General features: G+C 45.7%; 1 protein-coding gene across 1 annotated transcript; it reads left to right on the forward strand.

Annotated features, from left to right (window-relative positions):
* Positions 1-25,370: 25,370 nt before the first annotated feature.
* Positions 25,371-94,094, forward strand: B9D1 (B9 domain containing 1). Its single transcript, XM_075318346.1, has 7 exons — positions 25,371-25,551; positions 25,814-25,882; positions 35,715-35,826; positions 38,899-38,995; positions 48,146-48,208; positions 83,383-83,450; positions 93,335-94,094. Exons 1-7 carry the CDS (start codon positions 25,492-25,494, stop codon positions 93,451-93,453), a joined length of 588 nt encoding a protein of 195 aa, XP_075174461.1. The 5' UTR covers positions 25,371-25,491; the 3' UTR covers positions 93,454-94,094.
* The last annotated feature ends 18,880 nt before the right edge of the window (positions 94,095-112,974 follow it).

Here is a 112,974-nt window from a genome sequence, read left to right on the forward strand (position 1 = left end):
CCCCCTATGTACAAGAATATAACTACTATAATACTGCTCCTATGTACAAGAATATAACTACTATAATACTGCCCCTATGTACAGGAATATAACTACTATAATACTGCCCCTATGTACAAGAATATAACTACTATAATACTGCCCCTATGTACAAGAATATAACTACTATAATACTGCTCCTATGTACAAGAATATAACTACTATAATACTGCCCCCTATGTACAAGAATATAACTACTATAATACTGCCCCCTATGTACAGGAATATAACTACTATAATACTGCCCCCTATATACAAGAATATAACTACTATAATACTGCCCCCTATGTACAAGAATATAACTACTATAATACTGCCCCCTATGTACAAGAATATAACTACTATAATACTGCCCCTATGTACAAGAATATAACTACTATAATACTGCCCTCTATGTACAAGAATATAACTACTATAATACTGCTCCTATGTACAAGAATATAACTACTATAATACTGCCCCTATGTACAGGAATATAACTACTATAATACTGCCCCTATGTACAAGAATATAACTACTATAATACTGCCCCCTATGTACAAGAATATAACTACTATAATACTGCCCCTATGTACAAGAATATAACTACTATAATACTGCCCCCTATGTACAGGAATATAACTACTATAATACTGCCCTATGTACAAGAATATAACTACTATAATACTGCTCCTATGTACAAGAATATAACTACTATAATACTGCCCCTATGTACAAGAATATAGCTACTATAATACTGCCCCCTATGTACAAGAATATAACTACTATAATACTGCCCCTATGTACAAGAATATAACTACTATAATACTGCCCCTATGTACAAGAATATTACTACTATAATACTACCCCTATGTACAAGAATATAACTACTATAATACTGCCCCTATGTACAAGAATATTACTACTATAATACTGCCCCCTATGTACAAGAATATAACTACTATAATACTGCCCCCTATGTACAAGAATATAACTACTATAATACTGCCCCCTATGTACAACAATATAACTACTATAATACTGCCCCCTATGTACAAGAATATAACTCCTATAATACTGTCCCCTATGTACAAGAATATTACTACTATAATACTGTCCCCTATGTACAAGAATATAACTGCTATAATACTGTCCCCTATGTACAAGAATATAACTACTATAATACTGCTCCCTATGTACAAGAATATAACTGCTATAATACTGTCCCCTATGTACAAGAATATAACTACTATAATACTGCCCCCTATGTACAAGAATATATCTACTATAATACTGTCCCCTATGTACAAGAATATTACTACTATAATACTGTCCCCTATGTACAAGAATATAACTGCTATAATACTGTCCCCTATGTACAAGAATATAACTACTATAATACTGCTCCCTATGTACAAGAATATAACTGCTATAATACTGTCCCCTATGTACAAGAATATAACTACTATAATACTGCCCCCTATGTACAAGAATATAACTACTATAATACTGGCCCTATGTACAATAATATATCTACTATAATACTGCCCCTATGTACAAGAATATAACTACTTTAATACTGCCCCTATGTACAAGAATATAACTACTATAATACTGCCCCTATGTACAAGAATATATCTACTATAATACTGCTCCTATGTGCAAGACTATAACTACTATAATACTGCCCTTATGTACAAGAATATTACTATTATAATACTGCCCCTATGTACAAGAATATATCTACTATAATACTGCTCCTATGTACAAGAATATAACTACTATAATACTGCCCCTATGTACAGGAATATAACTACTATAATACTGCCCCCTATGTACAAGAATATAACTACTATAATACTGCCCCTATGTACAAGAATATATCTACTATAATACTGCCCCTATGTACAAGAATATATCTACTATAATACTGCTCCTATGTGCAAGACTATAACTACTATAATACTGCCTCCTATGTACAAGAATATAACTACTATAATACTGCCTCCTATGTACAAGAATATAACTACTATAATACTGCCCCCTATGTACAAGAATATAACTACTATAATACTGCTCCTATGTACAAGAATATAACTACTATAATACTGCCCCCTATGTACAAGAATATAGCTACTATAATACTGCCCCTATGTACAAGAATATAACTACTATAATACTGCCCCCTATGTACAAGAATATAACTACTATAATACTGCCCCCTATGTACAAGAATATAACTACTATAATACTGCTCCTATGTACAAGAATATAACTACTATAATACTGCCCCTATGTACAAGAATATAACTACTATAATACTGCCCCTATGTACAAGAATATTACTATTATAATACTGCCCCTATGTACAAGAATATATCTACTATAATACTGCTCCTATGTACAAGAATATAACTACTATAATACTGCCCCTATGTACAGGAATATAACTACTATAATACTGCCACCTATGTACAAGAATATAACTACTATAATACTGCCCCTATGTACAAGAATATATCTACTATAATACTGCCCCTATGTACAAGAATATATCTACTATAATACTGCTCCTATGTGCAAGACTATAACTACTATAATACTGCCTCCTATGTACAAGAATATAACTACTATAATACTGCCTCCTATGTACAAGAATATAACTACTATAATACTGCCCCCTATGTACAAGAATATAACTACTATAATACTGCTCCTATGTACAAGAATATAACTACTATAATACTGCCCCCTATGTACAAGAATATAGCTACTATAATACTGCCCCTATGTACAAGAATATAACTACTATAATACTGCCCCCTATGTACAAGAATATAACTACTATAATACTGCCCCCTATGTACAAGAATATAACTACTATAATACTGCCCCTATGTACAAGAATATAACTACTATAATACTGCCCCTATGTACAAGAATATAACTACTATAATACTGCCCCCTATGTACAAGAATATAACTACTATAATACTGCCACCTATGTACAAGAATATAACTACTATAATACTGCCCCTATGTACAAGAATATAACTACTATAATACTGCCCCCTATGTACAAGAATATAACTACTATAATACTGCCCCTATGTACAAGAATATTACTACTATAATACTGCTCCTATATACAGGAATATAACTACTATAATACTGCCCCTATATACAAGAATATAACTACTATAATACTGCCCCTATGTACAAGAATATAACTACTATAATACTGCCCCTATGTACAAGAATATAACTACTATAATACTGCTCCTATGTACAAGAATATAACTACTATAATACTGCCCCCTATGTACAAGAATATAACTACTATAATACTGCCCCCTATGTACAGGAATATAACTACTATAATACTGCCCCCTATGTACAAGAATATAACTACTATAATACTGCCCCCTATGTACAAGAATATAACTACTATAATACTGCCCCCTATGTACAAGAATATAACTACTATAATACTGCTCCTATGTACAAGAATATAACTACTATAATACTGCCCTCTATGTACAAGAATATAACTACTATAATACTGCTCCTATGTACAAGAATATAACTACTATAATACTGCCCCTATGTACAGGAATATAACTACTATAATACTGCCCCTATGTACAAGAATATAACTACTATAATACTGCCCCCTATGTACAAGAATATAACTACTATAATACTGCCCCTATGTACAAGAATATAACTACTATAATACTGCCCCCTATGTACAGGAATATAACTACTATAATACTGCCCCTATGTACAAGAATATAACTACTATAATACTGCCCCCTATGTACAGGAATATAACTACTATAATACTGCTCCTATATACAGGAATATAACTACTATAATACTGCTCCCTATATACAAGAATATAACTACTATAATACTGCCCCTATATACAAGAATATAACTACTATAATACTGCCCCTATGTACAAAAATATAACTACTATAATACTGCCCCCTATGTACAAGAATATAACTAGTATAATACTGCCCTCTATGTACAAGAATATTACTACTATAATACTGCCCCCTATGTAAAAGAACTACTATAATACTGTCCCCTATGTACAAGAATATAACTACTATAATTCTGCCCCTATGTACAAGAATATAACTACTATAATACTGCCCCTATATACAAAAATATAACTACTATAATACTGCCCCCTATATACAAGAATATAGCTACTATAATACTGCCCCTATATACAAGAATATAACTACTATAATACTGCTCCTATATACAAGAATATAGCTACTATAATACTGCCCCTATATACAAGAATATAACTACTATAATACTGCCCCTATATACAAGAATATAACTACTATAATACTGCCCTCTATGTACAAGAATATAACTACTATAATACTGTGCCCTATGTACAAGAATATAACTACTATAATACTGCTCCTATGTACAAGAATATAACTACTATAATACTGCCCCCTATGTACAAGAATATAACTACTATAATACTGTTCCTATGTACAAGAATATAACTACTATAATACTGCCCCTATGTACAAGAATATAACTACTATAATACTGCTCCTATGTACCATACAAGAATATAACTACTATAATACTGTTCCTATGTACAAGAATATAACTACTATAATACTGCCCCTATGTACAAGAATATAACTACTATAATACTGCCCCCTATGTACAAGAATATAACTACTATAATATTGCCCCTATATACAAGAATATAACTACTATAATACTGCCCCTATATACAAGAATATAAACTACTATAATACTGCCCCTATATACAAGAATATAACTACTATGATACTGCCCCTATATACAAGAATATAACTACTATAATACTGCCCCTATATACAAGAATATAACTACTATAATACTGCCCCTATGTACAGGAATATCACTACTATAATACTGCTCCTATATACAAGAATATAACTACTATAATACTGCCCCTATATACAAGAATATAACTACTATAATACTGCCCCTATATACAAGAATATAACTACTATAATACTGCCCCCTATGTACAAGAATATAACTACTATAATACTGCCCCTATGTACAAGAATATACCTACTATAATACTGCCCCCTATGTACAAGAATATAACTACTATAATACTGCCCTCTATGTACAAGAATATAACTACTATAATACTGCCATCTATGTACAAGAATATTACTACTATAATACTGCCCCCTATGTAAAAGAACTACTATAATACTGTCCCCTATGTACAAGAATATAACTACTATAATTCTGCCCCTATGTACAAGAATATAACTACTATAATACTGCCCCTATATACAAAAATATAACTACTATAATACTGCCCCCTATATACAAGAATATAGCTACTATAATACTGCCCCTATATACAAGAATATAACTACTATAATACTGCTCCTATATACAAGAATATAGCTACTATAATACTGCCCCTATATACAAGAATATAACTACTATAATACTGCCCCTATATACAAGAATATAACTACTATAATACTGCCCTCTATGTACAAGAATATAACTACTATAATACTGCGCCCTATGTACAAGAATATAACTACTATAATACTGCTCCTATGTACAAGAATATAACTACTATAATACTGCCCCCTATGTACAAGAATATAACTACTATAATACTGTTCCTATGTACAAGAATATAACTACTATAATACTGCCCCCCATGTACAAGAATATAACTACTATAATACTGCTCCTATGTACCATACTCCATACAAGAATATAACTACTATAATACTGCCCCTATATACAAAAATATAACTACTATAATACTGCCCCTATATACAAGAATATAGCTACTATAATACTGCCCCTATATACAAGAATATAACTACTATAATACTGCTCCTATATACAAGAATATAGCTACTATAATACTGCCCCTATATACAAAGAATATAACTACTATAATACTGCTCCTATATACAAGAATATAGCTACTATAATACTGCCCCTATATACAAGAATATAACTACTATAATACTGCCCCTATATACAAGAATATAACTACTATAATACTGCCCTCTATGTACAAGAATATAACTACTATAATACTGCGCCCTATGTACAAGAATACAACTACTATAATACTGCTCCTATGTACAAGAATATAACTACTATAATACTGCCCCCTATATACAAGAATATAACTACTATAATACTGCTCCTATGTACAAGAATATAACTACTATAAATACTGCCCCCTATGTACAAGAATATAACTACTATAATACTGTTCCTATGTACAAGAATATAACTACTATAATACTGCCCCTATGTACAAGAATATAACTACTATAATACTGCTCCTATGTACCATACAAGAATATAACTACTATAATACTGTTCCTATGTACAAGAATATAACTACTATAATACTGCCCCTATGTACAAGAATATAACTACTATAATACTGCCCCCTATGTACAAGAATATAACTACTATAATATTGCCCCTATATACAAGAATATAACTACTATAATACTGCCCCTATATACAAGAATATAAACTACTATAATACTGCCCCTATATACAAGAAATATAACTACTATGATACTGCCCCTATATACAAGAATATAACTACTCTATAATACTGCCCCTATATACAAGAATATAACTACTATAATACTGCCCCCTATGTACAAGAATATAACTACTATAATACTGCCCCTATGTACAAGAATATACCTACTATAATACTGCCCCCTATGTACAAGAATATAACTACTATAATACTGCCCTCTATGTACAAGAATATAACTACTATAATACTGCCATCTATGTACAAGAATATTACTACTATAATACTGCCCCCTATGTAAAAGAACTACTATAATACTGTCCCCTATGTACAAGAATATAACTACTATAATTCTGCCCCTATGTACAAGAATATAACTACTATAATACTGCCCCTATATACAAAAATATAACTACTATAATACTGCCCCCTATATACAAGAATATAGCTACTATAATACTGCCCCTATATACAAGAATATAACTACTATAATACTGCTCCTATATACAAGAATATAGCTACTATAATACTGCCCCTATATACAAGAATATAACTACTATAATACTGCCCCTATATACAAGAATATAACTACTATAATACTGCCCTCTATGTACAAGAATATAACTACTATAATACTGCGCCCTATGTACAAGAATATAACTACTATAATACTGCTCCTATGTACAAGAATATAACTACTATAATACTGCCCCCTATGTACAAGAATATAACTACTATAATACTGTTCCTATGTACAAGAATATAACTACTATAATACTGCCCCCATGTACAAGAATATAACTACTATAATACTGCTCCTATGTACCATACTCCATACAAGAATATAACTACTATAATACTGCCCCTATATACAAAAATATAACTACTATAATACTGCCCCTATATACAAGAATATAGCTACTATAATACTGCCCCTATATACAAGAATATAACTACTATAATACTGCTCCTATATACAAGAATATAGCTACTATAATACTGCCCCTATATACAAGAATATAACTACTATAATACTGCCCCTATATACAAGAATATAACTACTATAATACTGCCCTCTATGTACAAGAATATAAATAATACTGCGCCCTATGTACAAGAATATAACTACTATAATACTGCTCCTATGTACAAGAATATAACTACTATAATACTGCCCCCTATGTACAAGAATATAACTACTATAATACTGTTCCTATGTACAAGAATATAACTACTATAATACTGCTCCTATGTACCATACAAGAATAGAACTACTATAATACTGCCCCCTATATACAAGAATATAACTACTATAATACTGTTCCTATGTACAAGAATATAACTACTATAATACTGCCCCTATGTACAAGAATATAACTACTATAATACTGCTCCTATGTACCATACAAGAATAGAACTACTATAATACTGCCCCCTATATACAAGAATATAGCTACTATGATACTGCTCCTATATACAAGAATATAACTACTATAATACTGCCCCTATATACAAGAATATAACTACTATAATACTGCCCCTATGCACAAGAATATAACTACTATAATACTGCCCCCTATATACAAGAATATAACTACTATAATACTGCCCCTATGTACAAGAATATAACTACTATAATACTGCCCCTATGTACAAGAATATAACTACTATAATACTGCCCCTATGTACAAGAATATAACTACTATAATACTGCTCCTATGTACCATACAAGAATAGAACTACTATAATACTGCCCCCTATATACAAGAATATAGCTACTATGATACTGCCCCTATATACAAGAATATAACTACTATAATACTGCCCCTATATACAAGAATATAACTACTATAATACTGCCCCTATGCACAAGAATATAACTACTATAATACTGCCCCCTATATACAAGAATATAACTACTATAATACTGCCCCTATGTACAAGAATATAACTACTATAATACTGCCCCTATGTACAAGAATATAACTACTATAATACTGCCCCTATGTACAAGAATATAACTACTATAATACTGCTCCTATATACAAGAATATATCTACTATAATACTGCCCCCTATGTACAGGAATATAACTACTATAATACTGCCCCTATGTACAAGAATATATCTACTATAATACTGCTCCCTATGTACAAGAATATAACTACTATAATACTGCTCCCTATGTACAAGAATATATCTACTATAATACTGCCCCTATGTACAAGAATATATCTACTATAATACTGCTCCCTATGTACAAGAATATAACTACTATAATACTGCTCCCTATGTACAAGAATATAACTTCTATAATACTGCCCCCATGTACAAGAATATAACTACTATAATACTGCCCCTATGTACAAGAATATAACTACTATAATACTCCCCCTATGTACAAGAATATAACTACTATAATACTGCTCCCATGTATGTGAATACAACTACTATAATGACTTTGAATACACTTTGACAGTAAATATATTATTCAGTCTTTATATGTGTCCCCCTATGTGAAATCAGATGATAATATGTACAGGGGTTGGCGGTGGAGCCTCTTGTAGGATGTGTGATCCATTTAAAAAGCTCTCACCAGCATCAAACATGGAACGTGGGAAGGTCATGAATATCGCAACGATCACTTTGAGCCAAGCTGCAAACTTTGTTTTAGCACATGATATTTAGAGAGATCTGAAATTCCCTCTGCAGCCTGAATCCCCTCAGCTCATGTGTTATCATTAGACTACACGTTTCCAGAGCATTCTAATAGGCAAGTCTGATGTATCTACAAGAAAACTGCATGAATAATTTACAGGATGGTACTTGTGAAACCAAAAGAATTAACTCCTTCATCAACAATGCAGCGAGGAACAAAGAACAAACTCAGTAACTATATGCTATGTACAAAACTGAAATTACTATAATACTGCCCCTGTGTACAAGAATATAACTACTATAATACTGCCCCTATGTACAAGAATATAACTACTATAATACTGCTCCCTATATACAGGAATATAACTACTATAATACTGCCCCTATGTACAAGAATATAACTACTATAATACTGCTCCCTATGTACAAGAATATAACTACTATAATACTGCCCCCTATGTACAGGAATATAACTACTATAATACTGCCCCTATGTACAAGAATATAACTACTATAATACTGCCCCTATGTACAAGACTATAACTACTATAATACTGCCCCCTATGTACAGGAATATAACTACTATAATACTGCCCCTATGTACAAGAATATAACTACTATAATACTGCCCCCTATGTACAGGAATATAACTACTATAATACTGCCCCTATGTACAAGAATATAACTACTATAATACTGCCCCTTATGTACAAGAATATAACTACTATAATACTGCCCCCTATGTACAGGAATATAACTACTATAATACTGCCCCCTATGTACAGGAATATAACTACTATAATACTGCCCCTTATGTACAAGAATATAACTACTATAATACTGCCCCTATATACAAGAATATAACTACTATAATACTGCCCCCTATGTACAGGAATATAACTACTATAATACTGCCCCTATGTACAAGAATATAACTACTATAATACTGCCCCTTATGTACAAGAATATAACTACTATAATACTGCCCCTTATGTACAAGAATATAACTACTATAATACTGCCCCTATGTACAAGAATATAACTACTATAATACTGCCCCCTATATACAAGAATGTAACTACTATAATACTGCTCCTATGTACAAGAATATAATTACTATAATACTGCCCCTATGTTCAAGAATATAACTACTATAATACTATCCCTATGTACAAGAATATAACTACTATAATACTGCCCCCTATGTACAAGAATATAACTACTATAATACTGCTCCTATGTACAAGAATATAATTACTATAATACTGCCCCTATGTACAAGAATATAACTACTATAATACTGCCCCCTATGTACAGGAATATAACTACTATAATACTGCCCCTATGTACAAGAATATAACTACTATAATACTGCCCCTTATGTACAAGAATATAACTACTATAATACTGCCCCTTATGTACAAGAATATAACTACTATAATACTGCCCCTATGTACAAGAATATAACTACTATAATACTGCCCCCTATATACAAGAATGTAACTACTATAATACTGCTCCTATGTACAAGAATATAATTACTATAATACTGCCCCTATGTTCAAGAATATAACTACTATAATACTATCCCTATGTACAAGAATATAACTACTATAATACTGCCCCCTATGTACAAGAATATAACTACTATAATACTGCTCCTATGTACAAGAATATAATTACTATAATACTGCCCCTATGTACAAGAATATTACTACTATAATACTGCCCCTTATGTACAAGAATATAACTACTATAATACTGCCCCTATGTACAGGAATATAACTACTATAATACTGACCCTATGTACAAGAATATAACTACTATAATACTGCCCCTGTGTACAAGAATATAACTACTATAATACTGCCCCTATGTACAAGAATATAACTACTATAATACTGCCCCTTATGTACAAGAATATAACTACTATAATACTGCCCCTTATGTACAAAAATATAACTACTATAATACTGCCCCTATATACAAGAATGTAACTACTATAATACTGCCCCCATGTACAAGAATATAACTACTATAATACTGCTCCAATGTACAAGAATATAATTACTATAATACTGCCCCCTATGTACAAGAATATAACTACTATAATACTGTCCTCTATGTACAAGAATATAACTACTATAATACTGCCCCCATGTACAAGAATATAATTACTATAATACTGCCCCTATGTACAAGAATATACCTACTATAATACTGCCCCATATGTACAGGAATATAACTACTATAATACTGCCCCTATGTACAAGAATATACCTACTATAATACTGCCCCTATGTACAGGAATATAACTACTATAATACTGACCCTATGTACAAGAATATAACTACTATAATACTGCCCCTGTGTACAAGAATATAACTACTATAATACTGCCCCTATGTACAAGAATATAACTACTATAATACTGCCCCTGTGTACAAGAATATAACTACTATAATACTGCCCCTTATGTACAAGAATATAACTACTATAATACTGCCCCTTATGAACAAAAATATAACTACTATAATACTGCCCCTATATACAAGAATGTAACTACTATAATACTGCCCCCATGTACAAGAATATAACTACTATAATACTGCTCCAATGTACAAGAATATAATTACTATAATACTGCCCCCTATGTACAAGAATATAACTACTATAATACTGTCCTCTATGTACAAGAATATAACTACTATAATACTGCCCCCATGTACAAGAATATAATTACTATAATACTGCCCCCTATGTACAAGAATATAACTACTATAATACTGTCCTCTATGTACAAGAATATAACTACTATAATACTGCTCCAATGTACAAGAATATAACTACTATAATACTGCCCCTATGTACAAGAATATAACTACTATAATACTGTCCCTATGTACAAGAATATAACTACTATAATACTGCTCCAATGTACAAGAATATAACTACTATAATACTGCCCCCTATGTACAGGAATATAACTACTATAATACTGCCCCTGTGTACAAGAATATAACTACTATAATACTGCCCCTATGTACAAGAATATAACTACTATAATACTGCCCCTTATGTACAAGAATATAACTACTATAATACTGCCCCTTATGTGCAAGAATATAACTACTATAATACTGCCCCTATATACAAGAATGTAACTACTATAATACTGCCCCCCATGTACAAGAATATAACTACTATAATACTGTCCTCTATGTACAAGAATATAACTACTATAATACAGCCCCTATATACAAGAATGTAACTGACTATAATACTGCCCCCATGTACAAGAATATAACTACTATAATACTGCTCCAATGTACAAGAATATAATTACTATAATACTGTCCTCTATGTACAAGAATATAACTACTATAATACTGCCCCCATGTACAAGAATATAATTACTATAATACTGCCCCCTATGTACAAGAATATAACTACTATAATACTGCTCCAATGTACAAGAATATAACTACTATAATACTGCCCCTATGTACAAGAATATAACTACTATAATACTGCTCCAATGTACAAGAATATAACTACTATAATACTGTCCCTATGTACAAGAATATAACTACTATAATACTGCCCCCTATGTACAAGAATATAACTACTATAATACTGCCCCTATATACAAGAATATACCTACTATAATACTGCCCCTATATACAAGAATATACCTACTATAATACTGCCCCTATGTACAAGAATATAACTACTATAATACTGCCCCTATGTACAAGAATATACCTACTATAATACTGCCCCTATGTACAAGAATATAACTACTATAATACTGCCCCTATGTACAAGAATATAACTACTATAATACTGCCCCCTATGTAAAGGAATATAATTACTATAATACTGCCCCTATGTACAGAAATATAAGTACTATAATACAGTCCCTGTGTAGAATATGAGTTTATAGTGCACAGCTTTCGATGTCTCCGGTGTTTGCGGTATCACAGCCGGTTTCTGGCCATGTTCGGTGCATATACCGGGGATAATACGTAGGATTCGGAGCGGTCGGTGCAGTTGTGGAGGTGACGGGGCCGCCGTTGTTCCGGTTGGGAGTTCCTGAGCTGCTCCAGTCATTTTTTCGCAGTCTCTTCTTGCTTAGATCTATTTATCATGTGCGGGGAAATGCAGCATTATTCATCACACCTGTCACCCAGAGTTATGAAGTGGAACCGCGCAGGAAAAGCTGCAGAAAACCCGTCCAGTTCACTACATGACGCGTCCATTACACACGGTGCCTGCTCCCACACTGGTCAGTGGTGACCCCCACGATCCACACTTTTTGCTTCGGTTACTTTCCACCAAGAATTTTTTCTAATAGTGACCCCCGACTCATGCTTTGGCAATGGTCCCCTATGTTTTCCATAGGACGCAGTAGAAGCCCTCGCTTTAAAGGGAAAGGACTTTGCTAAACTGCAAAACTGAGGTGTTTGTTGGAACAAGACAGATGGTTTTCATCTGTGCTTCTATTGTTCCTCTGCTACTCCTCCTGGAAATTTAAGAAAAACATTATCAATGGAAGTCTGCTTACACAACAGGGCAGGGCCGTCACTAGGAATTTCACGTCCCCATACTGGCAAAATCTTTGGGCCCCCTTGAGAATCCAACCAGGTTTTACTCCAGCGCCACCTCCCAAACCTTCCACTCTCTCACTTTCATTCTTGGAAAAACATGGATCATATATCATAATACACCATCTACACCGCCCCTCTCCATAATAGCACTCCCACACCGCTCCTCAGTATAATATTCCCCCACACAATGCCTCTGTGTATAATTTCCTCACACACACTGCTTCTCTGTATAATATCCCACACACACTGCCCCTCTGTATAATATCCCACACACACTGCCCCTCTGTATAATATCCCACACACACTGCCCCTCTGTATAATATCCCACACACACTGCCCCTCTGTATAATATCACACACACACTGCCCCTCTGTATAATATCCCACACACACTGCCCCTCTGTATAATATCCCACACACACTGCTCCTCTGTATAATATCCCACACACATTGCCCCTCTGTATAATATCCCACACACACTGCCCCTCTGTATAATATCCCACACACACTGCCCCTCTGTATAATATCCCACACACACTGCCCCTCTGTATAATATCCCACACACACTGCCCCTCTGTATAATATCCCCCATATACACACTGACCCTCTGTATAAAATCCCACACACACATACTGCTCCTTTGTATAATATCCTACACACACTGCTCTGAGGTATATTTTTCCCACACGCACACTTCTCCTCTTTATATCCCAGAGGAGATACAGACCAAAAGTTTGGACACACCTTCTCATCTCTAGAACAACTGTTAAGAAAAGACTTTGTGCAGCAGGCCTTCATGGTAAAATAGCTGCTAGGAAACCACTGCTAAGGACAGGCAACAAGCAGAAGAGATTTGTTTGGGCTAAAGAACACAAGGAATGGACATTAGACCAGTGGAAATCTGTGCTTTGCTCTGATGAGTCCAAATTTGAGATCTTTGGATCCAACCACTGTGTCTTTGTAGCAAAGGTGAACGGATGGACTCCACATGCTTGGTTCCCACCGTGAAGCATGGAGGAGGAGGTGTGATGGTGGGGGGAGGGCGTTGCTGGTGACAATGTTGGGGATTTATACAAAATTGAAGGCATACAGAACCAGCATGGCTACCACAGCATCTTGCAGCGGCGTGCTATTCCATCCGGTTTGCGTTTAGTTGGACCATCATTATTTTTCAACAGGACAATGACCCCAAACCCACCTCCAGGCTGTGTAAGGGCTATGTGACTAAGAAGGAGAGTGATGGGGTGCTACTCCAGATGACCTGGTCTCCACAGTCACCAGACCTGAACCCAATCGAGATGGACCGCAGAGTGAAGGCAAAAGGGCCAACAAGTGCTAAGCATCTCTGGGAACTCCTTCAAGACTGTTGGAAAACCATTTCCGGTGACTACCTCTTGAAGCTCATCAAGAGAATGCCAAGAGTGTGCAAAGCAGTAATCAAAGCAAAAGGCGGCTACTTTGGAGAACCTAGAATATAAGACATATTTTCAGTTGTTTCACACTTTTTTTGTTAAGTTTTTCATTCCACATGTTTTAATTCATAGTTTTGATGCCTTCAATGTGAATCTACAATTTTCAGAGTCCTGAAAATAAAGAAAACTCTTTGAATGAGAAGGTGTGTCCAAACTTTTGGTCTGTACTGTATATCCTCTGTATATCGCCCCACAGATGCTACCCCTCTATTTACTATCCCCCCCCACACACACACACATTGCTCCTTTGTATAATATCCTCCTGGAATATATGTCCTCCTCCAGGTATATTTGTACCAATCCTGGGACCCTCCTAGTATATATATCCCCATCCTGGTTTATTTGTCCCCATCCTGGTATACATGTCCCATCCTAGCCACCTCCTGGTATATTTGTGTGCACAGGGTGCAATCAGTACAAACATTCCATGCAGAAGAAACTTAATAAGAAAAGGAATGGTTATACATTTTTTTTTCATAAATTTCCAGGAGGAACAACAGAGGAGTGGAGGAGGAATCAGAAGAGTAAGAAAGGATTATCATAAAATATTTGCTAAAACACACATTAGGGGGGGGAGACAGGTCCCCTTTAAAAGGAATTTTGTATTTAACATGTGAACAAGCAGCTGTCAATCAAAACGGCAGAGAAGCGAATTGGCATCACACCGGCAATTACCGGCCGGCGCAGTGACATTACCGCCGCACTTACAGCGCGTCAATCATCCGCTGCGGAAACAAGTGTTTACTGGGAAGAGCTAATTCAGAGCGGAGTAATAAGGTGTCGCTCCGTGCTGCGCGGCCCACATGCAGGGGGCGCAATGTTCCTCTCCAAGTCATGAAAAATTAGCACAAGTCATCAACCCATCCGGCAAAGTATAGCGCATCAGATGATGAGGCCTCCATAGAGCCGCCTGTCACACAAACTTTCACTTTAATGAGTTTTACAAACTTATCTGATTAATTCCACGTAGAGACTCAGCGGCCGCTCCAACTCACATCACCGAACACCGACAGCGATATTATTTACTAACGAAAAACCGCTCATCCCGTAATAGATAAATAATAGAGATTGGAGGCGCCAGCAACACAAACCCAACTACACGTCCATAAGGGGCAGTATTATCGCAGTTATATTCTTGTACATAGGGGGCAGTATTATAGTAATTATATTCTTGTACATAGGGGGCAGTATTATAGTAGTTATATTCTTGTACATAGGGGCAGTATTATAGTAGTTATATTCTTGTACATAGGAGCAGTATTATAGCAGTTATATTCTTGTACATAGGGGGCAGTATTACAGTAGTTATATACTTGTACATAGGGGCAGTATTATAGTTATATTCTTGTACATAGGGGGCAGTATTATAGTAGTTATATTCTTGTACATAGGGGCAGTATTATAGTAATTATATTCTTGTACATAGGGGGCAGTATTATAGCAGTTATATTCTTGTACATAGGGGCAGTATTATAGTAATTATATTCTTGTACATAGGGGGCAGTATTATAGTAGTTATATTCTTGTACATAGGGGCAGTATTATAGTAGTTATATTCTTGTATATAGGAGCAGAATTATAGCAGTTATATTCTTGTACATAGGGGGAAGTATGATAGTTATATTCTTGTACATAGGGGGCAGTATTATAGTAGTTATATACTTGTACATAGGGGCAGTATTATAGTTATATTCTTGTACATAGGGGGCAGTATTATAGTAGTTATATTCTTGTACATAGGGGCAGTATTATAGTAATTATATTCTTGTACATAGGGGGCAGTATTATAGCAGTTATATTCTTGTACATAGGGGGCAGTATTATAGCAGTTATATTCCTGTACATAGGGGCAGTATTATAGTAGTTATATTCTTGTACATAGGGGCAGTATTATATTAGTTATATTCTTGTACATAGGGGCAGTATTATAGTAGTTATATACTTGTACATAGGGGGCAGTATTATAGTAGTTATATTCTTGTACATAGGGGCAGTATTATAGTAGTTATATTCTTGTACATAGGGGCAGTATTATAGTAGTTATATTCTTGTATATAGGAGCAGAATTATAGCAGTTATATTCTTGTACATAGGGGGAAGTATGATAGTTATATTCTTGTACATAGGGGGCAGTATTATAGTAGTTATATACTTGTACATAGGGGCAGTATTATAGTTATATTCTTGTACATAGGGGGCAGTATTATAGTAGTTATATTCTTGTACATAGGGGCAGTATTATAGTAATTATATTCTTGTACATAGGGGGCAGTATTATAGCAGTTATATTCTTGTACATAGGGGGCAGTATTATAGCAGTTATATTCCTGTACATAGGGGCAGTATTATAGTAGTTATATTCTTGTACATAGGGGCAGTATTATAGTAGTTATATTCTTGTACATAGGGGCAGTATTATAGTAGTTATATACTTGTACATAGGGGGCAGTATTATAGTAGTTATATTCTTGTACATAGGGGCAGTATTATAGTAGTTATATTCTTGTACATAGGGGGCAGTATTATAGCAGTTATATTCTTGTACATAGGGGGCAGTATTATAGTAGTTATATTCTTGTATATAGGGGCAGTATTATAGTAGTTATATTCTTGTACATAGGGGGCAGTATTATAGTAGTTATATTTTTGTACATAGGGGCAGTAATATAGCAGTTATATTCTTGTACATAGGGGGCAGTATTATAGTAGTTATATTCTTGTACATAGGGGCAGTATTATAGTAGCTATATTCTTGTACATAGGGGGCAGTATTATAGTAGTTATATTCTTGTACATAGGGGGCAGTATTATAGTAGCTATATTCTTGTACATAGGGGCAGTATTATAGTAGTTATATTCTTGTACATAGGGGCAGTATTATAGCAGTTATAGTCTTGTACATAGGGGCAGTATTATAGTAGTTATATTCTTGTATATAGGGGCAGTATTATAGTAGTTATATTCTTGTACATAGGGGCAGTATTATAGTAGTTATATTCTTGTACATAGGGGGCAGTATTATAGTAGTTATATTCTTGTACATAGGGGCAGTATTATAGTAGTTATATTCTTGTACATAGGAGCAGTATTATAGTAGTTATATTCTTGTACATAGGGGGCAGTATTATAGTAGTTATATTCTTGTACATAGGGGCAGTATTATAGTAGTTATATTCTTGTACATAGAGGCAGTATTATAGTAGTTATATTCTTGTACATAGGAGCAGTATTATAGTAGTTATATTCTTGTACATAGGGGGCAGTATTATAGTAGTTATATTCTTGTACATAGGGGGCAATATTATAGCAACATTTGTCAAGAGGGAGAGTGCAATCTGATGTGAGGCATTTAGTTGTTATCCTAGTGCAGGCAGGGTTGCATGTGGCAGGAGCAATGTAATGAAGTGAGTGGAGGAGAATGTGGTGGGACTTTGATCAGCGCTGTCTGTATTGTATCTCACATTTGGCTTGTAGTCTGAGCCATCACTTATCTATTCTAAAGCAACACCTCCATCTGGTGGTCAGAGTACATATTACATGATTGAATATTTTTTTTTTTCCCCCTTCCTTATAACAGAGGTGTATCTTGGTTTTTACGGCAACCACGGCAAGAATTTAGCTTGTCACCACCTCCTCCCTAAGTAGTTTGAGTAGTCGTCATGTGACCAATCATTCATATGCGATATTCACACTTAGTCACGTGCCGATGAGCTGCTCTTCCTAATTCTCTCAATGTTCAGTGAAAAACTGAGAGACGCAGAAAAGACAGTCATCACGTGACTTTAAGTATGAAAATCAGATGACTGGAGTGGCCATGTGATGACTTCTGGAATCAGCAAGCAGAGCTGAATCCTGACAGTGAGTATATTGCACACTGTTAGGACTAGGCATACTATAGAGTTTAATGTTATAATTAAAGGGCTTGTCCAAGTGTCATATGAAAGTCTGCAGTGACTCTAGGTGACTACAGCCTTCTGAATTACCACAGTGCGCACTGCACACTGTTAGGATTCTCCCTTGCCAGTCGTGAGATTGAACAGTCATGTGATCTGTGAACTTCCGGCCACATTCCAACTAAGCGTGTAAGGCCTCACTCACTTCATTTTTATTCAGCGAGGCCATGCATGTGTAGTCAGCACGTGACCACATGTATGTAAATCGCATTCTTGCTGTTTCATGACCTCTCCCACCAGCACCAGAGAATCCTAACAGCGAGCAGTGTGCTCGCTGTGAGAATTCAGAAGTCTGCAGTGACAGAGTTTCATCAGACTGATCACAAACCTGAGCAACCTCTTTTATGCACCTAACATAAGTAAAAACATAGTAATCCTTAACTCTTCAGACGGAACAACACATTTATTAACATAGCCATGAATCACATAATCTATCAAGTTATGACTTGTTACTTGTGTACAGAATCAGAACCAATAACAGCACAAGAATACACCATAACCCCTATCAGTACAGAAACCCAGCATCAGAACCACCAGCAGTACAGAAACACAGCATCAGGCCCACCAGCAGTACAGAAACACAGCATCAGGCCCACCAGCAGTACAGAAACACAGCATCAGGCCCACCAGCAGTACAGAAACACAGCATCAGGCCCACCAGCAGTACAGAAACACAGCATCAGGCCCACCAGCAGTACAGAAACACAGCATCAGGCCCACCAGCAGTACAGAAACACAGCATCAGGCCCACCAGCAGTACAGAAACATAGCATCAGGACCACCAGCAGTACATAAACATAGCATCAGGCCCACCAGCAGTACAGAAACATAGCATCAGGCCCACCAGCAGTACAGAAACATAGCATCAGGCCCACCAGCAGTACAGAAACATAGCATTAGGCCCACCAGCCGTACAGAAACACAGCATCAGGCCCACCAGCAGTACAGAAACACAGCATCAGGCCCACCAGCAGTACAGAAACACAGCATCAGGCCCACCAGCAGTACAGAAACACAGCATCAGGCCCACCAGCAGTACAGAAACACAGCATCAGAACCACCAGCAGTATAAAAACACAGCATCACAACTCTCATCATTACAGGAGAATATCACCATGATCACCATCAGTACATGGTACATCAATTGTAATGTCAGATCAGACCCATATACATTTGTATCGCATGAATGGACAACTTCAAGTATGTCCCCCTCCTCAGCATACAATCCCATTTTTGCTGTGCCCTCACACTGTCCCCCCTATGTTGCCCCTTCTCCATAATGCCCTTCCAACTATGCAGTCTCTATTCTGGGCCCCCTCAGATACTGCCCCCTACTACCCAATCTCCATTCTTGGCCCCCTCAAAAATTTGTCATCCCATACTATCTACTCACTACCTCCATACTAATTCACCCCTCGCTCCCCATACTGTGTCCACAGTATGTACACAGTGAGTACAACAGCAGAATAGTGAGTGCAGCTCTGGAATATAATACAGGATGTAACTCAGGTTTAGTACAGAATAAGTAATGTAATGTATATACACAGTGACTGCACCAGCAGAATAGTGAGTGCAGCTCTGAAGTATAACACAGGAGTGTGAGGAGGAGTGCCACACCAAAGAGCGCAAGGGGACTAGTACCTGAATGTGAGGAGGAGACCTACACCAGAGACTGCGAGGAGACTGGTACCTGAGTGTGAGGAGGAGTGCCACACCAGAGACTGCGAGGAGACCGGTACCTGAGTGTGAGGAGGAGTGCCACACCAGAGAGTGCTAGGACACTGGTACCTGAGTGTGAGGAGGAGTGCCACACCAGAGAGTGCGAGGAGACCGGTACCTGAGTGTGAGGAGGAGTGCCACACCAGAGAGTGTGAGGAGACCGGTACCTGAGTGTGAGGAGGAGTGCCACACCAGAGAGTGTGAGGAGACCGGTACCTGAGTATGAGGAGAAGTGCCACACCAGAGAGTGCGAGGAGACCGGTACCTGAGTGTGAGGAGGAGTGCCACACCAGAGAGTGCTAGGACACTGGTACCTGAGTGTGAGGAGTGCCACACCAGAGAGTGCGAGGAGACCGGTACCTGAGTGTGAGGAGGAGTGCCACACCAGAGAGTGCGAGGAGACCGGTACCTGAGTGTGAGGAGGAGTGCCACACCAGAGAGTGTGAGGAGATCGTTACCTGAGTGTGAGGAGGAGTGCCACACCAGAGAGTGCGAGGAGACCGGTACCTGAGTGTGAGGAGGAGTGCCACACCAGAGAGTGCGAGGAGACCGGTACCTGAGTGTGAGGAGGAGTGCCACACTAGAGAGTGCGAGGAGACTGGTACCTGAGTGTGAGGAGGAGTGCCACACCAGAGAGTGCGAGGAGACCGCTACCTGAGTGTGAGGAGGAGTGCCACACCACAGAGTGCGAGGAGACCGGTACCTGAGTGTGAGGAGGAGTGTCACACTAGAGAGTGCGAGGAGACTGGTACCTGAATGTGAGGAGGAGTGCCACACCAGAGAGTGTGAGGAGACTGGTACCTGAGTGTGAGGAGACTGGTACCTGAGTGTGAGGAGGAGTGCCACACTAGAGAGTGCGAGGAGACCGGTACCTGAGTGTGAGGAGGAGTGCCACACCAGAGAGTGCGAGGAGACTGGTACCTGAATGTGAGGAGGAGTGCCACACCAGAGAGTGTGAGGAGACTGGTACCTGAGTGTGAGGAGGAGTGCCACACCAGAGAGTGTAAGGAGACTGGTACCTGAATGTGAGGAGGAGTGCCACACCAGAGAGTGTGAGGAGACTGGTACCTGAGTGTGAGGAGGAGTGCCACACCAGAGAGTGTAAGGAGACTGGTACCTGAGTGTGAGGAGGAGTGCCACACCAGAGAGTGTAAGGAGACTGGTACCTGAGTGTGAGGAGGAGTGCCACACCAGAGAGTGCGAGGAGACCGGCACCTGAGTGTGAGGAGGAGTGCCACACCAGAGAGTGCGAGGAGACCGGTACCTGAGTGTGAGGAGGAGTGCCACACTAGAGAGTGCTAGGACACTGGTACCTGAGTGTGAGGAGGAGTGCCACACCAGAGAGTGCGAGGAGACCGGTACCTGAGTGTGAGGAGGAGTGCCACACCAGAGAGTGCTAGGACACTGGTACCTGAATGTGAGGAGTGCCACACCAGAGAGTGCGAGGAGATTGGTACCTGAGTGCGAGGAGACTGGTACCTGAGTGTGAGGAGGAGTGCCACACTAGAGAGTGCAAGGAGACTGGCACCTGAGTGTGAGGAGGAGTGCCACACTAGAGAGTGTGAGGAGACTGGTACCTGAGTGTGAGGAGGAGTGCCACACTAGAGAGTGTGAGGAGACTGGTACCTGAGTGTGAGGAGGAGTGCCACACTAGAGAGTGTGAGGAGACTGGTACCTGAGTGTGAGGAGGAGTGCCACACTAGAGAGTGTGAGGAGACTGGTACCTGAGTGTGAGGAGGAGTGCCACACCAGAGAGTGCGAGGAGACTGGTACCTGAGTGTGAGGAGGAGTGCCACACCAGACAGTGTAAGGAGACTGGTACCTGAGTGTGAGGAGGAGTGCCACACCAGAGAGTGCGAGGAGACCGGTACCTGAGTGTGAGGAGGAGTGCCACACTAGAGAGTGCTAGGACACTGGTACCTGAGTGTGAGGAGGAGTGCCACACCAGAGAGTGCTAGGACACTGGTACCTGAATGTGAGGAGTGCCACACCAGAGAGGGCGAGGAGACCGGTACCTGAGTGTGAGGAGGAGTGCCACACTAGAGAGTGCGAGGAGACTGGTACCTGAGTGTGAGGAGGAGTGCTACACCAGAGAGGGCGAGGAGACCGGTACCTGAGTGTGAGGAGGAGTACCACACTAGAGAGTGCGAGGAGACTGGTACCTGAGTGTGAGGAGACTGGTACCTGAGTGTGAGGAGGAGTGCCACACTAGAGAGTGCGAGGAGACTGGTACCTGAGTGTGAGGAGGAGTGCCACACTAGAGAGTGCGAGGAGACTGGTACCCGAGTGTGAGGAGGAGTGCTACACCAGAGGGGGCGAGGAGACCGGTACCTGAGTGTGAGGAGGAGTGCCACACCAGAGAGTGCGAGGAGACTGGTACCTGAGTGTGAGGAGGAGTGCCACGCCAGAGAGTGCGAGGAGACCGGTACCTGAGTGTGAGGAGGAGTGCCACACCAGAGAGTGCGAGGAGACTGGTACCTGAGTGTGAGGAGGAGTGCTACACCAAAGAGTGCGAGGAGACTGGTACCTGAGTGTGAGGAGGAGTGCTACACCAGAGAGGGCGAGGAGACCGGTACCTGAGTGTGAGGAGGAGTGCCACACTAGAGAGTGCGAGGAGACTGGTACCTGAGTGTGAGGAGGAGTGCTACACCAGAGAGGGCGAGGAGACCGGTACCTGAGTGTGAGGAGGAGTGCCACACTAGAGAGTGCGAGGAGATTGGTACCTGAGTGCGAGGAGACTGGTACCTGAGTGTGAGGAGGAGTGCCACACTAGAGAGTGCGAGGAGACTGGTACCTGAGTGTGAGGAGGAGTGCCACACTAGAGAGTGCGAGGAGACTGGTACCTGAGTGTGAGGAGGAGTGCTACACCAGAGAGGGCGAGGAGACCGGTACCTGAGTGTGAGGAGGAGTGCCACACTAGAGAGTGCAAGGAGACTGGTACCTGAGTGTGTGGAGTGCCACACCAGAGAGGGCGAGGAGATCGTTACCTGAGTGTGAGCAGGAGTGCCACACCAGAGAGTGTGAGGAGATCGTTACCTGAGTGTGAGGAGGAGTGCTACACCAGAGAGTGCTAGGAGACTGGTACCTGAATGTGAGGAGTGCCACACCAGAGAGGGCGAGGAGACCGGTACCTGAGTGTGAGGAGGAGTGCCACACTAGAGACTGCGAGGAGACTGGTACCTGAGTGTGAGGAGGAGTGCCACACCAGAGAGGGCGAGGAGACCGGTACCTGAGTGTGAGGAGGAGTGCCACACTAGAGAGTGCGAGGAGACTGGTACCTGAGTGTGAGGAGGAGTGCTACACCAGAGAGGGCGAGGAGACCGGTACCTGAGTGTGAGGAGGAGTGCCACACTAGAGAGTGCGAGGAGACTGGTACCTGAGTGTGAGGAGGAGTGCCACACCAGAGAGGGCGAGGAGACTGGTACCTGAGTGTGAGGAGGAGTGCCACACTAGAGAGTGTGAGGAGACTGGTACCTGAGTGTGAGGAGGAGTGCCACACTAGAGAGTGTGAGGAGACTGGTACCTGAGTGTGAGGAGGAGTGCCACACTAGAGAGTGTGAGGAGACTGGTACCTGAGTGTGAGGAGGAGTGCCACACCAGAGAGTGCGAGGAGACCGGTGCATGAGTGTGAGGAGGAGTGCCACACCAGAGAGTGCAAGGAGACTGGTACCTGAGTGTGAGGAGGAGTGCCACACCAGAGAGTGTGAGGAGACCGGTGCATGAGTGTGAGGAGGAGTGCCACACTAGAGTGTGAGGAGACTGGTGCATGAGTGTGAGGAGGAGTGCCACACTAGAGAGTGCTAGGACACTGGTACCTGAGTGTGAGGAGGAGTGCCACACCAGAGAGTGCAAGGAGATGGGTACCTGAGTGTGAGGAGGAGTGCCACACCAGAGAGGGCGAGGAGACCGGTGCATGAGTGTGAGGAGGAGTGCCACACTAGAGAGTGCGAGGAGACTGGTACCTGAGTGTGAGGAGGAGTGCCACACCATTCATACCTGGTCTAATGGCCGCCCCTACTGAAAAATACAACATAAATACAGCTGAGAGAGACAGTATCGTCTATGCCCATAACAACCAATCAGAGCTCAGCTTTCAATTTTTAAACAGCTCTTGAAAAATGAAAGATGTACTGTGATTGGAGAAGCTGACGCAATAGAAATATGGAATCAATTAGCCAGGGAATATCTGAAGGCTTTGTTGAGTTACATGACGTATCTGTGATTAACCTTTCCCCTCTATGTATATTCTTACTGCCAGGGAATCAGCCGGCACCAGACTTGCAGACGGGAGCACTTACAAACCTGTCTCCTGAACGCGCTGAAGAAACTTTGTCCCTCCCTCTCGCCGTAGCCAGCGGTTGCTAAGGTCGGCGCGTCCCTTAACAACGCCCCGCACAGAGCAGAATCTCCGCCACGTTCCGGGCCTGGACTCCGCCCCTGGCCTCTCTCCCTTCGGGGGTCTCCGGTAACGGTGCTGGAAATGGCGTCTAATCCGAGCATCTTCCTCCTGAACGTGAACGGACAGATTGAGAGCGGCGAGGTGAGGCCTAGTAGTGGTGGCCGGGCGGGTATAGGAGTAGACCACTGCTACCGTGTAGCACAGGGCATGCTGGGAGTTGTAGTTTTGCATCAGCTGGGCAACCCTATATCATGGAATAGTGCAGGGGCCAGTTTTGGGGTCCGGGCCCCGGTTGCAGGTATCGGGGGGGTGGGGGGTGTAGTCCGCGGAGCCGCGGTGTGTCTCATATTGTTCTCTTTTCTGCCATTTTTAATTTTTTTTTTTGTTTGTGTTTTTTCAAAAGTTCCCGGAGTTTGACGATCTCTACTGCAAGTATTGCTTCGTGTACGGCCACGACTGGGCCCCCACGTCAGTAAGTACCGCGGACACCGGCCGCCCCCTCCATCAGTGACCGCCATCATCCTCGCTGCCACCGCCATCATCCTCGCTGCCACCGGCCCACCGCTGTCCCCCTCAATCAGTGACCGTCATTGTCTTCACTGCCACCACCGCCACTCCATGAGTGACCGCCATCATCCTCGCTGCCACCGCCATCGTCCTCGCTGCCACCGCTGTCCTCCTCCATTAGTGACCGCCATTGTCCTCGCTGCCACCGCCGTCCCCCTCCATGAGTGACCACCATCATCCTCGCTGCCACCGCCGTCCCCCTCCATCAGTGACCACCATCGTCTTTGCTGCCACCGCTGTCTGTCTCAATCAATGACTCCTATAGTCACCGCCGTCCCCCTCCAACAGTGACCGCCATCGTCCTCGCTGCCACTGCTGTCTGTCTCAGTGACTGACATTTGTCTTCGCTGACACTACCGTCTGCCTTCATCACTGACCGCCATCATCCTCGCTGCCACCGCTTCGCTCTCCAGGGACCTTTCTCCTGTCACGGCCGGACCCCAGGGTGTATGTGGCCCTCGGGGGCCCCTCTTCACTTTCCAGGAGCAATACATTTTTAATTTTTCTCTTGGTAGCTTGTGTTTCACAGCACGAGCCGCTGTATTTATTGTGGACAGTTTGGGGTTTGTGCGACTTTCTGATCCAATTTTTTTCTGTATTTTTGGACGGCAGTGACCAGAAAGCCGCCAGTCTCACATTCTTATATATTTTACTTATTTTAGTTCAGTGGTCAGTGTGTGATACATTCTGGTATTTTATTTGCTGAGACTAAATCTGATATGTTTATTTATTTTATTTTTTTTATGAATGATAAGAATCTGTGCATTTTATTTTTCAAAAATATATATTTATTGGTTATGGGGGGTGTCACGAACCACCGGGGGGGTCACTCAGAAATCCCCCGCGCTGGCTACCAGTACGTCACAATCGGGGGGTAACAAGTGGGGGGTCACCCCTCCTTTATACCTCCCGACCGACAGACAGAGCACGTGACGCGCTCTCTAGCGCCCCTCTTATAGTCAGGCCAATTATGGAAGTGCCCGACAATAAGCAAGGAGGCCGCTATACTACTTATGCCGATTATTGAAGGGTCCCCGGTGAGAGTAGGGTATATATTCCCCCGACCTCCGCGGGCGGAATATATAAAACCTCCCCGAATCTCACTGGCCTCCCCACAATAATCCTTGGCACAACTCGCTGCCACCAACCGCTTCACGGTAACTATTAGCCGAACACACAGACGTGGGATTCAAGATCGAGATAACAGAACAGCCCAAGATTAATTATATAATTTAATCAGCCTAAAGCACACTAGAAACTACAATATATACAATAGGGAATCTACAGAATATACATATGTCAGAGTACAGTTACAGATAAAGCATGGTTTACAAACAGGCATACACAGTTCCAGCAGTTACCTTGTACGTCTGGCCACAGGGGGGCGCTGTAAACCAGGTTTCTAGGATCCTTCCCACAGATGTTTCCTACACGTGACCCCCAGCGAAAGAACACTGGAAAATGGCCGAAGTAGGGTTATCAACCTGGGCAAATCCAGGTCCCCTCCTACCTTAGTGACCTCAGAGGGAGCACTGCTCCACCCCTGGCTGGAGTTATGGACAATATCCACAACATGGAATATGGGCCATAACTTTGCCTGGGAGCGTCGTAGGCGGACGCCAACGCTCTCATTGTGACAGTTATGAATTTAGCTACAGAACGAGAGGACTCATGACTTGTCTACTAGTTCCCCATTGGCTGATATCACGCCTGGGGTACTTCCCAATGTCCTCCTCCCATAAAAAAGGTGTGCCAGCATCGTCCGCATGCAGAGACACCATTTTTATGGTTGCCATATTTATCGGAAATATGGCTTGCGAGATATGAACCATATTTTACTGGAGTCGTTCTGTCTGGATACTTCCAAGCTTGCTAATTAGATAGCAGCCCCTACCACAGGGTCACGGCAGGGAGTCATCCTGTGTCCATTGTTCCCACATCATCTAATCTCCATATCACAGGAGATGGCCATGGAGGTGTAAGTGGAACACAGACCAGTTCCTTTGACACCTATCTGCTAAACAAACCGTTTATCCCTGTGGTAAATTTTCTGATTGAAGGAGTTGTGTGAAGGAAAGGGGGGGTGACACCAGGAGAGGGCTTCCTGACATAACTTGAATATCATGATTTATCGTCATATCTCCGGATTTACCTCACACCTCCCCCCTTTTGAGGGCGCTAGGGGGCAGCACACTCCGGTGTTCCCCCGTGCGCCCGTCCGCGACCTCTCCTTGTCGGGACAGCCCGTCTGCGTTACCGTGGTCACGGCCCCTTTTGTGTCGAATGGTGAAGTTGTATTGCTGGAGCGCCAGGCTCCATCACAACAACCTGCCATTCGTCCCGGAGACAATGTGTAACCAGCTGAGGGGATTGTGGTCCGTCTCCACGATGAAGTGGCGCCCGTATGGATAGGGTTGCAGACGCTGCAGGGCCCACACTATGGCCAGGCACTCCTTTTCCATCGTGGAATAGGCCACTTCCCTTGGTAACAGCTTCCTGCTCAGGTACAAGACTGGGTGCTCTTGGCTCGCAGAGTCCACCTGGCTGAGCACCGCACCGAGGCCGAAGTCACTGGCGTCGGTCTGTACTACAAACGGCCGCGTGAAGTCGGCTGCCTGTAGCACGGGCGGGCTGGACAGGGCGTCCTTTAGGGCCCGGAAGGCTGTCTCGCAGTCCATTGTCCAATCGACTGCAGAGGGCAGCTTCTTCTTGGTGAGGTCCGTCAAGGGCTTTGCCAGGCTACTATAGCATGGAACAAACCTCCTATAGTACCCAGCGGTCCCCAAGAAGGACATCACCTGCTTCTTGGTCCTGGGGGTGGGCCAGGACGCGATGGCCTCCACTTTCTCAGGCTCGGGCTTCAGTGTTCTCCCGCCTACCCGGTGACCGAGGTACTGGACCTCGCTCATGGCCAGCTGACACTTTCCCGGCTTGATGGTCAAACCTGCCTGGTGGATCCGCCTGAGCACCTGTGCTAGATGCTCTAGGTGGTCCTCCCAGGTGGGACTGAAGACGGCAATGTCATCCAGGTACGCGGCCGCGTACCCTTCAAGTCCCTTGAGCAGGGTGTTGACCATCCGCTGTAAAGTGGCAGGGGCATTCCTCATCCCGAATGGCATCACCGTGGACTCGTACAGTCCAAATGGGGTAATAAAGGCAGAGCGTTCCCTGGCCTTGCGAGTCAGGGGGATCTGCCAATATCCCCGGCTCAGATCCATGATGGTCAGGTACTGAGCCCCGGCCAACTGATCGAGCAGGTCATCGATGCGTGGCATTGGGTACGCATCGGCGACCGTGACAGCATTGAGCCCCCTGTAGTCCACGCAGAACCGAGTGGTTCGGTCCTTCTTAGGGACGAGGACTACAGGCGAGGCCCAAGCGCTGTTGGATGCCTGGATCACCCCCAGCTTCAGCATCTCGTCAATCTCCTGGCGCATGTGTTGCTGCACCTCCAGGGAAACCCGATATGCTGAACGCCGGATCGGGGGATGATCCCCAGTGTCCACGTGATGGACAGCCAAGTCAGTCCTTCCGGGCTGGTTGGTAAACAACCCCCGGAAGGGGTGTAGGGTGGCCCACAGCTGGGACCGTTGGTCCTCCAAGAGCTGGTGGCCAACGTCCACATCCTCAATGGATCCGCCTGCCCTAACCTGGGCTAGCATATCCAAGAGGGTTTCCGCTTCTCCCTCCTCGGGCAGGTTGCACACGGGGAGCGCACATGCCTCCCGCTCATGATGTGCCTTCATCATGTTCACATGGAAGGGCTTCCGCCTTCCACGGGCAGGGTCCAGGGTGACCAGGTACGTCACAGGGTTGAGCTGCTGGTACACGAGGTATGGGCCTTCCCAGGCTGCCTGAAGCTTGTCCTGTGGTACGGGGACCAGTACCCACACCTTTTGACCCACTTGGTAGGTCCTCTCACAAGCGTTCTGGTCGTACCAACGCTTCTGATCGGCCTGGGCTTGAGCCATATTGTCGTGTACCAGTTGCGTCACGGCCTGCGTTTTGTCCCGGAAGCGCATGACATACTCGATAACCGACACTCCAGGGGTGGCCAAATCCCCTTCCCAAGCCTCTTTCACCAGAGCCAGGGGGCCCCGCACACGTCGCCCGTACAGGAGCTCAAACGGTGAGAATCCTGTTGAGGCCTGTGGAACCTCCCGGTAAGCAAATAACAGGTGTGGGAGATACCGCTCCCAGTCACGCCCATGGGAGTCGACCAACATCTTAAGCATCTGCTTTAAGGTGCCATTAAACCGCTCGCACAGGCCATTAGTCTGTGGATGGTACGGGCTGGCCACCAGATGTCGCACCTGGACTTGCTTACAGAGGGCCTCCATCAGCTGGGACATGAATTGGGTCCCCCGGTCAGTGAGCATTTCCTGGGGAAAACCCACTCGGGAGAAAATCTCCAGCAAGGCGGTGGCCACCTTGTCAGCCCGAATGGACGACAAGGCCACTGCTTCTGGGTACCGGGTGGCATAGTCCACTACCGTTAGTATGAAGCGTTTCCCGGAGCTGCTGGGGATGGCCAGCGGGCCGACCAGATCCACAGCCACCCTCCTGAAAGGCTCATCGATGATTGGCAGAGATACCAGTGGGGCTTTGGGGTGTGGCCCCGCCTTCCCCACTCTCTGACAGGTTTCACACGAACGGCAGTAGGCAACCACATCGGCCCCCATTTTTGGCCAGTAGAAATGCTGGTTTAACCTGGCCTTGGTCTTAGCGATCCCTAGGTGTCCGGCCATCGGAATCTCATGTGCGATCCGCAACAACTCCGTCCGGAACGGATAGGGTACCACCAACTGTCGGTCCCTGGGCCACGCCTCCGGTGAACCCTGCTGGACCGTGACCCGGTACAGCCGTCCTTGGTCCCAGACCACTCGCTCCGGGTCCGAGTCCGAGGGAGGCTGTGCCGCCTGCTCCTTTAGAGCTTTCAGGCTGTCGTCAGCTTCTAACGCTGCCTGAAACCCCTGACTAGATGTGGCCAGAATCGACGAGACTGTCACATCTTCGGTCAGTACCCCGGGACCTGTGTCCTGGCCTCCACCTGACTCTGCTGCCACTTGGTCAGAAGGGGAAGAGCTATCGGACCTCCGGGAGGCCCCTTGGGTTCCAGCACTCCTACTGCGGGTGACAGCGGCCACAGCCGCTGCGACCGTGGGTCGTGCCTGCTCCTCCTCCGTTCCTGACCAAGTCGCCGGTTCAGGCAGACCTACCTGGCTTCCTGACACCCCGGTTGTGGGGGAACCCTGCACTGAGATCTTACCTGGGAGCACTTCCGCTCCGGGACCGGCCCCAATCTCACCTGCCTGTTCCCCCCTGCAGCAACAGAACCCCGCTGTGAAATCTCTGGGGACCCCACATTTGCTGTGGTAGCCCCCACCCCACACACTGGTCCTCCCCCTGCAGCACCCTGCTCTCTGCTTATCCCTGCAGAGGGCAACAGATCCCAGCTCACAGGCTGATTACTTGTAGAGGCATTGTCACACCTTTCTCTGACCCCCTCCCCTGTCACAGCTGCAGCTGTGTGTGTGTCTATGGTGTCTGTGCAAGCAGAAAAATCAGAGTTCACTCCCTCCTCCCTTACATCATTCATAGATAACACATTAACATTGTCCGGAGGCACGTCAGTACTGGCTGAAGGTTCAGCCCTTGGGGGGGGCCCAAACTGGGAGGTTATCTGCCCCAAATCTGTCCCAAGTAGCACATTTGCAGGGATCCGATCAGTTACCCCCACCTCTCTCACCCCTCGCCCTGCGCCCCAGTCCACATAAATGCCAGCAACAGGCAGCGCCGGGTCAATGCCTCCAATCCCGGAGACAGCGAGGGTTTTTCCAGGGATCAAGTCTTGGGGGGACACCATCTCAGGCCGCACCAGAGTCACCTCCGAGGCGCTGTCTCGCAGTCCTATGGTCACAGACCGGCTGACGGTGACAGGTTGGAAGCTGTCCAGGGACCTACCACCACCCCCACCCACACAATACACCTTGGGCGGCCCTTGGGACGGGGACGGAGCCGGGGCCTTGGGACGCTGAGGGCACATGGCCTTGAAGTGTCCAGGTAGGTTGCACTGGTGGCACCGTCTTGGCTCTGCCACGGGCCTGGAGAGGGGAGTTGAGGGGGACACCCCCTGCAGTCTAGGGGCAGGTGGGGCAGTCGCAGAATTCATCTTACCCCCTCTCCAGGTGCTGCTGGTGGCTGCTCTCCTGGCCTCAGGAGCCCGATTGTTGGTGTAGTCATCGGCCAGGGCAGCTGTAGCCGTGGACCCCTTTGGCTTCTGGTCTCGGATGAACTGGCGGAGATCCTCAGGGCAGTTCCACAAGAGTTGCTCTGTGATGACCAAGTCTAGGATCTCTGGTCCGGTGGTAAGCTGCAGGCCTTGGGTCCAGTGGTCGGCAGCTCGGGCAAGTGCCCGCCGGTGGTCAGCCCAGGAGTCCTTTGGTCCCTTTTGCAGGGTCCGGAACTTCTTGCGGTAGGACTCCGGAGTGAGGTTGTACTGTTGGATCAGGGCCCGCTTGATGGTGTCGTAGCCCTGATCTGCCTCAGCAGGCAAGTCCCCAAGGATATCCAGGGCCTTACCCCTTAGACGGGGGGTCAGGTATTTGGCCCACTGATCCTTGTCCAGATGGTGCTGCAGGCAAGTCCGTTCAAAAGCAGTCAGGAAAGAGTCCAAGTCTCCATCCTTCTCCAGCACTGGGAAGTCCTCCACACGGACCTTTGGAAGTTTGGTGTCTTGAAGGTCACGTGTGGCTGATGAGGGCTGGAGCTGAGCTAGCTGCAGCTGGTGGTCACGCTCTGCCTGTTGCTGTCGCTCTTCACGCGCTGCTTGCCGCTCCGCAGCCTCAGCGTCACGCGCTGCCTGTCGCTCACGCTCGGCCATGAGTATCTCGTAGGTATCCCGGTCTCCAGCCATAAGCCTGGCCAAGGCAGCTTGAAGGAGGGCCTCTGCACCTCTCAGGCCGGAGGGATTGGCAAGTGGTGATCTGCGGCACGCTGCAGAGCCAGGTGATTCACTGTCCATTTCAGAGCGGAGGACTGGCATCTGGCTCGTTGAGGACCCTTGGGCGAGCTCCTCCTCATTTTGTCCAGCAGTGCCAGGTTGTGCGATGTCCTCTGCAGAGCTGTTCTCTGGCGTCGGGCTCTTGGAGGGCTCGTGGACAACCTCCTCATCGTCTCTGGCCTGAGCATCGGCCATTCCTTTGGCTTTGCTCCTGGTGCCATCAGCCATTCTTGCAGACTTTTGGTCACTGACACAGAACTGACACCTGATGCACCCACACACCTTACAGTATCTGCACTCTGACACTCTAGTGTTGAGCTAGTCTGAAGACCCCAGCAGCCACAGCTGCTGCAGGCAGTCTTTAGTGTCTGGGAGTATGGGTCTCACACTCACACACACTATTATCTCGATCCCACCGCTGCCACCAATATGTCACGAACCACCGGGGGGGTCACTCAGAAATCCCCCGCGCTGGCTACCAGTACGTCACAATCGGGGGGTAACAAGTGGGGGGTCACCCCTCCTTTATACCTCCCGACCGACAGACAGAGCACGTGACGCGCTCTCTAGCGCCCCTCTTATAGTCAGGCCAATTATGGAAGTGCCCGACAATAAGCAAGGAGGCCGCTATACTACTTATGCCGATTATTGAAGGGTCCCCGGTGAGAGTAGGGTATATATTCCCCCGACCTCCGCGGGCGGAATATATAAAACCTCCCCGAATCTCACTGGCCTCCCCACAATAATCCTTGGCACAACTCGCTGCCACCAACCGCTTCACGGTAACTATTAGCCGAACACACAGACGTGGGATTCAAGATCGAGATAACAGAACAGCCCAAGATTAATTATATAATTTAATCAGCCTAAAGCACACTAGAAACTACAATATATACAATAGGGAATCTACAGAATATACATATGTCAGAGTACAGTTACAGATAAAGCATGGTTTACAAACAGGCATACACAGTTCCAGCAGTTACCTTGTGCGTCTGGCCACAGGGGGGCGCTGTAGACCAGGTTTCTAGGATCCTTCCCACAGATGTTTCCTACACGTGACCCCCAGCGAAAGAACACTGGAAAATGGCCGAAGTAGGGTTATCAACCTGGGCAAATCCAGGTCCCCTCCTACCTTAGTGACCTCAGAGGGAGCACTGCTCCACCCCTGGCTGGAGTTATGGACAATATCCACAACATGGAATATGGGCCATAACTTTGCCTGGGAGCGTCGTAGGCGGACGCCAACGCTCTCATTGTGACAGTTATGAATTTAGCTACAGAACGAGAGGACTCATGACTTGTCTACTAGTTCCCCATTGGCTGATATCACGCCTGGGGTACTTCCCAATGTCCTACTCCCATAAAAAAGGTGTGCCAGCATCGTCCGCATGCAGAGACACCATTTTTATGGTTGCCATATTTATCGGAAATATGGCTTGCGAGATATGAACCATATTTTCCTGGAGTCGTTCTGTCTGGATACTTCCAAGCTTGCTAATTAGATAGCAGCCCCTACCACAGGGTCACGGCAGGGAGTCCTCCTGTGTCCATTGTTCCCACATCATCTTATCTCCATATCACAGGAGATGGCCATGGAGGTGTAAGTGGAACACAGACCAGTTCCTTTGACACCTATCTGCTAAACAAACCGTTTATCCCTGTGGTAAATTTTCTGATTGAAGGAGTTGTGTGAAGGAAAGGGGGGGTGACACCAGGAGAGGGCTTCCTGACATAACTTGAATATCATGATTTATCGTCATATCTCCGGATTTACCTCACAGGGGGGATGCTGCGTTATCTCTTATGGGGGGGACACTGCAGTTATCTGTGTCATGGGGGGATGCTGCATTATCTCTTATGGGGGGGACGCTGCGGTTATCTCTGTTATGGGGGGACGCTGCGGTTTTCTCTGTTATGGGGGACGCTGCGGTTTTCTCTGTTATGGGGGGACGCTGCGGTTATCTCTGTTATGGGGGGACGCTGCGGTTATCTCTGTTATGGGGGGACGCTGCGGTTATCTCTGTTATGGGGAACGCTGCGGTTATCTCTGTTATGGGGGACGCTGCGGATATCTCTGTTATGGGGGACGCTGCGGATATCTCTGTTATGGGGGACGCTGCGGATATCTCTGTTATGGGGGACGCTGCGGATATCTCTGTTATGGGGGACGCTGCGGATATCTCTTATGGGGGGGACGCTGCGGATATCTCTTATGGGGGGCGCTGCGGTTATCTCTGCCATGGGGGGCGCTGTGGTTATCTCTGTCATGGGCGGACGCTGCGTTATCTCTTATGGGGGGGACACTGCGGTTATCTGTGTCATCGGGGGTCGCTGCGGTTATCTCTGTTATGGGGGGACGCTGCGGATATCTCTGTTATGGGGGACGCTGCGGATATCTCTGTTATGGGGGGGACACTGCGGTTATCTGTGTCATCGGGCGTCGCTGCGGTTATCTGTGTCATCGGGGGTCGCTGCGGTTATCTCTGTTATGGGGGGACGCTGCGGTTATCTCTGTTATGGGGAACGCTGCGGTTATCTCTGTTATGGGGGGTCGCTGCGGTTATCTGTGTCATGGGGGGACGCTGCAGTTATCACTTTTGATAGTTTATTATATTTTCAGATATTGCACCAATTTTAGCTACCGTATGAAGTTCATCATAGTGTAATGCTCCGTTCTACCACTAGGTGTCGCACTACTCACACTTTATTTCTATTCACTCCTCATTTTTAGGGGGTGGAGGAAGGAATCTCCCAAATCGCGTCCAAGAACCGGTCGGTGAACCAGGACATGGTGTGGAACTTCCCTGTGGAGATCACCTTCAAAAGCACCAACCCGTACGGCTGTAAGTACCGGACCCAAAAAGTGCTCGAGACGCAAGGATTTCCCTGCTCCCTCTTGTAGTGCCATGGCTCTACCACCAGGTGGCGCTCACGCCTCAGTTTTCCTTTTTACTTCTCCTAGTCAGTAATTGTGAGGGACAGGAGCCGCACATGGACATTAACCCCATAATGGCAAGGCCTTATTTGGCTTTAATCACCTGCATTACATTGTTTCTATACCGCAATGTATCCAGCAGGGTGTAATATGTTTTGGTGCATTGGGGACTTGGGGGTCAATATTTAGGCTCCCAGCTGCCATGGCACTAGGAGTTAGTACATTAGGTTGTCTCCTTTAGCCCTCTGGGTGGGGGGTGCCTGTAGGGTTTTGGGGGGCGCTTGCCTGGCACAGAAGTGGGTGGGGTTTTGCGGGGTGCTTGCCTGGCACAGAAGTGGGTGGGGTTTTGGGGGGGTGCTTCCATGGCACAGAAGTGGATGGGGTTTTGGGGGGGCGCTTGCCTGGCACAGAAGGGGGTGAGATTTTGGGGGGCACTTGCCTGGCACAGAAGGGGGTGAGATTTTGGGGGGCACTTGCCTGGCACAGAAGGGGGTGAGATTTTGGGGGGCACTTGCCTGGCACAGAAGGGGGTGAGATTTTGGGGGGCACTTGCTTGGCACAGAAGGGGGTGAGATTTTGGGGGGCGCTTGCCTGGCACAGAAGTGGGTGGGGTTTTGCGGGGTGCTTGCCTGGCACAGAAGTGGGTGGGGTTTTGCGGGGTGCTTGCCTGGCACAGAAGTGGGTGGGGTTTTGGGGGGGTGCTTGCCTGGCACAGAAGGGGGTGAGGTTTTGGGGGGCACTTGCCTGGCACAGAAGGGGGTGAGATTTTGGGGGGCACTTGCCTGGCACAGAAGGGGGTGGAGTTTTGGGGGGGCGCTTGCCTGGCACAGAAGGGGGTGGAGTTTTGGGGGGGCGCTTGCCTGGCACAGAAGGGGGTGGGGTTTTGGGGGGCGCTTGCCTGGCACAGAAGGGAGTGGGGTTTTGGGGGGGGTGCTTGCCTGGCACAGAAGGGGGTGGGGTTTGGGGGGGGGGCTTGCCTGGCACAGAAGTGGGTGGGCTTTTGGGGGACGCCCCGGTTATTCCCCGGATCCATCTGTCGCTGGCTGATATGAAGCCTCCCAGTGGAGCGGGATCATTGATGGTGCCCGGTTAGGTCGGGCGTCTTCTCTCATGTATCCGGCGTCCTCCTCAGCCTCGGGCCGGAGCCTCTGATGATGAGCGCGAGTCCTTCCTCCTACTTATCTGCACTCGCTACTTCACATCCCGCTGCGGCTTTCCGCTACCTCCTCACCGAACAAAGCCGCGCTCTCATCAGGACGCGCCTTCTCGTAGACTCCCCCGCTGCTCCAGTTTACAGACTGCAGATTACACGTGTCATCTGCATCGCCTTCTCGTCTGGAGACGTTAACTCTTCGCAAACAGCGGGTATTTTTGTCCCTCTATGTATTGCAGGATCTCTTTTTACTGCTTAGAGGTCAAATATGAGTCCTCGTATTCACACAGCTGAAGGCTTGTTACAGTGTACCAGTACCGACAGCTAAGAAGAGTAGCTCCATCTTCCCATCTGCAGCGCTCGGCTGTTTTCATGGCTGAACAACAATAGTTCTACCCTATGTCAAAGACAAGTGATTAATATCAAGGCTGGGGGTCTGACTGCTGGGACCCCCACTGCTCCACGGTGACCACCGCTCCATTCATTTTCTATGGGAGTTGTGGTCACGCTTGCTCCAGCCATCATTCAACTATCACCCGTCTTATCAATAGGTAATAAATGTATTTAGTAAATGCGGAGGGCTGGCCAGTGGGACCCCCAACCGATCCTGACAATAAAGGGGCCGCAGTACTGTACAGTGTGTCCACCCCTATCCTATCCACCGCCATTAACTTGAGAATGGCGGCAGCTATAGGGATAGAAGTGGTGTCTAGGTATAGTAAAGTAGCCATGCGCTACGCAATGAAACCACCTATAGCGCCACCTGGTGGAAAACAACGGAGTTAGCATTTATATCTCAAAAACGGAATGAGATAGAGAAAAAAAGTGAATTACAAAGTTTTGGGCATCATCAATTCAATACAAATCAACACCTTGCATACAGATGATTAGAAGGTGTAAACCTCACAAGGCTGCGGACGTGAAGCGATACCTCATGGAGACCTTCCTGCAAGTCATTGGGTATGGTGGCTGTGTGGAGTGGCCTCCGCTCACCTGACCTGACCCCATTGCACTTCTTTTTGTGAGGTCACATCACACAGCAGGTGTATGCGACCCCTCCACCAACATTGCAGGACCTACGACGACATATCACAGATGCTTGTGCAAACGTGTCACCTACCATATTGCACAACATGCAGCAAGATACAGTATGCTGTGCAGAGCCCAGATGTGCATTGCAGCTGACGGGGGACACTGAGCATCAAAGTTAAATGAGCGCCAATGTGTGACCAGCATTCAATGTTTTGGGGGGGTGGGGGGGTCATGGGTTTCATATCATAGCATTTCTGCATGCAACGTGTCGATTCGTATTGAATTGATGATGCCCTACAACTTTGCATTTCACTTTTATTCTCTATCTCGTTCCGTTTTCGAGATAAAAATGCTAACTCCGTTGTTTTCCACCAGGTGGCGCTATAGGTGGCTTCATTGCGTAGTGCATGGCTACTTTACTATACCTAGACACCACTTTTATGCCTATAGCTGCCGCCGTTCTCATGTTAATGGCAGTGGACAGGATATGGGTGGACATACTGTATAGCCTGCAAGTGACACCCAGGTGAATGGAGCCGTGCTGCAGTTCCCTGCACAGCCAGGTGACTGTGGTGGCGCTCTGCAGGGGAAACTTAGAAGAGGATGTTGGGATAAATCAGCAATGAGCCCCTTTATTCACAGGATCGCTGGGGGTCCCAGACATCATGTCCAAAGAGTATTTCCATGATCTGACCACCGGAGGCAACATTGAGCTTTGATGGGGGTGACGTCTGCTCAGATCCATAGTCACTATTTTGTTTTTTTTTCTCATACTTTGTCCCTGTTGTGTTTCAGGGCCTCAGATTGTGATCAGCGTCTACGGACCGGATGCCTTTGGGAATGATGTAGTGAGGGGCTACGGAGCCGTCCACCTCCCCTTCACCCCAGGCAGGTAAGTGTATCCGTGGCTCAGTGGTTAGCACTGCAGTCTTGTGGTGGCTCAGTGGTTAGCACTGCAGACTTGTGGTGGCTCAGTGGTTAGCACTGCAGTCTTGTGGTGGCTCAGTGGTTAGCACTGCAGTCTTGTGGTGGCTCAGTGGTTAGCACTGCAGTCTTGTGGTGGCTCAGTGGTTAGCACTGCGGTCTTGTGGTGGCTCAGTGGTTAGCACTGCAGACTTGTGGTGGCTCAGTGGTTAGCACTGCAGTCTTGTGGTGGCTCAGTGGTTAGCACTGCAGTCTTGTGGTGGCTCAGTGGTTAGCACTGCAGTCTTGCAGCGCTGGGGTCCTGGGTTCGAATCCCACCAAGGACACTATTTGCAAGGAGTTTGTATGTTCTCCGCGTGTTTGCGTGGGTTTCCTCCGGGGTCTCCGGTTTCCTCCCACACTCCAAAGACATACAGATAGGGACTCTAGATTGTGAGCCCCAATGGGGACAGTGTTCCTGATGTATGTGAAGCGCTGCGGAATATGTTAGCGCTATATAAAAATAAAGATTTATTTATTTATCCGTTTACCTATCTATAAATACAATTTAGGTGGAGATACCCTTTAAGAGCGGCACATATTTAGGAGGAATGACCCAGTCGCTATCATTCCAGATCCTGCTGCAATATTGCCAATAATTCATAGCGGATGCAGGAGGACGCACTATATGGCGGCTTTATTCCCGCCATCCCCAGTGCTGATGACTCCCTAGACGACCACTACAATCCTAATTATTTGCAGTTGTATCAGTCCTACATTACGATCGGCACCCATGGGGGTCAGGAATTGGTTTGTCTCTCTGTAGGGGCTTATGTGACAAAGCAGCGGACCCCCTAAAGGCCACGTCCACCTTTAAAAACATATGCACATTAAATGAGGAATGAAGCTTTACACAGAACCGTTTCTGTGTCTACAGCTCCTCTTGGGAACGATGTATCTCCATGGTAACAGAATGTAAACATACCCAATTTAATCAGAAAATGAAAGAAAGGAAAAGACGGCAGAGTACACAAACCGTCATCATTGCCGAGAGACGTCGCACTGAGAACTTTTAGCAACTATGCAAATGAGGTCAGAAGTGCCATGTGGGCGGTCCCAAGCTCAGGGTCTGCTCGGAGATCCTTCCCCGTGGTCTGAGCCGCCTGACGTTACTGTACTGAATTCTCACATATACATTGCAGAGTATACCGGATATCGACCGGCTATAGTATAAATGTCTTATCAGTGATGGTCGGATCCCCCCAGTCAATGCCACACATCTGGGGGTGCGAGAACCATCCATCGTCTTCAGCTCGTACGTTCCCTTCATTTGTAATGACACTCGCCACCAGAGAAGACAAAAGATCGAACCTGTCTTGCTGCTGACCTTATGGAAGGAGACTGCGCAGAGATAGAAGCCTCCTGTTATACGCGGTTAATGACATTTCCATCCGGAGGGAATGAGGTTATTATGTTCCCCTTATTAAGATGTACCAGCAGCGCTCCTGTATACCCAGCACATCACACGTGCACACAGTCTATAGACAATCGGTATACTATTAATTACACCGGACACCAATTTTGATCTTTGTTGTTCCTCTGTTATTCCTCTTGGAAATGCACTTTTGAAGAATCAAGTAGGGCGTATGCATAACACTGCATATATACATACATTACATTACTTATACCACACGGATCCTGAGCTACATTCTGTATTATACTCCAGAGCTGCACTCACTATTCTGCTGGTGCAGTCACTGTGTACATACATTACATTACTGATCCTGAGTTACATCCTGTATTATACTCCAGAGCTGCACTCACTATTCTGCTGGAGTCACTGTGTACATACATTACATTACTGATCCTGAGTTACCTCCTGTATTATACTCCAGAGCTGCACTCACTATTCTGCTGGTGCAGTCACTGTGTACATACATTACATTACTGATCCTGAGTTACATCCTGTATTATACTCCAGAGCTGCACTCACTATTCTGCTGGTGCAGTCACTGTGTACATACATTACTGATCCTGAGTTACATCCTGTATTATATTCCAGAGCTGCGCTCACTATTCTACTGGAGCAGTCACTGTGTACATACATTACTATTCCTGTACTGATCCTGAGTTACATCCTGTATTATACTCCAGAGCTGCACTCACTATTCCTCTGGTGCAGTCACTGTGTACATACATTACATTACTGATCCTGAGTTACATCCTGTATTATACTCCAGAGCTGCACTCACTATTCCTCTGGTGCAGTCACTGTGTACATAAATTACATTCTGATCCTGAGTTACATCTTGTGTTATACTCCAGAGCTGCACTCACTATTCTGCTGGTGCAGTCACTGTGTACATACATTACATTACTGATCCTGAGTTACCTCCTGTATTATACTCCAGAGCTGCACTCACTATTCTGCTGGTGCAGTCACTGTGTACATACATTACTGATCCTGAGTTACATCCTGTATTATACTCCAGAGCTGCACTCACTATTCTGCTGGTGCAGTCACTGTGTACATACAATACATTACTGATCCTGAGTTACATCTTGTATTATACTCCAGAGCTGCACTCACTATTCTGCTGGTGCAGTCACTGTGTACATACAATACATTACTGATCCTGAGTTACATCCTGTATTATACTCCAGAGCTGCACTCACTATTCTGCTGGTGCAGTCACTGTGTACATACAATACATTACTGATCCTGAGTTACATCTTGTATTATACTCCAGAGCTGCACTCACTATTCTGCTGGTGCAGTCACTGTGTACATACAATACATTACTGATCCTGAGTTACATCCTGTATTATACTCCAGAGCTGCACTCACTATTCTGCTGGTGCAGTCACTGTGTACATACAATACTGATCCTGAGTTACCTCCTGTATTATACTCCAGAGCTGCACTCACTATTCTGCTGGTGCAGTCACTGTGTACATACATTACATTACTGATCCCGAGTTACCTCCTGTATTATACTCGGGGGGCTGCACTCACTATTCTGCTGGTGCAGTCACTGTGTACATACATTACATTACTGATCCTGAGTTACCTCCTGTATTATACTCCAGAGCTGCACTCACTATTCTGCTGGTGCAGTCACTGTGTACATACATTACATTACTGATCCCGAGTTACCTCCTGTATTATACTCGGGGAGCTGCACTCACTATTCTGCTGGTGCAGTCACTGTGTACATACATTACTGATCCTGAGTTACCTCCTGTATTATACTCCAGAGCTGCACTCACTATTCTGCTGGTGCAGTCACTGTGTACATACATTACATTACTGATCCTGAGTTACCTCCTGTATTATACTCCAGAGCTGCACTCACTATTCTGCTGGTGCAGTCACTGTGTACATACATTACATTACTGATCCTGAGTTACCTCCTGTATTATACTCCAGAGCTGCACTCACTATTCTGCTGGTGCAGTCACTGTGTACATACATTACATTACTGATCCTGAGTTACCTCCTGTATTATACTCCAGAGCTGCACTCACTATTCTGCTGGTGCAGTCACTGTGTACATACATTACATTACTAATCCTGTGCTGATCCTGAGTTACCTCCTGTATTATACACCAGAGCTGCACTCACTATTCTGCTGGTGCAGTCACTGTGTACATACATTACATTACTGATCCTGAGTTACCTCCTGTATTATACTCCAGAGCTGCACTCACTATTCTGCTGGTGCAGTCACTGTGTACATACATTACTGATCCTGAGTTACCTCCTGTATTATACTCCAGAGCTGCACTCACTATTCTGCTGGAGCAGTCACTGTGTACATACATTACATTACTGATCCCGAGTTACCTCCTGTATTATACTCGGGGGGCTGCACTCACTATTCTGCTGGTGCAGTCACTGTGTACATACATTACTGATCCTGAGTTACCTCCTGTATTATACTCCAGAGCTGCACTCACTATTCTGCTGGTGCAGTCACTGTGTACATACATTACATTACTGATCCCGAGTTACCTCCTGTATTATACTCGGGGGGCTGCACTCACTATTCTGCTGGTGCAGTCACTGTGTACATACATTACATTACTGATCCTGAGTTACCTCCTGTATTATACTCCAGAGCTGCACTCACTATTCTGCTGGTGCAGTCACTGTGTACATACATTACATTACTGATCCCGAGTTACATCTTGTATTATACTCCAGAGCTGCACTCACTATTCTGCTGGTGCAGTCACTGTGTACATACATTACTGATCCTGAGTTACCTCCTGTATTATACTCCAGAGCTGCACTCACTATTCTGCTGGTGCGGTCACTGTGTACATACATTACTGATCCTGAGTTACCTCCTGTATTATACTCCAGAGCTGCACTCACTATTCTGCTGGTGCAGTCACTGTGTACATACATTACTGATCCTGAGTTACCTCCTGTATTATACTCCAGAGCTGCACTCACTATTCTGCTGGTGCAGTCACTGTGTACATACCTTACATTACTGATCCTGAGTTACATCCTGTATTATACTCCAGAGCTGCACTCACTATTCTGCTGGAGCAGTCACTGTGTACATACAATACATTACTGATCCTGAGTTACATCTTGTATTATACTCAGGAGCTGCACTCACTATTCTGCTGGTGCATTCACTGTGTACATACATTACATTACTGATCCTGAGTTACCTCCTGTATTATACTCCAGAGCTGCACTCACTATTCTGCTGGTGCAGTCACTGTGTACATACATTACATTACTGATCCTGAGTTACCTCCTGTATTATACTCCAGAGCTGCACTCACTATTCTGCTGGTGCAGTCACTGTGTACATACATTACTGATCCTGAGTTACATCCTGTATTATATTCCAGAGCTGCGCTCACTATTCTGCTGGAGCAGTCACTGTGTACATACATTACATTACTATTCCTGTACTGATCCTGAGTTACATCCTGTATTATACTCCAGAGCTGCACTCACTATTCCTCTGGTGCAGTCACTGTGTACATACATTACATTACTGATCCTGAGTTACATCCTGTATTATACTCCAGAGCTGCACTCACTATTCCTCTGGTGCAGTCACTGTGTACATAAATTACATTCTGATCCTGAGTTACATCTTGTGTTATACTCCAGAGCTGCACTCACTATTCTGCTGGTGCAGTCACTGTGTACATACATTACATTACTGATCCTGAGTTACCTCCTGTATTATACTCCAGAGCTGCACTCACTATTCTGCTGGTGCAGTCACTGTGTACATACAATACATTACTGATCCTGAGTTACATCTTGTATTATACTCCAGAGCTGCACTCACTATTCTGCTGGTGCAGTCACTGTGTACATACAATACATTACTGATCCTGAGTTACATCCTGTATTATACTCCAGAGCTGCACTCACTATTCTGCTGGTGCAGTCACTGTGTACATACAATACATTACTGATCCTGAGTTACATCTTGTATTATACTCCAGAGCTGCACTCACTATTCTGCTGGTGCAGTCACTGTGTACATACAATACATTACTGATCCTGAGTTACATCCTGTATTATACTCCAGAGCTGCACTCACTATTCTGCTGGTGCAGTCACTGTGTACATACAATACTGATCCTGAGTTACCTCCTGTATTATACTCCAGAGCTGCACTCACTATTCTGCTGGTGCAGTCACTGTGTACATACATTACATTACTGATCCCGAGTTACCTCCTGTATTATACTCGGGGGGCTGCACTCACTATTCTGCTGGTGCAGTCACTGTGTACATACATTACATTACTGATCCTGAGTTACCTCCTGTATTATACTCCAGAGCTGCACTCACTATTCTGCTGGTGCAGTCACTGTGTACATACATTACATTACTGATCCTGAGTTACCTCCTGTATTATACTCCAGAGCTGCACTCACTATTCTGCTGGTGCAGTCACTGTGTACATACATTACATTACTGATCCTGAGTTACATCCTGTATTATACTCCAGAGCTGCACTCACTATTCTGCTGGTGCAGTCACTGTGTACATACATTACATTACTGATCCCGAGTTACCTCCTGTATTATACTCGGGGAGCTGCACTCACTATTCTGCTGGTGCAGTCACTGTGTACATACATTACATTACTGATCCTGAGTTACCTCCTGTATTATACTCCAGAGCTGCACTCACTATTCTGCTGGTGCAGTCACTGTGTACATACATTACATTACTGATCCTGAGTTACCTCCTGTATTATACTCCAGAGCTGCACTCACTATTCTGCTGGTGCAGTCACTGTGTACATACATTACATTACTGATCCTGAGTTACCTCCTGTATTATACTCCAGAGCTGCACTCACTATTCTGCTGGTGCAGTCACTGTGTACATACATTACATTACTGATCCTGAGTTACCTCCTGTATTATACTCCAGAGCTGCACTCACTATTCTGCTGGTGCAGTCACTGTGTACATACATTACATTACTGATCCTGAGTTACCTCCTGTATTATACTCCAGAGCTGCACTCACTATTCTGCTGGTGCAGTCACTGTGTACATACATTACATTACTAATCCTGTGCTGATCCTGAGTTACCTCCTGTATTATACACCAGAGCTGCACTCACTATTCTGCTGGTGCAGTCACTGTGTACATACATTACATTACTGATCCTGAGTTACCTCCTGTATTATACTCCAGAGCTGCACTCACTATTCTGCTGGTGCAGTCACTGTGTACATACATTACTGATCCTGAGTTACCTCCTGTATTATACTCCAGAGCTGCACTCACTATTCTGCTGGTGCAGTCACTGTGTACATACATTACATTACTGATCCCGAGTTACCTCCTGTATTATACTCGGGGGGCTGCACTCACTATTCTGCTGGTGCAGTCACTGTGTACATACATTACTGATCCTGAGTTACCTCCTGTATTATACTCCAGAGCTGCACTCACTATTCTGCTGGTGCAGTCACTGTGTACATACATTACATTACTGATCCCGAGTTACCTCCTGTATTATACTCGGGGGGCTGCACTCACTATTCTGCTGGTGCAGTCACTGTGTACATACATTACATTACTGATCCTGAGTTACCTCCTGTATTATACTCCAGAGCTGCACTCACTATTCTGCTGGTGCAGTCACTGTGTACATACATTACTGATCCTGAGTTACCTCCTGTATTATACTCCAGAGCTGCACTCACTATTCTGCTGGTGCGGTCACTGTGTACATACATTACTGATCCTGAGTTACCTCCTGTATTATACTCCAGAGCTGCACTCACTATTCTGCTGGTGCAGTCACTGTGTACATACCTTACATTACTGATCCTGAGTTACATCCTGTATTATACTCCAGAGCTGCACTCACTATTCTGCTGGAGCAGTCACTGTGTACATACAATACATTACTGATCCTGAGTTACATCTTGTATTATACTCCAGAGCTGCACTCACTATTCTGCTGGTGCAGTCACTGTGTACATACATTACATTACTGATCCTGAGTTACCTCCTGTATTATACTCCAGAGCTGCACTCACTATTCTGCTGGTGCAGTCACTGTGTACATACATTACATTACTGATCCTGAGTTACCTCCTGTATTATACTCCAGAGCTGCACTCACTATTCTGCTGGTGCAGTCACTGTGTACATACATTACATTACTGATCCTGAGTTACCTCCTGTATTATACTCCAGAGCTGCACTCACTATTCTGCTGGTGCAGTCACTGTGTACATACATTACATTACTAATCCTGAGTTACCTCCTGTATTATACACCAGAGCTGCACTCACTATTCTGCTGGAGCAGTCACTGTGTACATACAATACATTACTGATCCTGAGTTACATCTTGTATTATACTCCAGAGCTGCACTCACTATTCTGCTGGTGCAGTCACTGTGTACATACATTACATTACTGATCCCGAGTTACCTCCTGTATTATACTCCAGAGCTGCACTCACTATTCTGCTGGTGCAGTCACTGTGTACATACATTACTGATCCTGAGTTACCTCCTGTATTATACTCCAGAGCTGCACTCACTATTCTGCTGGTGCAGTCACTGTGTACATACATTACATTACTGATCCTGAGTTACCTCCTGTATTATACTCCAGAGCTGCACTCACTATTCTGCTGGTGCAGTCACTGTGTACATACATTACATTACTGATCCTGAGTTACCTCCTGTATTATACTCCAGAGCTGCACTCACTATTCTGCTGGTGCAGTCACTGTGTACATACATTACATTACTGATCCTGAGTTACCTCCTGTATTATACACCAGAGCTGCACTCACTATTCTGCTGGTGCAGTCACTGTGTACATACATTACATTACTGATCCTGAGTTACCTCCTGTATTATACTCCAGAGCTGCACTCACTATTCTGCTGGTGCAGTCACTGTGTACATACATTACATTACTGATCCTGAGTTACCTCCTGTATTATACTCCAGAGCTGCACTCACTATTCTGCTGGTGCAGTCACTGTGTACATACATTACATTACTGATCCTGAGTTACCTCCTGTATTATACTCCAGAGCTGCACTCACTATTTTGCTGGTGCAGTCACTGTGTACATACATTACATTACTGATCCTGAGTTACCTCCTGTATTATACTCCAGAGCTGCACTCACTATTCTGCTGGTGCAGTCACTGTGTACATACATTACATTACTGATCCTGAGTTACCTCCTGTATTATACTCCAGAGCTGCACTCACTATTCTGCTGGTGCAGTCACTGTGTACATACATTACATTACTGATCCCGAGTTACCTCCTGTATTATACTCCAGAGCTGCACTCACTATTCTGCTGGTGCAGTCACTGTGTACATACATTACATTACTGATCCTGAGTTACCTCCTGTATTATACCCCAGAGCTGCACTCACTATTCTGCTGGTGCAGTCACTGTGTACATACATTACTGATCCTGAGTTACCTCCTGTATTATACTCCAGAGCTGCACTCACTATTCTGCTGGTGCAGTCACTGAGTACATACATTACATTACTGATCCTGAGTTACCTCCTGTATTATACTCCAGAGCTGCACTCACTATTCTGTTGGTGGAGATTTCTTTTTCATTCCTCTTCTTCTTTTCCAGACATAAGAAGACTATCCCCATGTTTGTCCCGGAGTCGTCTTCGAAGCTGCAAAAGTTCACAAGGTATTGTGTCACATTTCTCCATCAGACCGTGTCTTGCTCGGTTTCTCGGCTTCTTCAGGTTCTTTGTATTATCCACATTTCGGCAATGTCCTCCCCTAGCACTAGCCCCAAAATGGCCCATTTTGTCCAAGCCCTGTGTTAATTATAAATCCATTTCATTCTGAGAAGCCGGGATATATAGGGGCTGTATTCTCCTGGGGGGTCTCTGAACACAAAATCAGGGTCACACAAGCCAAGGATGTACCCCACTGTATAGGTGTACAAGTACTGTACCCCACAAAGGCTGCACCCTAGCTATACCGCGCAGATATTGGCTGCACCAGAACTATACCCCCCCCCCCAAATAAAGCCTGTACCCCTCCGAATAAGTGCAAATTCTAAAACAGGCAAGTATAATCTGCACCAGGACAGTACCCCACTATTACAGGCCGTACCAGGACAGTACCCCACTATTACAGGCTGCACCAGGCCAGTACATAGGCTGCACCAGGACAGTACCCGACTATTGTAGGCTGCACCAGGCCAGTACATAGGCTGCACCAGGACAGTACACCACTAATATAGGCTGCACCAGGCCAGTACATAGGCTGCACCAGGACAGTACCCCACTATTATAGGCTGCAACAGGCCAGTACATAGGCTGCACCAGGACAGTACCCCACTATTATAGGCTGCAACAGGCCAGTACATAGGCTGCACCAGGACAGTACCCGACTATTGTAGGCTGCAACAGGCCAGTACATAGGCTGCAGCAGGACAGTACCCCACTATTATAGGCTGCAACAGGCCAGTACATAGGCTGCACCAGGACAGTACCCCACTATTGTAGGCTGCATCGGGACAATACCTCATTATTATAGGCTGCACCCGGACAGTACCCCACTATTATAGGCTGCACCAGGACAGTACCCCACTATTATAGGCTGCACCAGGACAGTACCCCACTATTATAGTCTGTATCAGGACAGTACCCCACTATTATAGGCTGCACCAGGACAGTACCCCACTATTATAGTCTGTATCAGGACAGTACCCCACTATTATAAGCAGCACCAAAACAGTACCCTGATATTAGAGGCAGCACAAAAACAGTGCCCTTATATTATAGGCTGCACCAGGACAGTACCCCACTATTATAAGCTGTATCCAGTCTATCATACAGACACACTGTGGGCTGCGGGGGGTTGTACGGCCACCCGTGCCCTCCACACACTCCGCAGAGCGAGGGTCTCATTAGTACCCCGGAGACCCTCTGTCTCATTCATCTCTCGGTGTTTGTATTTTCCGCCTCCGGGGGCGTCTCCGGGATTCCTTGTTGTTGTTGTTTCTATTATTGATCATTTCATAAATGAAAAGATCTGATATAAACAGACTGTAATTATCAGGACGGGCACGAGCGCAGGGCGGGGGCGAGACCGGGGCCTCCTGCATCTGCTCCACCGCTTCTGAGACCTCACAAGCCATGGGAGACCCCCATGACATTGCCCTACAGCGCGGGGTCCGAAGAAACCAAACTGGGGCTGCAAGAACATGTCTGTGCTCGGAACCGGCAGGAGATAAAGTCTTTCATCTCCTCGCACTGGTCACTTTGAGGATCCTTCTAGAAGGAGGACGAGGAGCTGCTGCAGTACCTGAGTGATGGCAGGGTTGTCACACCTCGCACAGTACCTCCGTGGTGTCTCTGTTTTCCAAGGGTCGCTTTGTACCTTCACCATGTCACTGGTCCTCATATGTCGGGGGTCTCCTCTGTGATGTCACTGGTCCCCTTGTGTCGGGGGTCTCCTCTGTGATGTCACTGGTCCTCATATGTCGGGGGTCTCCTATGTGATGTCACTGGTCCTCATATGTCGGGGGTCTCCTCTGTGATGTCACTGGTCCTCATATGTCGGGGGTCTCCTCTGTGATGTCACTGGTCCTCATATGTCGGGAGTCTCCTCTGTGATGTCACTGGTCCTCATATGTCGGGGGTCTCCTCTGTGATGTCACTGGTCCTCATATGTCGGGAGTCTCCTCTGTGATGTCACTGGTCCTCATATGTCGGGGGTCTCCTCTGTGATGTCACTGGTCCTCATATGTCGGGGGTCTCCTCTGTGATGTCACTGGTCCCCGTGTGTCGGGGGTCTCCCCTGTGATGTCACTGGTCCCCGTGTGTCGGGGGTCTCCCCTGTGATGTCACTGGTTCCCGTGTATCGGGGGGGGCTCCTCTGTGATGTCACTGGTCCCCGTGTGTCGGGGGTCTCCCCTGTGATGTCACTGGTCCCCGTGTGTCGGGGGTCTCCTCTGTGATGTCACTGGTCCCCGTGTGTCGGGGGGCTCCTCTGTGATGTCACTGGTTCCCGTGTATGGGGGGCTCCTCTGTGATGTCACTGGTCCCCGTGTGTCGGGGGTCTCCTCTGTGATGTCACTGGTCCCTTTGTGTCGGGGGGCCTCCTCTGTGATGTCACTGGTTCCCGTGTGTCGGGGGTCTCCTCTGTGATGTCACTGGTCCCCGTGTGTCGGGGGTCTCCTCTGTGATGTCACTGGTCCCCGTGTGTCGGGGGTCTCCTCTGTGATGTCACTGGTCCCCGTGTGTCGGGGGTCTCCTCTGTGATGTCACTGGTCCCCGTGTGTCGGGGGTCTCCTCTGTGATGTCACTGGTTCCCGTGTGTCGGGGGTCTCCTCTGTGATGTCACTGGTCCCCGTGTGTCGGGGGGGTCTCCTCTGTGATGTCACTGGTTCCCGTGTGTCGGGGGTCTCCTCTGTGATGTCACTGGTCCCCGTGTGTCGGGGGGGGTCTCCTCTGTGATGTCACTGGTCCCCGTGTGTCGGGGGGGTCTCCTCTGTGATGTCACTGGTCCCCGTGTGTCGGGGGGGTCTCCTCTGTGATGTCACTGGTCCCCGTGTGTCGGGGGTCTCCTCTGTGATGTCACTGGTTCCCGTGTGTCGGGGGTCTCCTCTGTGATGTCACTGGTTCCCGTGTGTCGGGGGTCTCCTCTGTGATGTCACTGGTCCCCGTGTGTCGGGGGGGTCTCCTCTGTGATGTCACTGGTCCCCGTGTGTCGGGGGTCTCCTCTGTGATGTCACTGGTTCCCGTGTGTCGGGGGTCTCCTCTGTGATGTCACTGGTTCCCGTGTGTCGGGGGTCTCCTCTGTGATGTCACTGGTCCCCGTGTGTCGGGGGTCTCCTCTGTGATGTCACTGGTCCCCGTGTGTCGGGGGGGTCTCCTCTGTGATGTCACTGGTCCCCGTGTGTCGGGGGTCTCCTCTGTGATGTCACTGGTCCCCGTGTGTCGGGGGTCTCCTCTGTGATGTCACTGGTTCCCGTGTGTCGGGGGTCTCCTCTGTGATGTCACTGGTTCCCGTGTGTCGGGGGTCTCCTCTGTGATGTCACTGGTCCCCGTGTGTCGGGGGTCTCCTCTGTGATGTCACTGGTCCCCGTGTGTCGGGGGTCTCCTCTGTGATGTCACTGGTTCCCGTGTGTCGGGGGTCTCCTCTGTGATGTCACTGGTCCCCGTGTGTCGGGGGGGTCTCCTCTGTGATGTCACTGGTCCCCGTGTGTCGGGGGGGGTCTCCTCTGTGATGTCACTGGTCCCCGTGTGTCGGGGGGGTCTCCTCTGTGATGTCACTGGTCCCCGTGTGTCGGGGGGGTCTCCTCTGTGATGTCACTGGTTCCCGTGTGTCGGGGGGGTCTCCTCTGTGATGTCACTGGTCCCCGTGTGTCGGGGGGGTCTCCTCTGTGATGTCACTGGTTCCCGTGTGTCGGGGGTCTCTTCTAGTTGGAAGCCCTTTTGTAATTCCGAATCAATCAATTGTTAAAATATCACAGGAGGCAATGGCATTGATGTCTGGCGGCTTTAATTCCCGCATCTCCTTATTAAAACCTTTCCGTGGCTGTTATAATTATCAGAGCTCATCAGACGGGATTATTCTTTATGTAGAAGAAAGTCTCGAAGGACTAGAATAAAAAACCTCCATTGACTCCTCTCCGGTGTCCGAGCGCACAACACGGAGCGGAGAATCGCACCGCCCGCATCGGTTTTATTACCAGCGCTGCCCGCATCGCTTTTATTACCAGCGCCAGGAGGCAGCGAGAGAGAAAACAGGACGGGGCATTCATCTGCACCGCGCATTGACTGGATCTCAAGGCGAAAAACACATTGTATAATACAGTACAGCGTGTTCTCCATATTCCACCGCCACGCTGTGCTATGCGCAGGAGCCAACGGCCGGCCGAATGAATGCCAGATATATTCTAAAAGACCTGAGCGCGGCATGAGGCTCAGAAAATATAGAAATAGCTGCAAAACACTTCAAACTTTTTGGGATTTTTATTTTCCTTATATTAAAAGTATTCTGCACACGGATGATGTAAAATATAATACCGTATTAGAATGTATTGTATTCCGTACCTGCACAATTGGATTTGCTTATACATGCTCAAGTGTAAGTTTAAATGTAGATTTAGCTACATTTTTATTATTATTATTATTATTATTATTATTATTTAGCCCCCACTTTATACTGATACAGAGCTCCAAATCCCCAGCATAGGCATAGTTGCATAATAAAAATGCAGGCGTCTGGCTGTCACCACTAGAGGGAGCTCACTACAGACAATGTATAAACTGTGTGCAGTAAGCTCCCTCTAGTGGTGAGTGCAAGAAGCCTGTGTTTTATTATGTAACTATCTATGCTTGGACTTTGGAGCTCTGTGTCATGCACGGATTTGAGACAAAAAAAAACGGGTTTCACCACAACAAACAAGGGGTTTTCCGGGGGCACTTTAACAACATTGGGCCCTAGCTCTAGTGAGAAGGAAGATGGACATCTCCTCCACTTACCTGCAACTGTACACTGCACTCCTATACAGGTTCCTCACCTGTCGTCAAGCAGGAACCTGAAGCCCTTAAGAAACCCTACAATAGTCCTAGCTAGTGAGTGGGCAGGTAAGGGACGCTAGTCCCACCGCTGCACTAAAACAACACACCAGGGAAGGAAGACAGACAGGGGACTCAAGAAAGGATAACGCCAACTTCTTGGCTGCGGCCTACACCACAACAGACAGAAAGGGTTCCAACAGCTCCTTCCACCTCCAGACCAAGTCTCATACTGAGGATTTAGTGTAACCGGCACCCTCTACGGGGAGTGGAGGGTAAATATAAGGACTGGGAGTGGTCCCAAACCGGAAGCACCTGAGGAGAGGTAATGAGTATGCTGCTGGCAAGGAGAAGCTGACATTAACCCATTAGGCTATGTACACACACAGCACTTTTTTTTTTTTTTTGCTGCGTTTTTGTGTGTTTTTGGCCGCAAAAAAACAAACCCGCGGCAAAAATGCACCTGTAAAAAACACATGAATTTTTAACACGTTCCAGTGCAGTTTTGGCTGCGTTTTGCTGCGTTTTTGGTCACTGTTTTGCTGTATTTTTCCTTTGCATGGGTGAAAAATGCAGTAAAACCCAGGAAATAATTGGCATATCCATATTTTTTTTTTTTGGCTCAAAAACGCAGCTGAAGAAAAAAGTTGTGTGCGGACAGCAAAAATGAAAAGTCATAGACTTTGCTGGGGAAGCAAAGCCATGCTGTTTTGAGCCCCAAAAACGCACCCGAAAAACGCTCGGTGCGCACATAGCCTAACACGCCAAAAGAAAAGAAGCCACATTTAGTATTGAGAGCCTTGCATGGAAATGACTCTTTGGCCCTGAATCTGTCACTAGTGTCATAATGCAGGAAGACAGCCATGACACTCTGTGTCAGAAAAAATCGAGCTGATGACATAGAGTTTACAGGGGTTGACAGGCTGAGCAAATTTTTATTAAAAAAAATAATTAAAAAGTAGCATAAAGAAGTAATTTTCACCTCCACCGATTCCTTGATTCTCCCAAGTGTCACGACTTGTCTCTGCTTCCTGGTCCATTTAACAGGAAATGCTGCTCAGCCAATCACTGTCTGGGGTGTGTCACCACTCTGGCCTGTGATTGGCTGAGCAACCATTTCCTGTGTGTCAATAGGAAGCAGAAGCCAGTATGAACTGGGAGTGGGGCCAAATCAGTGGTGGAAGTGGTTACTTCACAATGAATCTACAGGAATGCTTCTGGAAACAAAAAACTGCACTATAGGCAGAGGTCAGGTGAAAAAAGCCGGACTAGACAGAGACAATTCCTGCATCTACTTTAATCAAAGCCACAGTGGCAGATAACCCTACTTGTTGATGGTTTCCAGCTATGATTTCTTGGGGCGACGTCATTATCCACATTGGTGGTTGACAAGTCTTCTCCCTGTAGGTGATATAGATTTGCTATCAGTTCGACTCTTCTTCCAGCAGAGATCTCCGCCCGCCTCACGTACATTCACAACACCAGCACGACGCGCTGACTGCTTTATTAATGCTCGCTGACGTCCCCAGGGGGTCTGTTTGTAATACGGCAAATGAAGTCAGGACGAGGAGATGTTAAGGAGATTATCGGCGGCGTGGGGCATGCAGAGCGGAGTCGTCTCGTGGTATTTAGGATGTGTGGGAGGACTCCGTAAAGGGCAGAAACGAAAACCCGCAGAGCAAAGCTCCTGATATCAGGGAGCGGGAAATCTGACTGCGTACGTCGCTAAGTCAGCGGGATCCGTCGAAATTCATTTACCAATCAGCCCGGTTAGGAACACGTTCAAAATGCTGATCTGCGAGGGAGACAAAAGTCACACTCCTGATATTGATGGCTCATACTAAATGCATTCATTTTGTTTGCATACAGCACAATGATGTGAATGGGGCCTGAAAGAGACTCTAATTACAATGCCCATATTCCTTAAAGGGCTTATTCAGCTCACTTTTACATCACTAGGTCAGAGGCGTGAAGATTAGGCAGCAACAGCATGGAAAGTTATAAAACTTTGCGACTCACTTTAGGTAGACAATTTCCATAATAAACACTTCACCCAGCCTTTGACTCTTCTTCTTCCATGACTTGTCTGTTTCTCCCCTTGCCTGACCTCGTCTCCCCTTGTCTGGACTCTTCTTAACCTGTTGTTTTATCTTTTGTCCTCCCTTTGCCTGACTTTTTCTTCTCCCCTTGCCTGGTCTCGTCTTCTTCTTCCCTTACCTGGATTCCTCTCCTCTCCTTGCCTCTAGCCCTGTTCTGCTTTTTTTGCCCAGACTCGTCTTTTCTTCTCCTTTCCTTGCCTGGACTCCTTTTCTTCTCCCCGTGCCAGACTCCTGCTCTTTTCCCCTTGCCCGACTCCTCTTCTTCTCCCTTGCCTGGACTTCTCTGCTTCTATCCTTGCCTGGACTTCTCTGCTTCTATCCTTGTCTGGACTTCTCTGCTTCTATCCTTGCCTGGACTTCTTCTCTGCTTCTATCCTTGCCTGGACTTCTTCTCTTCTTCTCTCCTTGCCTGGACTTCTTCTCTTCTTCTCTCCTTGCCTGGACTTCTCTTCTTCTCTCCTTGCCTGGGACTCCTCTTCTTCTCTTCTTCTCTCCTTGCCTGGACTTCTTCTCTTCTTCTCTCCTTGCCTGGACTTCTTCTCTTCTTCTCTCCTTGCCTGGACTTCTCTTCCTCTCTCCTTGCCTGGGACTCCTCTTCTTCTCTTCTTCTCTCCTTGCCTGGGACTCCTCTTCTTCTCTTCTTCTCTCCTTGCCTGGGACTCCTCTTTTTCTGTCCTTGCCTGGGGACTCCTCTTTTTCTGTCCTTGCCTGGGGACTCCTCTTTTTCTGTCCTTGCCTGGGGACTCCTCTTCTTCTGTCCTTGCCTGGGGACTCCTCTTCTTCTGTCCTTGCCTGGGGACTCCTCTTCTTCTGTCCTTGCCTGGGGACTCCTCTTCTTCTGTCCTTGCCTGGGGACTCCTCTTCTTCTGTCCTTGCCTGGGGACTCCTCTTCTCTTCTCTCCTTGCCTGGGGACTCCTCTTCTCTTCTCTCCTTGCCTGGGGACTCCTCTTCTTCGTCTCTCCTTGCCTGGGGACTCCTCTTCTTCTCTCCTTGCCTGGGGACTTCTCTTCTTCTTCTCTCCTTGCCTGGGACTGCTCTTCTTCTCTCCTCTTCTTCTCTCCTTGCCTGGGGACTCCTCCTTCTTCTCTCCTTGCCTGGGGACTCCTCCTTCTTCCCTCCTTGCCTGGGACTCCTCTTCTTCTCTCCTCTTCTTCTCTCCTCTCCTTGCCTGGGGCCTCCTCTTCTTCTCTCCTTGCCTGGGGACTCCTCTTCTTCTCTCCTTGCCTGGGGACTCCTCTTCTTCTCTCCTTGCCTGGGGACTCCTCCTTCTTCTCTCTTTGCCTGGGGACTCCTCCTTCTTCTCTCCTTGCCTGGGGACTCCTCCTTCTTCTCTCCTTGCCTGGGGACTCCTCCTTCTTCTCTCCTTGCCTGGGGACTCCTCCTTCTTCCCTCCTTGCCTGGGACTCCTCTTCTTCTCTCCTCTTCTTCTCTCCTTGCCTGGGGCCTCCTCTTCTTCTCTCCTTGCCTGGGGACTCCTCTTCTTCTCTCCTTGCCTGGGGACTCCTCTTCTTCTCTCCTTGCCTGGGGACTCCTCCTTCTTCTCTCCTTGCCTGGGGACTCCTCCTTCTTCTCTCCTTGCCTGGGGACTCCTCCTTCTTCTCTCCTTGCCTGGGGACTCCTCCTTCTTCTCTCCTTGCCTGGGGACTCCTCTTCTTCTCTCCTTGCCTGGGGACTCCTCTTCCTCTCTCTTTGCCTGGGGACTCCTCTTCCTCTCTCTTTGCCTGGGGACTCCTCTTCCTCTCTCTTTGCCTGGGGACTCCTCTTCCTCTCTCTTTGCCTGGGGACTCCTCTTCTTCTCTCCTTGCCTGGGGACTCCTCTTCTCTTCTCTCCTTGCCTGGGGACTCCTCTTCTTCGTCTCTCCTTGCCTGGGGACTCCTCTTCTTCTCTCCTTGCCTGGGGACTTCTCTTCTTCTTCTCTCCTTGCCTGGGGACTTCTCTTCTTCTTCTCTCCTTGCCTGGGACTGCTCTTCTTCTCTCCTCTTCTTCTCTCCTTGCCTGGGGACTCCTCCTTCTTCTCTCCTTGCCTGGGGACTCCTCCTTCTTCCCTCCTTGCCTGGGACTCCTCTTCTTCTCTCCTCTTCTTCTCTCCTCTCCTTGCCTGGGGCCTCCTCTTCTTCTCTCCTTGCCTGGGGACTCCTCTTCTTCTCTCCTTGCCTGGGGACTCCTCTTCTTCTCTCCTTGCCTGGGGACTCCTCCTTCTTCTCTCTTTGCCTGGGGACTCCTCCTTCTTCTCTCCTTGCCTGGGGACTCCTCCTTCTTCTCTCCTTGCCTGGGGACTCCTCCTTCTTCTCTCCTTGCCTGGGGACTCCTCCTTCTTCCCTCCTTGCCTGGGACTCCTCTTCTTCTCTCCTCTTCTTCTCTCCTTGCCTGGGGCCTCCTCTTCTTCTCTCCTCTCCTTGCCTGGGGCCTCCTCTTCTTCTCTCCTCTCCTTGCCTGGGGACTCCTCTTCTTCTCTCCTTGCCTGGGGACTCCTCTTCTTCTCTCCTTGCCTGGGGACTCCTCCTTCTTCTCTCCTTGCCTGGGGACTCCTCCTTCTTCTCTCCTTGCCTGGGGACTCCTCCTTCTTCTCTCCTTGCCTGGGGACTCCTCTTCTTCTCTCCTTGCCTGGGGACTCCTCTTCCTCTCTCTTTGCCTGGGGACTCCTCTTCCTCTCTCTTTGCCTGGGGACTCCTCTTCCTCTCTCTTTGCCTGGGGACTCCTCTTCCTCTCTCTTTGCCTGGGGACTCCTCTTCTTCTCTCTTTGCCTGGGGACTCCTCTTCTCTTCTTCTTCTCTCCTTGCCTGGGGACTCCTCTTCCTCTCTCTTTGCCTGGGGACTCCTCTTCCTCTCTCTTTGCCTGGGGACTCCTCTTCCTCTCTCTTTGCCTGGGGACTCCTCTTCTTCTCTCCTTGCCTGGGGACTCCTCTTCTCTTCTCTCCTTGCCTGGGGACTCCTCTTCTCTTCTCTCCTTGCCTGGGGACTCCTCTTCTTCGTCTCTCCTTGCCTGGGGACTCCTCTTCTTCTCTCCTTGCCTGGGGACTTCTCTTCTTCTTCTCTCCTTGCCTGGGGACTTCTCTTCTTCTTCTCTCCTTGCCTGGGACTGCTCTTCTTCTCTCCTCTTCTTCTCTCCTTCCCTGGGGACTCCTCCTTCTTCTCTCCTTGCCTGGGGACTTCTCTTCTTCTTCTCTCCTTGCCTGGGGACTTCTCTTCTTCTTCTCTCCTTGCCTGGGACTGCTCTTCTTCTCTCCTCTTCTTCTCTCCTTGCCTGGGGACTCCTCCTTCTTCTCTCCTTGCCTGGGGACTCCTCCTTCTTCCCTCCTTGCCTGGGACTCCTCTTCTTCTCTCCTCTTCTTCTCTCCTCTCCTTGCCTGGGGCCTCCTCTTCTTCTCTCCTTGCCTGGGGACTCCTCTTCTTCTCTCCTTGCCTGGGGACTCCTCCTTCTTCTCTCTTTGCCTGGGGACTCCTCCTTCTTCTCTCTTTGCCTGGGGACTCCTCCTTCTTCTCTCCTTGCCTGGGGACTCCTCCTTCTTCTCTCCTTGCCTGGGGACTCCTCCTTCTTCCCTCCTTGCCTGGGACTCCTCTTCTTCTCTCCTCTTCTTCTCTCCTTGCCTGGGGCCTCCTCTTCTTCTCTCCTCTCCTTGCCTGGGGACTCCTCTTCTTCTCTCCTTGCCTGGGGACTCCTCTTCTTCTCTCCTTGCCTGGGGACTCCTCCTTCTTCTCTCCTTGCCTGAGGACTCCTCCTTCTTCTCTCCTTGCCTGGGGACTCCTCCTTCTTCTCTCCTTGCCTGGGGACTCCTCCTTCTTCTCTCCTTGCCTGGGGACTCCTCTTCTTCTCTCCTTGCCTGGGGACTCCTCTTCCTCTCTCTTTGCCTGGGGACTCCTCTTCCTCTCTCTTTGCCTGGGGACTCCTCTTCCTCTCTCTTTGCCTGGGGACTCCTCTTCCTCTCTCTTTGCCTGGGGACTCCTCTTCTTCTCTCTTTGCCTGGGGACTCCTCTTCTCTTCTTCTTCTCTCCTTGCCTGGGGACTCCTCTTCCTCTCTCTTTGCCTGGGGACTCCTCTTCCTCTCTCTTTGCCTGGGGACTCCTCTTCCTCTCTCTTTGCCTGGGGACTCCTCTTCCTCTCTCTTTGCCTGGGGACTCCTCTTATTCTCTCTTTGCCTGGGGACTCCTCTTCTTTTCTTCTTCTCTCTTTGCCTGGGGACTCCTCTTCTTCTCTCCTTGCCTGGGGACTCCTCTTCTTCTCTCCTTGCCTGGGGACTCCTCTTCCTCTCTCTTTGCCTGGGGACTCCTCTTCCTCTCTCTTTGCCTGGGGACTCCTCTTCCTCTCTCTTTGCCTGGGGACTCCTCTTCCTCTCTCTTTGCCTGGGGACTCTTCTTCTTCTCTCTTTGCCTGGGGACTCCTCTTCCTCTCTCTTTGCCTGGGGACTCCTCTTCCTCTCTCTTTGCCTGGGGACTCCTCTTCCTCTCTCTTTGCCTGGGGACTCCTCTTCCTCTCTCTTTGCTTGGGGACTCCTCTTCCTCTCTCTTTGCCTGGGGACTCCTCTTCCTCTCTCTTTGCCTGGGGACTCCTCTTCCTCTCTCTTTGTCTGGGACTCCTCTTCTTCTCTCTTTGCCTGGGGACTCCTCTTCTCTTCTTCTTCTCTCCTTGCCTGGGGACTCTTCTTCCTCTCTCCTTGCCTGGGGACTCCTCTTCCTCTCTCCTTGCCTGGGGACTCCTCTTCCTCTCTCTTTGCCTGGGGACTCCTCTTCCTCTCTCTTTGCCTGGGGACTCCTCTTCCTCTCTCTTTGCCTGGGGACTCCTCTTCCTCTCTCTTTGCCTGGGGACTCCTCTCCTTTTCCCCTTGCCTGGACTCTTCTCTCCTTGCCTGGACTCTTGTCCTCTTTTCAATTAAGTCGTCCTGCACACTTTTTCCCTCCTTTCTCTGCCTGGACTATTGTCATCTCCCGCTTTGGACTCTTCTTTCCAAGCCCAGTTCTAACTCAAACCTTGTTTTCTGTAAGACCCTGCAGTGTTTCATAGTAGCCACTATCACACCAGTAAGCCTCACCAGACCTGGGTAGTGTCTGACCGTCCCTGGTGCCTCCTGCCTCCCTATGTGGAAGCGCTGGATAACCTCTGTACGTTATTGACATTGTCTCATTCTCAATATCTTCGAAACTGGGCAAAGTTACCGCCAATGCCGGCTTTAGGGGGGAGAATGCATCTCCAGTTGCTTTACGTTTGTGTCGTATCCAAGGGCACTTATTAGAGATGATATAAAGACGAAGCTAAAAAGCACCGAGGACCTTTCATTGGCCCCTAGAAATGTCTACACGAGACCTCTCAATTACTTCAGGTTTCTGGTGCTTCGGGGACCTGCCAACGACGAGCAACGAAGCAGAACCAAAGCCGCTGCCGCCAGACTCATCTCACATTGTCTCGCTCTTTAACAAGCAGCTGGTCCACGCTTTCTTGTCTGCGTGAGGAAATTGCCGAGCGCGCCGCACTTTGCAGAGCATTTAGCACCCAGCGTGAAAACCATCAGCACAGGAAGCATCCCGGAGAACGGGAACCACGAAAGTTGTCATCAGTGTCATCTCACTCATCACATCGTCAAGTGATACAACTAATAACCGCAAACGAGGCCCTAAAAAAATAGTTTTTCTGTAAGATTGTCATAATAAGATTTTTATTTTAAGCTCCCAGCAGAGAACCGGAAAACGCGTCGCTGTTTTTCATGATTTGTTTCCCACCTATGGGTCAGCATCGCAGGACACCTCTGTTGACCATGTGCCCCCCAGATTGTATTCTCTAGATATTCGGATCCACTTTTAAGCAGCATTTTCCTTTTTAGCACTAGAAGTCCCAGGAATTTCGAGCTCCATAGGGTTTCAATGGTAGAAATGTCAAATGACCCCTCTCTGGGACTTCTAGTGTTAATCTTTTCATAAAGTAGAGAAAACTTTGGCGCCAATGATCCGGAGTTAGTTTTATATGCTACATTTTTGGATAAAGCTAAATAAGAAATTGTCACGCTGTACAAAGGCTAGTAAGACGTAGTACAGCGTAATCCCCACTAGGTGGCAGCAGAGTAGTGAAGGAGAGACAAAGAAACACTGTAATTGAAAGACAGCTGAAGTACAGCAGAGTAACTTCAACAGGCAGTTAACAGGCGAACCACCAGGGGGCAGTGGAGTAGTCAAACAGTCAGGGTCTAGCCAGGAAAGTCAAGTCACTGCAAAGTGAAGATCAACATCAAAGTCAGAAAGCGGAACTGAGTCGGATGCCGGGAGATCAGGTATGCAGAGGGGAACACAAACAACAGACAGGAGCGGGAAGTCAGGGACCGACAGACGAACAGGGGAGGGTCAAAGTCAGGACACAGTAGCAGGGAGGCAGAACAGATCGGGAACAGTCACTAGAACCAGCATACAAGCTGCAAGGCAGAAATACAGTCATATGAAAAAGTTTGGGCACCCCTATTAATGTTAACCTTTTTTCTTTATAACAATGGGTTTTTGCAGCAGCTATTTCAGTTTCATATATCTAATAACTGAGGGTCTGAGTAATATTTCTGGATTGAAATGAGGTTTATTGTACTAACAGAAAATGTGCAATCCGCATTTAAACAAAATTTGACCGGTGCAAAAGTATGGGCACCTCAACATAAAAGTGACATTAATATTTTGTAGATCCTTCTTTTGCAAAAATCACAGCCTCTAGTGGCTTCCTGTAGCTTTTAATGAGTTCCTGGATCCTGGGTGAAGGTAGATCTGACCATTCATGTTTACAAAACAATTCCAGTTAAGTTTGATGGTCGCCGAGCATGGACCGCCGCTTCACATCATCCCACAGATTTTCAATGATGTTCAGGTCTGGGGACTGGGATGGCCATTCCAGAACATTGTAATTGTTCCTCTGCATGAATGCCTGAGTAGATTTGGTAGAGAGGCAATATATAGCGTCCTCGGATCCAAAACGATGCAAGGGAAGTTAACCCCTGACGTGACCAGGCCAGAGCTGGGTGTAACCAGCAGCAGTGAAAAGCCGGCCTGGATCATGACAGAAATTCTGTTGCCAGAGTCCAGATTGTGAGGGAAGTTGATAGTTTTGATCAAACCTTAATAAAGCTGTGGAATTTTAAATTTAAAAATTTTGAAAATGAGTGGAGAATAAAAACAATATATAGCTGGAAATCAAAATCTGGAGTCCCCATCCCTGCTGTTCCTCCCTGATCTGCCCCGGCTTTTACCACCTGATTCCTGTCCCTCCCCTGCTGTTCCTCCCTGATCTGCCCCGGCTTTTACCACCTGATTGCTGTCCCTCCCCTGCTGTTCCTCCCTGATCTGCCCCTACTTTTACCACCTGATTGCTGTCCCTCCCCTGCTGTTTCTACCTGACATAGAGATACTGATCGCATTATTCCTACCCATTGTGGTTTTGCCCATGCTGCTCCTACCCAATTCAGTAGTCTCACGCCTAATTTATTTATTTTTTACCCAATATAGTGGTTGCACCCCTGCTGTTCCTATCTTATGTATGGGTTCTGCTTCTGTCATTCCTTCCTAATCTCCGGAATCTGATCCCACTATTCGTAACTGTTCTAATGGTTCCACCCACACTGTTCCTTCTTGATTTAGTGGTTCTGCCCACACTGTTTCTGCTCAATGTAGTGGTTCCGCCCCTGCTGTTCTTAATTCACTTAGTGGTTCCATCTCTGCAGTTCTTAAAGGGAGCCAATCACCAGGATTTTTGTATATATAACCTAAAGCCAGTGCTATGCTGACACTATCAGAGTGATTCTCTACATACCGGTAGTGGTCAGCTCGGATGTGTAGGTTTTGAAATCCAGAAAGTAAAGTTTATAAAATTAGCTGCTTGTTGAGTGACATTTGCAATGGTGCAGATAATAAATTCATAGTTATCCCCTCCCCCTGCTAGAATTAGCATAAGCATTATACAAACGATTCACTTCCTCTGTTGCAGGACATGTGGTGAGGTCATACCCATGTGACCAGAAGGGGCGGGGCCTCAGCCAACAAAACTGGATACCAGGTCACATGGGTTTGACCTCACACAGGTCCTGCAAGAGACAAAGTGAGTCATTTGTCTGATACTTATGCTAATCCTAACATAGGGAGGGGATAACTATGAATTTATTATCTGCTCAGTTGCAACTGCCTGATAGTGCCAGTACAGCAGGCTTTTAGCTTATATATGAAAATACTGGTGATTTTGTTCCCTTTAATTGATCTAGTTGTTCCACCCCTGCAGTTCTTAATTGATCTAGGGGTTACACCCATGCTGTTCTTACATGAACTTATTGGTTCCACCCCTGCAGTTCTTAATTGTTTTATTGGTTCCGCTCATATTGTTTTTACATATTCTAGTGGCTCCGCCTCTGCTGTTCGTAACTGATCTAGTAGTTCCGCCCCTGCTGTTCCTAATCCAGTAATTCCGCCTCTGCGGTTCCTAATTGATCTCATAGTCCCGCCTCTGCTGGTCCTAATTGATCTCATAGTTCCGCCCCTGCTGTTCCTAATTGATCCAGTGGTTCCGCCCCTGCTGTTCCTAATTGATCCAGTGGTTCCGCCCCTGCTGTTCCTAATTGATCCAGTGGTTCCGCCCCTGCTGTTCCTAATTGATCCAGTGGTTCCGCCCCTGCTGTTCCTAATTGATCCAGTGGTTCCGCCCCTGCTGTTCCTAATTGATCCAGTGGCTCCGCCCCTGCTGTTCCTAATTGATCCAGTGGCTCCGCCCCTGCTGTTCCTAATTGATCCAGTGGCTCCGCCCCTGCTGTTCCTAATTGATCTCATTCTTATGCCCCCTGCTGTGCCTAATTGATCCAGTGGTTCCGCCCCTGCTGTTCTTAATTGATCCATCCCAGCACTTCCTACCTGATGTAGGGGTTCTGCCCCTCCTGTCTCTACCTTATCTATTGTTTCCCCTCCCTGCTGTTCATACCTGATTTAGGGTGTCTGTCTTTGCTGGTCCCTACTGATATACGAGTTCTTCCCCTGGCACTCCTATCTGATTGAGATATTTTCCCCTTCCAACCCTGCTGCTCCTATATTTTATCGAGGGACTCTGCGCCTGCTGCTGCTTCTCAGTCAAGGGGTTCTGCTCCTGTCACTCCTACCTGATTGAAGGGCTTCACTGCAGCTGCTCCTACCCAATTTGGGGGTTCCATCCATGCTCTTTGGCTATGCATACCGGGTGTAAAGTTGGTGGCCCAAGGCTTGCTCCACTAATTCCTGTTTTAAGTTACACAGCACTCTTACAGGGGTTTCCTTTTGCAGACGTTTATGTCCAATAGATTGGGCTTCCACTTTTGGTCCCCAAATCTATCATCAGAATGGCTCCCCAACTTACACCATTGTAAAAAGATAATTACCCGTGCAAGCACATCTCTCTCCATTGACTTCTATGGAACTTCCGAAAACAGCCATGAAATCTGTCTTGGATATTTTACGATCTCTATTGGGCTATGTTCACACAGGGTGTTTTACAGCATTTTTTTGCATGGTTTTTGCCTTGATTTTATACAAGTCCATGCAATAAAAGGCTGCCTTGAGAGTCCCAGCAAAGCCTATGAGATTTCGGAAATCCTATGCCCATAGACAAAACACCTGTGTGTTTTTCCTGACAGTTTTGTCAACCTCTTTGGTTTTTGCTTTTTTTTTTTAAGAATGAACATGTCAATTCTTTTCAGTGTTTTTGCCGTGGTTTTTCACCCTAGTGATGGGCGGACTTGCAGATATCCTGAATTGGCGGGTCAAACCAGTTTCCGGCCTGAAATTGATCCAGGGTATCTGGCCGAACAAAAGTCCCCATATAATATGGGGACAGGTTTCCGGTACTTAAAAATGGTGGTGGAAAGGATAGGGGAATTGGAGCAGGCACGTTACTTACTGAGGCTCCAACGTGGCTGTAACTCCTGGCCTCTCATTTTACTTCCGGGGCCGCTCATTAGCCTCATACATATTCACTGCTTTCACCAGCGTCTATGATTAGTTACAGTCAGACGCGTCCCCACCGTGAGTCTTTGATTTGGACTTTGTGTGGATTACGTCGGAGCTGGATGTTTGGAGGTTAATAAAGTGGTGAAAGAGGGTGCTTTTTTGTCTTTTATTTCAAATAAAGGATTTTTTTTTGTGTCTGTTTTATTTTTTTTTCACTTACACATTAGTTATCGGGGCGGGTCTCATAGACCCTCCCCATCACTAATCTAGGGCTTAGTGGCAGGTGTGAGCTGCTAGTCACCCCTTATTACCTCGATGGCCACCGCACCAGGGTAATTAGGAAGAGCTGGGTAAAGCTCTGTGATTGTCTCATCTAAAGCCTGCTTTACACGTTGCAATTTCGCATACGAAATCATATGCGATTTGCAACGCCCCCATCGTATGTGCGGCACGTTCAATTTGTTGAATGTGCCGCACAAACTATTAACCCCCGTCACACGTACTTACCCGTCCATACGACCTTGATGTGGGCGGCGAACGTCCACTTCCTGCAGTGGGAGGGACGGTCGGCGTCACCGCGACGTCACGCGGCAGCCGGCCAATAGAAGTGGAGGGGCGGAGCTGAGCGGGACGTAAACATCCCGCCCATCTCCTTCCTTCCACATTGTCGGCAGGAGCCGCGGGACGGAGGTAAGCTGTCGTTCATCGTTCCCGGGTTGTCACACACTGCGATGTGTGCTGCCTCGGGAAAATTGAACAACCTCACGTTTAATCTTTGAGGAATGAACGACGTGCATGCGATGAACGGATTTTCGTTCAATCGCAATTGCACGGAGGTTTTACACGCTACAATCATACTTACGATGCCGGATGTGCGTCACTTACGACGTGACCCCACCGACACATCGTAAGATTTATTGTAGCGTGTAAAGCGCCCTTTATGGATGCAGCAATCGTAGGCAGCTGTAGGTTTCTATTTTTCAGCTGGGGGGCCCAATAACCATGGGTCACCCCAGCCTGAGAATACCAGCCCCCAGCTGTCGGGCTTTATGTTCGCTGGATATCAATATTGGGAGGGACCGCACACAGTTTTTTTATTAAATGTATTTATTTATTTTTTTTTAAAAAAAAGCCGCTTGCGATTCCTCTTATTTTGAAACACAGGCAAGAATAGATTTTTTTATTTATTTATTTTTATACCGCAATAGATGCACGTAGCATCTGTGATTGGAAGCAGTCAGACGCCGCCACTCAAGGTGGGGGTGCGTCTGACTGCAACCAATCACAGACACCAGTGGGCGGGGAAAGCAGTGAATATGCATGAGGCTAATGAGTGGCCCCAGAAGTAGAAGGAGCGGCTGTGGGAATAGTTACAGCCGGAGACTGGGAAATATAATTTTGCATTTGTTCCAGAGGTCACAAAGAGATGGGGAATAACTCATAATGGAGAAAGTGGATGATATAGACTCTTAGATTGGCTGGGCCAACGGCTGTCACTAATCCACCAGTACATCGCATTATCCAAAGGTGAAAACAAAAGCAGAAAATGGAAACCAAGGCCAATCTTATTTTGTGATTGCAAACTCCAAAGGCAGAAATATTGTGAGTGGGTAAAAGTTAGGTAAAAAAAAAAATGTTTGCTTCCATTACAGAAGGACCATGAGGTTAAATGAGAAATAATTGAGGTGGCACCGGAGCGGGCAGTGGACACGGGTGGATATGGATGATGATTAACCCGGTGACTATGCAATTACAGTCCATTCATTGATTGCCAGGTTAGCAGTCACATCGTCCCGCGGGCACCAGGGGCATCCTCGCCATCATGTGCCGCCTTGTTATAATGAGCGATATCACAGAGAAACCCTTGTGACATTTCTTCATGCCAGCCTGACAGATTAAATCCCAGCGGGGGAGGCTCCGAGCGCCCGATACTTCAGTTTTCAGAATATTTTTCCGTTTAGGGTACTTTCACACATCCGGATTTTTGCTCTGCGGCACAATACGGCGTTCTGCAGAAAAACCGCAACCGGCTTTTGTAACGCCGATTGCGGTTTTTTTTTGCATTGACTTACATTAGTGCCGCATTGTGCCGCAGGGGCTTGCGTTCGGTCCGGTTTTTGCCGCATGCGGCAGATGTAGCCGATGCGGCGGCCGGATCGAACGTTCCCTGCAACGTTTTTTGCTCCGGCAAAAAACACCGCATCGCGCCGCATCCGGCCGCTGCGGCGCATTTTTCAATGCATCCCTATGGAGGCCGGATGCGGTGCGATGCGGAAAAAACCGCATCCGGTCGCCGCATGCGGTATTTTCCACTGCGCATGCTCAGTAGCATGCCGCAACCGGAAAAAACCGGACCGGCCGCATGTAAAAACTTATGCAAAGGATGCGGTGTTTTCACCGCATCCGTTGCATAGTTTTCACAGCCGGATTGAGCCGCAGGGCTCAAACCGGATGTGTGAAAGTAGCCTTATGCTTCGAGCTGAATATTTTACAAACACGAGATTAGCAATTTATTACGGCCTCTATTCTGTTAATTAGGGATGAATATTCGGCAGGTCGGCAAGATGAGACTCTGTGTCAATATGAGGCATGTAAAGCCATAGGTCTTCTCAATTAATTTGGTTATGATCTCCCCTTGAGGATCCTCTAACTAGCATCTAATATATGGACTAGTCCTTTCTGATATTTGGATAATCACATCCACTAATCACCATTTTGGAGGGGAACCCAGAACCAAATGTGAGGACCCCCAACACCTAGCCACAGTAGGCTTACCTGTATGATTACAGGGACCGAGGAGGATAAAAAAAATGCGGAATCCCAAAAAGGTAACAGAGTGGCTGGAAACTTAACGGACTGCAGACCTAATCCTGACACACAACTAACAGTAGCCGTGGGGCGTGCCTACGATGACCTGGATGCCTCGACAAAGCCGGAGAACTAAATAATCTCACAGATAGAAATATAGGAAAGCTAATCTGCCTCGGAGCAGTCCCCAAAGATAGCTAGCCCCCCACATGTAAAGGCTACGGTGATATAGAAAAACACAATACAAAGCTAGAAAAGACAGATTCAGCAAAGGTGAGGCCCAAACTATCTTTATAGGAAAGGATAGAAAGGAGCACTGTCTGCAACCGTAAAAACCCTAATATATACCAGCACTACTGATATGGAAAAATCCTGAGGTCACACAACCTCTCCCCCACTGTATCAGCACTCAGATGTTACTGGGATCCAAAAACACTAATACAGATGAGGAACTGAATTAATACCAAGCATGACAAATACAATACCTCGCAGAATCATGGAGCTAAGTATACAGACACTCCCATCACGGAATGGTCCCATTCCACCAAGAACTCCACACAGACAAAATAGGAATCATGCATAGTATCCAAGCAAAAAAAAGCAACAAGAAAGTGGAAAACAAACAGCAGAGGTACAAAGACCACTTATCTGAGAGTAGTTTTGGAAGTGAGCAGAGCTGGTTACAGAAAGTCCTTAACACACAGGAGTAATTGACCACCGACAAGTAACAAGAGAAAGCTACTAAGTTAAATAGACCAATCTGACCCTGATTGCCAGTCCTCTACAGGTGTGTGGCTTTTATTCCACACATCAACTGCATCGCCAGCACTGACCACAAGAGGGAGCCCCAAACTGGAAAACGTATTCACAATACTTACCTCATCCAAAAAGGTAAGATGCCATCCTGCCACACAGAGCTTTGCACAAACTTCCCCGACTGTCATGGTGGCATCAGGCTCTGTTCACATTGCAGTTTCTGACACTCTTCCCGATGGTTTCTTTGGTGTCTGTGATCAATACAGACAAACTCGGACTTCCCTGCTGTGTGCTAATTCATAGGCAGGCTAGCAAGAGTTCATCTCTGATAGTCTGCTTGGTCATTTCACCAGAGGCCAATCACATCTGCTCCCCTCCTATTTATGCTGGTGGAAACCTTCCACCTATGCCAGCTATAGTTTATTCTATGTTGTGAGATGTGGTGTCCCAGACTTTCTGTGCAAAGTTGTGCTTTTTGCTTGGTGTTAGTGTGAAGTTTACACCTGTTGTTTTTGTCCTTCCTTCCTGCTCTTGTTTATTTATCTGAATCTCTCATTGTCTTTACCTTTGTGTGTGCATGCTGTGTGGTTTTTCCCTTGTTTGTTTATATCTGAGGGTTTCATCACACTCCTGTCCCGTCTCTCCCGAGGGAAGGGAGAATAAGATCAGGACTGGTCAGGAGCAGGGCTAGGAAGGAGACTCTGGCCTCTCCACCATCAAGAGTATCCTTGAGATTAGGGATAGCATAGGGACCCCTAGCTTGAGGGACAGCTTAGAGGCCCCAGTTCCTCGCTACTCCATAGTCATCATGACACATCCATGCAAACGTTTCTCACTTTTACTACAAAGTATAGTTGATGAAGATTTGCACTACCCTGGTCCGGTATCCTCTTTGGACCAGGGCAGTGCAAGCATTCCTGAGCTGGTACTTGATTACCGGCATCCTGGGCCCCACTTCATGATGTTGGGGCATGAGACACAGAACTGTGCCAGTTTCGATGCAACGCAATCCCTTCAATCAGCCGATCGATGGTGGTGCAGGGGGTCAGACTCCACCAATCTGATTCCCTATCTTAAGGGGTACTTTGCATGCTGCGACATCGCAAGCCGATGCTGCGATGCCGAGCGCGATAGTCCCCGCCCCCGTCGCAGCTCCGATATCCTTGTGATAGCTGCCGTAGCGAACATTATCGCTTCGGCAGCTTCACATGGACTCACCTGCCCTGCGACGTCGCTCTGGCCGGCGACCCACCTCCTTATTAAGAGGCCAATAGGAGCGGAGGGGCAGAGATGAGTGGGATGTAAACATCCCGCCCACCTTCTCCTTTCCGCATATCCTACGGGAGCCGTGGTGACGCCGGTAGGAGATGTTCCTCGCTCCTGCGGCTTCACACACAGCGATGTGTGCTGCTGCTGGAGCGAGGAACAACATCGGACCATCGCGTCAGTGTAATTATGGATTACGCCGACGCTACACCGATGATACGATTACGACGCTTTTGCGCTCGTTAATCGTATCATCTAGGCTTTACACACTACGATATCGCCTGCGATGCCGGATGTGCGTCACTTTCAATTTGACCCCACCGACATCGCACCTGCGATGTCGTAATGTGCAAAGTACCCCTAAGAATAGTCCTTCAGAATCCCACTTTCATGCCCAGACACCCCCTTATGCCTAGTAATGGAAACAGACACGACGGCTGCAGACATACTGCGCTCTTACCATCATCACTTGGCTTCTATATGACAACCGCGATTATACACGTCCCCCGGGGCAGGCCGTCGTGCGACTCTGGATCAAGATCAGGGACTACTTTGTTCCTTAGCAGGGATTATTTTCGGCAGGAGTTGGCACATCACACAATCAACGGTGACAAGGCTCAAATCCCGCATCAAACAAACCGGACCGGGACGCCGCGCGCATTAATAGTTGGATTAGCGGTTTTGGCAGAAGTCGGCTTCTAAATTAGCCAACAATTTGCTACTGGGAAAAAAGCGACGGGATAATGATTTACGTCCGAGAACTGTAACCACAAATGGAGAGTAAAAATAAACCCGGCTCTCAAAGAATTTTATCCACCGGCCTTCTTTGTGTGCCGAGTTTATTTTTACGTCATTATACAGAATAGACCCCTGCTCGAGCAACATACGCTAATGTTTTAGCCGAGTGACGTATATTTCTCTATCACCCATGGCGAGTGTCATGGATTCCGTCTTGTGACTTCATTACTGACTGTCATAGTAGAGCTACCTACCAAAGGCCGTCACTCCAGGGACATAGAGGAGATACCGGTGACAAGTAGAGATACCTACCAAAGGCCTTCACTCCAGGGACATAGAAGAGATACCGGTGACTAGTAGAGATACCTACCAAAGGCCGTCACTCCAGGGACATAGAGGAGATACCGGTGACAAGTAGAGATACCTACCAAAGGCCGTCACTCCTGGGAGATACTGGTGATAAGTAGAGACACATACCAAAGGCCGTCACTTCGGCAAGGTACCGGTGACAAGTAGAGATACCTACTAAAGGCCATCATTCTGAGAGACACCGGTGACAAGTAGAGATACCTACCAAATGCCGTCACTTCAGGAAGGTACCGGTGAGATACAGTTAGGTCCAGAAATATTTGGACAGTGACACAATTTTGGCGAGTTGGGCTCTGCATGCCACCACATTGGATTTGAAATGAAACCTCTACAACAGAATTCAAGTGCAGATTGTAACGTTTAATTTGAAGGTTTGAACAAAAATATCTGATAGAAATTGTAGGAATTGTCACATTTCTTTACAAACACTCCACATTTTAGGAGGTCAAAAGTAATTGGACAAATAAACCAAACCCAAACAAAATATTTTTATTTTCAATATTTTGTTGCGAATCCTTTGGAGGCAATCACTGCCTTAAGTCTGGAACCCATGGACATCACCAAACGCTGGGTTTCCTCCTTCTTAATGCTTTGCCAGGCCTTTACAGCCGCAGCCTTCAGGTCTTGCTTGTTTGTGGGTCTTTCCGTGTTAAGTCTGGATTTGAGCAAGTGAAATGCATGCTCAATTGAGTTAAGATCTGGTGATTGACTTGGCCATTGCAGAATGTTCCACTTTTTTGCACTCATGAACTCCTGGGTAGCTGTGGCTGTATGCTTGGGGTCATTGTCCATCTGTACTATGAAGCGCCGTCCGATCACCTTTGCGGCATTTGGCTGAATCCGGGCTGAAAGTATATCCTGGTACACTTCAGAATTCATCCGGCTACTCTTGTCTGCTGTTATGTCATCAATAAACACAAGTGACCCAGTGCCATTGAAAGCCATGCATGCCCATGCCATCACGTTGCCTCCACCATGTTTTACAGAGGATGTGGTGTGCCTTGGATCATGTGCCGTTCCCTTTCTTCTCCAAACTTTTTTCTTCCCATCATTCTGGTACAGGTTGATCTTTGTCTCATCTGTCCATAGAATACTTTTCCAGAACTGAGCTGGCTTCATGAGGTGTTTTTCAGCAAATGTAACTCTGGCCTGTCTATTTTTGGAATTGATGAATGGTTTGCATCTAGATGTGAACCCTTTGTATTTACTTTCATGGAGTCTTCTCTTTACTGGTGACTTAGAGACAGATACATTTACTTCACTGAGAGTGTTCTGGACTTCAGTTGATGTTGTGAACGGGTTCTTCTTCACCAAAGAAAGTATGCGGCGATCATCCACCACTGTTGTCATCCGTGGACGCCCAGGCCTTTTTGAGTTCCCAAGCTCACCAGTCAATTCCTTTTTTCTCAGAATGTACCCGACTGTTGATTTTGCTACTCCAAGCATGTCTGCTATCTCTCTGATGGATTTTTTCAGCCTCAGGATGTTCTGCTTCACCTCAATTGAGAGTTCCTTAGACCGCATGTTGTCTGGTCACAGCAACAGCTTCCAAATGCAAAACCACACACCTGTAATCAACCCCAGACCTTTTAACTACTTCATTGATTACAGGTTAACGAGGGAGACGCCTTCAGAGTTAATTGCAGCCCTTAGAGTCCCTTGTCCAATTACTTTTGGTCCCTTGAAAAAGAGGAGGCTATGCATTACAGAGCTATGATTCCTAAACCCTTTCTCCGATTTGGATGTGAAAACTCTCCTATTGCAGCTGGGAGTGTGCACTTTCAGCCCATATTATATATAGAATTGTATTTCTGAACATGTTTTTGTAAACAGCTAAAATAACAAAACTTGTGTCACTGTCCAAATATTTCTGGCCCTGACTGTACCTACCAAAGACCGTCACTCCGGAGAGATACCGGTGTCAAGTATAAATGCCTACCAAAGGCCGTCACTTCAGCGAGGTACCGGTGACAAGTAGAGATACCTACTAAAGGCCATCATTCCGAGAGACACCGGTGACAAGTAGAGATACCTACCAAAGGTCGTCACTCCAGGAAGGTACCGGTGACAAGTAGAGATACCTACCAAAGGCCGTCACTCCGGGTGTTACCGATAAGTAGAGACACCTACCAAGGCCGTCACTTCGGGGAGGTACTGTGACTAGTAGAGACACCTACCAAAGGCCGTCACTTCGGGGAGGTACTGTGACTAGTAGAGACACCTACCAAGGCCGTCACTTCGGGGAGGTACTGTGACTAGTAGAAACACCTACCAAAGGCCGTCACTTCGGGGAGGTACTGTGACTAGTAGAGACACCTACCAAAGGCCGTCACTCTGGGAAGATACCAGTGACAAGTAGAAACACCTACCAAAGACCTTCACTCCAGGGAGGTACCGATGACAAGTAGATACCTACGAAAGGCCAACTGCGTATGACTGCAAGCAGCAGACCTACCTCCTGATGTATGCAGAGTCTATAGTTATAGTGGAGGCAATGCCATAGTTGGCAAAACCCAACAGGCCCATTAGAAAGTCGTAGTCCGGAGTCCATGACAAAACCTAATTAGAAATCAATAGAGTCCATGTGATGCACGTGGTAATGGTATGGAGTTCTGTGGCGAAACCAAACAAGACAGACTATTAAAAAAAAAAAAAGTGTCCAACTACATGGCTTATCCACCGAATTCTTGAACCCAGAGATCTCTGATAAATCCCCCCCAAAAAATGGCGATAGATGTTAGATAATCCTCTGCCTGTTGATTTTGGTGGAGCCAGTCAGCCATGTGGAATATTCCAAGTTTTCCTAGAAGTTGAATGTCATGGGAAAAAAGGATCAGGCATGTTGGGTTTTAACATGCCCCATCCTTTGTTCTTACAGGAGATGAGCTTCTATCAGAAGTGTTTGTACTCTCCAGAACCAAGCATGCATGGGTATGGGAAGGTCAGGAGGACAAGCAGTAGGTGAAATTAACCCCTACATGGCCATCTTGGACCTTGACTGACCCAATAGCCTCTCGATAGACTTCATTGAAAGCAGTCCAGTCCATTTGTCGGCCCACAGCGGAGTAATTCACACGTAGTGAAAAAATTACCAAAGTATTGTGAGAATTTACAGCACTTGTCCTTTAGCACAAGTGAACAATCTGTCTACTAATTATATAAACTTAATGAAGCAATTAGTGGAAAAAAAACGCTGTGATCCGATTATTACATTCCAGCACAAAAAATACATTTCAGTAATAGACGCTCCGGGAAATGAGGACTAATCAGCAAATGTAATCATGTACCACTAATTCAGAAATACAGTTATCTTCATTTACAAAAATAATCTTCAGAGTTTCTATTTAACCCATTGCAAGAATGGCCCATGTCATTAACGAGTGCTGTCCAGGTCCGCAGAAGCTTATCTGTACATTCACAGAAAAGCAGGGTCCTGCCCGCCTTCATCACCCACCGCAAGGTAATGCTGCTTTTGTCGCACAGACCAGTCTAATTCGTCCAGGACCTGTTCTGATTTTCCTCTTCTGTAAATTGCAATCAACTTTTTTTCTTTTTTTTAGGAGGTGTTTGCTCTTCATCATCAATCTGTCAGCACTATAGGTTCTGGAACTTTCTTTTTCACATTTTACAGCATGTATTGTCTCTGCCATTATTTAATAGCTTTCTTACCCTAAACTGGAAGCCCACCTCACATTTATGCCTGTGGGAAGTGTGATAGATAATAGAGCAAGAGTAGTAAGACCGAGACCTGCCCGACTTCCTGTAGAGAGGCAAAGATCCACTTCAAGTAGGGAAGAAAAGGGCCATCTTCACTTTCTGTAGAGACAAGGCCCATCCCCACACCTTATGGAGAGACAGGCACCCTCCATCACTTCCTCTAGAGAGGCACAGATCCTCCTCCATTTCCTCTAGAGAAACTAAGACATGCCACCACTTTTCACAGAGAGATAAAGATCTGACCTTCCTGTAGAGAGAATAGATCCAACCTCATTTACTGTAGAAAGAGCAGGATCTGACCTCACTTCCTGTAGAGAGACCAGGATCTGACCTCACTTCCTGTAGTGAGAATACATTCAACCTCACTTCCTGTACAAAAACAAGAATTTGACCTCACTTCCTGTAGAGCCAAAAAGAGCCAACCTTGCTTCCTGTAGAGAAACAAGGATCTGACCACTTCTTGTAGGGAGACAAAGATCCAACCTCACTTGCAGACAGGGAAGATTGACCTGACTTGCTGTAAAGAGACACTTTCATTTCATGTAGGAAAGAAAAGATCCATCTTCACTTTCTGCGAAGACAAGGCCATGTTCCCTAGAGAGACAGAGACCCACTCTCACTTCCTCTAGAGAGGTAAACACCTTTCTTTGTTTCCTCTAGAAAAACTAAGTCTAGCCACCATTTCCTGAGACCCACCTCAGTTCATGTAGCTAGTCACCTCACTTCCTCTAGAGAGTGAAATATCTGACCTCACTTCTTGTGGAGAGAAAAAAAATCTGAGCTAACTTGCTGCACAGAGAAGAGCCAACCTCACTTCCTGTAGAGACGAGGATCTAATCTCACTTCTTGTAGAGACGAGGATCTAATCTCACTTCTTGTAGAGACGAGGATCTAATCTCACTTCTTGTAGAGACGAGGATCTAATCTCACTTCTTGTAGAGACGAGGATCTAATCTCACTTCTTGTAGAGACGAGGATCTAATCTCACTTCTTGTAGAGACGAGGATCTAATCTCACTTCTTGTAGAGACGAGGATCTAATCTCACTTCTTGTAGAGACGAGGATCTAATCTCACTTCTTGTAGAGACGAGGATCTAATCTCACTTCTTGTAGAGACGAGGATCTAATCTCACTTCTTGTAGAGACGAGGATCTAATCTCACTTCTTGTAGAGACGAGGATCTAATCTCACTTCTTGTAGAGACGAGGATCTAATCTCACTTCTTGTAGAGACGAGGATCTAATCTTACTTCTTGTAGAGACGAGGATCTAATCTCACTTCCTATAGAGACAAGGATCCAACCTCATTTCATGTAGAGCCCAGTATATGACCTCACTTCCTGTAGAGACCAGGATCTAATCTTCCTGTAGAGACAAGGCTCTGACCTGACTTCCTGTAGAGACAAGGCTCTGACCTGACTTCCTGTAGAGACAAGGCTCTGACCTGACTTCCTGTAGAGACAAGGCTCTGACCTGACTTCCTGTAGAGACAAGGCTCTGACCTGACTTCCTGTAGAGACAAGGCTCTGACCTGACTTCCTGTAGAGACAAGGCTCTGACCTGACTTCCTGTAGAGACAAGGCTCTGACCTGACTTCCTGTAGAGACAAGGCTCTGACCTGACTTCCTGTAGAGACAAGGCTCTGACCTGACTTCCTGTAGAGACAAGGCTCTGACCTGACTTCCTGTAGAGACAAGGCTCTGACCTGACTTCCTGTAGAGACAAGGCTCTGACCTGACTTCCTGTAGAGACAAGGCTCTGACCTGACTTCCTGTAGAGACAAGGCTCTGACCTGACTTCCTGTAGAGACAAGGCTCTGACCTGACTTCCTGTAGAGACAAGGCTCTGACCTGACTTCCTGTAGAGACAAGGCTCTGACCTGACTTCCTGTAGAGACAAGGCTCTGACCTGACTTCCTGTAGAGACAAGGCTCTGACCTGACTTCCTGTAGAGACAAGGCTCTGACCTGACTTCCTGTAGAGACAAGGCTCTGACCTGACTTCCTGTAGAGACAAGGCTCTGACCTGACTTCCTGTAGAGAGACAAGGGTCTAATCTCATTTCCTGTAGAGACCAGTATATGACCTCACTTCCTGTAGAGACAAGGATCTAATCTCACTTCCTGTAGAGACAAGAATTTAATCTCACTTCCTGTAGAGACAAGGATCTACTCTCACTTCCTGTAGAGACAAGGATCTAATCTCACTTCCTGTAGAGACAAGGATCTAATCTCACTTCCTGTAGAGACAAGGATCTAATCTCACTTCCTGTAGAGACAAGGATCTAATCTCACTTCCTGTAGAGACAAGGATCTAATCTCACTTCCTGTAGAGACAAGGATCTAATCTCACTTCCTGTAGAGACAAGGATCTAATCTCACTTCCTGTAGAGACAAGGATCTAATCTCACTTCCTGTAAAGACCAGTATATGACCTCACTTCCTGTAAAGACCAGTATATGACCTCACTTCCTGTAAAGACCAGTATATGACCTCACTTCCTGTAGAGACAAGGATATGACCTCACTTCCTGTAGAGACAAGGATCTAATCTCACTTCCTGTAGAGACAAGGATCTAATCTCACTTCCTGTAGAGACAAGGATCTAATTTCACTTCCTGTAGAGACAAGGATCTAATCTCACTTCCTGTAGAGACAAGGATCTAATCTCACTTCCTGTAGAGACAAGGATCTAATCTCACTTCCTGTAGAGACCAGTATATGACCTCACTTCCTGTAGAGACAAGGATCTAATCTTCCTGTAGAGACAAGGATCTAATCTCACTTCCTGTAGAGACAAGGATCTAATCTCACTTCCTGTAGAGACAAGGATCTAATCTTCCTGTAGAGACAAGGATCTAATCTCACTTCCTGTAGAGACCAGTATATGACCTCACTTCCTGTAGAGACAAGGATCTAATCTCACTTCCTGTAGAGACAAGGATCTAATCTCACTTCCTGTAGAGACAAGGATCTAATCTCACTTCCTGTAGAGACAAGGATCTAATTTCACTTCCTGTAGAGACAAGGATCTAATCTCACTTCCTGTAGAGACGAGGATCTAATCTCACTTCCTCTAGAGACCAGTATATGACCTCACTTCCTGTAGAGACAAGGATCTAATCTCACTTCCTGTAGAGACAAGGATCTAATCTCACTTCCTGTAGAGACAAGGATCTAATCTTACTTCCTCTAGAGACAAGGATCTAAATCTAATTTCCTCTAGAGACAAGGGTCTAAATCTAATTTCCTGTAGAGACAAAGACCTGACCTCTCTTCTTATAGGGACAAATACCCGCCTGTACTTCCTATGGTGACCATTTTAAGGAAATGTCCACTATGGTCAGCTGCATTGTGATTGGTGGTACTGGTGCACATTGGTCCTGCTGCTTTCCCTGCAGCGCCCCTACAGGTAGAACAGAGCATTACACTCCTCCTATACTTAGAAGTGGATTTTGGTATAAATACTTATGGAATGCATTTGATAAAATACAGAACCGCCGGCTCGTTCTCTTCTATTTGCTCTGTGCCAGTCCGGGAGGCTGGAGACCTGCCCAGAAATCCATTCCGCTATTGTCAAGTGACGTCTGTGAAGTTTTCATTTGCATTGATGCCGGGGAGCCGTTATCTGCCTGTACGCTACAGAGCGGCTTGCGGAGCATTTTCCGCTTTCCCCTTAGGTCTTTTCCTTTGGTTATATCGCGGCTGTGCTGATCCATTGTCTGAGGGCAGAATAATTCTGTGAATTTTCTTTTGTGCCCTCTACACCAGTCAGCGACCCGCAGGACGGCCTGATAACGATGCTGACAGGTAATTACCGCCATTGCCCTGCTGATACCGCCTGTTCTGACGCATTGCAGCCTTTCTGCCGGTTTCCCGGGGCTGAAACGCGCGTTGATCTCAATGATTCTTTAATTATTGACATTCTCTTCTTTTATCATAGTTGGATGTAAAGTCAGTAAATGTAAAATCATGGATCTTTGTTACTTTTTACTTACATTTCTTTGTTTTTACTCATTTTTTTGCAGCATCATATAATCTGCTGCTACATGGAAACCATAGGCAAGTTGCTGTTGACTGATGTCCCTCTCCCCCAATTTCCTAGAAAAAAAAGTGCCCCTTCTTTCCCCTGTTATCTTGAGTAATCCCTATCCCCTAACTTTTTCAAGAATCATTATCCTATTCTGAGGAATCACTTCTTTCTGATTCTTCCCTTTCCGTGCCGGTGATGTCACAGGAGCTTTTATGACATCACTTTTGGCTTTTCAATCTTTTTTAGATCTTGTCATAGGAAATGAATGAACCGATAATCATGCAGTAAGGCTATTTACTTAGTGATGTCACTTCCTCTTGCACCTCAGTGATGTCACTTCCTCTTGCACCTCAGTGATGTTACTTCCTCTTGCACCTCAGTGATGTCACTTTCTCTTGCACCTTAGTGATATCACTTCCTCTTGCGCCTCAGTGATGTCACTTCCTCTTGCACCTCAGTGATGTCACTTCCTCTTGCACCTCAGTGATGTCACTTCCTCTTGCACGTCAGTGATGTCACTTCCTCTTGCACCTCAGTGATGTCACTTCCTCTTGCACCTCAGTGATGTCACTTCCTCTTGCGCCTCAGTGATGTCACTTTCTCTTGCGCCTCAGTGATGTCACTTCCTCTTGCGCCTCAGTGATGACATTTCTTCCTGCATCTCAGTGATGTCACTTCCTCTTGCGCCTCAGTGATGTCACTTCCTCTTGCACGTCAGTGATGTCACTTCCTCTTGCACCTCAGTGATGTCACTTCCTCTTGCACCTCAGTGATGTCACTTCCTCTTGCGCCTCAGTGATGTCACTTCCACTTGCGCCTCAGTGATGTCACTTTCTCTTGCGCCTCAGTGATGTCACTTCCTCTTGCGCCTCAGTGATGACATTTCTTCCTGCATCTGTGATGTCACTTCCTCTTGCACCTCAGTGATGTCACTTCCTCTTGCGCCTCAGTGATAATACTTCCTCTTGCACCTTAGTGATGACATTTTTTCCTGCATCTCAGTGATATCACTTCCTCTTGCATCTCAGTGATGTCACTTCCTCTTGCACCTCAGTGATGATACTTCCTCTTGCACCTTAGTGATGACATTTTTTCCTGCATCTCAGTGATGATACTTCCTCTTGCATCTCAGTGATGTCACTTCCTCTTGTGCCTCAGTGATGATACTTCCTCTTGCATCTCAGTGATGTCACTTCCTCTTGCGCCTCAGTGATGTCACTTTCTCTTGCGCCTCAGTGATGTCACTTTCTCTTGCATCTCAGTGATGTCACTTCCTCTTGCACCTCAGTGATGATACTTCCTCTTGCATCTCAGTGATGTCACTTCCTTTTGCGCCTCAGTGATGTCACGTCCTCTTGCACCTCAGTGATGTCACTTCCTCTTGCACCTCAGTGATGTCACTTTTTCCTCTACCGCAATGATGTCACTTTTTCCTCTACCACAATCATGTCACTTTTTCCTCTACCGCAATTATGTCACTTCCTCCTGCACCTCATTTATGTCGCATTTTCTTTCACCTTAGTGATGTCACTTCCTATTGCATCTTAGGATTGTTCCTGCATCTTAGTGATGTCACTTTCTCCTGTACCTTTGTTGGTGGCTGCAGGGTTATAACCCCCTGCAGTGCTTCTGTTTCTAGGTGTGGGGCAGGGGAACTGGAATCCACACAAACTCTCTGTTTACCTGGAGGATTATTCAGTTTGTCTGGGAAGGACAAGAAATCAGGAAGATTCATCCTCTGGGGGAGAAGCTGCGGCTACAGGCAGCACCCTAGAGAGCCGTTGAGAAACCCCAATTTCCCTGGAAAAGGACTGCTGGAGGATTGTGAATGATCCCCAGGACATTTATCCCTTACTGGACTGTATCAATGTTCCTGGACTATTTTACCCTTTGCATGGTGGATTATTTTATGGACCGTCTGATTTTGCTTGGAATAAATGTTCTTTGGATTGTTCATCCATCTCTCGCTTTGTTGATTGTGATATTGGAGAAGGACCCCAAGACAGGTGTCACTTCACCTTGAACCTCAGTGATGTCACTTTCTCCTCCACCTTGTTGGAGTCACTTGTTTTGCACCTCAGTGATGTCATCTCCTCCTGCACTAAGTGACGTCGTTTCCTCACAGCAGCCGCCCTGGACTACACAAAAGTGATGTAATTTGGCAATGAACTCATTATAAAGGTTTTTCCTCTAACTTCTTTCTATTTTTGGAAAAAAAATATTTTCTGACCGTCCTATTTACTTTGATAACATATCGGCGTTATGTAAGGAGGCGATGACAGGCGCGGTCGTGCGCCCTCTGATCCTCCCTTTCTCCCATCTCGTAATGTTGGTAACGTGAAAATTATCCAAAACATTTTTTTGCAAAAATGTTCAGTGTCTGAACTCCCCTATTAAAGCTAAAAGCGCCGTCATTCTGAATATTTAAATGCCTTCGAATGGGCTCTGTGATTAAAGGGACGGGCGCTGTCATGTATGAGTATATCATTAGACTTTCTTTCTGCAATCGATGCAAATAGCAGCACATTCTTTCCGAGAGATCATTCAACTTCCTATGAAATTGGCCGTAATGTGTGTGCCAGACATCGGGATATCAGATTATGAGCTCCGCTGGTAATGAGAACGGTTGAAGAGGTAATGGCTGTATAGAGTATAGAACAGTCAACTCTCTAACCTATGAATCCCTCCTATCCCCCAACCCCATCCCCTCATACCCCACTACCCAATCCCCTCCTACCCTTCCAACCCCATCTGCTCCTACCCTGCCCCCCATCCCCTCTTACCTACCCTCCCAACCCCATTCCTTGTTACCCCACCCCGAACCCCATCTGCTTTTTCCCTGCCCCCCAACCCCATTTCCTCTTACCCCACCCCAATTCCATCTGCTCCTACGCTGCCCCCCAACCCCATCCCCTCTTACCCCCACAACCCCATTTCCTCTTACGCCACCCCTCCAGCTCCTCTTACGCCAACCCCATCCCCCTCTTACCTTGCCAACCCCATCCCTTCTTACCCACACAACCCCATCCCCCTCTTACACCCCAACCCCATCTCCTCTTACTGCATCACCTCTTACCCCATCACCATCTCCTCTTACCCCCAACCCCATCTTCTCTTACCCCATCACCATCTCCTCTTACCCCACCCCTAACTCCATCTCCTCTTACCCCCCAACCCCATCTTCTCTTACCCCATCACCATCTCCTCTTACCCCCCAACCCCATCTTCTCTTACCCCATCACCATCTCCTCTTACCCCCCAACACCATCTTCTCTTACCCCACCCCTAACTCCATCTCCTCTTACCCCCCCAACCCTATCTCCTCTTACCCCCCAATCCCATCTTTTCTTATCCCATCTCCTCTTACCCCATCAACATTTCCTCTTACCCCACCCCAACCCCATCTCATCTTACCCCACCCCCAACCCCATTTCCTCTTACACCCCAACCCCATCCCTTCTTACCCCCCTGGCCTCGACAGACTATTCATTTCAAGCATAACCTGATAACTATAATGGAAGTTGTAGTTTTACAACCACGGGAGGCCAAAGGTTGTGTCATCAGAAATGCCCTCTTGTTTAAACATTATATACAGTTTTTAAACATTTTTACAATGTTTTTGTTTTCTTATATCACAATATGTATTAAAAGTAAAAATGGAAAATCTTGCAAAATTCATACTGACCTTTTTTGCATTTTGTTTAGACTCTAACTTCCTGTAGTTTCAGGACATACACACGCACATTAGCAGCAATGCCCTAACTATTCTATTGAATCATCTTATGAGCATGTGCAAAGGTCATTGTGAAGGGATCGTTAGCAGGGTCAGCTGAGGAATCGCTTATGATTGGTGGATCATGTATTTTCAGCTGTATATAGAATTGTCATCAATCATTGCAATCCTGCCTCTGATGATAAAGAAACTGCTGTAAAGTCTCTTCCTGAAAGGATGGGAACTATAAAGCTATATATATATAATTATATATCTATATATATAGATATATAATATCTTACGTACTGCACAGGGTGTTGTGCAGTTTTGAACAATGCCATTTGTAAGAAGGGTCTATCAAAAATAAACTGAGAAAGTATTAGCCCCCACATACTCCACAAGTATCCCTAATAATCTATAGAATAGTGTGTTCAGTTTCCCAGCAGCTCCCCCGAAGGACAAACTAAGGTATTACACTGTTCTGCGAGACGCTCTGCCACCCTAGTAGATAAAAGTCCTGACTAGAAGACACCATAGAGTAATTGAAAAATCAGACAACTAAGAGTTCCCTACAGCTCCCCCGCAGGACACACGAGGTATTACACAGTTTCAATATATTTTATGTGTAACTGGTCCTCCAGAGCAAGGGTCACTCTCTGAAGCCACGAGAGTCCTGAACCAAGCACCTATTAGGCTACTCTAAAGCCAGACAATCCCTTTAAATATGTTCTCGCTTACTAAGGGTGGAATAGAGTTTATTATTTTTACTTGTGACCCCACTGAACCTCTGCAGTCCTTCAGGGTCTCATGATGGCCACTCCTTGATTGCAGTGGTAATCGTGTGCCCAGGCAGCAAACTTTCCCACATATTGCCTTATTGTACCCCTTGCCTTCCCTCCACAGCTGGCTCACAGGTCACCGGCCAGAATTCACAGACCCAAAAGTCGTGGCTCAAGGGGATGGTCGAGAAGGTAAGGCTGTTTTAAACTTTGTCCTTAAAGGGGATTTCAAGAGGGAGTCTCCATCTCGGCAGGGTCTGACTCTTGGAGCTCCCATTGATCCGAGGGACAGGGTTCTGTAATCCCCAAGTAGAAGAGAGCGGTGACTTTACTGCAAGATGAGCATAAAGAAAGCGTGACGCTACCATATTCTGTGGCCGTGAAACGCGTCATGTCTTGGAATCGGCAGACACTTAAATAGCGCAGATGGACCTTTTTTCAGGAGTTCTTGGTATTTTTTTTTAATCCTGGGATCGGGTTCAATTCTGGGAATCACATTGTGGAGGCATGAATTGGCCGCGGATGGAAACTGATTATTTCTGAGTGCACAATAGAAATGGCATCTTATGTGGAGTGCGTAATTGGCGTGCTCCTGCCGGAGGAGGCGTACAAGTATGTTATGTGAGCGTAACACAACGCACACGGTGCTCTACAGACCAGGAGCCAGCATAGGTCATCAATATCAGATCACCGGTGGTCTGACTTCTGACAACCAATCCAATCAGCTGCGGACAGGGCACTACCTAGTGGTCATTCCGGGGTACTCCAGCCCATATAACATTGAGGTGAATGCGATTTGAGCTGCAGTACCGAGAACGGCCACTACACAGAGTATGGAGCAGTGCTGTTTTGGCTGCATACACTGTTTATATCCAGCTGATTATTGGTGGGGACTGTTTTATATGCAGCTGATTATATGTAGGGATGCCAGGTGTCACCACCACTCAACCTAAGGATAGGTCATCAGTCCGGGACAGCCCCTTTAAATCCTTAAAGGGATTGTCACATCAATAAAACGTAGCAAATCTAAGCTTCGTTGGCCGACGGAGAACTACCTAGTGGTCATTCCAGGGTGCTACAGCTCCTATACCATTGAAGTGAGTATGATTTGAGCTGCAGAACTGAGAGCGGCCACTACATGGAGTATGGAGCAGTGCTGTTTTGGCTGCATACACTGTTTATATCCAGCTGATTTATAGGTGGGGACTGTTTATATCCAGCTGATTTATAGGTGGGGACTGTTTATACCCAGCTGATTATTGGTGGGGGCTGTTTATACCCAGCTGATTATTGGTGGGGGCTGTTTATATGCAGCTGATTATTGGTGGGGACTGTTTTATATCCAGCTGATTATTGGTGGGGACTGTTTATATCCAGCTGATTATTGGTGGGGACTGTTTTATATCCAGCTGATTATTGGTGGGGACTGTTTATACCCAGCTGATTATTGGTGGGGGCTGTTTATATGCAGCTGATTATTGGTGGGGGCTGTTTATATGCAGCTGATTATTGGTGGGGGCTGTTTATATGCAGCTGATTATTGGTGGGGACTGTTTTATATCCAGCTGATTATTGGTGGGGGCTGTTTATATGCAGCTGATTATTGGTGGGGGCTGTTTATACCCAGCTGATTATTGGTGGGGGCTGTTTATACCCAGCTGATTATTGGTGGGGGCTTTTTATATGCAGCTGATTATTGGTGGGGACTGTTTATATCCAGCTGATTATTGGTGGGGGCTGTTTATATGCAGCTGATTATTGGAGGGGACTGTTTATATCCAGCTGATTATTGGTGGGGACTGTTTATATCCAGCTGATTATTGGAGGGGACTGTTTATATCCAGCTGATTATTGGAGGGGACTGTTTTATATCCAGCTGATTATTGGTGGGGACTGTTTTATATGCAGCTGATTATTGGTGGGGACTGTTTTATATGCAGCTGATTATTGGTGGGGACTGTTTTATATGCAGCTGATTATTGGTGGGGACTGTTTTATATGCAGCTGATTATTGATGGGGACTGTTTATATCCAGCTGATTATTGGTGGGAACTTTTTATATCCAGCTGATTATTGGAGGGGACTGTTTATATCCAGCTGATTATTGGAGGGGACTGTTTTATATCCAGCTGATTATTGGTGGGGACTGTTTATATCCTACTGATTATTGGTGAGGACTGTTTATATGCAGCTGATTATTGGTGGGGACTGTTTATATCCAGCTGATTATTGGTGGGGACTGTTTTATAACCAGCTGATTATTGGTGGGGACTGTTTATTGGTGGGGACTGTTTATATCCAGCTGATTATTGGTGGGGACTGTTTATATCCAGCTGATTATTGGTGAGGACTGTGTATATCCTGCTGATTATTGGTGAGGACTGTTTATATCCAGCTGATTATTGGTGGAGACTGTTTATATCCAGCTGATTATTGGAGGGGACTGTTTATATCCAGCTGATTATTGGTGGGGACTGTTTATATCCAGCTGATTATTGGAGGGGACTGTTTATATCCAGCTGATTATTGGTGGGGACTGTTTATATCCAGCTGATTATTGGAGGGGACTGTTTATATCCAGCTGATTATTGGAGGGGACTGTTTATATCCAGCTGATTATTGGAGGGGACTGTTTATATCCAGCTGATTATTGGTGGGGACTGTTTTATATCCAGCTGATTATTGGTGAGGACTGTTTTATATCCAGCTGATTATTGGTGGGGACTGTTTTATATCCAGCTGATTATTGTAGGGGACTGTTTTATATCCAGCTGATTATTGGTGGGGACTGTTTATATCCTGCTGATTATTGGAGGGGACTGTTTATATCCTGCTGATTATTGGAGGGGACTGTTTATATCCTGCTGATTATTGGAGGGGACTGTTTTATATCCAGCTGATTATTGGTGAGGACTGTTTATATGCAGCTGATTATTGGTGGGGACTTTTTATATCCAGCTGATTATTGGAGGGGACTGTTTATATCCAGCTGATTATTGGTGGGGGCTGTTTATATGCAGCTGATTATTGGTGGGGGCTGTTTATATGCAGCTGATTATTGGTGGGGGCTGTTTATATGCAGCTGATTATTGGTGGGGGCTGTTTATACCCAGCTGATTATTGGTGGGGGCTTTTTATATGCAGCTGATTATTGGTGGGGACTGTTTATATCCAGCTGATTATTGGTGGGGGCTGTTTATATGCAGCTGATTATTGGAGGGGACTGTTTATATCCAGCTGATTATTGGTGGGGACTGTTTATATCCAGCTGATTATTGGAGGGGACTGTTTATATCCAGCTGATTATTGGAGGGGACTGTTTTATATCCAGCTGATTATTGGTGGGGACTGTTTTATATGCAGCTGATTATTGGTGGGGACTGTTTTATATCCAGCTGATTATTGGTGGGGACTGTTTTATATGCAGCTGATTATTGGTGGGGACTGTTTATATCCAGCTGATTATTGGTGGGAACTTTTTATATCCAGCTGATTATTGGAGGGGACTGTTTTATATCCAGCTGATTATTGGCGGGGACTGTTTTATATGCAGCTGATTATTGGTGGGGACTGTTTATATCCTACTGATTATTGGTGAGGACTGTTTATATGCAGCTGATTATTGGTGGGGACTGTTTATATCCAGCTGATTATTGGTGGGGACTGTTTTATAACCAGCTGATTATTGGTGGGGACTGTTTATTGGTGGGGACTGTTTATATCCAGCTGATTATTGGTGGGGACTGTTTATTGGTGGGGACTGTTTATATCCAGCTGATTATTGGTGGGGACTGTTTATATCCAGCTGATTATTGGTGAGGACTGTTTATATCCTGCTGATTATTGGTGAGGACTGTGTATATCCTGCTGATTATTGGTGAGGACTGTTTATATCCAGCTGATTATTGGTGGAGACTGTTTATATCCAGCTGATTATTGGAGGGGACTGTTTATATCCAGCTGATTATTGGAGGGGACTGTTTATATCCAGCTGATTATTGGAGGGGACTGTTTATATCCAGCTGATTATTGGTGGGGACTGTTTATATCCAGCTGATTATTGGAGGGGACTGTTTATATCCAGCTGATTATTGGTGAGGACTGTTTATATCCTGCTGATTATTGGTGGGGACTGTTTATATCCAGCTGATTATTGGTGGGGACTGTTTATATCCAGCTGATTATTGGAGGGGACTGTTTATATCCAGCTGATTATTGGAGGGGACTGTTTATATCCAGCTGATTATTGGTGGGGACTGTTTTATATCCAGCTGATTATTGGTGAGGACTGTTTTATATCCAGCTGATTATTGGTGGGGACTGTTTTATATCCAGCTGATTATTGTAGGGGACTGTTTTATATCCAGCTGATTATTGGTGGGGACTGTTTATATCCTGCTGATTATTGGAGGGGACTGTTTATATCCTGCTGATTATTGGAGGGGACTGTTTATATCCTGCTGATTATTGGAGGGGACTGTTTATATCCTGCTGATTATTGGAGGGGACTGTTTTATATCCAGCTGATTATTGGTGAGGACTGTTTATATGCAGCTGATTATTGGTGGGGACTTTTTATATCCAGCTGATTATTGGAGGGGACTGTTTATATCCAGCTGATTATTGGAGGGGACTGTTTTATATCCAGCTGATTATTGGTGGGGACTGTTTATATCCTGCTGATTATTGGTGGGGACTGTTTTATATCCTGCTGATTATTGTAGGGGACTGTTTTATATCCTGCTGATTATTGGAGGGGACTGTTTATATCCTGCTGATTATTGGAGGGGACTGTTTATATCCTGCTGATTATTGGAGGGGACTGTTTTATATCCTGCTGATTATTGGAGTGGACTGTTTATATCCTGCTGATTATTGGTGGGGACTGTTTATATCCTGCTGATTATTGGAGGGGACTGTTTTATATCCAGCTGATTATTGGTGAGGACTGTTTATATGCAGCTGATTATTGGTGGGGACTGTTTATATCCAGCTGATTATTGGAGGGGACTGTTTTATATCCAGCTGATTATTGGTGGGGACTGTTTATATCCTGCTGATTATTGGAGGGGACTGTTTTATATCCAGCTGATTATTGGTGAGGACTGTTTATATGCAGCTGATTATTGGTGGGGACTGTTTATATCCAGCTGATTATTGGAGGGGACTGTTTTATATCCAACTGATTATTGGTGGGGACTGTTTATATCCTGCTGATTATTGGAGGGGACTGTTTTATATCCAGCTGATTATTGGTGGGGGCTGTTTTATATCCAGCTGATTATTGGTGGGGACTGTTTATATCCAGCTGATTATTGGTGGGGACTGTTTTATATCCAGCTGATTATTGGAGGGGACTGTTTTATATCCAGCTGATTATTGGAGGGGACTGTTTTATATCCAGCTGATTATTGGTGGGGACTGTTTTATATCCAGCTGATTATTGGAGGGGACTGTTTATATCCAGCTGATTATTGGAGGGGACTGTTTATATCCAGCTGATTATTGGTGGGGACTGTTTTATATCCAGCTGATTATTGGAGGGGACTGTTTTATATCCAGCTGATTATTGGTGGGGACTGTTTTATATCCAGCTGATTATTGGTGGGGACTGTTTATATCCAGCTGATTATTGGAGGGGACTGTTTATATCCAGCTGATTATTGGAGGGGACTGTTTATATCCAGCTGATTATTGGTGGGGACTGTTTTATATGCAGCTGATTATTGGTGAGGACTGTTTTATATCCAGCTGATTATTGGTGGGGACTGTTTTATATCCAGCTGATTATTGGTGGGGACTGTTTTATATCCAGCTGATTATTGGTGGGGACTGTTTATATCCAGCTGATTATTGGTGGGGACTGTTTTATATCCAGCTGATTATTGGTGGGGGCTGTTTATATCCAGCTGATTATTGGAGGGGACTGTTTTATATCCAGCTGATTATTGGTGAGGACTGTTTATATGCAGCTGATTATTGGTGGGGACTGTTTATATCCAGCTGATTATTGGTGGGGACTGTTTATATCCAGCTGATTATTGGAGGGGACTGTTTTATATCCAGCTGATTATTGGAGGGGACTGTTTTATATCCAGCTGATTATTGATGGGGACTGTTTATATCCTGCTGATTATTGGAGGGGACTGTTTTATATCCAGCTGATTATTGGAGGGGACTGTTTATATCCAGCTGATTATTGGAGGGGACTGTTTATATCCAGCTGATTATTGGTGGGGACTGTTTTATATCCAGCTGATTATTGGAGGGGACTGTTTTATATCCAGCTGATTATTGGAGGGGACTATTTTATATCCAGCTGATTATTGATGGGGACTGTTTATATCCTGCTGATTATTGGAGGGGACTGTTTTATATCCAGCTGATTATTGGTGGGGACTGTTTTATATCCAGCTGATTATTGGAGGGGACTGTTTTATATCCAGCTGATTATTGGTGGGGACTGTTTTATATCCAGCTGATTATTGATGGGGACTGTTTATATCCAGCTGATTATTGGAGGGGACTGTTTTATATCCAGCTGATTATTGGTGGGGACTGTTTTATATCCAGCTGATTATTGCTGGGGACTGTTTTTATATCCAGCTGATTTTAGGTAGGGATGCCAGGTGTCACCACCACTCAACCTAAGGATAGGTCATCAGTCCTGGACAGTCCCTTTAAATCCTTAAAGGGATTGTCACATCAATAAAATCTAGCAGATCTAAGCTTCGTTGGCCGATTGAGAACTACCTAGTGGTCATTCCGGGGTACTACAGCTCATATACCATTGAGGTGAATGCGATTTGAGCTGCTGTACCGTGAAAGGCCACTACACGGAGTATGGAGCAGTGCTGTTTTGGCTGCATACACTGTTTATATCCAGTTGATTATTGATGAGCGTGCCAGGTGTCACCACCACTTAACCTATCAACCTAAGGATAGACCATCAGTTCTGGACAGCCCCTTTAAATCCTTAAAGGGATTGTCACATCAATAAAATTTAAAATCTATATAAAGAGATTGGCCCCCTCCAATCACAAAAACAATGGTCCCGTGTACCCCTGTGAATGCGTTGCCCCCCTCCCCATTCATTGTCTATCACGTCAAGAACAAAACAGCTTTAATTATGTATAGTACAGAATGAAGGTCACCTCTATCAGCCATGAAGTGCCCACCGGACATTGGCGCGGCAGCCGGAGCAGCGCTCCTTAATTTGTCCGATCCATTAGTGCCGAGTCGGAAGCCGCATTATAAGTGAATTAAACATGTCTTTAATTACACAACGTCAAGCTGCTAAGTCATTTACCGCAGCGTCGCTCACCCACCACCGAGCGGACAGGAACCAGCTCGTGCCCCCCCCCAACCGAGCGCCAATATCAGAGATGCAGCAGCCTGCGTCACCGGAGCATCGATCTGCATACAAGACGGTGCGAAGGAGGCAGAGCCATCACTGGGGCTCATGTCAAGGGCCGCGGCGTTCATCCCCTCCGGTCTCACATCTCAGAAGATGATTACAAGAAGTATATAAATATTCTGTATAAGTATCATGTATCATATATTAGGGGCAGTATTCTACAGCCATGAGAAAAAAGTAAGTACACCCTCTTTGAATCATTAGAAGGACGACGACACAAAACTACATGAGAGATTACGCCGGGTCATTATTTATTGATGAAAAATGAGCTCAGAATCCATAGGAATTAAGAGGTTAAGTAAGCAAGTGTTCATAAGCAAAGGTGACCACCATTATAGGAGCAGAAGTTTTAGCTTTTTGCTGGTCTGGTGAATTCAGTTGAATGTTACCACGATGCCAAGGAGGAAAGACATCAACAATCGTCTTAGAGAAACAATTGATGCCGCCCATCGTTCCAGGAAGGGTTATAAGGCCATTTCTAAAGGATTTAGAGTCCATGATTTAACAAGGAGAGATTATTCACAAATGGGAAACATTTTGGATATATGACATCTTCCCGGGAAATTCACCCAAAAGTTAGACTGTGCAGAGCTCAGAGAAATTGCATACAACCCAAGAGCTACAGCTCAGCCTCTTAAGGCCTCAGCATGTTACCCAAGAGCTACAGTTCAGCCTCTTAAGGCCTCAGCATGTTACCCAAGAGCTACAGCTCAGACTCTTAAGGCCTCAGCATGATACATTTTCAAATTAATGACAATGCAAATAGAAAAAGACTGAACAAGTTTGTCTTGTTTGAAAGTTTTGCCAGGAGAAAGCCTTTTATTTCTGAAAAAAACATGGCTAAAGTCTGCAAAATAATTATATTGTTGTACAAAGGGGCAGTATTATAGTAGTTATATTCTTGTACATAGGGGCAGTATTATAGTAGTTATATTCTTGTACATTGGGGCAGTATTATAGTAGTTATATTCTTGTATATAGGGGCAGTATTATAGTAGTTATATTCTTGTACATAGGGGCAGTATTATAGTAGTTATATTCTTGTACATAGGAGCAGTATTATAGTAGTTATATTTTTGTACATAGGGGGCAGTATTATAGTAGTTATATTCTTGTACATAGGGGGCAGTATTATAGTAGTTATATTCTTGTACATAGGGGGCAGTATTATGGTAGTTATATTCTTGTACATACAGACAGTATTATAGTAGTTATATTCTTGTATATAGGAGCAGTATTATAGTAGTTATATTCTTGTACATAGGGGCAGTATTATAGTAGTTATATTCTTGTACATAGGGGCAGTATTATAGTAGCTATATTCCTGTACATAGGGGGCAGTATTATAGTAGTTATATTCTTGTACATAGGGGCAGTATTATAGTAGTTATATTTTTGTACATAGGGGGCAGTATTATGGTAGTTATATTCTTGTACATACAGACAGTATTATAGTAGTTATATTCTTGTATATAGGAGCAGTATTATGGTAGTTATATTCTTGTACATAGGGGCAGTATTATAGTAGTTATATTCTTGTACATAGTGGCAGTATTATAGTAGTTATATTCTTGTACATAGAGGCAGTATTATAGTAGTTATATTCTTGTACATAGGAGCAGTATTATAGTAGTTATATTCTTGTACATAGGGGGCAGTATTATTGTAGTTATATTCTTGTACATAGAGGCAGTATTATAGTAGTTATATTCTTGTACATAGGGGGCAGTATTATAGTAGTTATATTCTTGTATATAGGGGCAGTATTATAGTAGTTATATTCCTGTACATAGGGGCAGTATTATAGTAGTTATATTCTTGTACATAGGGGCAGTATTATAGTAGTTATATTCTTGTATATAGGGGGCAGTATTATAGTAGTTATATTCTTGTACATAGGGGCAGTATTATAGTAGTTATATTCCTGTACATAGGGGGCAGTATTATAGTAGTTATATTCTTGTATATAGGGGCAGTATTATAGCAGTTATATTGTACATGTCCTCTGCAATGATATCCGCACATCTCGGGGGTCGCACGTTTCCTCCTTATATATTAGTACAGAGCGTGGCCCGGATCTGTGTGACATAAGACATACAATGCGGCTGAGTTGCTGTGAGCCTCCGTCTTGGCAGACACGTCTTGATGCTGAGCTGTACCCTGGCATTGTCACCACTTTACATCACTGCTGGGAATGTGACCAGGATCTTCCACATACAGAACAGAATACAGATTACCGGGGAATATATGATATTGGGGGATTGCACATGGAGCAGTTCCCTGTATCTGGCCATAAATAGGGAGAACAGGGATAAGACTCCCCAGATTATCTTGCTACACCCTGATTGTATGTCCTAGTATATTACATGGATGTCCTACAGACCGGACCCCCTGCTCAGGACTTTTGTTTATTAGCCAGAAAGCAACGCTGCTGCAAAAAGTGTCATTTTTCACAAGCGTAAGATGCACTCCTGCCCCTAACAGTAAACAGTGATCCTGACATATGTAAGAAATATATTCGAGAACTGGGCGTTTTTCTGCACAGACTCTGTTCCCCTATGTCGTCAGTGTGTCCTTATGGGGCCCCAGCGGCCGGTCCTCAGCGTTCAGCTCCCTCTTGCTGTCACCATATTGACCTCTCTCCTTTGTGTCTCCGCAGTCACACGGGTCCGGTCACAAGGATTCCTCACCCTTTCCTTCAACGTCGTGACCAAGGACCTAAAGAAACTCGGCTACAGCACCACTTCTGGTGAGACCGCAGCCTCAGCGGTGCCATGATGGCCCCCGAGTCAGGACCATCGCTTGTGCCTCCCATCAGGTGCGGCGTCCTCCGCAATCATTGCCGGGCACACGCCTTCCATCTGCATTCAAGAGCTCCTCTCGTCTGTAAATATATGCCAACCAAATTGCACCAATCTTCAAACATCCAACCAGACTGACCACTGCTGACCATCCAAAGGTGGCTTGGAGAACAAAATGCAATATCCCTTTAAGCCCGGGGCCAGATATCGCATGGTGGCATTGCTACAACACAACATAACGAAAGTGAATGCTGTCACGTTAAGACCCACAAAATACCGCTACCATGCAAGAAATGCAAACCTGTGGTCTTGGGGGCCTATGGGTGGTAACGGGACCAGATTCACTTTCCACTACTAAAGAACAGTCCCGTAAAAAGCTGTGGTTCCAGCTCCTATATGAGCACTGTGTTCCCCGCCGGTCTCACAATTAACAGCGTGACGTGACCACTGCAGCCAATCAGTTGCAGCCTTCAGATTTCCATCATAGCAAAGGAAACAAAGTTCTTCCAGGAATTGTGGAGGTTTCCGCAGATCATCGGCCTCTTTGTAGTCAAAGCTTAAAGGGAACCTGTCACCAGGATTTTCCCCTATGAGCTGTGGCCACCACCAGTGAGCCCTTATATACAGCATTCTGGAATACTGTATATAAGAGCCCAGGCCGCTCTGTAGAACGAAAAAAACACCTTTATTATACCCCCCTAGGGGTGTCGCTGTTCTCGGTCCGGCACCTCCTCCATCTGGTGTGATCGCCGTCCTCCTGCCCAGCCCTGTGTGCGTGACGTTCTACACAGCGGCCTGGGCTGTTATATAGAGTATTCTAGAATGCTGTATATAAGGGCTCACTGGTGGTGGCCACAGCTCAGAAGGGAAAATCCTGGTGACAGGTTCCCTTTAAATGGGGAAAAGAGAAGTACTGACCGGTATCCTAACGGTAAAGCCTGCCGGAGATCAGACGGTCCCTCTGCATGATACACTGGGAATGTGGATCCGAAGCCGCCGGCGGTCGCCATCTAGATAACGATTGACGGCTGCACAGCTTGGTTGGCATCGGCGCAGTGGTTTCGGTGCCAGCTCTACCTGTGCCGTGTGTGCCAGGTGCCAAGTCCTGATGTGTTTTTGGCTTTTCCAGTCTTGTGTGTTTCCTTTTCCTCACGGTAAATGAATTAATTACCCTGTAATTAATCATAATAATGAAGTCGTCGTCTTCATGTCTAATTCAGAGTTTGGCGCTCCGACTCGTTCACTCCACCGTTCCCAGCGTGCAGCTCAGACGTATCGTTGACGTTACTCTCTTGCCAAGACCTGTCGGCCAAACAGTCGCCCTCAGTAGCCACAATCTCACATTCTAAACATCCACATCTGTATTTTCCGAGGAAGGCAAAGAACTAAACTCCATCCTGTCCGGCTCCTGACAGACCCCGCCGACGTCCGGTTATGAGCCGATCCTGAAAACAATCGAATAAATACTCCAGTCGTCATCTTAAAGATGGGAACATTGTTATTTCATCACATTTTAATCATTTCTACCAGTCTAAGAATAAAAATAAGGCAATTTTTCTAATTTGTCTACATTCTTTAAATTATATAGTTAATATATATAATGTATAGGGTGGTCCAAAAGTAAGTGGACAGTATGTGTAATAGGATTATCAAACATGGTGTAAAGTGAAACTGACCCAGTTGCCCTTAGCAACCAATCAGATTCCACCTTTCATTTTACAAAGAGTCTCTGAAGAATGGAAAGTGGAATCTGATTGGTTGCTAAGGGCAACTGAGTCAGTTTCACTTTACACCATGTTTGATAACCCTATTACACATACTCACCACCTACTTTTGGACCACCCTATACATATATACCGCATATATATAATACTAGCTGTAGCCCGGGATTGTAACTGTCTCTCTCCCAGTCTCTGTATGTGTGTTGCTGTCTGTCTGTCTCTCTGTCTGTCTCTTTCCTTGTCTGACTGTGTGTATGTCTCTGTCTGTCTGTTTCTATCTCTCTGTATTTGTATCAGTCTATCTGTCTCCATCTCTGTGTCTGTCTCTATGTGTGTGTCTGTCTGTCTCTCTCTTTGCCCGTCTCTCTCTTTGCCCGTCTGTCTCTTTGCCCATCTGTCTCTTTGCCCGTCTGTCTCTTTGCCCGTCTGTCTCTTTGCCCGTCTGTCTCTTTGCCCGGCTGTCTCCTTGCCCGGCTGTCTCTTTGCCCGGCTGTCTCTTTGCCCGGCTGTCTCTTTGCCCGGCTGTCTCTTTCCCCGTCTGTCTCTTTCCCCGTCTGTCTCTTTCCCCGTCTGTCTCTTTCCCCGTCTGTCTCTTTCCCCGTCTGTCTCTTTCCCCGGCTGTCTCTTTCCCCGGCTGTCTCTTTCCCCGGCTGTCTCTTTCCCCGGCTGTCTCTTTCCCCGGCTGTCTTTTTTCCCGGCTGTCTCTTTCTGTCTCTATCTCTGTCCTTTTCCCCGTCTGTCTCTGTCTTTTTCTGTCTCTTTCTCACACATAAGCTTCTTATACTAACAGTTTATTTTGTTCCTATAGCAACCACTGACAGTTGCTATTAATAGCTATAGCTCCCACCTCCATTAACTTTAATGGCGGCAGGATTTTTGGCGAGTAATTGTAAAGCGCGGAGTTAAATTTTGCTGCCCAAACATAGTCTATGACGTTCCCTGGGTCACATGGGGCGTCTGTGCAAAATTTCGTGATTGTAAATGCGACGGTTCGGATTCCTTTAGCGGACATACACACATACATACATACATACATACACATATACATACATACACACACAGCTTTATATATTAGATGTGTGTGTGTATATACTGTATATCATAAAGCTGTAAAGATGGCTGCCTCCATGTTATAGGGGTGCCCAGGCATCCTGCAGGGTCCATTGTTTTCGAGTACAGGGTGATGTAGGGGCGCGTGCATTAATGGTTATTGTTTACGTGATATCATTATATACTGTGTGTTTGTGTTTTTTATTAAACTTTTTATTGTATTTTTATATATTTTTTTTTATTGTCCAATAAACAGCAAAAAAATGTAATTTTTTTTTTGTAATTAAACATAATTATGTCTGAACAGCTTTTGTCGACTTCTTTCTTTACATCATTTTCATGAAACCGGACAGGGATCATCCGGGGGCAGCCGGATTCATGGACGCCGGACGCTGTCCTATTGCTGGTCGATTGTCACCTCAACCGTCCTAATGCTCATAGAGCTCACTGAGCGATTGGCGCCTTGCAGTCCAAAGTATCCAACCCCCCCATTATAAATTACCAACTTTCTGCTGTTTGCAACAAACCTATCAAACAAGAAAAAAAAAAAATATCTGAACACAACTAATGCAACAATGTAGCATATTTATTCTCAGAAATACCTGGCTGTTGTGACCTGCTGCAAGCATTGGGAATAACCAGACGGTGGCATGTGAAGAAGGTGGTTGCAGAAAACCAAAGTATATAAGTTGCCCATAAGGAATGGGGTAAGATTCCTCTCGTGTGCTGCCAGAAGCTGGTGTCTGGCCATACATCACATTTGCAGGTTATAACAGCCAGCGCTGCTCTACTAAGTACTAAAGACACTGATCCTAAATGAATCTGACGCTGCACTTGTCCATAAAATTGGCATTTTCTGCTTAATTTGGAGAAACCACGTGTTATATTAGTTATGTTCTTCTATTTACATTGTTGTTGGTTTATTGCAAGTTTGTAAATTTTGGTAATGAACTTGCAATGGGAAGGGGGGGGTGTAATTTTTGATCGCAACGGTATTAAACATTCTCTTTATCCGTTAAGTGTGACAACCGCACTCCTGATCGCTTGACATATTCCTGTTGACAACCATCCTCCTGTTTTCTTTTTGGAAAAGGTGTACTGCCTTGATCCCTTAGTTTTCTCATAGAGCAAGTTGGGATCAGACCCTCGATGTGCTGCTGCATTTTTGGAGACTATGGCACTTCTATGGCCAACTTCGTTATTGGCATATACACTGGGACCTACAGCAGACCACCAAGACCAGCTAAGATCATCTGCCATCATATGTATAATGCCGGCGCCCCTGCTTTATCCCTCCAACATACTCTCAGCCGCACTGCACACCTCCTTCTCTCCGCGGCCACACACGTGCTCCCTTGCTTCCGGGACCTGTGCACACCACACAGATGGACTGGAGGTTCACTTAGGGCGGTGCACATTCTCCTTTCCTCTTAAAGGTCCAGCGCGCAATTATTCAGAAGTGCCAATAGCTGAGAAGCACTAGGTATTTAAGGCACCCTCCCACTATGGAAGGTGCCTCTGCAACATGTTACGTTACCCACTTGCTAGTTAGTTGTCGTGTCCTGTTTCCCTGTGTACGTTACGTGTACTTGTGTGCGTGCCGTACCCTCTGAAGCCCCCTGTACTGGCCATTCTGTCTGCATTACCCGTACTCGCCTGCCCTGGGGGGTCATCTTCCACAGTCTCGGACACTGCCCTGGAAGGTGGCACCTGGCGTCTTCCTGCAGTCAAGCCCATCCTCACCATCTTAGGCTCTGGTGTATATCTGCTATCTTCTAAGTTAAGCCCCTGTCACGTCAGGGCAAGCACGGGTCCCCCCTGTGGTCCTTTAGGTCCACTCCGGAGAGCGTTACAATATGAGGTCCCACGCGTTTCCCATATTCTGCACAGTCCTGTTAAACCAGTTGTCTCCAATCTTCTCCCTCCCGACCCTTATTTCAGCAAATTACATTTCTCCAATTTCATTACTAAAAAATATCTAATGTTCTCATATTTACAAAAAAGAAAGTGTCGGCCTAATTATCATCACCGTAAAATCAAAGACCTAATATCCGAATGTCTGCTCTACTAGAAGATCCAGTCTCAATGGCAAAAAAACGGCCCTATTATTCCTCGGTACAAGATGTTTCACGTCGTCCCCGGCTCCGGTCCCGGTGATTGCAGCTCTTTTGAATTTCTTTTCTTCTGCTCATTTCAGGCCGCAGCTGAATGTTTTGTATTGTTTTTGTCTCATCCTTTATGTCCTTTATGAAAGTCTCGTACGTTGAAAGAGATTTTTTTTTCCCCGTTCTCCGAGCTACTTAAAGTCGCCGATCGTTACATTTTGTAACTGAAAAGTTTCTTCTCCTCTTTTATTAAGGGGAATCAAAAATATATTACGGATGAATATCATTTCACTGAATATTTCTGTAACGCTGGCTTCTTACCAATCTAGGTTCCTTGGATTACTACGTTACTACGATGTCTTACCAAAGCTCATCCACTGGTCAGCCGCACTGTGATGGTGGAATATGGGGGGTTGTGTATAATTCTGTGTCGGTTCGTATTTTAGGCGTGGTGTTCTGTCCATTCTGTGTACATTGTCCTGTTTGCAGGGTAATCACCCCCTTCCGGGCTTTTGTCCCTCTGGGGGAAGGGGGCCTCGGATCCACCTAAACTCTCTGCTTACCTGGGGCATTATTCAGTCTGGCTGGGAAGGAAAAGAGACAAGCAGTAAGATCGATCCTCTGAGGGAGAAGCTGCAGCTACAAACAGCACCCCAGAGAGCCATTGAGAAACCCCGATTTCCCTAGAGAAGGACTGCTGGAGGATTGTGACTCATCCCCGGGACATTTATCCCGTGTGGTGGATTATTTTTATGGACTTTCTGATTTGCTTGGAATAAATGTTCTTTGGATTGTTCAATCATTTCTCACTCTGTTGATTGTGTGATATCGGAGAAGGACCCCGTCATATGCACCCATTAAATATTGCCCAAAGTGCCCTTTTTGGACTGAAGACCTAAGCCCTCACGTCTTCCCTCCATTTTCTTGTCTTCTCTTCAGTCTTCCCCACTTTTCTCCATATCTACACATTATCATCATGTACGCCAGAGGAACTAAGTGGTGAAGACGGAAGAAAAGCCCGGAGGCGGAGGGAGAAGTAGCCAACAGAGGAGCTGCGGTGCCCGAACAGGTGACAAATGGGGTGAACATACATTCTTCACCCCTATTTGGCCCTAAAAACAAACAGGCCGCCATTTTTCTTGATTTGCGCAAAATCAAGTTGCAAAAATTCAGGTGAATACAAATGTTTTGGGAAATTCAAAGCAAATCCGATTCCAATGTCTCTGCCATCTGTCACTACTCTGATATTGAAGACCTCTTCTAAGAGTAGGTCATAAGTATCTCAGTCCTGGACAGCTGTCATGCCGGGACTACCGGGGTCCAGCCAAGTATAGATGGGACGCTGCGACATTCAGGGTACACCAGGGAAATGATTCACGGAGGGCCTTGGGTTTAGGGAGAGGGGAGCAGGGTCACTTCCTAACATTCACCTGAGGATGATTCCTAAGGTCCCTAACATCCCTATACGGGTCCTTTCCCCTGTCGCCGATCACGTGCCTAGGCACTCGCTGGCCCTGTGAACTCACCCTGGCTAGTGATGGCCAGCGAGACGCTAGTCTCGGCACTGTAACAGTGACTATCAGGATCCCACCAGGTATAGATGGTGTGGAGACACGGGGGTCAGTGGGTGCTCTCTTGTGGAGACACGGGGGTCAGTGGGTGCTCTCTTGTGGAGACATGGGGGTCAGTGGGTGCTCTCTTGTGGAGACACTGGGGTCAGTGGGTGCTCTCTTGTGGAGACACGGGGGTCAGTGGATGCTCTCTTGTGGAGACACGGGGGTCAGTGGGTGCTCGCTTGTGGAGACACGGGGGTCAGTGGGTGCTCTCTTGTGGAGACACGGGAGTCAGTGGGTGCTCTCGTCCGCTGGCTCGGCCGCCTTTAGAAAGCCAGCATGACCCAGGGCTCATCCCAACTGAACGCCGGCCTCCTTAACCGTGGGCGTAACACTACTCAGACAACACAGGGTGAGGGAATCACAATATTAAGACTTTATTGGATCACCAAACAATTAAAGGCACATAACCAGCAAAACCACAGAATGTAACCGGCAACAGAGTCTCACCCTTCCGCTGGCTCACCAGGGATTAGAATGTCCGTGCCTCAGAGGTTCCCGGGCTACTTACTCCAAACCAGCAGCACCCCGCTTTTCAACGGGCACCCACCGAGAATGGAATAATGCCAGATTAAGGAAGCTGTCTGAGGTCCGCAAAGCCTGTAGTCAGTAGACTGGATTGTCCCAAGCTGGATTCCTTCCTTAGGTAGTCCTTGATAGCTCAGCCGAATCTTTGCATTCGATGCTGAAGTCCATGTAGTATTATAATTCAGGTTCGGTTATGGCTTGCCAATTGGATGCGCAGGTCCTAGATTAGTATCCTGTAGCAAGAGTCTACCCGGGCAATGGACAATCCTCCTTATACCCCTAAGCTCTCCATACAGACAATTAGGGTCTTCACGATTGGTGGATAAGACTGCGCTCTTATTGGCTAGATTTCAAGCCTAATACAAAATATCCCTAGTAGTAATACAATGGGAGGTTCGCATAATTGATTGGTCTGGGTATCTGACCTTCACTGGCCAAGGTAATTACATGAGTCAACAAGGATCCACAGATCCTAGATTGGTATCCTGTAGCAAGAGTCTACCCGGCCAACAGACAGTCCTTCTTCTTATACCCCTGAGCTCTCCATTGAGACCATTGGGGTCTTCACGATTGGTGGATAAGACAGGGCTCTTATTGGCTAGATTTCAAGCCTAATACAAAATATCCCTAGTAGAAATACAATGGGAGGTTTGCATAATTGATTGGTCTGGGTATCTGACCTTCACTGGCCAAGGCAATTACATGAGTCAACAAGAACTGGACTCCTAAGGGGTACTTCACACACAGCGAGATCGCTACTGAGATCGCTGCTGAGTCACGTTTTTTGTGACCTCATTAGCGATCTCGCTGTGTGTGACACTGAGCAGCGATCTGGCCCCTGCTGTGAGATCGCTGCTCGTTACACACAGCCCTGGTTCGTTTTTTTATTGTTGCTCTCCCGCTGATAAGCACACATCGCTGTGTGTGACAGCGAGAGAGCAACAATGCTGAATGTGAAGGGAGCAGGAGCCGGCGTCTGACAGCCTGCGGTAAGCTGTAACCAAGGTAAACATTGGGTAACCAAGGTGGTTACCCGATATTTACCTTCGTTACCAGCCTCCGCAGCTCTCACGCTGCTAGTGCCGGCTCCTGCTCCCTGCACACGCTAAGCTAAGCGGTGTGCGCTGGTAACTAAGGTAAACATCGGGTAACCATACCCGATGTTTACCTTAGTTACCAGTGTCTGCAGCTTCCAGACGCCGGCTCCGTGCAAGCGCAGCGTCGCTTGCACATCGCTGCTGGCTGGGGGCTGGTCACTGGTCGCTAGTGAGATCTGCCTGTTTGACAGCTCACCAACGACCATGTAGCGACGCAGCAGCGATCCTGACCAGGTCAGATCGCTGGTGGGAACGCTGCTGCATCGCTAAAGTGTGAAGTTACCCTAAGAGTCTTGTAGAAACAATGAGGGGCTTATCCCCCATTTATAAACAAACTATCATCATGTCTGGCTGAATTTTAAGAAACTTAACCCATGCTAGGCACTGACAGTCCATGTCGTCACAGATGGGACTCCACAATACACAGGGTACACCGGGGAAACGATTCAACAGAGGGTCGAGGGAGAGGGGAGTGGGGCCACCTCCTAAAATTCACCTTAGACTGATTTCTACACTCCCTAATGTCTCTATACGGGTCCTTTTCCCCTGTCGCCGATCACGTGCCTAGGCCCTCACTGGCTCTGAACTCACCCTGACTAGTGAGACACTAGTCTCGTCACTGTAACAGTGACTACCAGGCTCCCGGTAGGTATAGATGGTATGCCAAAACATCGGGAAAATGATTCATGGAGGGGCCTGGGTGGGCTAGGGAGAGGGGAGCAGGGCCACCTCCTAACATTCATCTGAGACTGATCCCTACCCTCCCTAATGTCCCTATACAGGTTCTTCACCGATCACGTGCCTAGGCCCTCGCTGGTCCTGAACTCACCCTGACTAGTGATGGTCAGCGAGATGCTAGTCTCGCCACTGCAAAAAGACGACACGAGGTTGGTAAGACTAACAGGTGGCCACCCTCACCTAGTGTGATTTGGAGAACCCTTTAATTGCTATCGGATGTAAGCCACTCCTCCATGACTCCGTAAAAACATGAAGACTCCTCGTCAATCCAGCTTCTCCCTCCCCAACTCCCTGACTCTCATTTTTTGTAAGTGGTTACAAAACAATAGGGCTTAAATGTTTATATTTCCCCGATTCGCACAAATCAGGCGTCTTTGTTTTTAATCAACGTTTGGATACAAAGGTTATAATGAAATCCATTAAGGCTTTAGAAAAAAAAATATATAGAGCAGTCATTTAGCACGGAGACCGAATCAAGCACGGGGAAGTAAGAGTGTCGATAGCAGCAAAATAATGACAAAATCGGCACTGTGTTGGCAAAGGAGGGTGTCTACTGGAGAGGATACAGAAATAAGAGGTAAGAATTTAGAAAAATGTCTTGAAATACTGTAGTATTAAAGTGGACCTGTCATTTTCTCAAAAAATATCGATAAATACCTTTTAAAAAAAACCCTGAGCTTCCCTGATTCTGCCACTGTTTTCCGTTTCGCTCTGCGTCGCTCCATTGCAGAGATATTCACATTTGTTGCTTTTGAAGCGCAGTATGTGAAATCTCTGCTTGCCATCCAACTGCGCATTTAATCAATCTTCTCTTTGGGGCTTTCACTTTCACCACTCCCTCCTAGACCCTGCCAAGCACAGCGAGGAAAGGTGAAAGCACAAGCCCCGACTAAGACTGAAGAAACCACCCAGCTGTGCTACAAGCAGAGATTTCACATACTGCGCTCCAAAAGCAACAAATGTGAATATCTCTTCAATGGAGCGACGCAGGGCGAAACGGAAAAGAGCGACAGAATCAGGGGAAGAAGGTGATCAATCCTCACGACTGGTTGCCTTTCTTTTGACTCTTTTTTTTGTTTTCTGTTCTCAATAACTTGTTTTGTTCCATCATCTTTAATGGGAGAGTTTTAATTGAAATACAGGCACTTTTATAATTTGTGTTTTATTAAAATTTCATTAAAAATATTGCACCTTTTGATTTTTACAGGCTTTTTGTCCTTTTGTCGCTTTAGTTTTAAAGAGCTTGTACAAGATTAGAAAGGAATGACCGTTTTCTTCTAAAAAAAAAAAACAAAACCAGCTCCACCCCTGCCCTCAGGTTGTGGGTGGTATTGCATTCCCTTAAATAGAGCTGAACTACAACACCAGATCCCATCCACACACATTTGTTTCACTGTTTATGGAAGAAATCGGACATGTTTACCATTTTCTTGACAATACGAAGAACCCCTTAAAGTGGGGGGTGTCGTCGTCGCCGTACCCCCTCCCCCACACAATTTTAAAGTTGAGTTTACTCAATAGATCTTGGAATAATAATAATTTTCACAATTGGGTGTGTTTTAAAAAAATGTTCCTGTGCTGAGATAATCTTATATATGTGTCCCTGCTGTGTACTGTGTAATGGTCGTGTCTGACCGAACAGGGCCATGTTCTGATCATACCACTTTTCCTGGGCGGGGGAGGAAGTAAAAAGTATACAGACATTACAGCATGGGATTGCAAATTATTTTTTCTATGAGGTAAAACATTTTTTTAAAAAGAGGAAAGAAAATGCTTTACCTCACAGAAAGCATAGCATGGGATCGAACTTTCTGTGAGGTAAAGCATTTCCATGCCGGTTTTTAAAAAATATTTTACCTCCTAGATAGAATAATTTGGGATCCCAAGAAATGTCTGTATACTTTATTACTTACCACATCTCCTGGGCTGGGGAGTATGATCAGACCTTACAGTCAGGCACAGCCGTTACACAGTACACAGCAGGGACACATATATAAGATTATCTCAGCACACGAACTTTTTTTTAAAACACATCCAATTGTGAAAATTATTATTATTCTAAGATCTATTGATTAAAATCAACTTTGAAATTAATTTTGCTTGTGGGTAAACCCCTTTAAGGACCTCCCCCATTAAAAAAAAGAAAGGACAAAAACAAAGAGTTAATTAACTTTAATAAACTTCTAGAATTTTTCCAGACTTCTCAGAATAAAGAACCCAGAGATCTGGCTGTGGATAGAGTGACTGAGCACGTGTGACCACCGTCATTGGCTGGACGTGCACATTCCTATAAACCTTCACCACCAGGTGGCGCCATATTATGTAAGAAAATGTTATATTTCTTCACTAATTCATTTTCTAACAACAGCTATATGGCAAATAGAATAAATGTATTTAATGATGGCACAACCCCTTTCATATTTTTTCAGAAGTTAAATTTCGTTTATTTCTACAGACACAAAAGTAAATTATACATTTGTAGTTGCCATCAGCCACCACTAGAGGGACCTTACTGCTGACTGTTGTATGCCTTGAGCTCCCCCTAGTGGTGGCTGCATGATGTTATAATTTGATCATGTATTGCTGTATACAGGGAGCTCCCCCTAGTGGTGGCTGCAGACAGGATCTTATCATGTATCTCTGTATACAGGGAGCTCCCCCTAGTGGTGGCTGCAGACAGGATCCTATCATGTATCTCTGTATACAGGGAGCTCCCCCTAGTGGTGGCTGCAGACAGGATATTATCATGTATCTCTGCATACAGGGAGCTCCCCCTAGTGGTGACTGCAGACATGATCTTATCATGTATCTCTGTATACAGGGAGCTCCCTCTAGTGGTGGCTGCAGACAGGATCTTATCATGTATCTCTGTATACAGGGAGCTCCCCCTAGTGGTGGCTGCAGACATGATCTTATCATGTATCTCTGTATACAGGGAGCTCCCCCTAGTGGAGGCTGCAGACAGGATCTTATGTATCTCTATACAGGGAGCTCCCCCTAGTGGTGGCTGTAGACAGGATCTTATCATGTATCTCCTGTATACAGGGAGCTCCCCCTAGTGGAGGCTGCAGACAGGATCTTATGTATCTCTATACAGGGAGCTCCCCCTAGTGGTGGCTGTAGACAGGATCTTATCATGTATCTCTGTATACAGGAAGCTCCCCCTAGTGGTGGCTGCAGACAGGATTTTATCATGTATCTCTGTATACAGGGGGCTCCCCCTAGTGGTGGCTGCAGACAGTATCTTATCATGTATCTCTGTATACAGGGAGCTCCCCCTAGTGGTGACTGTAGACAGGATCTTATATATCTCTGTATACAGGGAGCTCCCCCTAGTGGTGGCTGCAGACAGTATCTTATCATGTATCTCTGTATACAGGGAGCTCCCTCTAGTGGTGACTGTAGACAGGATCTTATATATCTCTGTATACAGGGAGCTCCCCCTAGTGGTGGCTGCAGACAGGATCTTATCATGTATCTCTGTATACAGGGAGCTCCCCCTAGTGGTGGCTGCAGACAGGATCTTATCATGTATCTCTGTATACAGGGAGCTCCCCCTAGTGGTGGCTGCAGACATGATCTTATCATGTATCTCTGTATACAGGGAGCTCCCCCTAGTGGTGGCTGCAGACAGGATCTTATCATGTATCTCTGTATACAGGGAGCTCCCCCTAGTGGTGGCTGCAGACATGATCTTATCATGTATCTCTGTATACAGGGAGCTCCCCCTAGTGGTGGCTGCAGACAGGATCTTATCATGTATCTCTGTATACAGGGGGCTCCCCCTAGTGGTGGCTGCAGACAGTATCTTATCATGTATCTCTGTATACAGGGAGCTCCCCCTAGTGGTGGCTGCAGACAGGATCTTATCATGTATCTCTGTATACAGGGAGCTCCCCCTAGTGGTGGCTGCAGACAGAATCTTATCATGTATCTCTGTATACAGGGAGTTCCCCCTAGTGGTGGCTGCAGACAGGATCTTATCATGTATCTCTGTATACAGGGAGCTCCCCCTAGTGGTGGCTGCAGACAGGATCTTATCATGTATCTCTGTATACAGGGAGCTCCCCCTAGTGGTGGCTGCAGACAGGATCTTATCATGTATCTCTGTATACAGGGAGCTCCCCCTAGTGGTGGCTGCAGACAGGATCTTATCATGTATCTCTGTATACAGGGAGCTCCCCCTAGTGGTGGCTGCAGACAGGATCTTATCATGTATCTCTGTATACAGGGAGCTCCCCCTAGTGGTGGCTGCAGACAGGATCTTATCATGTATCTCTGTATACAGGGAGCTCCCCCTAGTGGTGGCTGCAGACAGGATCTTATCATGTATCTCTGTATACAGGGAGCTCCCCCTAGTGGTGACTGCAGACAGAATCTTATCATGTATCTCTGTATACAGGGAGCTCCCCCTAGTGGTGGCTGCAGACAGGATCTTATCATGTATCTCTGTATATAGGGAGCTCCCTCTAGTGGGGGCTGTAGACAGGATCTTATCATGTATCTCTGTATACAGGGGGCTCCCCCTAGTGGTGGCTGCAGACAGGATCTTATCATGTATCTCTGTATACAGGGAGCTCCTCCTAGTGGTGGCTGCAGACAGGATCTTATCATGTATCTCTGTATACAGGGAGCTCCTCCTAGTGGTGGCTGCATGATGTTAGAATTTTACCATGTCTATGCAGGGGATTTGGAGCTTTGTGTCAGAAAAATGGAGCAACTGTAAAGATAAATCATGAAATTTATCCGTACTCATTTATTACCCCTTTTTAGGTTCAAGATGCATAAGATTTATTTCTACGGTTAACGTCACATTTAAGAAAAATGTTAAATTAGTCTTGTAAGAACTTTCTCTGTTATAAAAACTCATTTTTAAGAATAACTTGTTTCTTTTATTTGATATTTTTTACTAGAAAAAGCCATAATTAATAATGATTTTATCTATAAAAGCGGCTTCTCAGCGTCTGACGTTTCTCCTCTGTATTCACAAACCCATTCACCTCAATGATGAAGAAATCTCATAAAAACCTCTTGGACTTTAATTGAAAAGAATATTTTTCTTGCAAACTTTTTTATTTTATCTGACCAGGAAAAATAAGTGAATTGATCTTATTGATTCTCCCCGACCAATAGACCATAGAAAACAATGGGAGTGTGGCTGGGTTGTTTTTTTCTTCCTCCATTGTATTCTAATGGCAAGAAAGTCGTGTATCAATCAATTAAAGAGACAGCAACTCTCTGGAGTAAACTATTAAGGAGAACAGTTTACATAAAGCTTCTTTTAATGTATGTACACAGTGACTACAGCAGCAGAATAGTGAGTGCAGCTCTGGGGTATAATGCAGGATCAGTACAGTATATTCACAGTGACTGCACCAGCAGAATAGTGAGTGCAGCTCTGAAGTATAATACAGGATGTAGCTCAGGATCAGTAATGTAATGTATGTGCACAGTGACTGCTCCAGCAGAATAGTGAGTGCAGCTCTGGATTATAATACAGGATGTAACTCAGGATCAGTAATGTAATGTATGTACACAGTGACTGCACCAGCCGAATAGTGAGTGCAGCTCTGGAGTATAATACAGGATGTAACTCAGGATCAGTAATGTAATGTATGTGCACAGTGACTGCACCAGCAGAATAGTGAATGCAGCTCTGAAGTATAATACAGGATGTAGCTCAGGATCAGTAATGTAATGTATGTGCACAGTGACTGCTCCAGCAGAATAGTGAGTGCAGCTCTGGAGTATAATACAGGATGTAAGTCAGGATCAGTAATGTATGTACACAATGACTGCACCAGCAGAATAGTGAGTGCAGCTCTGGAGTATAATACAGGATGTAACTCAGGATCAGTAATGTAATGTATGTATACAGTGACTGCACCAGCAGAATAGTGAGTGCAGCTCTGGAGTATAATACAGGATGTAACTCAGGATCAGTAATGTATGTACACAGTGACTGCACCAGCAGAATAGTGAGTGCAGCTCTGGAGTATAATACAGGATGTAACTCAGGATCAATAATGTATGTACACAGTGACTGCACCAGCAGAATAGTGAGTGCAGCTCTGGAGTATATAATACAGGATATGTCATTTGCAGTTTCTAGTGTATGGATTTCAGCACTGGACAGCTCCTCTGACTCCTCCATACAGAAAGGTGCATGTTTTTCTTTATGAACTGAAGGCTGCATGGACATAAATGGGTTAATGTTTCGGGCCCCTGTAGGAAAGTGTGATGCATAGACCCCTCTGGGCTGTCAGAGAAGATGAGGACAAGTCCCCGATCCTCCGCTGACGGCAGAGCAGCGATCCTCCTGCGTTAATTTCCGCCATTGTGCCGCCATGTATGAAGCGTTTCTCTGCAATTATCCCAATTCATCCTGAAATCGCTGCAGACACAGACGGGTTTTGTGAGCGGGAACAAAGGCTGTAAATAATCCGTGCGTTCAGCTGGAAGATTAACTGACTGGTTTTCTGTTTTTTTGTTGTTTTTTTTTTTTTTTGCAAGATCTGACATTTTAGTTTGCAAACTTCAGAAAATAATAAGAAAAAGTTTTACCAAGTGTCACTGTGCATATAACATATGATAGTGACATTGTGGGGAAATATGGTATAATTATGGCGCTATATGGTGACTCAGTGAGGATATATACTGATATTATAGCGCTATTTGGTGACTCAGTGAGGATATATAGTGACATTATGGCGCTCTATGGTGACTCAGTGAGGATATACTGTATACTGCCGTTATGGCGCTATATGATGGCTCAGTGAGGATATATAGTGACATTATGTCGCTATATGATGGCTCAGTGAGGATATATACTGACATTATGGTGCTGTATAGTGACTCAGTGAGGATATATACTGACATTATGGCGCTCTATGGTGACTCAGTGAGGATATATAGTGACGTTATAGCGCTATATAGTGACTCAGTGAGGATATATACTGACATTATGGCGCTCTATGGTGACTCAGTGAGGATATATAGTGACGTTATAGCGCTATATAGTGACTCAGTGAGGATATATACTGACATTATGGCGCTATATGGTGACTCAGGGAGGATATATAGTCACATTATGGCCCTGTATGCTGGCTCAGTGGGGATATATAGTGACAATATGGCGCTATATGGTGACTCAAGGAGGATATACAGTGCCTACAAGTAGTCTTCAACCCCCTGCAGATTTAGCAGGTTTGATAAGATGCAAATAAGTTAGAGCAAACTTCAAACAAGAGCAGGATTTATTAACAGATGCATAAATCTTACAAACCAACAAGTTTTGTTGCTCAGTTAAATTTTAATAAATTTTCAACATAAAAGTGTGGGTCAATTATTATTCAACCCCTAGGTTTAATATTTTGTGGAATAACCCTTGTTTGCAATTACAGCTAATAATCGTCTTTTATAAGACCTGATCAGGCCGGCACAGGTCTCTGGAGTTATCTTGGCCCACTCCTCCATGCAGATCTTCTCCAAGTTATCTAGGTTCTTGGGTGTCTCATGTGGACATTAATCTTGAGCTCCTTCCACAAGTTTTCAATTGGGTTAAGGTCAGGAGACTGACTAGGCCACTGCAACACCTTGATTTTTTCCCTCTTGAACCAGGCCTTGGTTTTCTTGGCTGTGTGATTTGGGTCGTTGTCTTGTTGGAAGATGAAATGACGACCCATCTTAAGATCCTTGATGGAGGAGCGGAGGTTCTTGGCCAAAATCTCCAGGTAGGCCGTGCTATCCATCTTCCCATGGATGCGGACCAGATGGCCAGGCCCCTTGGCTGAGAAACAGCCCCACAGCATGATGCTGCCACCACCATGCTTGACTGTAGGGATGGTATTCTTGGGGTCGTTTGCAGTGCCATCCAGTCTCCAAACGTCACGTGTGTGGTTGGCACCAAAGATCTCGATCTTGGTCTCATCAGACCAGAGAACCTTGAACCAGTCTGTCTCAGAGTCCTCCAAGTGATCATGAGCAAACTGTAGACGATCCTTGACATGACGCTTTGAAAGTAAAGGTACCTTACGGGCTCGTCTGGAACGGAGACCATTGCGGTGGAGTACGTTACTTATGGTATTGACTGAAACCAATGTCCCCACTGCCATGAGATCTTCCCGGAGCTCCTTCCTTGTTGTCCTTGGGTTAGCCTTGACTCTTCGGACAAGCCTGGCCTCGGCACGGGTGGAAACTTTGAAAGGCTGTCCAGGCCGTGGAAGGCTAACAGTAGTTCCATAAGCCTTCCACTTCCGGATGATGCTCCCAACAGTGGAGACAGGTAGGCCCAACTCCTTGGAAAGGGTTTTGTACCCCTTGCCAGCCTTGTGACCCTCCACGATCTTGTCTCTGATGGCCTTGGAATGCTCCTTTGTCTTTCCCATGTTGACCATGTATGAGTGCTGTTCACAAGTTTGGGGAGGGTCTTAATTAGTCAGAAAAGGCTGGAAAAAGAGATAATTAATCCAAACATGTGAAGCTCATTGTTCTTTGTGCCTGAAATACTTCTTAATACTTTAGGGGAACCAAACAGAATTCTGGTGGATTGAGGGGTTGAATAATAAATGACCTCTGAATAAACTTTTCACAATTTAAAAAAAAAAAAAGAAATAACATTCTTTTTTGCTGCATTTCACACTTCCAGGCTGATCTACAGTCCAAATGTCACAATGCCAAGTTAATTCCGAATGTGTAAACCTGCTAAATCTGCAGGGGGTTGAATACTACTTGTAGGCACTGTATAGTCACATTATGGCCCTGTATGCTGGCTCAGTGGGGATATATAGTGACATTATGGCGCTCTATGGTGACTCAGTGAGGATATATAGTGACGTTATAGCGCTATATAGTGACTCAGTGAGGATATATAGTGACATTATGGCGCTATTTGGTGACTCAGTGAGGATATATTCTGACATGGCGCTCTATGGTGACTCAGTGAGGATATATAGTCACATTATAGTGCTATATACTGGCTTAGTGAGGATATAAGTCGACGGCGCTATATATTGACTTTCTGAGGATATATGGTATCATTACATCACTATATAATGGCCCTATGAGGATGTAAATACTGCCATTGTGGTGCTATATGGTAAGGCTATGTCACGGTCGTCTCTTTGCCATATGAAACTAGTAACGGGTCCTGAACTTGAGTCATTTTCTATTCTTGACTCTCAATATTAAATGTGTTTTCCTTTCCTTTGGCAATTGTAGGGTTAATGTCAGTTTGCTTACCAGCACCTTTGTACTCCTGGTCAGGTGTTTCCGGTTTGGGACCACCGCCAGTCCCTTTATATACCCTCTGCTACCAGCAGGGGGTGCCGGTTATTCTCTTTGCTATTTGGATGCTGGCTCTGGAGGTGGAAGGAGCTGCTGAAACCCTCTGCTGAAGTTGCTGGTGTGGCTGTTGGTGTTTTGGTCTGTTGTAGGGTTTTCCTTTGTCTGTCTTCCTTCCCAGTTGTGTTGTCTGAGTGCAGTGGTGGGGCTAGCGTCCCTTACCTGCCCACTCACTAGCCAGGGACTATTGTAGGGTCACTCAAAGCTTCAGGTTCCTGCTCGGCGACAGGTGAGGAACCTGTATATGGACTGGCTAGTAGTGCAGGGTACAGCGGCAGGTAAATGGACGAGGTGTCCATCTTCCCTCTCTCTAGCCCTAGGGCCCTCCGTTGCTAAAGTGTCCCCGGTGTACCCCTTGTTTGTCATGGTGTATCCCCTGTTGTGTGTGTTGGCTCACGACAGACTCTCCCCTAGTCCACGTCGTGACTTAATAACCCGCCCAAGCCTTACTGCTGAGCCCTTATGGCTCAGGCTGCAGCATCAAGATGTGACCGCTCTCTGATCTCAGGTGGTGCAACTTTTGCAGCATATTGCGGGTCTGCTGGTCTTGGACCTGACACGGCCTGAACCCCAAATCGCTCTCCCAGATAGGTTTTATTGGGGGTGGGATAAATTTGTGGTTTTCCGAGAGGCCTGTAAATTATATTTCAGGTTTCGCCCTCGTTCCTCAGGGAGTGAGGGACAACGAGTAGGGATTGTAGTCTCCCAGTCCTGGGCCTTCTCTCTGCCGACCGATTCTATGGCGATGTGGTTGGTGGACGGGTTTTTTGCGGCTTTGGCATTGGTCTATGGTGATCCTGATGGCGTCTCCCTTGCGAAATCTAATCTCCATAGTCTCCAGCAGGCGGTGCGGCCGGCCGAGGGGTACTGCTCTGAGTTCCGGAGATGGGCCACAGACCCCCAATGGATGAATCCGACTCTCGAGTCAATTCTTCCAGGGTCTGTCTTAGGCTGAGGGATTCTCTGGTCCAGTGTGCTGCTCCAAAGTCACTGGAGGCCGCAATGTCCCTCGCTACAAGGGTAAATAGACGCCTCAGGGGAAGACCGACCAACCATGACCCGGATCCCTGTAGTCCCTTCCCGGGAGGAGATCCCTCTGGTCCAGTTTGACAAACCTATGCTGTTGGGGGTTGCCGCCTCTTATTCTAGGTCACCTGCAGTTTGCCGTGAGTTGGGAGCCCTTTTGTTCACTATATTGTGGTTTATCCGTATAAACTAAAGGCGTAATTCAATCTAAGAAGCCTCCTCCCGCAGGTCATGTAGAGCCCCATGGGGCAGGTGTTTTATCCTACCCGTCGATGGGC

The sequence above is a fragment of the Anomaloglossus baeobatrachus genome, chromosome 7 (genome assembly GCF_048569485.1).
Source record: "Anomaloglossus baeobatrachus isolate aAnoBae1 chromosome 7, aAnoBae1.hap1, whole genome shotgun sequence".
NCBI classification, from domain to species: Eukaryota; Metazoa; Chordata; class Amphibia; order Anura; family Aromobatidae; genus Anomaloglossus; species Anomaloglossus baeobatrachus.

Coding starts and splice junctions, on each gene's coding strand:
- B9D1 (XM_075318346.1), top strand. CDS start 25,492: ATGGCGTCTAATCCGAGCATCTTCCTCCTGAACGTGAACGGACAGATT. Junction 35,827..38,898: donor AAGCACCAACCCGTACGGCT/GTAAGTACCGGA, acceptor GTTGTGTTTCAG/GGCCTCAGATTGTGATCAGC. Junction 48,209..83,382: donor AAGCTGCAAAAGTTCACAAG/GTATTGTGTCAC, acceptor TTCCCTCCACAG/CTGGCTCACAGGTCACCGGC.